The 138184-nt window shown below is 40.9% G+C and overlaps 17 protein-coding genes and 1 long non-coding RNA gene across 37 annotated transcripts; 14 read left to right on the top strand and 4 right to left on the bottom strand.

Annotated features, from left to right (window-relative positions):
* The first annotated feature begins 14128 nt into the window (after positions 1-14128).
* Positions 14129-22067, top strand: LOC124200034 (lachesin-like). 2 transcript variants are annotated; one of them, XM_046596115.1, is made up of 9 exons: positions 14129-14729; positions 16771-16862; positions 18457-18755; positions 19613-19724; positions 19822-19905; positions 20937-21065; positions 21134-21253; positions 21320-21427; positions 21527-22067. In XM_046596115.1, the coding sequence occupies exons 2-9, from the start codon at positions 16775-16777 to the stop codon at positions 22009-22011; spliced, it is 1425 nt and encodes a 474-aa protein (XP_046452071.1). In that variant the 5' UTR covers positions 14129-14729; positions 16771-16774; the 3' UTR covers positions 22012-22067. The 2 variants fall into 2 exon arrangements, with proteins under 2 accessions (XP_046452071.1, XP_046452073.1); XM_046596117.1 differs by lacking the exon at positions 14129-14729 and adding an exon at positions 16397-16704.
* Positions 22068-23970: 1903 nt separating this feature from the next.
* Positions 23971-27204, top strand: LOC124200366 (lachesin-like). The gene is made up of 11 exons (XM_046596576.1): positions 23971-24294; positions 24376-24439; positions 24530-24626; positions 24766-24881; positions 24985-25097; positions 25296-25371; positions 25486-25651; positions 25744-25938; positions 26247-26369; positions 26458-26616; positions 26701-27204. The coding sequence occupies exons 3-11, from the start codon at positions 24545-24547 to the stop codon at positions 27081-27083; spliced, it is 1413 nt and encodes a 470-aa protein (XP_046452532.1). The 5' UTR covers positions 23971-24294; positions 24376-24439; positions 24530-24544; the 3' UTR covers positions 27084-27204.
* Positions 27205-28297: 1093 nt separating this feature from the next.
* Positions 28298-29460, top strand: LOC124200372 (39S ribosomal protein L12, mitochondrial-like). The gene is made up of 4 exons (XM_046596590.1): positions 28298-28457; positions 28515-28734; positions 28802-28933; positions 28998-29460. Exons 1-4 carry the CDS (start codon positions 28417-28419, stop codon positions 29112-29114), a joined length of 510 nt encoding a protein of 169 aa, XP_046452546.1. The 5' UTR covers positions 28298-28416; the 3' UTR covers positions 29115-29460.
* Positions 29461-31993: 2533 nt separating this feature from the next.
* LOC124200369 (cuticle protein-like) lies at positions 31994-33399 on the top strand. Of its 2 annotated transcripts, XM_046596583.1 has the most exons (3): positions 31994-32091; positions 32162-32241; positions 32320-33399. In XM_046596583.1, exons 2-3 carry the CDS (start codon positions 32230-32232, stop codon positions 33199-33201), a joined length of 894 nt encoding a protein of 297 aa, XP_046452539.1. In that variant the 5' UTR covers positions 31994-32091; positions 32162-32229; the 3' UTR covers positions 33202-33399. The 2 variants fall into 2 exon arrangements, with proteins under 2 accessions (XP_046452539.1, XP_046452541.1); XM_046596585.1 differs by lacking the exon at positions 31994-32091 and having other exon boundaries at positions 32143-32241.
* Positions 32954-36688, bottom strand: LOC124200374. Its single transcript, XR_006877288.1, has 2 exons — positions 35713-36688; positions 32954-33116 (listed from the first exon to the last, which is right to left on the bottom strand). It is a non-coding gene; the product is annotated as an uncharacterized LOC124200374 (long non-coding RNA).
* On the top strand, positions 35007-35948 carry LOC124200373 (cuticle protein 7-like). Its single transcript, XM_046596591.1, has 2 exons — positions 35007-35162; positions 35241-35948. Exons 1-2 carry the CDS (start codon positions 35151-35153, stop codon positions 35634-35636), a joined length of 408 nt encoding a protein of 135 aa, XP_046452547.1. The 5' UTR covers positions 35007-35150; the 3' UTR covers positions 35637-35948.
* Positions 36689-37602: 914 nt separating the features above from the next.
* Positions 37603-39125, top strand: LOC124200368 (cuticle protein-like). 2 transcript variants are annotated; one of them, XM_046596582.1, is made up of 3 exons: positions 37603-37757; positions 37836-38439; positions 38683-39125. In XM_046596582.1, exons 1-3 carry the CDS (start codon positions 37746-37748, stop codon positions 38955-38957), a joined length of 891 nt encoding a protein of 296 aa, XP_046452538.1. In that variant the 5' UTR covers positions 37603-37745; the 3' UTR covers positions 38958-39125. The 2 variants fall into 2 exon arrangements, with proteins under 2 accessions (XP_046452538.1, XP_046452537.1); XM_046596581.1 differs by having other exon boundaries at positions 37836-39125.
* Positions 39126-42210: 3085 nt separating this feature from the next.
* LOC124200370 lies at positions 42211-43752 on the top strand. 3 transcript variants are annotated; one of them, XM_046596588.1, is made up of 4 exons: positions 42211-42229; positions 42303-42380; positions 42574-42639; positions 42730-43752. In XM_046596588.1, the coding sequence occupies exons 3-4, from the start codon at positions 42634-42636 to the stop codon at positions 43600-43602; spliced, it is 879 nt and encodes a 292-aa protein (XP_046452544.1). In that variant the 5' UTR covers positions 42211-42229; positions 42303-42380; positions 42574-42633; the 3' UTR covers positions 43603-43752. The 3 variants fall into 3 exon arrangements, with proteins under 3 accessions (XP_046452544.1, XP_046452543.1, XP_046452542.1); XM_046596587.1 differs by lacking the exon at positions 42211-42229 and having other exon boundaries at positions 42308-42380; positions 42574-42645; XM_046596586.1 differs by lacking the exon at positions 42211-42229 and having other exon boundaries at positions 42308-42380; positions 42574-42651.
* A 4978-nt stretch (positions 43753-48730) lies between these two features.
* LOC124200365 (carboxypeptidase B-like) lies at positions 48731-53934 on the top strand. Its single transcript, XM_046596574.1, has 9 exons — positions 48731-48882; positions 50880-51055; positions 51118-51309; positions 51986-52180; positions 52254-52385; positions 52447-52553; positions 52956-53078; positions 53144-53318; positions 53376-53934. Exons 2-9 carry the CDS (start codon positions 50881-50883, stop codon positions 53771-53773), a joined length of 1497 nt encoding a protein of 498 aa, XP_046452530.1. The 5' UTR covers positions 48731-48882; position 50880; the 3' UTR covers positions 53774-53934.
* A 24423-nt stretch (positions 53935-78357) lies between these two features.
* Positions 78358-95104, top strand: LOC124200364 (lachesin-like). Of its 2 annotated transcripts, XM_046596573.1 has the most exons (13): positions 78358-78759; positions 85665-85777; positions 86793-86871; positions 86943-87071; positions 87209-87367; positions 87618-87746; positions 88781-89044; positions 89120-89228; positions 89381-89439; positions 94263-94343; positions 94421-94483; positions 94620-94706; positions 94777-95104. In XM_046596573.1, exons 1-13 carry the CDS (start codon positions 78693-78695, stop codon positions 94857-94859), a joined length of 1422 nt encoding a protein of 473 aa, XP_046452529.1. In that variant the 5' UTR covers positions 78358-78692; the 3' UTR covers positions 94860-95104. The 2 variants fall into 2 exon arrangements, with proteins under 2 accessions (XP_046452529.1, XP_046452528.1); XM_046596572.1 differs by having other exon boundaries at positions 78371-78759; positions 94421-94706.
* A 1210-nt stretch (positions 95105-96314) lies between these two features.
* Positions 96315-101405, bottom strand: LOC124200361 (poly [ADP-ribose] polymerase 1-like). Its single transcript, XM_046596570.1, has 23 exons — positions 101248-101405; positions 101018-101164; positions 100808-100952; positions 100589-100740; positions 100306-100517; positions 100035-100248; positions 99859-99941; positions 99662-99787; positions 99505-99603; positions 99280-99440; positions 99053-99210; positions 98923-98989; positions 98457-98664; positions 98178-98376; positions 97766-98098; positions 97576-97704; positions 97410-97508; positions 97199-97342; positions 97101-97113; positions 96909-97032; positions 96746-96845; positions 96578-96679; positions 96315-96510 (listed from the first exon to the last, which is right to left on the bottom strand). Exons 2-23 carry the CDS (start codon positions 101129-101131, stop codon positions 96466-96468), a joined length of 3027 nt encoding a protein of 1008 aa, XP_046452526.1. The 5' UTR covers positions 101132-101164; positions 101248-101405; the 3' UTR covers positions 96315-96465.
* A 203-nt stretch (positions 101406-101608) lies between these two features.
* On the top strand, positions 101609-102577 carry LOC124200371 (uncharacterized protein CG1161-like). Its single transcript, XM_046596589.1, has 4 exons — positions 101609-101761; positions 101844-102074; positions 102138-102263; positions 102326-102577. The coding sequence occupies exons 1-4, from the start codon at positions 101696-101698 to the stop codon at positions 102467-102469; spliced, it is 567 nt and encodes a 188-aa protein (XP_046452545.1). The 5' UTR covers positions 101609-101695; the 3' UTR covers positions 102470-102577.
* A 243-nt stretch (positions 102578-102820) lies between these two features.
* Positions 102821-105182, top strand: LOC124200362 (U3 small nucleolar RNA-associated protein 18 homolog). Its single transcript, XM_046596571.1, has 7 exons — positions 102821-103509; positions 103579-103774; positions 103844-104029; positions 104099-104296; positions 104366-104534; positions 104593-104790; positions 104863-105182. Exons 1-7 carry the CDS (start codon positions 103043-103045, stop codon positions 105126-105128), a joined length of 1680 nt encoding a protein of 559 aa, XP_046452527.1. The 5' UTR covers positions 102821-103042; the 3' UTR covers positions 105129-105182.
* Positions 105183-105324: 142 nt separating this feature from the next.
* Positions 105325-108019, top strand: LOC124200367 (trimethyllysine dioxygenase, mitochondrial-like). Of its 4 annotated transcripts, none has more exons than XM_046596579.1 (8): positions 105325-105651; positions 105722-105826; positions 106006-106143; positions 106487-106586; positions 106698-106813; positions 106899-107307; positions 107395-107619; positions 107688-108019. In XM_046596579.1, exons 3-8 carry the CDS (start codon positions 106008-106010, stop codon positions 107956-107958), a joined length of 1257 nt encoding a protein of 418 aa, XP_046452535.1. In that variant the 5' UTR covers positions 105325-105651; positions 105722-105826; positions 106006-106007; the 3' UTR covers positions 107959-108019. The 4 variants fall into 4 exon arrangements, with proteins under 4 accessions (XP_046452535.1, XP_046452534.1, XP_046452536.1 ...); XM_046596578.1 differs by having other exon boundaries at positions 105886-106143; XM_046596580.1 differs by lacking the exon at positions 105722-105826.
* A 521-nt stretch (positions 108020-108540) lies between these two features.
* Positions 108541-112184, top strand: LOC124199463 (cytoplasmic protein NCK1-like). The gene is made up of 7 exons (XM_046595283.1): positions 108541-108756; positions 108843-109268; positions 109339-109582; positions 109647-109791; positions 109871-110191; positions 110256-110350; positions 110414-112184. The coding sequence occupies exons 1-7, from the start codon at positions 108735-108737 to the stop codon at positions 110583-110585; spliced, it is 1425 nt and encodes a 474-aa protein (XP_046451239.1). The 5' UTR covers positions 108541-108734; the 3' UTR covers positions 110586-112184.
* Positions 112185-118331: 6147 nt separating this feature from the next.
* On the bottom strand, positions 118332-121396 carry LOC124199290 (mitochondrial intermediate peptidase-like). Its single transcript, XM_046595070.1, has 10 exons — positions 121044-121396; positions 120706-120968; positions 120366-120632; positions 120096-120284; positions 119897-120038; positions 119492-119827; positions 119294-119421; positions 119140-119233; positions 118832-119071; positions 118332-118760 (listed from the first exon to the last, which is right to left on the bottom strand). Exons 1-10 carry the CDS (start codon positions 121242-121244, stop codon positions 118461-118463), a joined length of 2160 nt encoding a protein of 719 aa, XP_046451026.1. The 5' UTR covers positions 121245-121396; the 3' UTR covers positions 118332-118460.
* A 387-nt stretch (positions 121397-121783) lies between these two features.
* Positions 121784-123336, top strand: LOC124199292 (gametocyte-specific factor 1 homolog). The gene is made up of 7 exons (XM_046595083.1): positions 121784-122232; positions 122302-122437; positions 122505-122661; positions 122726-122800; positions 122869-122963; positions 123030-123116; positions 123183-123336. Exons 1-7 carry the CDS (start codon positions 122149-122151, stop codon positions 123218-123220), a joined length of 672 nt encoding a protein of 223 aa, XP_046451039.1. The 5' UTR covers positions 121784-122148; the 3' UTR covers positions 123221-123336.
* Positions 123337-123975: 639 nt separating this feature from the next.
* LOC124199291 (alpha-protein kinase 1-like) lies at positions 123976-130833 on the bottom strand. 11 transcript variants are annotated; one of them, XM_046595076.1, is made up of 4 exons: positions 130639-130793; positions 130186-130243; positions 129690-130088; positions 123976-124354 (listed from the first exon to the last, which is right to left on the bottom strand). In XM_046595076.1, the coding sequence occupies exons 3-4, from the start codon at positions 130076-130078 to the stop codon at positions 123994-123996; spliced, it is 750 nt and encodes a 249-aa protein (XP_046451032.1). In that variant the 5' UTR covers positions 130079-130088; positions 130186-130243; positions 130639-130793; the 3' UTR covers positions 123976-123993. The 11 variants fall into 11 exon arrangements, with proteins under 11 accessions (XP_046451032.1, XP_046451035.1, XP_046451034.1 ...); XM_046595079.1 differs by having other exon boundaries at positions 130658-130793; XM_046595078.1 differs by lacking the exon at positions 130186-130243 and having other exon boundaries at positions 130702-130833.
* Between the last annotated feature and the right edge of the window lie 7351 nt (positions 130834-138184).

Here is a 138184-nt window from a genome sequence, read left to right as displayed (position 1 = left end):
TTTAGACGGCGAATTGTGAACGGTGAAGCAGTCACGGAGGGGTGAAGGATTTTCAATACAAATTCAATGGATTCTCTTCGCGAAAATAAATTTCACTTTCCAAATATTCTGATGACATAAATTGACCGGCGCGCGTTTTATGAAACGCATAAAGATGTTGGTCGTCTGTATATTGTTGGATCGTTGCATAATCAAACGCCAAGATGAACGTTTTTTTTTTCCTTTTTCTTTCAGCCACGTCTTTAAATCACATATCTTATATAGTGCCGAGAGACTATCGCATATTGTAACGAATACATATCTCCTCGAGGAAGAGTCTCAGCAGCGCACTTGCAACGCCAAGGGCGCGCAAAGTCTACACCATTCAAACAGATCGATAAAATAAGGTTATGCACAGCTATATGGCACCAGTATGTGTGTCAATATATGTATTACTCCTACTTCACTTCACAAAGGATTTCGAAGAACGTTTTCGATTGTGTGTTATTGCCGATATATATACGTATATATACGCGCTCCATAATATTATTCATAAAAAAACACTACCTACAGTTTGACACGCATGAGTTGCTGCCGCTGAATATACCTCTTGATATCTACGCTGGCGTCGCACGCTCCTGTGTGTGAGCCCGCACACACACAGTGGCTTTGACAGCTCCCCTTTTGAATCTGGTCTCTATATGTGCATGTGTGGACTGTATGGATGTAATAGCGACGAACCTGCTGCCTCTGCCCGCATGTGCATTTGATACGCATTCGGTTATTGACTCAAAGGCCATCATGCAGTGCGAATTTAAAAAGGAAAACTATCACACGTATATGTCCCAACCCAAATACCCAACACGTCAGTCGCTTCCTGGAAAATCCTGATGCTCGATCGCTCTTTGGCGATCCTTTTTTTTTTATTTCTCCTTTAAGCTATCCACTGATGCATAGTTATTCCAGCATTACCTTTCCTTTTTTCTTTCTGTTGACAATATTACGTATGTCCGAAGATCCTTTTGCTTTTCCATGTGATATAATTTAAGAAATGAATTTCAAACCCAGTTAACCCAGTCCCATACGCTAAAACATTCACCAGCGAATATCATTTCTTGTTAAGAAAACGGTACGAACTATACGGAACTATAGAAGGGAGTTATAAAACTGGCTGCTCCTGCTACTGGCGGATCAACTTTGATTAGATATTTCCCAAGCTTTGGTGCTGCTGCTACTGCTTCTAAATGTGTGTGGGGTGGGGTGAGGGTGGGAGGGGGGTCTATAATAGCTGAAAATCCAATCCCCAATGGAAGAAAAAGAAGGAAGGAAAAAAAAAAGAAGAAGATTTAGCGTGATACGGTCTCTTCTTCTTCGTCGTCTTCTTCTTTTATCTATTCAGCTCAGACACGACGAATGGAAAGGCCCGGGACTTTTGGGCGGCCAAGGGACGACGGCTCAACCGCTATGTAGTGTCCGTGTGTGTGCTGGGCTGTATATACTATTATATGTTACGTCTAAATCTTCCTTCCCGATCTCTATAGATATTTTCCTTTCGACATTATATTTCGGTCGATAGGAAACTGTCGTCCCTCGTCTGATACTGCCTGTGGTCCTTATGAGCCAGTTGTACACAAGCGAATAGAATGGAAAGAGATGGGATGATGGGAGGAGGAATATGAAGGAAGCCGGAAGGGGATTAAGATCGTTCTCCTATGCCCAGGCTATGGTATATTTCAGGAGTAGCATCAGTTGTCAATTCATTTTTTTTTCTCCCTTCTATTACCTTGTAGATAAACACATTTATCCAAGTAAACTGTATTTATTTTGTTAATTCTTTCTGCCATTTTACGGATAGTTATCTAGAGACTAGGCACATAGATAATTCGCTCGACCCATTTTAAAGTAGCGCGCGTTCATCAGCAGGGGAGAATACAAAGCAGAAAAAAACTTAATCTTCTTGTCTTGTTTCTTTGCTGTGATTTTGGTTGGATGAATCAACCGTGAGCTGCCGCTGCCGTTGCTGCTGCTTTAATTGATCCGAGAACGCCACAAATTCAATTGTACAATCAACCGGCAATCCATCACTGCTGCTGCTGTTCCGACGGTTAGCTTCGTCTCAGCCTCTGTATAGGGGGAAGCAAAAATTGTCTTTTATTTTGACTTATGATACAGCGCAGCTCACAAGGCTTTCTTGCGTTACCCTTTGGCTGTTGTTGCTCTTACAGCGGGACGCGGCGGGCCCTGGTGTTGTTGTTGTTGTAGTTGTAGTTGTGGTAGTGCTGTACACCGGAAGCAGACGAAGAGAGGCACGGCAGTGCATGTTTTCGCCGTCTCTGGCTTATAATTCACTCGCTTAGCTAACGGTCTTAACGTGTCAGACGGCATTAGCTCTCCAATCCGTTTGGCGATGCGCGATTAGCCCGACGCCGCGGCCGCCGATTAACGCTCCTACGGCGGTTGCACTCGCACACCCACATAGCGCCGACGAATTTATACACACAAACACCGCCATGCACCAGCCGCGTGATGCAATAATGGTTAGCGTCTAACTATTTATATACATCCCCTACAACCCTCCGCATCGAGTCCCGTCGATGGCAATGCAATTAAAGACTCAAAACAACAAAATAGATTCCCAATGTAGTTCCTTATTATAATTTTTTTTTTTTCTGGCCTTGTTTTTTTTTTTTCTAATGAAATTAAATTAATGCTGCCTAATAGCCTAGAACGCTAATGATACCAAATGGATATGCGGATAGATACTATTCAAAATCTAAAATTCTAATTTCTTGTTTTTAATATTTCCAGTTGTTTAATGAATAATAATGTGATGAAGGCCCGACCCAAATATAATTTCTGTACATTACCACAAAGTCATCTTCGTGCTACATGAGAATGGAAATGGACTGCGAATTCCATTATGTATAGAATTTGGAAGGAACCCGAAGGAACCCGATCCGGGCTCGAACCCCCAGTATACACTTACTAACATTCGGGCAAATACAAAAGAAACGGGAGAAAAAAAAAAGAAAACGAGACAGTACATCAGTAACGTTATATATTGTATGATATAAGAAAAAAGAGAAAACAAAAAAGGGGTCCCAGATTAGACAATAGTCGGGGGAAGCGAATGAGAATTAAGGAAAGAGACGCAATCAAGTCCACCCTTATTTAAGAGCTTCACTACTCGGATGGTTTATACGCAAAGACAGTAGCACAGGCTACGAAGAATGAAGTAAAAGGAAAATATAAGAGGACTCTATACTCATCGTCCGGCTGAAAATCCCGTGCGGTTCCATTGAAACGGGGCCGTCTAATATAATAAAGGGTGCTGCTGGAAGAAAATCCAGCCAGAAAAAGGGAAAGAGCATCAACAGGGCGCGGTTCTCGGCTCCCTTAATAATAAATATACAACAACGAAAACATCAGCGGAAGAAAGGGGGGGGGGGGGATGCGCAACTTTTTATTTCTCTCCCTCTGCCAGCAACTCTATTACTAACTTTTGTTTTTCTCTTCATGATATACAGACATCAACCCGGAGAAAAAAACTCGGGCTGCCTCTTGGACTAACCCGCAAAAAGAGATATATGTACACTCCAATCGCTCTCGCTTTCTCTCTCTTGATTCGTCCCAGATCTTCTTCAAGTTTTTTTTCTCCCTTTTTTTTTTTTATTTCTATAATGGAATAACTTTGCCACTCCCGGAGCAGTATTATATAGCGGCAACAGCGGACACTTGTTTCCTCCCTTTTTCCCGTCCGTATTTTTGTTTTATTATTTCCTAAATATTCTTAGAACCGCCCCGGCGTCTCCTCAACTGTCTCGACCGCAAGAGAATCAAGATGCATATAGGCCGCCATCAGAATAAGAAAAGCTAAAGCCGAGAAAACAGTCAAGTGCAACAACTGCAACAACAAACCAAAAAGAAAAAGAAAAAACGCCCAGACCGAGACGAACGAAGAAATCCCTCCTTGTCTTCATGTGTCATGAAGACGAGCAATAAATACATACAGTTGAAAGCGAGGAAAATGAAGGGGGGATTCCCTCTCTCATCCATATACATAAATCACTCGACTCCCGCCGCGCGCTCATATCCTCGCTGTACTGCTTCTCTTCTGTTATAGGCTGCGCGGGAGGGCGAATAAGGCAAGCAGTGTGAAATTTTTCAGCGCTTTTTCCTTTTTTCCCTCCCCCACTCGGCCGGCCGCCGGCCCATCATGTTCCTATATCTGCGTCTTGTATGTATGCCAATGTCATGAACAATTTTTCCCCACTATGGGACAACACTTATATATGGGGGTCCCACCCACTATATACTGTACAACAGCACACATAGCTGCCGGCAGCACAAAAGGAAAAAGAAGAAGAAGAAGAAGATGCAGTTGCCGGAGTCTCATCCGTCTGTCGTCAGTGCGCCATGCTCGGCTGAACTCTCCGACAAGGGCAGATTGTGTGACTCCTTCTATTTCTTTTCACTAGCTGTGCTGCTGCTGCTGCTTCTGCGTTATATTCATTCGACTCACTCCATTTGGAATGCTGATGAATCTCCATCCAGCATCCATAGACGGAGAGACTGTATACATAAATATACAGAGCTACCCTCGTCCTTTAGCTGTGTGTCCTTTGGCCGTTAAGTCTTTCACCCCCTCCATCCGCGTCCCTTTATTCACCAAAAAGACTTTCTACGTCAGACTCTGTCTCGTCTCGCCCTGGAGCTGTTTCCTGACTCTTCCGTCTTCCGCGCAACGATATGCTCTATATATAGCCTATTTATAGATATTCTTTTTTTATTTATTTATCTCCCGCACAATCCTCCTGGTGCGTGTATGGGCTACTCTCAATGAGTTTATACCATATAGCGGTCGCGAGCCAGCAAGCGGTCTTTGGATGGTAGAGAGATCACATATGGCTGAACACATCCGGCACCATAATATCGAAAACTGGAGGCTTTTTTTGATCCATCATGCGGAGAGAGAGAGATTCCGCACGATGCTGTGCTGTTCATCGTTCATAGCTCAAGAAAGAATGTTTATGTAGTTCGACTGTTGGCGCTACTGATGCGGGTCAATGATAACTCTTGGTATTATATAGTCAATATTATATAAGCTCATCAAGTTATCAGGCTTCATCATCAGCATATATTTAGAGTCTACCAAAGACTGTGTCTGATAGATCATTCGTTTATTCGTTCCGCTGCCGGGATATACGAAGGGTTATTCGACTGATGATCACAGAAATTTCTTCAGCGTGAATCTATACAAGGGTGCGCGGATAAAAGGCCGTGGCTGCTGATGGGAATATATAGACAAGCTCATCCATCAATTGGCAGTAGATGTAAATGAGTCTAGTCAGTCTGATTATAGTAGTGAAGACTATACAGGCCTAACCAACATGTAAGCCATAGCAACGAAGAAAGACTAAAAAAAAAACCGTAAAGGGAAAAAGATGAAAGAAAGGCCTAGGCTCCTTTTTCTTACCATTTCACCGCTACGTGCTGTTCTGTATAGGCCTAACAGACGACAACTCGCAGTGCTCCTCTGTACAGAACCTGCAGACGGTACACGGTACGGATGCGCATATAGGAAAAGACGAAAAGACTTTTTTTCTTCGTACACACATACAACCATGTATAGAACGGTGGCAAAGCCTATATATGACTGAAGCGCTGCTATATGCCATAAAGAACACATGTTGGATGATTCCCCTTTCTCGCTTCTTTTTTTTTTTCTTTTTCTGGGTTATTTTGTCAGATGATGATTCTTCTTGTGAAACTCAAATCCGCTGCCGAATTTTCCACACGTCTCGCAGCTCCCGCAACACCGTCACACATCGGCTTGACTGAACTGCTGCCGCTGCTGCTGCTGCCGGAGAGGGGGGGGGACCAGGTCGCTTATTTCCACTCGTCGGTGTGAACATCACGTAACCGATGCAAATGGCTACAAGGCGGTGGATGGCGGAAGAACGAAGCGGCAGTGGCACGTTTATTTTATTCCAATTGCAATTGCCTTCGTCGTCGTCGTTGTCGTGTGTACGCCGTGACATTTCCGCGCGGCGGCGGCCGGGCCGGCGTTTTTTAAATTTAGGCGATACAACAAAAGACACGAAGAATGGCGTGTTCCAACCTCGCCCTCCCTGGCTTTGTATATTCGCCGTCATGAATTAGGAGCCAGTCGTTCGGAATGGCGCAGCCATCGGTGACGTGAGTAGCGCGTTGGCTGGCAGAAGAAAATCTTTGGAAATCGCCAAATGCCTCCGCTTATACGGACGCCCTTATTACATGTGCTGCTGCTGGCCTCCGCCTCATCCTCGCCCACCAGCGGCGACAACACAGAAAAGAGAGATAGGACAAATCTTCTTCTTCTTTTGATTCGTGCTGTAGTGGTTCGGCGGGGCTTCTTTTGATCCAAACCCTTTTTTTTAATTTTTGATTCCCTCAATCTTTTTTATTCATTTTTATTTTTCATCTGGCGTATTAGTGTGGGGCTGCCGCTGTGAATGTTCGCTGCTTTGAGTCTCTTTATCCGCTCGCAATAGGCGGCCACTTTGGAGTCGACCGCGAGCTCAATATCTCCTCGGAAATGTGTATAACTCCCAAAGGCCGATTATACTCCCACAAATACCAAGTCCTAGGAAGATTTTGTAAACCGATTAGGAGAGAGGGGATGTATGCATGTGTATAGAGCCTGTAGCTATATCATGTCTGCGTCATATTAGGATGAAGGATCGACTTTGTTATTTGACAAAAAAAAGCTGAGAGACCATTTGAATACACCAGACAGCTGACTGTGCACCCACACAACACAGGACACAGCGCCGTAGGAAAAGCATGTCCAACAAACTTTCCAAACAATAAATCACGTCAGATTTTTGCATGCGGGCGGGCCATGTATAGTATAGTGTCGTTACGTCACTTTCGCACTGAGACACAAATTACCCGATATAACGGAAACACGAAAATAGAATTTTTATCGAAAGTCGTAAATTACTATTTGACTCAAAATGATGGGCCTCCCCAAAAAATACCGAAAAGGTCATCACACTTTCGAGCGGATGACACGACAAAACCATTTTTAAAAATAAATCAACGCGTATAAAGCCTTTACACATTTCCGTCTGAGACTCTAAGAATAAAAGAAATATAGTATGTACTGTACTGTAAATATATTTGTCACTGCGGTCACGTCGAACAAACGTGACGACAGCAAGCGACGATATATAGGCCTCTCATGCCTCCGGCTCGTCGCTGTACATCATTCAGCATTTATATCCGACTGTCTCGTCGTGCGCGCTCGCAATACGACGGACTTAAGGACACCCTACAAGAACGACCAATTAAAGGCCATCAAACAGAATGAAAGATCAGTCAAACTTTGTCCAACCGCACGGGATATAGGAGCCGCGTGTGTCTATAATACATCCCTCCCTCTCCCGCGCTGTGTTTATCAACAATTCAACATGTTACGTAACGAAGGCTTACACATGTTATTGGCCTCTTTTTGGTGGTGGTAGACACAGAGCTGAACAGAGATTGAGAGAGAATACAAAAGAACGTTGGCCGTGTTCATAAATTCGCGCTGCTGGTTCTGTCACGGACAAATCCGCAATCCCCGTCACATCAGCGGCCGATCCGATCCCGTCAAAACGGCCCGTCACCGCAGACGCATTCCATGTCTAGTTGCGATCCATCGCGATCCGCTCGATTGCAAAGTTCCCCTTTTGTTGGCTAAAAAATAACCTCATCCGGGCGGAGGCTAGGAGCCTAGAGCTATTGGGAATATGGGGACACACTTGCTGCACGCCCATCTCCCCTGCAACTGTGTGTGTGTATAAGAATTATCAAACCTAATCCTAATACGATTACACGGAATACTTTTACATAAAGAAATATAATATATGTCTATTGCTACATTGCATATAGTGTTCGAACCGAGGGGAGCCTCAGAGAAAGACGAGAGAGTCTACAACAGTAGCCTGCTGTATACATCTAGGGCCATACTTCTTCTCCGGATGGGACGCAATGACGTGCTCTCGGACGTCCTTCCTTTTCGCCTGAATCCATCCGAATCCATCGCGAGCTGCAAATCACATCGCAGTTGGGAGGAGACGGTGGCAGCAGCGGCTCGGCGGGCAGTTTATACAAACATACAGACATACACTTTGGTATGCGACGGCACGAAACTAAAAAACTTTTCTTGTCATTTGTGTGATGGACTACACCACCACGGCCACCACAACCTCCGCAAAATAAATCCTGATTATATTCCAGCATCGGCAGTGCGTGGATGTTGGAAATGCATTTCTACGAAATCATCTTTTTATTATTATTTTCCACCCCCACACAGAAGCCTATAGCTTGTATACACAAACGTGTTCGAAATAGTTAGACACGTCATGTAAGGAAAACATCGTCGCCGGATATTGAAGCCATAAAAGCCCACCAAAATAAGAAAACAATGGGTCGAAAGCGAATGAACATTTTCGACATTCTCGACACAACAGCCAGCAGCCTCTTAGCTTTTTTTTTAGATTTGATATTTTTGATTCAAAACATTTCCTTGCAGCTCTAGCTCTCTCTCGGCAGCAGCAGTAAATATATGTGTAGTTGAGAGAGCGGACCCTTTTACCCCGCCCTTATTTCATTCGGGAGTTTTCTCGTTGTACTATACTCTCGTTGTGTTATTGTTTCTTTATTGCGTCATTTCGACCCTTTCGCCTTTCTATAGCCTTATACCCCGTCCTAGCGAAAGACAGCCAGACTCGCCTAGAGTGCTGTTGGAGCTAAAGGGAATGAAGGAGATCGCGCGGGCCTCTTTTAGACGCGCGCACATTTCCCTACATAGATATACTATATAATACTATAACTGCATCTCGAGTTTTTTTTGTCGTTATTGTTTTGTTTTTTTTTTCTTTTTCTTTTCTTCTTCTTTTTTCTTTCTTGTTTGATCATTCGGCGCGCGGAGAGATGCGCATGCTGATGATCTGTCACAATGTTTACGATAAAGACGACGTCAAACACGACGATATTTTACATCCACAGGGGCCCCATGGCGAATGGGTGTGCACAAAAAAGAAGAACATTGTAAAAGATGTACATCCGCCTCGACACACGGCCGCAAAATGTTGTACGACGCCCACCAGAAAATCGAAAAGATAACCATTTTTCGGGTTTGTCGTGTAATAGATCTGATATTATATAGTAAACCAGCCATTTATAATCAATACAACACAAATATCTTAGAAAAATAGGACGGACACTTTCAAGCCTGTGGGTAGAGGGTGGCGAAGGATGGGGGGGGGGGGAGGATGTCATCGAGAGGACGGACGCGGGAGGAAATCTAGGCTATGATGGTTAACGATATCGAAAGCAAAAAGGAGGAGCTTAATCGAGTTCTTCGCTCCATAAAATCCGGCAATATAGTTGGCCATCCGCTTTGGCCCCTCTTTTCTCTCCACCAAGCCGTTTCACATCTCTCATCCGTTTCCAGCAGCCTCTTCCGCTGTTGTAGCTATATTTCGATACATACAAGGGAGGCATCAAACAAACAACCAAAAGAAATACAGCGCTATCTAGGGAAAATATATTTCTAAAAGTCTGTATTAAATATATACTCTATTTCGCTTCTCATCGCTTTTCACTTAGCAAGAATAAAAAAAAAACTCCACGCTGCTGTGTGCGCGGCTGTCTCTCTGCTGGTTGTGAGGGAGGCTGAAGGAAAGTGACGACCCACAAGTCCTAATGGATTTCCGTTTTTCAGTGCCGCTGGATGGCAAACAGGAAGAAGGCCAAAGAAGAAAAAAAGAGGGAGAAGTTCCAGCGCTTTGCTGAAAAGTCCAGAACTTGATGCCGGCCATACAACAATTGTTCGAGCAGCCAGCGGGAGCTAGAGATATGCTGAGGAAAAGAGACAGATGAAGAGAAAAGAGCTTAAGGGACGATGACTTTAATGTGATTACATCCGATGATGCTGTGCCGCCACTGGATGGTCATCGATCCATCACATCTGTCTCGACATGCGTAATTGCGTTACATGTTCATCTTTTTTTTTCGGGCTCCTCTCTCACTCACTCGGATGTACATATATCTCTCTACAAGCTACTTGGAAAGAAATAGACTTTCTTTTATTGAATAACTTTCCACTATTATACAGACAACCGCTTCCGCGCATATTTTCTTCGTCAAGTGCACAAGTGACGAAATCAATTTTCTATTCACTCCAAAAAACATCCGGACGAAATCTGACTGCTGATTATCCGCTCAAATGGAATGGAAAAATAAAAATCCTTTGCAAGATTATACAACATCCTGGGTATATCATCTTGATCTAATAGTTGTAAAGAACAAATAAATCTACCACTGGATTGGTATGTAGCAGTTCATTCTATGTCTCAAAGAAAGATCGAGATCGACATTATGTTGTAGTATTTCGTACAAGGAATAGAGAAAGCAGCAGTCCCATACACTATAGCTAGTATCTTGTCATATAGTTGCTCCCGCGGGACTCAATGGTCTACGCAGTATATAGTATAGTACGTACACACACATACTGGCCTATATAGTCTGTACAATGTATCGCTTCGTCTGTGCGTCCAATCACTGAATAGGCGTGGGCTTCGGCTGCACGTCGAAGCCGAGAGAGCGCGACTTGTAGAATAAGACTGGAAGAGGTCAGAGACTTCATCTGTACAATCTGGGAGACATATTATATAACTACAGCAGCCGAGTCGTCTTCTTCAGACTTTCGATTTTGTCCAAATAGATTCTCTCTCTGCGTTCTCTTCTAGATATATCAATTTCGTAGTTGCTGATTCCTTTTCGTCTTCCCATCAGCGAGAAAGAAAAGAAAAGAGACAAAAAGGACATCGAAACTTGTATGGACTATGGAGGTCCATTCTTTTTGTTATATATAGTATAGACTGAACTGCGCAACAGACCCGGGCTATTTTGTGCAGGTCTGCTGCTCTTGAAAAGGATGCGGAGGAATGAACAACAAACTTAACTTTGGCTCCCAGGGCGATCCCGGTGGAATCGAGTAAAGGTCGCAGACATATACGTAGACGCCACAACGGAACCAATTCCAATTGAAAAATAAAATAACGGAGAAGAAATGTCCAGATCTTGATTTCAAGGATGATATCCGTTTCGTTTTCTCTCTATCTCGACGTGTTTCTTTATCAAACAGCACGCAGGATTCAAGGAATGAAAGTTGAATAGTTGAATAAAAAATCGGCCGAGGAAAATCATAAAGTCCGTTGAATGAATGGATGGATGATAGAAAAAAAAGGTCACAACCAAAAAATAAAGCGCTTGACTTCAAAACTCGTCTCTCCTCTCCGGAATAGGTATGTATAGTTTACCACTTGGATTATTTATCAGGCGAAACGAGTGCTGCCCCTCGTGTGTTGATTCGGTAAGGTCGTCGTCACTGGATCTCGTCTCTTCCTGTGTTCTCGTTCTGTATAGAAATGCCATCCGTATAGTGGCCGCGTACACTTTTATACAAGACAATAGAAAACATTTGCCGAAGCGGGCTCCAAAAAGAAGCGTGGCTTAAAGCCTTCAACACATGAAAGTCACTTCTTTTTTTCTTTTCTTTCTTTTATACAAGTATAAGGAAGAGACACACACAGCGGATTAGACCGGGCGCTGAACGACAGAGATGGTATGAATTATCAAAAAGAGCTAGGACCTTGTGTACAGGAACTATCGGGTTTTGACATAGATCTAAGCTGATGGCGGCAGCAACGGTTGGTGTAAGTATCTACACCGGAATTGTGTCTGTGTGTGAGCGATGATGAAAAGAAAAAGGCAAACCCAAAGAAAAAGAAAAGAAAAAAGCAAAATAAAAAAGAGTTTGTCCATCTTCTTCTTTCTTGCCGTAGTCTCTCCCTCTTGCGCCGCGGTAATACCATCAGACGCTTGACTCGATCCCCCCAGCGCGCACCACTGTGTCCACAAACATATATCCCTCTCTCTCTTTATATATATAAGTCGATGAGGCAGAAAGAAAAAAAAAAAAAGAAAAAGAAAAAAAAGAGGAAGATGATGATGATGATGATGAAGAAAAAACGAATCGATTTTCAAAACGCTCCGTGTGTATAGAACTAGCGGATCAAAAGCGGAACGCTGTGGGACGATAGATAGATGCGATTTCTTCTCAAAAAAAAAAAAAGTAATAGAGGCCGAGGTTTGTGTTTTCTCTTCTTTCTTTCTTTCTTTCTTCTCTTGATATAGCTCCAGGGATGTGGACCTCTTGGCTTCTTTTCTTCGCTTCAAAGTCGAAACTCTTTTGGTCTCCCTCCTTTTTTTTATTTTTTTCTCTTCTCGTCTCTTTGGTCGGTCGGTCGGTCGGCCACGTTATACATCATCACTGCTGAGCAAAGATACTCAACGACGAGTGCAGATTGAGGGTAGATATATAGAAGATAGATATATAGTCTACTAGGCCTGCTGGGCGCTATTATTGAAGACTTTTTCCCCTTGTGTGTGTGTTAAGGCAACAAGAAAAACGCCGTCATCCTCAGCATCGCCGACGACGACGACGGCGGATGGCAAACACAATGAAAAAGGCCGTGTGTGTGTGTGTTTCCCTTTCGCGCTTGATTGAATTCGGAGACAAATGTGATGCTATAACATTTTCAATGTGGACGAGGAAACGAGGAGATAATACGCTGCATCAAATGTACATATATGTACATGTCTGATAAGAGGATGAAAAATAAAAAGAAGAACAAAAAACCCAAAATAGCTCAGCAGAGAAAAAAATCTGTTGCCTTTTTATAAATGTCACAACCCGGGCGCGGCCGACCATGTCTATAGGCTACACAGGCTCTATACACACACACAGCAATATCATGGGCATGATTGAATCGGAATCAAAAAGACGGATAGCTCCTCAAAAAAAAAATAAAATAAAAGCTGCGGAATATAAACGGACCAGACCGGCGTGGTTCAGGATCATTTCTTTTTTTTTACAACCAAACCGAGGCCTTGAACATTGTTCTCATTTTACTTTTTTTTCACACCATGATTAGATTATTATCAATTTCAAGAGAGAAATAAAATCAACTTTTTTTAAAACACAAAATGTTCAAAGAAGAAAGTTTTTTGGACGGTTTTGACGACACACTCTAATATTTTCATCCGTCAAAAGCGAAGAAGTATACATCCATATCCAGCAAGGACGAGAGTCTAAAAAAATATCCCTGGACATGAAGAATCAAAATATACTCTATAATATAGCCCAGCAAAAAGAGAAGCAGACGACCGAATTCCCAGTTGCTCATCTTTCAAAAAGCCAAGCAAGTCTTTGCTTGTTTTACTGTCTGGAACTTTTTTTCCTTTTTTTTACTGAATAAACAGCCCACTCTTTTTTTGTTTGTTTGTTTCTGTTCCGTAAATTTCATTTCATGGCGATTGCGCGAATCACTTACAGTCGGATTGAATTTGAATCGAGTTAAGCGGTTCTTTATTTCCCCCTTTTTCTTTTTTTCTTATTTCTCTCTGCTGGTTCTCTGCCGCGGTTCTCCTATCCTCCCATTGCTCGCCCCGACATCTGCAACATAACCCTTGTGGAACATGTCCGAGAAGTACATATAGAAAACAAAGGGCACCCTAGAGAGAGCAAAGAAATCCATTCAATTGGCCGTTCAAGGAGCCGACGAACCCGACGACGTTTATTCTTTCAAAAAAACAAAAAATAAAGGAAAGAAATAAATAAGACGAAAAACGACAAAACAAGACTTTTTATTATTGAGCTAGAAACATTAAATAGGGCGGAGGCCGGCATATTTTCGCAAGTGATTCGATTCTTCTTTTTTTAACTATTCTTCTTCTTTCCTTTTTTCGACACCAACGGGGGTGCGCGCAACTTCTGCCTCTGATAATATAATAGAGATCCGTAACAGATTGATGGTTGCGCCGTCGCTTTGCAACAGACCTCTCCGTGTGTGATAGGGGCAGCAAGTTTAGAGTTGAAAAGAGGCGGAGAATAGACGAGAGCGGGATATATATCTATAGGAATATCGGGCGCATAACACACAGAGCCAGCAGCAGCGCAGCGCAAGCAAAAAAAGAAAAAAAGAAAAGTGAGAGAAGAAGCTGGGCGGGGGAGTTGCTGCCGGGAAATGTTTTCTTGTGTGTGTGTGTGCGTCTGAGTATTTTCGCTCCTCGCTCGTTCGGCAGTCCCGAGGACGTTGGGCAACTATACCACCACCAGAGTTCAGCAGCAAGGAGCGTGGCCTATAAGCTGACGGGTCGGACTAGTTGGTCGCCTTATTCGTTGTCGAGGCAACGGACGTCTTGGATCACGCTCGCTCCCTCTCCTCCCAATCTCTCTCTCTTTCTCTTTCCAAAGAAGAAACGATCGGGACGCACGAAAACATCATCATCGTCTTTCCACAAATCTCCAGAAGCGGGAGGCTGCCGCATCAACAACTCGTACAATACTACTACTCTCGGCCATCGTTTATAGTTATTTTTCCCCACCGTGACTTGATTGATCGTCCATTACGCGGCTGTGACGATGATGAGCGTTCATCCATAGACTATACGGTCTATGCCCCCTCAGTGTTGGTGCGACGGAATTCCGCAAAGGTCCCTATACTCTGGAACAAACAGCGCGCCGCATTATTAACTATACCGGACGGCGAGTGCTGTGCTGCTGCTCACTCAAGACCAGGAGGAAAAATCAGGCGATCCGCAGCCGCTATCGTCCGCCGAAATTCACACAAGAGCAACGCACGACAAACAAGGTAATACAGCAGTCGCAGAGTATTAGAACTCATAAATCTTGAAATCGATCCCCCACATCATATCTAAATTCATTCATTACTGTCGCCGGCCGGCCGCCACTGCCGCCCGCCGCGGATGCACCCGCGAATCGAGTCATAATATTGACGGACGTCAGCTGCTGTTGTTGTTTGTTTGAATATTGCAATATCGGTCGCCATATACCATCCCGCTATTCTGCACGCCGATCGAGAGACGAGATTCCATCGGCCAACTGATGTCTCATAACACCGGTCGCCATTTGAACCGATGCATTAGGAATGACTGGCACGTCTCGTCACCCATCGCTTGCTGGGAATAAGCCAGCAAAGCAGCTATATAGCAAAACGCCCGGCAGAGAGAGAGAATCGGGAATCGTTGAAGCAGCAGGAATGTCAATCAGTCGTGCTGCTGCTAAATCCGCGCGCCACCCGCGTTATGATTGCAATTGATAATATGCGAGTCTATGCGCAGTCATTTACAGTTGGCTTGTCCATTCCCGCATATCTGTGCGCGCACAATCCTAAATATATATCAAAGCAGAATAGCGGATAGAGAGAGTCGTGAACGTTGTCAACGCTGGCGACATTGAAAAACTGGGAGGGGGGGGCTCCTTTTTTTTTCGTTCGTGTTCAACTGGAGGGAAGGGAGGGATATAGAGGGGACTCTATGGGTCATTCAGCGTCACAAGCTGTCAGCATCAGCCAAGAGCGAACTAAATAAATGGAGAAGAATTTTCTTTTGGAATATAAGGATCGTCTGGGGGGGTGGATGGAAGCGCGGCTATATTACAGCAATAGAGAGATATGGGGGCCAGCAGGCAGGGCGTATCATATCATATCTGCGTGTTCAGAAATGCATGGAGATGCTTAGCATGGAACATATCCATCCAGGACACATCGCGGGGGGAAAAGCATCAAGACTCAGACACCAGCAGCAGCAGCAGCATCAGGAGAGATAGAAGACGAAGGGGGAGATGAGAGAAAACTATCACACTAATGATTCACACAGCCGTGCAGTCGTTACTCATGGCATAGCTCAACTGTCATCTCTCTCAGTTATTTCCTTCTTCTTTCTTTTCTCTTTTCTTCTTTTCCCTATTTTCCCAATAAGTCCTAATACTTAGATCTATCCATCCCACTGCAGTACGTATACATCTAGTATTATATACTCGGAGGAGCGCCAGTTGCAGCAGTCCAAACAGCACGTACAGATCACCAGGGTCAGCACGGTTCAGTTGGTTCACCGATTGACCGACAGTATTTCAATATATTCCTCTCTCTATTTCTCTATTTCCTTGTCTGTCTCTCTCCGCTGGCCAGCAGCTTTGTATGTGTGCACAGTTGACTGTAGACACGTAAACGTGGAATATTCATCAGAGCGCGATGATCAACGTCAACACGCAACTTTCCAGTCAAACCTATATCAAACAGATCTGGCGCATCTCGGTGCTGCAATAGCAATGAGTCGTCGTCGTCGTCGTCGGTGGGGGGGTCGGGTGGGTGAGCGAGAGGCGACGGAGATAAACAGACGAGAGAGAGAAAGCGCGAATGAAAAGAGAAGAGGAGAATAAGAAAGAGATGAGCAGCCAACAGAAGAGAAGAGCTAGAGAGTCGCATAGCAAGAGTTTGGAAGCGAATAGCTCGTTGCTGAGAGAGTGAAATGCTTCTCTGTGGTGGCGGTCGCTTGTTGGTGACAATAGCCCTCTCGACGCTCATCGAGAGCGGATGTCCTTTTAGCCACCGCGCCACTAAAGAAGACGAGGGCTCAATCGTCCGCTCTCTCTCTCTCTCTCTCAGCCAGCGGATATTACTCTTGTACATACATAATAGCGCTCATCCAAAAGTTGCTGAAGATTGCCGAGTTCTTCAATAGTGTGACACATATCTATAACCGAGCTCAAACAACCTGACTGCAAACAAACAACATATACCGACTACTGGCTACTACTTCTACTATGTACTGTATCCTTTTTTCTTGTTCTGCTTCCTCTTTGACTGTCTGTTTACCGGATAACCGACGCAGAAACATGATGAGGATGGATTGGAGCGCATCTTTCACCTCTAGATGGACCTTGCCCTTCATTCTCTTACCGTGGCTCTTCATCTCCATGGCAGGTAAATATATTTCAACTATCCCTCAAGAGATTATAGATGATGTAACATATAGATAGAGCGGTGGCTGTCGAAGTAGTATTTACGCGGCAAATTCAAACGGTGCGGGAAATTGATAGAAAATTCCTTGAAAAATATTTGAACGACGGGGTGGAAAAAAGGCATGGGGCGGAGGGGGAGGGAGTGCGCTGGCGGGTGGAAGATTGCGGGAGATAGACGGGAGGCAAATGAAGTAGATAGCAGCATATAATATAGCCCTCCAATATTGCGCTGTGTGCACTCAATCTGATGAGTCGCGTCGCGACTTGTTTTTCCAACTCCAACTTGTTCGGCTCCCGAGCTAGACTGCAGGATACTGCCGCCCGCCTGCCCGCCCGCTGCCGCTATTCAATTAAAACATTAGCGAGTGGGGTGGAAGCGGAACTCGATGCTGGATGTACTCGAGCGGATGATGCTGCCGGGGGAGGGGTGAAAAAAAAGAGAGAATAGTCATAGGGTGGCGCGGCGTATTGTTGTGGCAAGAAAAGGGAAAGAAAAAGAACCCGGAATAGTATATCCTCCGTTTTTTTTCCATCTTTCGAGCGGATGATGTGAAACCACGCGGAATGCTTTACAGCGCGGGTGACATGCTATAGATACAGTTTATACATACAAACATATTACAAATAGAGCCAACAGAGTGGAGAGACAGAAAAGGGCGAGAAGAGCGCACAAAGCGAGGATTGCTGTGTCCTCGCGTGAATTGCCGAAGAATTTCGTCGATTTTCTCAATTGAAACGATCGAAAATTTGAGAGAGCTTTAAAAAGTTCCACTCAACTTGACTTTATCTAAGTGAATCTCATGCATTTAAATCATAATATTTGATGTTGAGCTCGATAAATATACTAGCCATGTGGACTATTTATCTCCTGCTGAGTGAAGAAATCAAGAAAGTTAGAATTCTCACGGGGCAGTCGATTATTTGGATGCGAGATAGAAGTTGAATCTCGCGGCCATCAGATAAACTGATGATATGCGTGAAAACCAATGATTTCACAACGAGCAATCGTGCTGACTCTCGACCGATAACTTTTTCCCGACATTTGAAGGTTATTCTCGTCCCCCCAACAGCGAATCAATTGTGTATAGCTCCGTAATGCTGCTGAAAGTTGGATGTTCAGTGAACGAATTCGGCGTTCAATATTACAAATCCGATGTTTTATTCATTCAATAACCCGCAATCACATAAATATCTAATAGTCTACGTCAAGAAATAAATTCTAAAAGTAGGGTGATTACCAGGCTCGTGTGATTCCCGCACTACCCACATCATCGATTCTTACATATCTATAATATATAGTTCCGGCCCCCAAATCATTGGGTTAATTACGTATACAAATTCTAAAAGAAGCTCATAAATTTTTCATCCGCTTTACATTTTGAATAAAGTCAAAGTATATCTGTAAAATTGTATTGATGGAACTAAAACTCTTGGCCAACATTTTGTCTTGTTCCGCTGTGTCCATCAGTTCTAATTTTTACTTTGTTTTTTGTTTGTTGTGTTTTTGGTATTGTATTCTGACTGACTGTCTTGCTGTCGACTTCAAATGTCAACAGAGACGGAGAGCCGTTATTTGCCGGAATTTGAGCGGCCTCTACCCAACCAAACTGTGACGCTGGGCGCCGAGGCCGTCCTGTCGTGTCACGTCGCCCATCTCGGCGGCTACAAAGTCGGCTGGATCAAGTCGGACTCGAAAGCCATTCAAGCCATCCACACGCACGTCATCACGCACAATACCAGGGTGTCGGTGCGCCACTTTGGCCACTCTGTCTGGCAGCTGGTCATCACCGACGTCCAGCGCGAAGACGAAGGACTATTCATGTGCCAAATCAACACGGACCCCATGAAAAGTCAGGTATATATAAGTATATTTATGCAATAGTTTCATCTTTTTATAAACTGGCGATAATATATGCTCAGCACTGCTGGGCTACTTTGGTTCTTTTGGGCTGCTGGAAAAAAACCGCTTCTTATTAGTTCATATCCCTCCAAAGTTCTCCCCTCTATTTGGCCTTTGCCATTTCTGGACTTCTAAACGTATATCGCCTTGATTCCATCATTTCATCAAAGCGCTTTGAATCATGATTAAGGCAACCGGATGTCACGCTGATTGGAACAAAGTGCTTCCTGCCCCACGAACTCTGCGGCGCCCTAGATGTTCGTCTCCCTTATGTATTTGGCTGCGCTATACTGGCTGGGCTGGGCTACTGGCTGGTTGGCTCTATATTGCTGCCTGTGGACCATCATTATGTATATAGCCATCAGTAAATGAGATGATCCGCACAGGCAGTATACACCACCACAGCAGCAGCAGCAGCCAGTCGAGCGCGCGCGCGGCGATTCCCCGAGATTTAACTGCATAATTGAATGATGTGATTTGCGCGCGCTTTTCATTTCCATCTATAGCCTACACATCCATCTCTAGATATGTCACAAGGCTACTGAAGCAGTCTACTTTCTGTTAGAGATGCGTCCTTCCTATGTAATATAGTCAGTTCTTAGTTGATGGTTGCTAGGGAACTCTCAGCTTCTGTCTAAACTATATACTTCCAAGTTTCAACTGTATAATTGAATAGCGCGGGCGACCCGTGGCCGTAGTACTATATAGCCGCCACGACCAGGACTAACCGAAAAAGCTTGCTCCCTTCATTGGCTTGATTGAACTAGAACCTGAATTGCTCATACGTTTCTTTTCTTTCTTTTTTTCATTAGGTTGCCTACCTGAGAGTGGTTGTTCCGCCAGAAATAGAACCCACTGACAGTGGAACTAACGACGTCATGACTTCCGAAGGCAGTTCCATCAAACTGGGCTGCAAGGCCAAAGGTGAAATACTGAAATTTACTATTCATATGTAGTACGACTAAACAATTCAAGCGTCACCATCTTAACGTATTATTTATTCGTCGTCCTCTTGATCCAGGTGATCCGACACCTGTAGTTCGTTGGCACCGCGAAGACGGAGAGGACATTACTATGCGGACCGTCAATGGGGAACGACTCCGATGTAATTCTAATTCTTCATTTTTACATTTTTAAATTCTGCTTTAAATTATTATTCCTTCTGATTATTTTTCTAAACGTTCCCACTCTATCTTGATCTCTCTGAGTCTCCTTGTTCAACGCTAGAGGTCTCCTGCTTCTGGGAAATGTGTCCGCGGTACTTTTTGGCCGAAATTGACTCGCGCGCACAATCCGATAAGGCCCGATTATTATTTCATTTCGACTGAATCGGAAGCAGATGCGACTGGTCAGAGTCGAAAATTATTCAGCTACCGAACAGCAGAAATTGAATCGATTGACACGCTATAGACGTTCCAGAGTCGAGACAGCATGCAACTGCACAAAACAATTCCATCGCGGCCGCGCGCGACTATTGTGATTGCATCGCCTGTCATTATCTCCGATAGAATGAGTAAACATCCCCTCCCCTCGAGGGCTTTTCTGCGATAGAGATCTAAACAACAAAACCCGGGCTGAGCCAACTCGATTTGATGAGGCGCTAATAATAGATTCTCTTTTTGGGTAAATTTCTTATTTTCTCTTTCAGCAGTGGATCTCTGCTCATCCACCCATTCATGTATTAAAAAGAAAAAGAAAGAAAAAGCCAAACAAAAGCCAGCGAAAGAACGAGAGAAGGGGAAACAAAAGAAAACGGAACAAAAGTCTGGACAAACAGTATAGTAGCTTATATATCAGCCACCATTTCAATCAGAGACACTAGAACGAAATTAAAATCAAACTTTTTTTTGTTTCTCTGTTTGCCTGTCAACAAGTATTGTTCTCGAATAAGAAAATTAGCCAGCCAGCCCCAATATGAAAATTGAAATTAGTAGGCATATAGTTGTTCAAACAAAAAAACAGTCGAGATTTTCCTATCTAGCTATTAGCCCATCGATTTTCCTTTTTCTTTCTCTCAAATAAAAAAAGGACTTGATGAGATGAACCAATTACTTTCGAATTGTGTCAATATTTGAAAGAAGAAATGTTATACTAATTCGCAAAGTAAAATGTTTATTTTTAAATTGAATTCGACAGTTGCAACTTACGAGGGTGAGACGTTATCGTTGATTAGAATCAGTCGGCTCGACATGGGCATCTACGTCTGCATGGCGTCCAATGGCATTCCACCAGCCGCTTCACGGCGAATCGCCGTCAACATCAACTGTACGTATTTTTTTTTCAATTTTAAAAAACTTGAATTTAAAATTATACTAAATAAATTGTCGCCACAGTCAATCCGGTAATCAACGTCCCCAATCAGCTGATCTGGTCGACGCAGGGCAATAATTTCACCATGGAGTGCAACGTCGAGGCGTTCCCGCGCTCAGTAAACTACTGGATTAGAGGAGACGGTACGTTCAGGAGATCATTTTAATCATTTTTGCTGTCCAATTTCTATTATGGATTTCGTTATGCAGGTGAATTAATCATCTCTGGCAGTAAATTCGGCGTGTCTGAAGTGCGGGACTCGATTTTTGCTTCCCGGATGGCTCTGACTGTCCACTCTTTCGAAAAATCTGATATCGGTATTATTATCATCCCTGTGCCAACGAGATTTTTAATAACATTCCACCAAACACTTATCCGTTTTTTGTTTTATTATTACTATTCCAATGAACCCGTAGGCAAGTACCGGTGCATTGCAAAGAATTCGCTGGGCGAAGTGGAAGGTCGCATTCACGTCTACGAAAGTAACTCTTGGCCGGCTGCCCGGGCAACGACGAAACGATCAATCGACTACGCCGAAGATCTGGAAGAGACTAATAACGGGCTGGATCATAACCACCACCAGCGGCAGCAGCAGCAGCAGAGGCGACAGCAGCAGCAGCAGGACAATGAAGTGGACGAGCTCTTGGAAGGAGATGACGAGGAAGAGCATCAGCAGCAGCAGCAGCAGCAAGGTGACAGCTTGTCGGCGGTGCCGGCAGGTCGCGACACTTTGCACTACCAGTTGACAACGACGGAGAAGAGCGCTTGGCGGAGTGGCCACCGCAACGGATCCCCCGGATCTCTCCACTTTCTTCCGCTACTTTCGCCGACTTCATTCGTCTGTGTCCTCAGCCTCGTTCTGTCTTTGCCCCACTTCATTCCATTCTGCCGTTACATTTAAATCGTGATTATTCATCAATATTTATTATGATATAAATATAATCCATTTGTCCACCATCTATCGCTTATATACTTCGCCGTTTATTCAAGTGTATACATCGCAAGCGTCTTTCGTTTTTGAATAGCGCAGCTCGCGATCTGCTGACTGTAATCATCTTCCGGGAGTCGTTGGGATGAAACACGTCGCCTGCGCTCTAATTTTCCTAGATAGGTATAGAAAGTCTAAGTTTTCTTCCGGGCTATTTTTACTTATTCCTATATTATATCTATACATTTGATGACGATGAACTTTTAGACGAATCACTAAGCCTATAAGTCCCGCTGCAGATATTGGGAGAATGGAGGACGCTGGGAAAGAGAGAACTATATTTATACTCCTTTTTTGTCTTTCTTTTCTTTCATTCGTATTCTCTACTCTACCTACTCTCTCTCTCTTGTGGTGGCTCTCCATTTCTTTTAAATGGGGCTCGACTGACTGTCTACAATTGGGCCCGACTGAAATGCTAGAAAAGGAGACGAAGAGGAAAGAGAAAGAGCCCCGATTTTTAGATATTTCGTCGCCAGCCTTATGAGTGTGTGTAGGCCCATATAGTGCGCGTACCATCTATATACCTCCATCCCCACTAGTGGTAGGCTATACTATCTCTTTCGAAAACCTCTTGCCGCGATTTGTATAGATATATAATAGAGATCCAATCTTGCGACTGGAGAGAACTGGCGAAGGGGAGAAAAACCCAAAAAAGCTCGGAGCTGCTAGCGCGGCTCGCTATATACACGGATGTCCAGCAGCAGCGCGGTATATGGCAAAGGGGACGATTTTGATGGGGTCCGCATCAGTTTGCCGTCCACTCGAACAAGAGGCTACGGGCGGCGACGTCCGCACTTGAATCCGCGCGCTCCTTCGTCTCGTGTGTATACATATATTCTCTTCTTTTCCGTCCATATCCTTTTTTTCTTTTTTGTTCATTCTGTTTATATCTACATCGCCCCCCTTTTCGATTCCGGAAGGAATATAAGGCCAAAGACTTTGTGTCGCCATTGACAACGTTGAACGATCGAGAAAAATCTCGTATCAGGATAGAACCCATCAGCAGCGCGGCGGCGTGTAAATGGGGAGTCTAACACCACTAGTTTGACATCCGATGATCTCGTCATCACAATCAAAGATAGGGAGCGCGTGGGCCGCTCATCCCCCCCATCCATACGCGGGCGCAATTGCCGGCCGAGATTTTTCCTCGCTCGTTCATGGACACGTGTTGTCGAAACCTGTGTAATATGTTGGCTGGATTTTGTGTCGTCGAGTCGATTTTCCCCTTGCAGACACGGGGAAAAACAGAAATCGATAAGTCGAGCGATGAGCAGCCCGGCGACGAGAGAAAAACAAAGAAATTGCAACTTTTCTTTTCTCGATATAGTTGCTATATTGAGTTAGACATGATGGCATGATCCCGATATATTAGATATATATATAGAAACCGAAAAAGAGGGCCCACATCTACTTGGATAACAAATCGATTTGTTCAAGTTTGGTTGCATTTTTAAAAATCGGATGTCGCGGTGGACGAGTTGGGGGTGAAGTGATCGAGTGTTTGACCTGTTATTGTGAGTGGCAGCGGCCACCCACCGCTCTCTGAATAGGCCTATATAATCTCCTTTTGATAGTTCAGACAATAATAAAGAAAAAAAGGGCGGGTGCGCTTTATAGCTTACACACCGCTTCTCCTCTCCCTGTGCCCTTTTCCAATAGAATGCATTATTGCTAGATACGAAGAAAGAAAGGGAATAAGAGCTAGGGAATAGAAAAGAATAAGCGCCGGCATCACCAGTTGCGCAGTCATACACTTGTCCGTCTCATCCTCATCGTTGGCAAGTCTAGAGGAGATATAGCGGACTCATCGGTATCACATATGTTTTACCCGGACTAGACTGGACTGTAGAACACAAAAGGTGATGCTGTCTCCTCCCCATCCGATGAAAATCCCGGGTTGCAATGTCGAACCTCCGCGTGCAATCTGCCGTTGCCGCCGCGCTGGCTGGTGTTGATACTACCTCCTTGCTGTGCCTCTCGCCGTATATACTACTTCCGCTCCGGATTTTTCTGTTGCTCCAGCAGTCGCTCCTCAAATCTCCAACCATCCGCTCGACTTGTCGTCAGTACGCATCCAGAGTCAAGCACGGCCGCAGCTTCAATCAAAATCTTAAGACCAAATTTCTATACCTTAGGAATTCGAATTCGACCGTCGTTTTTTAACAGCGCCATTCAGGAAGAATATTCAACTGTTTAGTAAGTAAAGTTTAAAACCAAATTTTGTCAATTTACATTTATTTTAAATTGATTTTTCTCGATTTACTTGAAATCTTTTAGTCAACTTATATTGCGATTATTTCGTCAGCACTTTGGCTCTGTCATAACTTCTATTCATCAGCGTGTGAGTATATCCATCGAGAGAGCCTTTTATGATATGACTCGATGAATAGATAGGATAATTGAGCAAAGCTCCCGTCTCTTAATCACGCAGGATTTTCAGGACGACATGAGTTCGCTAATTCGTTTCTGTTGGTGCTGGACCCTTTTAGTGACGACGCTAGTGAGATTATCACCCGCCGCTCTTACCGGTAAGTATTTCTATTTTTTGATTACGGTTGCGGCGCTCACATTTCCGAGTCAAGAGACTGACAGAGGAGAGACTGTGAAGTCGGAAAGGATCAAATTGCTGATGTTGATGATTCGATTGAAACGAAACAAAAAATAAAGCGACAGATGGAGAGGAACCGGAGCCAGAGTTTATTGACCAAATAGGCAACGTGACGATAGCTCAGGGAAGAGATGCTATCCTATCTTGTTCCGTCGCCCACTTGAACGACTACACGGTGAGAACTTGTACATATGTAACCTTTATTTTGAGCAATGAGAGTATGGGCCAAGGGGGGCGAAGAATAGTTTCTAATCGAATTCCTAACTGTTCGTTGCCAGGTTGGCTGGGTGAAGGTGGACACGAAAGCCATTCAGGCAACTGGCAGGCGAGTGGTGACTCTAAATACTCGCGTCTCGGTCGAGAATATTCCCGGCTCGCCCGTTTGGAAACTGTGAGTGGCCTTTTCACTATTAGACCATGTCCTGTATACACTCCAATCTTCTCGACGACGACAAGAGTCACAATAATAGCTGATACAATACCAAGACGATGGCGATAGCGCAATTCGAACTTGTTCTCCCATTTCTAAATGCTATTTTATTTTCTATATCTGTCGTCTCATTTTGTGACATGGCGATACGGACAAAAGGATCATCAAGAGCGCCCAACCCGACGACGCTGGTTACTACATGGCTCAAATCAACACGGACCCGATGAAGAGTCAAGTATGCACACTGCTACCATTAGTCTGATTTCTTGCTCAAGTCATGTTTGCATTGTGTGCATGACAATACAAAAGACATGCGCAGCATTTACTAAATTTTGATGTTAATCAACAGATGGCTTATTTATCGGTTATGGAACCGCCCAATATTGACGACGAGGCGACGCCGAGTATCAGGCAAATCCGAGAGAATGAATCGGTTGACCTCCATTGTCAGGCCAGCGGCCAGCCCATGCCGAACATAACATGGAAGCGAGAAGACGGCACAAACATCAGTCATGGTTTGATTTTCGCACACAGTTCCGTTTGAAATCGACGTTTTTTGGCCCCGCCTCCCTGAGTTAGTATATTGAATGACGTGTCGACCATGCAGATTCCTGCCGCCATTTGAATGATAACAACATTCAACAACAACAAAAAGATCTGTCGCTAACCGGCTCACTCCCCAAGGGTTACGGCCGATTTTGCATCGCTTCGACCGGACGTTCCTCAATGGGAACTTACCTTTGTATCGCTTCCAATGGAGTACTGCCGGCAGTCAGCAAACGTATCCAGCTCGTCGTTTTATGTGAGTTGACGCGTCTACCAAACAGCCTACAGTCTCATAGCCATACGTATATATCTACATAGCTATCGATCACATCGCTTTCTCGTGAATCCATCAATACCATAAGAAAGGGGTTTGCAAATCGACTGTCGAGGATTTCAAAAGAGCCCGCCTCTATTCAATTTGAAACCAGCAAAAAGCCTTTTCGAATAAGATAATGAAATAAAGAGAAGTCAGAATGGAGCAGGGTGTCATTTCGTGGACTCATTAAGAATGATCAATTCAATTTTAATAGAGATAACATTGTTATTTTTATTCTTCTTGTCTAGTCCCGACTACCATTCGGGCAGAAAAACCATTAGTGGGAGCTCCCGCTGGAGTCAATGGCGTAGGGCTGGAGTGTATTGTTGAAGCCTCGCCCATGACTCATCACCTCTTCTGGTACAAAGGCAGTAAGTTTGATCTTTTAAAATGACATTGTTACATATTGAATCTATTAACACTTTTATATAATGCGTTATAATTCCCTGCATACGAAAGATTACTCACTCGGTTCAACACAACGCTATTCTTTGACGGTACAAAAGATCAACATCTACACTATTAAGATGACGTTGGCTATTCTAAATCTACGTGAGGAGGATGCCGGTCTCTACCGGTGCCAAGCGGGAAAGAGCGAAGCAACAATCCGCCTCTATAGTACGTAGGATTATATTTTTTATTTTATTTTCATTAACATACAATAAATGTGCCTATTCCATTTGCATATTGTTTCATTCGCAGTACACACTCCACTGACTACAACGACACAGTCAACAACTGTTGAATGGACCAGCATTGCAACTGAAACAGCGCCATGGAAACAGAGGCCGGCCAGAACTAATAGCCCCAGCAATAAACTATTTAGTCAAACTTCTAATATGGTCACGACGGAAGCTTATAGGTCGGTGACACTCTATCAACACACATCCTCTGATGAAGCTGATGTTTTTACTAGCAGTAAAAAACCCGCACAAGACGTCATTTACAAAAACCTATCTTTTCATAGAGGCCAATCTAGTAGTTCACCAAAATTGGCAAAATTTAGTCTCGTTCAACTATTACTGATTCCTTCAATCATTACTAGTTTCACAGAGGTGATTTGGTTCTTCTCGTGTAATAGGTAAAAATTTGAACAGCTCATAGACACGGTTTATATTATGTAGCCTAGTGAGAAATAACTTCCCAGTTGCTGTATGTAAAAAAAAATATACAATAGTCGTTCCTGCGGCTCATTCAAAATGTTAACTGTTTTAAAGAAACTAAAAACTGCAGTAGAAATTTAGAATTCTTCGTCAGCTTATTATGATACTGTTGATACTCCTTTTCCGTGACTGGGTATTTTACGAGCGAGAATAACTGGTATTTGGCCAAGAAATATTATTGGTAAAGATTTGATTAATTTTGTTTTCACCAAAACAAACAAACCAAACAACACATTTTATTATACTAATTATTTAATTAACGTAAATACAAGAAATGTTGAATAGAAATAATTTCATTACCCCCTTATAGTCAAGTAATAAGTTTCTGTCAATAGGTGATGACAGATGATAGCCGTTTGTTATGTATTTATGGTTACAGACAAGGTTGCAGGTCTATACCAGAGCTATAGAATAATGGTACTTATAGCCACTGCCATGTTGACTCCCGCTCTCGGAAATTTTCTCTGGAGCTGTTGCCAATATCGCGACTCAATATTGGCAGTGGAGTGAAAAACGGAGCTAAGATATCGACATGTGTTACTATCCTGCTTTGCCTCCCCCTACTCCATCCATTCCAAACACACCCGCTGCTGTGTTATGGCTTGTAGTTAAATTCTGCTGGGTCAAGTCTTCTGCTGATGGGCGCACTTCTCCGTAGATTTTCTGGAGTAGCACTGCTCCCACAGTCCGAGAGTACGGGATTGACTATTGAGCTTGTAGTATCTATTCTCCTCATTCACAGGGCAGAGCTAGCGTCGGTTCGTTCACCATGGCTTCTTTTAGTTTTTGAAAGGCTGATTCCTGTGGTTTCTCCCAACGCCAGATTCCGTTCTTTTTTAGTAGTTCGTTTAGTGGTGCGCTGATTGCTGCAAAGCGGTCAATACATCGCCTATAGAATGATGCTGCTCCGATGAAACTGCCCTCATTTAACCCCTTCAACTGAAATTAATGTTGAGTTATCTTTTTTTTAAATTTACGCTTTTCACCAATACCCAATAGTGATTTATGTAGTTGGAATCACCGTCGCGCGTCAGTTATTTTTTTTTCCGTGATAACACAACACCCCATTCGAGTTTCCCCAAGGAAAAACGAACCCACCGTCCGATAGATGACGCTGTCCTCTCATGGTGAACGGACGAGTCGCACCTCCTCAATTTCCACTTCATGCGTGTAATTCTAGTTTGTCTGCTATTTCCCAGCCGAAAAACGTGACAAACTCTCAACTCAACTGAAAAAAAAAAACAACAAACCGAAAATGATCTCCACAAAAATCTTTTATTTGCGGTCTGTTGTGAGGTATTTATGCAATTTAATACATCATAGATCGTGTAACAACTTATTGAATCCCAACAGGCAAAAGGCTGTCATTTCCAGCAGCATCATTCGGTTTCGTACGATAACTCAAGCGGCGTCGGCCGAGAAAATACAAAGGATCGTCAACGACATTTCCCAGCTTACCCTCCTTGATGTTGCAGAATTAAACCAAGTCTTAAAAACAACTCTTAAGATTCCTGATGCCCCAGTAATGGCATATGGTGCAGGTCCTGCTGCAGGCCCAGTTCAACCAAACGAAGTGATTATCTTGAATATTTTACACATTTTCCTTCATCTCTAATTTATTTCCTATTATTTTACTCTAGGAGGAAGAAGAAGCTCCTAAGGCGAAAGTTCAAACCATTTTTACAGTCAAACTCACCAAATTTGATGAAACCAAGAAAATAGCTTTAATCAAAGAAATTAAAAACATTGTTGAAGGAATGAACCTTGTTCAAGTAATATATTTAATTTTTGAAATGTGTGTGTTTTCAAATGTTAATGTTCTTATTTTTCCTATAGGCAAAGAAATTTGTAGAAACTCTCCCTGCAGTTGTACGAGCAGATATTCAAAAGGACGAAGCAGAGAAACTTTCATCTCTCATTACTGCTGCTGGAGGTATTTGCGAAATTGTTTAATTTGAGTTTGTTTTGTAGTTGAAACCAATAAAAAAAAAAAAAAAAAAAAAAAAACAGTAGCTTTGGGTTGAGGTTTTTATTGAAATAGTTAAGGAGTAAATAAATTGGGGTAAAAGGGGAAACGGATTATTGGGTTAAATACGCACTTGATCTGGATTGATAGTGAGCTCAAATACTCCATTGAATTATCAACTTAAACCTCCGACTTTATGCTGATCAGTTGCAATTCTAGCATTTCTCCGATATTTTTTCCCGCAACACATAAAATTATGGTAATCTGTTTTGGTGAAGTATTATGTTAACATCAAGAATAAACCCCATATACAATTCTAAAGCACTCCATAAATCGCATCGATATTAGAGTTCATTATTTTATTCGGCTCAAACCGGCTCAAAAAATGTAGTAGTTGTCGAAAGAATAGACAATGATACATACATTTGGAACCGAACGAGATGGTAAAATAACGAATGTGAACACGATTTCTGTAACCGTTTTTCCAGTTAATGTTAATGTACAACATGTCAATGAACTCGCAATAACAATAACAACCAAGATTGAGTGAAATGACGCGGGCCGCCGTGGGCTGTGAAAAAGACGGGTCTTGTTCTTATCATTAGTGTTTGTGGCGGTTGTTAGTTTGAAGGAAAGGGCAATGGACAAAGGTGTTTGACGTCAGTCAGTCAACCAGTTTGTAGTCAAGGTTATCGCGATTTTTTGATCCTCATAAAAAAAAGTCGCTATTATTCTTTTACAGAAACGTAACAGAACAACATACAACCCCTGGAGGTAAATTCACACATGTTGTCGCTCTGCTAACTCAATATGTGTAGAATGAAGAGAAAAGGAATAATTCAAGTTGGAGTCGGATTGTTTTTATAAAAAGAAAAATCTTGGACATTTGTAACATACCTTTCACTGTTGAAAATTTGCAGAGCGATATAATTATGGGCTCTTCCATATTGAATTATGTCCAAATAAGGATATAATACAATCAACCATAATTTATAAGATTCCGTAAAATTTGTTGTATTGTTACTTTATTTTAAAGACTAACAATCGCTTGCTTCAGAAAGTAACTTATTTCATGGGTGTGGTTTGAGAAATGCACAGACTAAACTTAAAATGGAGAAGCAAGCAATTTCAACCAGTTTTTTTCAAGGTTATTGCGATTCACTCAAGAACACTATTTTGTAATGTACATAGATTCTTAGCATCTTCTTGGTTTGCGCCACTGCCCAATAATACCTTGGCTATTATTGCCCTGGTTTCACTTGCCAATACCACGCTCAAGATGTTCTCGAACAGATCGCTTACGGATTTTCCCACCCCGGACAGGTTGCTTCTCACTACGGCGATGTTTTCGGTAACCAAGTTGGCTCCTACGCCTATATCAACCCGGTAGGAAAGGAAGTCATGGTCTTCTACACCGCCGACAGAAGGGGATATTCTGCGTTGCGTCCAACTTACTTGCCCGAAAAAGTTCCTGTTGCCCCCGCCGTCGAGCTATCAAGTCTACCGAACCCGTTAAGGAAACGCCCGAAGTCACTGAGGCAAAGGTTAAGCTTTTCGCTTTGCGAAAGGCGGGCAAAAGGAGGCCTCCGCTAGCCGCACCAAGCGCCAGGTTCCCGTCTACCCCGCCGCTCTGTCTTACACTCCCTGCCTCCCGGCATACTACACCGGTGCTCTTCCCGCTGTTAAACACGTCGCTCCTTGAGTTGCCCCTGTTCCGTTGTTTGCCAACCTTGAAACCAACCTTGAAGACCGTCACTGCCGAGGCTGATCCTTCCGCCAAGACCCCAGCTGATACCACCAAATTCGACCTCAAGGAAAAGAGCTTCGACGTTGTCACTCCCGTTGCCTACCCTTATTATTACGCACCTTACGGTTACACTTATCCGAATGCCAGCTATCCCCAGGTCAAGGGATTCTAATACTATTAAACGGTTGGACACGTTTTGATTTGCTGGACAACATGAACAAGTTTACAGTACATGCGCAACATCTCGTCTGTAGGCTACAATTTTTCTGAAAATGAAGTTTTTTAAAATGTTATAAATTTTTTGTGAAATTGGTTTGGAATGGAATAACATTTTTTCGCACTATATGACGAATCGATTCGAGTTTTACTCAATGTTCGGGAATTTGAAATGACACGGATCTGGTAATGCCCATAACCATAAAATAACGTACATTACATTACATTACATAACAAAATAACCAGCAGTGATTCATACAATTTCTTTTCTGAATGGAATTTTAAGCTGTGCTAATTACTTTGAGCTTCTATCGCAGTACTAACTATTTATTGTAGATCTTTTCCCAATTTAGCCTACCAATCAATCATGCAAATATAATACGATATGATTACATGATATGTGTGAATGAGAACCAATGTTTAAGAAGATACTTATTTGTTTGTGTTTTATTATATGTTTTGGTGTCATACAGTACCTACATCGTGCCGCAGATCAAACAAACTATTTCTATAAAATTATTTTAGCCATTTTTAATCCGAACCTAATAAAACAATGAAATTGTGGAACATACAGTATAACTAGCCTACAAAATGTTGAGAATTAAGAAGAAATTTACTTATCATCCGCGTTTACTTTTATAAATTGATCGCTGAATGTTCTCCAAGTTCTTAAAATTAGTTCGAAGCGTAATTTTGTTTTCCTCCCTTAAATAAATTTAAAAAAAAAAATTAACACGGAAGAACCCCGGGAAGAACACGTAGATTATCTTTATTGAAACTGTAGCTTGCCAAGTTGGAACCAATTGAGGAAACCGGAGAAAACCGGCATAAAATTAACTAGTCAATAAACGCACACACCAGTTGGGTGTGGTTACCTTGACAAACCAGAAACGGGATCAATGTGTTTGTACACCGATGATTGCCACGCATCACACAAGTTTTCAAGGTTATTTCAAATCTTCAGTAAAAGTATACATTGGCTGCAGAATCAAAATAAGAATGTAAATAAGGAAATTTCACAACTTTGGGTGTAGTCTATAGCCTCTGGATAACTTTTGCTTGATATTACAGTATAAAAGGGCGATCGAGAAACAAACTCGTCACTTGGTCTGCAGCATTTGTCTCATACTAGCATCAACATGAAAGTCTTGGTAAGTAACCTTCTCCCATCAAACCCACAAACAAAAACTAGTGATTGACTTAAAAATACCAACCTTTTGTTGATGCAGATCCTTAGCATCTTCTTGGCTTGCGCCTCCGCCCAGTACTACCCTGGTTTCTACGGCTATCCCGCCACCAGCCAGTTCCACGCTCAAGATGTGCTGGGACAGGCCTCTTATGGCTATGCTTACCCCGGACAGGCTGCTTCCAACTACCGTGACATTTTCGGCAACCAAGTCGGTTCTTACGCTTACATGGGACCCAAAGGAGAAGTTCGTGTCAACTACGTTGCCGATGCCGTTAACGGTTTCCGCGTTGTGTCCAACAACTTGCCTGTTGCTCCCGAAGATACTCCCGAAGTAGCTGCTGCCAAGATTGAACACGCTAAACTCGTCAAAGAGGCCGCAACCAAGAAAGCTGCCGAACCCGCTGCTAGCCGCACTAAGCGCCAGGTTCCTTTCTACCCTTCTGCTCTGCCTTATGCTCTTCCCTACACCGCCCCTTACTACAACTACGTTGCTCCCGCTTCCTTGGTTGCCAAGACTACCTTGAAGACCGTCACTGCCGAGGCTGATCCTTCCGCCAAGACCCCAGCTGATACCACCAAATTCGACCTCAAGGAAAAGAGCTTCGACGTTGTCACCCCTCTTGCTTTCCCATACGCCTCTTATGGTTACACTTATCCCTTCGCGGCCCCTTTCACTGCCCCCACTGCTGTTGAGAGCTCGCGCAAGAAGCGTCAGGTTATCGCTGTCCCCGCACCTGACCAGCAATTCCTCGATGACCTCAAGTACAAGAGTGTCGATTTGAACCAGAACGGTCAACCTGACCAGGCTGTTGTTCCAGTCACACCCGTTCTTAAGACCTACCCTTATTATCCCTATGCTGCCCTCCCTTACTCTGGTTACTACCCAACTTACCCAACTGCTTTCCCTTTCTATGGTTACTAATACCGAAACAAAGCACTTGATGCAGCATTCGACTCCTTTTTAAATCATGTTGCTTTGCAACCGTATCAATCGTTTGTTATTGTTCTTGGTAATGTGAGATTGTATTTGGAAATTGGCTTGGAAGGAATTACATTTTTTGTTTTGTTTATGAAAATAACGAGAGAGCTTTTATTCACAATTAAAATTTTTTCACTTAAATTTGTTCTCTTATTCACGTGCTGTCTTGGACATCACCAATAATAATAATTACCATTGGAAGAAACCATTATTTGATGTTAAATTTAAGTCTGCCGAGTTGAGTAATTAAACAAGAAGTTAGCATCTAAAAACGCAACCAATTGAAAGACGAAGTAAATGCCCTTCAAAAGAACGAGAAACGGGATTCTATATATAGTATGAAGCCTGTGGCTAATTACAACTTGTACGTCACGCCGGTCACGGTCGTTACGCGGTAAAATCTCGAATATGTAATGAAGTGAGGGATGAATAATACCCAGTTGCAATTTCTAGCCTTTGGCTGTTCCGTTCAAGTAAAAATATTTACGAATTAAACACCGATAAAGATATAACGTGCGCAACCTTCAATTTCCTAAATAGTTGCTATACAATATTCAAGTTGACTGACTGGGTGCGGTCCCGCCGTCCAAAAATCAACAGATTGAGAGACAAGATGCTTTCGGTCTCTGATAATCAAGAAGGATAAAAGATACACACAGTGTTTTTTTTTTCAAGATTGTTATTTAATAATAATTACGTTGAGCATATTATTTGAAAGACAAATATATTATAGAGCTTTTAGAGGATTTCGATGAGTATTCTATTGCCTTTGGTCAAGTATTATTTAACGATTTGACAGCATTTAGACAGAAAATTATTCTCATGACAATGACATTATACGTGATTATACGTTCGACTTCTGTGTCAGTAAAACAACAAACATGGAAATCCTGGTAAGTGCTGCGAATAGAAAGTGCGATTAAGAAAAGGGTGTTTTAAATAATGAGAATAATAGTATAATATATTAATATTACTAGTGGGTACGCTGCTTTCGTTTGCTTATTCTTATCCTATGTCAGTGCATCACCAATAGGGCCCGTTTTAGCTACTACCGGCTACGTTGGTTATCCAGCATCTTTTCCTAACCAATATCACGCTCAGCATCATGATAAACTAGGTCTAGCTTCATGCGATTTCGTCTATACCGGATCAGATACTATCGAAGTAATTAACCAAAGCTGAGCATTTCCGGCTAAAGGAAGATGCAACAATCGCCGTCCAAGAAGTTGTTCTCGTCGCCAAAGGAAAACCTGTCACTGAGCCTTGAAAACATAATACTATTTGATGACAATATTAAAATCGATGTGATGAATCCAGACAGACAGTGAAAATAATACCGTCTGATCAACAGCTGTCTAAACGAGAAAATTACTATTTTTCATGAAACAATAAAGAGGAATTTCGACCTGAAATAAATAGATTAAAATAAAGAATCGTAGTGAATAAATAATAGACTTTCAATTTCTATTAAAAATATAAAAAAGAAAAAAAAGGGATAACACAATCTTTGAATTCTCAACTTTTGTCCCATCCCTTCCATATTAATTCTCTTCCTTTTTTGGGAGGGGAAGGGGAATTGTTTTGCAAATCGCCATCTGAAACTGGTGTATAAACGCGCACCACAACTGGGTGTGGTATCTTAAAAATCAGAAATGGATCAATGTGTTTATACAGAGATGACTGCCACGTAGTATAACGCTTGGAAGTCTTTAAGGTCACTTTGATTCGCCAGTGAAAGCCAACTAATGATGCACACGCAAACATTCGTATTAACTTAGGGTGTAATATATATAGCCTCTGGTTAAGTTTTGCTTGATATTACTGTATAAAAGGGCGATCGAGAAACAAACTCGTCATTTGGTCTGCAGCATCTGTCTCATACTAGCATCAACATGAAAGTCTTGGTAAGTTACCCTATTGCTCTCAAAATGTTCAAAAACTAGTGATTTACTTAAAAAAAACCAACCTTTTGTTTGATGCAGATCCTTAGCATCTTCTTGGCTTGCGCCTCCGCCCAGTACTACCCTGGTTTCTACGGCTATCCCGCCACCAGCCAGTTCCACGCTCAAGATGTGCTGGGACAGGCCTCTTATGGCTATGCTTACCCCGGACAGGCTGCTTCCAACTACCGTGACATTTTCGGCAACCAATTCGGTTCTAACATATATGATATGGGACCCGAAGGATTAGTTCGTGTCAACTACGTCGCCGATGCCGTTAACGGTTTCCGTGTTGTGTCCACCTTGCCTGTGGCTCCCGAAGATACCCCTGAAGTAGCTGCTGCCAAGATTGAACACGCTAAACCCGTCAAAGAGGCCGCAACCAAGAGAGCTGCCGAACCCGCTGCTAGCCCCACTAAGTGCCAGGTTTGTTTCTGATTCGATTTGAACCAGAAAGGTCAACCTGACCAGTCTGTTGTTCCAGTCACACCCGTGTCACACCCGTTCTTAAGACCTACCCTTATTATCCCTATGCTGCCCTCCCTTACTCTGGTTACTACCCAACTTACCCAACTGCTTTCCCTTTCTTGGGTTAACTGATACCGAAACAAAGCACATACAGCATTTGACTCCTTTTTAAATCACGTTGCTCAGCAACCATTTCAATCGTTTGATATTGTTCTTGGTAATGTGAGATTGTATTGGAAATTGGCTTGGAAGGAATTACATTTTTGTTTTGTTTTTTTAAAACGAGCTGAGCTTTTAATCACAATTAAAATTTTTTCGTTTAAATTTGTTCTCTTATTCGCGTGTTGTCCTGGACATCATCAATAATAATTATTACCATTGGAAGATACCATTGTTTGATGCCAAATTAAAGTCTGCCGAGTTGAGTAATTAAACAAGAAGTTAGCATCTAAAAACGCAACCAATTGAAAGAAATAAATGCCCTTCAAAAGAACGAGAAACGGGATTCTATATATAGTATGAAGCCTGTGGCTAATTACAACTTGTACGTCACGCCGGTCACGGTCGTTACGCGGTAAAATCTCGAATATGTAATGAAGTGAGGGATGAATAATACCCAGTTGCAGTTTCTAGCCTTTGGCTGTTTCGTCAAGTAAAAATATTTACGAATTAAACACCGATAAAGATATAACGTGCGCAACCTCAATTTCCTAAATAGTAGCTATACAATATTCAAGTTGACTGTGGGTGCGGTCCCGCCGTCCAAAAATCAACAGTTTTAGAAACGAGTTGCTTTTGGTCTCTAATTAAATAAGCAAGAAGAATTAAAGATACACACAGTGTTTTTTTTTAGGTTGTTGTTATTTAAAAAAATTACGTTGAGCATAACATTTAAAGGAAAAAAATATTATAGAGCTTTTAGAGAATTTCGATGAGTATTCTATTGCCTTTGGTCAAGTATTTAGCGATTTGACAGCATTTAGACAGAAAATTATTCTCATGACATTATACGTGATTATACGTTCGACTTCTGTGTCAGTAAAACAACAAACATGGAAATCCTGGTAAGTGCTGCGAATAGAAAGTGCGATTAAGAAAAGGGTGTTTTAAATAATGAGAATAATAGTATAATATATTAATATTACTAGTGGGTACGCTGCTTTCGTTTGCTTATTCTTATCCTATGTCAGTGCATCACCAATAGGGCCCGTTTTAGCTACTACCGGCTACGTTGGTTATCCAGCATCTTTTCCAAACCAATATCACGCTCAGCATCATGATAAACTAGGTCTAGCTTCATGCGATTTCGTCTATACCGGATCAGATACTATCGAAGTAATTAACCAAAGCTGAGCATTTCCGGCTAAAAGAAGATGCAACAATCGCCGTCCAAGAAGTTGTTCTCGTCGCCAAAGGAAAACCTGTCACTGAGCCTTGAAAACTTAATACTATTTGATGACAGTATTAAAATCGATGTGATGAGTCCAGACAGACAGTGAAAATAATACCGTCTGATCAACAGCTGTCTAAACGAGAAAATTACTATTTTTCATGAAACAATAAAGAGGAATTTCGACCTGAAATAAATAGATTAAAATAAAGAATCGTAGTGAATAAATTATGAACTTTCACTTCTATTACATGTAAACAAATGAAAAATAAGGAATAACACAATCTTTGAATTCTCAACTTTTATCCCATCCCTTCCATATTAATTCTCTTCCTTTTTTGGGAGGGGAAGGGGAATTGTTTTGCGAATCGCCATCCGAAACTGGTGAATAAACGCACACCACAACTGGGTGTGGTATCTTAAAAAACCAGAAATGGATCAATGTGTTTATACAGAGATGACTGCCACGTATAACGCTTGGAAGTCTTTAAGGTCACTTAGATTCGCCAGTGAAAGTATTTGTTGGCCGTGTAAGCAAACGAATGATGCACACGGAAACATTCGTATTAACTTAGGGTGTAATCTATATAGCCTCTGGTTAAGTTTTGCTTGAAATTACAGTATAAAAGCACAACTGAGAAACAAACTCGTCACTTGATCTGCAGCATTTGTCTCATACTAGCATCAACATGAAAGTCTTGGTAAGTAGCCAACTCCCATCAAGCCCACAAACAAAAACTAGTGATCGACTTAAAAATACCAACCTTTTATTGATGCAGATCCTTAGCATCTTCTTGGCTTGCGCCTCCGCCCAGTACTACCCTGGTTTCTACGGCTATCCCGCCACCAGCCAGTTCCACGCTCAAGATGTGCTGGGACAGGCCTCTTATGGCTATGCTTACCCCGGACAGGCTGCTTCCAACTACCGTGACATTTTCGGCAACCAAGTCGGTTCATACGCTTACTTGGGACCCAAAGGAGAAGTTCGTGTCAACTACGTCGCCGATGCCGTTAACGGTTTCCGCGTTGTGTCCAACAACTTGCCTGTTGCTCCCGAAGATACTCCCGAAGTAGCTGCTGCCAAGATTGAACACGCTAAACTCGTCAAAGAGGCCGCAACCAAGAAAGCTGCCGAACCCGCTGCTAGCCGCACTAAGCGCCAGGTTCCTTTCTACCCTTCTGCTCTGCCTTATGCTCTTCCCTACACCGCCCCTTACTACAACTACGTTGCTCCCGCTCCCTTGGTTGCCAAGACTACCTTGAAGACCGTCACTGCCGAGGCTGATCCTTCCGCCAAGACCCCAGCTGATACCACCAAATTCGACCTCAAGGAAAAGAGCTTCGACGTTGTCACCCCTCTTGCTTTCCCATACGCCTCTTATGGTTACACTTATCCTTTCGCTGCTCCAGTTGCCACCCAAGTTGAGGTTTCCCGCAAGAAGCGTCAGGTTTCTTTTTTTCCCTACCCCGCTTTTACTGCTCCCTTGGTTGCCAAGACTACCTTGAAGACAATCACTGCCGAGGCTGATCTTTCCGCCAAGACCCCAGCTGATACCACCAAATTCGAGCTCAAGGAAAAGAGCTTCGACGTTGTCACCCCTCTTGCTTACCCATACGCCCCTTATGGTTACACTTATCCCTTCGCGGCCCCTTTCACTGCCCCCACTGCTGTTGAGAGCTCCCGCAAGAAGCGTCAGGTTATCGCTGTCCCCGCACCTGAACAGCAATTCCTCGATGACCTCAAGTACAAGAGTGTCGATTTGAACCAGAACGGTCAACCTGACCAGGCTGTTATTCCAGTCACACCCGTTCTTAAGACCTACCCTTATTATCCCTATGCTGCCCTCCCTTACTCTGGTTACTACCCAACTTACCCAACTGCTTTCCCCTTCTATGGTTAACTGATACCGGAACAAAGCACTTGATGCAGCATTAAACTCCTTTTTAAATCACGTTGCCCAGCAACCGTTTCAATCGTTTGTTATTGTTCTTGGTAATGTGAGATTGTATTCGGATTGTATTGGAAATTGGCTTTGAAGGAATTACATTTTTTGTTTTGTTTTTGAAAACGATGAGCTTTTATTCACAATTAAAAATTGTTCTCTTAAATTTGTTCTCTTATTCGCGTGCTGTCTTGGACATCACCAATAATAATAATAACCTTTGGAAGAGACCATTATTTTATGTCAAATTAAAGTCTGCCGAGTTGATTAATTACTGTGGCAAATTAAAACTTGTACGTCACGCCGGTCACGGTCGTTACGCTGTAAAATCTCCAATGTGTAATGAAGTGAGGGATGTGAATACTCAGTTTCAGTTTCTAGCCTTTGGCTGTTTCGTTCAAGTAAAAATATTTACGAATTGAAACACCGAAGATATAACGTGCGCAACCTTCAATTTCCTAAATAGTAGCCATACAATATTCAAGTTGACTGACTGGGTGCGGTCCCGCCGTCCAAAAATCAACAGATTGATTGAGAAACGAGATTCTTTCGCTCTCCCATAAGCAAGAAGGATTAAAGATACACACAAGGTCTTTTTTCAAGGTTGTTGTTATTTAATAATAATTACGTTGAGCATAACATTTGAAAGAAAAATACAGTACCTACCAGAAGTTTGGAAACGCGCGAGAGGAGCGGAGAGAAGCTTATGTAAAAAGCCGATTATCGCCGCGTTCCCCAAAAATCGGGTTTTTGACGGAGGGTGTTGAAATTTTTTTTGGAAGTAGCCATAATAGTTGGCTACTTCCTGAATTTTTTTTCAGATTTTTATATCTAAGGGGAGGGCAGCTACAAATGGATCTAAAAATTTGGAAACACGCTGTAGAAGCGTATTAAAAAGTGGCTACTTTGCCGCTCTCTAATTAGGGAAAAAAAAGCCCTACATAGACGCCAAAAAAAGCAAAATAAAGAGCTTCGTTAGTTCTATGACAAGTGTCATTTTCAATTTTTTTGAGTTTCATTTAATATAATGAATTTTAAATTGAAAATGAGATTTGTCATTTTTGCCCATTTCTCCCCTTCTATCCCACCCCGCGGTGTTGTCGCGATTTCTCCTTTGTTTCATTTTCGTAGGAAGGGTAAATATCGCCTACTAGAGCAAAGGCGAAAATTTCCCCCCTCCGAAAATGAAACAAAGGAGAAATCGCGACAACACCGGGGTTTTTTTTTGTTAAAGAATTTTAGAGGGCTTTTTTTATTTATTAAAAAACTAAAAAACTTACTGTACAAAAGTAATGATTTTTTAGGGAATAAAGTGGATACCTATGAACAACATCATATATTAATTTTAGAATTTTAGAACTAAATTAAATATTTTTAAACTTGCTGTTTCACATATTATGGTCCAAAAAATCCGAACAGCGATTTTATTTTGAAAGCCACCTACCCACATTGCGGGAAACTATGTTTAACTTTTCGTCCTAATTTTGGGGGGCTAGGAACAAAGCGAAAGGTGGGAAGAAAGTAAAAGGGGTAATAGGCTCATTTAGCCACTGGTTATGTCTTCCCCCTCCCCCCCCCCCAAAAAAAAAAAAAAATTATGAATGAAACCAGACAGGCTGTCTGGAATTTCCTTTGCGGGTAAAAACGAATAACCGCATTGCAATAGCCTTAGGCTCACCGTCAATTTTTCGACAAGTGACGAAAAGAAAAAGTTGTCCAAATCCTGCACAATAAAGCGGGAAAAATTCAAAGTTATCGTATAATGTCGCTTTGAATCACTTTTCATGCAAGTCAATTTTGACCGAATGTCGTGAGCTCGTGACGTCAATGAAATCATTTCATTGGTGATTATTAATCATTTCCTATCATTTTCCTATCATTTAATTAAAGAAGTTACGAAAAACGACGATTTGAATTTAGATTAAACAATTTTCCATTTATTGGGATGCCGAGATTTGAACTCAAAGAGAGAAATGCACAGGGGAAAAACGTACTGGAGATAACATGGCGGATTCCACAAAAGTGGGTTCACAAACACGAGGGGTTGTTCACTCGGTATTTGGGTGTAGGAATTTAAAAATAAAAATTTACTTTCTATTTTTTTTTCGTATTTTCCCGTAATTTTTTATTTTTTTAACTAAAATTATGGGGGTTTATCATGATTTATTAGTTGAAAACAATTGACAACCCGTCGGTTCAGTTATTACTTTGTCAATAATGTTGATCAGCACTCGATTGCCAACAATATTTTATTGAACAAATCAATTGGGACAACACCTTGTTTTTCTTTTACAAATTCCAAAAAATTTTACTATTTTACAAAACGAGAAAATTAAGTGGAAAAACTAAAAAAAAAAAAAAAAAATTTCAGCTGAATTTTCTTTTTTTTCAATAATTTCCTATTTTAATTTTAATTTTAATTATTTTTTTATTTATTCCATATTTTTTCATTTTTTTACTAAAAATAAGGGAAGTACAATATTTTTTCGAGTGGACAACCGGACAACCCCTCGCACAAACAAGAGGGGGTACGCTTCAGTCACTTCCTCTATAGCAGAGCTTAGTCTGTCCCACTTTTAGGTTTTTTTTTCTTTTTTGACGGCCTTTGGAATTGGATTGTGTTTCCTAAAAACAAATCGAAATCCAAAGTATGAATGAACAAAAAAATTTTGTACATACCCCACCACTTGAAAAACAGTTTTTTGGACCCCAAAATTTTCTAAAAAAATTATATAAAATTAACTACTGTATATTTCCTTTTGGCCTTTTAACAGTATGTGTAGTTATATGTTTCCAATAATTTCAATGAAATCGGATAAAAACTAAATACCCCACTCGCGGTTTTTATTAGGCACCCTTCATGGAAACGGGGGAGGGGAAACATAACGTTAACTCAGTAGGGCGCGAGGTGCCCTGCGAGAATGGCGGTTAAGAGAACCGGAAACTCATATATCTCATCCGATATTGAGAAAATGAGTAGTTTTTTTTATAGTAGTATTTGCAGTAATTGCAAAAACATCTAGGTTACCACCAATAAACAGAGTAAAGCACAATTTTTCATAAATACACAGAAAAATAGACATTTTATTATTTGTGCAAGTGTTCAGTTACATAGCAAACAGTGCCAACACATGCTAGATTCAACTGCAGATAATCCGTTTTTTATTCAATATTATACGGTCGTGCGTCATATCTGTTATATGGACGTCAATTGGGTTCTAAAGAAACAGGTGCATAGTTGGATAAATGCTGTTTTTGAAAAGAATAAGAACGAAATGTTTATGTGTCTATAATTCATTGCAGTTTGCAGCGATTACCATAAAACACAATTCACCATCGTTTGCCAAGTCACTTTTCGAAGACAACTCTTAACCTTATACGGCAAGTTTGAAATTTATTCGTTCAATATTTTGAATTTTATTTCGTGAATTTATACCATTCACATTTCATAGGTTACCCAAAAATTAACATTTGATCTAATTTTAAAACTTTTACTTTAATGAAGAAATTCAAAAATATACAGACATTTTTTGTTCTTATACGTTAACTTTTGCTTGAAATTACAATATAAAAGGGCAATCGAGAAACAAACTCGTCACTTGGTCAACAGCATCTGTTACATGCTAGCAGCAACATGAAAGTATTGGTATATGTAATAGCCTACTCCTATCTAGCCCACAAACACAAAACTAGTGATTGACTTCAAAATTTCAACCTTTTGTTTATGCAGATCCTTAGCATCTTCGTAGCTTGTGCCTCCGCCCAGGACTACACTGGTTTCTACGGCCATCCTGCCACCAGCCAGTACCACGCTCAAGATCTGCTGGGACAGCCCTCTTATGGCTATGCTTACACCGAACAGGCTGTTTCCAACTACCGTGAAATTTTCGGCCACCAAGTGGGTTCTTACCCTTACATGGGACTCAAAGGAGAAGTTCGTGTCAACTACGTCGCCGATGCCGTTAATGGTTTCCACCTTGTGTCCAACAACTTGCCTGTGGCTCCCGAAGATACCCCTGAAGCAGCTGCTGTCAAGATTGACCACGCGAAACTCGTCAAAGAGGCCGCAACCAAGGATGCTGCCGAACCCGCCGCTAGCCACACTAAGCACCAGGTTCCTTTCTACCCTTCTGCTCTGCCTTATGCTCTTCCCTACACAGCCGCTTATTATTTTAACTACGTTGCTCTCGCTCCCTTGGCTGCAAAGACTGCCTTGAAGAATTTCACTGCCGAGGCTGATCCTCCACCTAATATCACAAAATTTGACCTCAAAGAAAAGAGCTTCGATGTTGTCACCCCTGTGGCCTACCTCTACGCCCTTTATGGTTACACTTATCCTTTCGCTGCCCCTTTCGCTACCCCCACTGCTGTTGAGAGCTCTCGCAAGAAGCGCCAGGTTATCGCTGTCCCCGCACCTGACCAGCAATTCCTCGATGACCTCAAGTACAAGAGTGTCGATTTGAACCAGAACGGTCAACCTGACCAGGCTGTTGTTCCAGTCACACCCGTTCTTAAGACCTATCCTTATTATCCCTATGCTACCCTCCCTTACTCTAGGTACTACACAACTTACCCAACTGCTTTCCCTTTCTATGGTTACTAATACCGAAACACTCTTGAGCTAACATACGACTCCTTGTTGATTCGTTTTCCAACCCTTTCAATCGTTTATTGTTATTGCTCTTGGTATAATGTGAGATGGTATTGGAGATTGGTTTGGCAGGAATTACATTTTAAATTTTGTTTTCTGGAACGAGCTGAATTTTTATTCACATTTAAATTTTTTCTCTTATTATTCGCGTAAGTGTTTGGACATCACCAATAGGGGACAATCGGCATAGTTGACGCTTTTTTAGTTTTTAAGCCTCGACTTCTTTATTTCTTAATATTTTTATTCCTGCTAGGCTTTAAAAAGAGGAAAAAATTGGCTATCAGAGGCGTATTTTTAGTTTATGACAAATTGCTCTGTTTAAAAAACCAAAAGCGCTTTGAAAATGAAGGGGTGTGATCGAGTTCATGTTCGGGCAACATGTTCATGTGAACGGGGTAGAACGGCTCATATTATTCTTATGAGCTAAAAGAACACCTGGCGATGGCGTGATGAAATTGTCCCGTCCGAAAAATTGTCCCTCCTATTTCTAACCCAGCAATTTGCCCCGAGAAAAGGTGTATTATATTATAACGTTTTCAACCATAAATATAGTTTTAAAAAAATTATTTTCTGGAAAAGGAAAAAATTTCCTTCTAAAAACTATTTTTTTCTAAATTTTTAAGTTATTAGGGAAGTCCACAAAAGAAAAAAAAGAAAACAAAATGGCCAACACGATTTATGGGTAAAAAAATTATTTTATTTGTGGTTCCCATACTACTTGGACTAGGGGAGACCAGGGCTGGGTGGGACAGGGGTTAAGTGGGACAACGCAGTTTTGGTATGTTACCATCGTTTAAAAAAATTATTTTTTTACCAAACATGGGAAATCATTAGACACATGTTGCAAAAAAATATTCAATTGTAATTAGCCGTTTAGTCACTAGAGGAAAAATATTTTTAAAAATATATATTGATCGAAGTTTCTAAGACTTTAAACTAAAAACAGTTTTTGACTTTTTAGGATTAAACCAAAAGATTAACAATAACTGTTGTACACCATCAGAAGGGAAATTTTATTCTGAATCGAATGGCTATAACAGAATGCAATGAATCTCAAAATTACACTATGAAAATTCGATTTTACTCGCGTGTCCCAAACCAACCCCGTGCTTTTTTCGTGTTTGACAAAAAAGTTCCTTTCATTAAAATACTTTTAGTTCGAGGTATAATTTAATAAAAAAATTCTAAAAATTGTTTGAAATAGAGGAAATGATACATGATAGGCTTTAAAACACATACAAACAGTTTAACAAAAATTTATAGTTTTTAACTAATTAAAAATATTAAAAGTTTATTTTTCTGAAAATGTCCCAAGCAGCCCCAGTCTCCCCTATTTCAGTAACTTTTTTAAAGATGCGCATAAGTAAAGACCATAACAGGTAATTTAAAAATGCAATCCCTCGATTAGCAGAGGAAGAAAAACGGTGGGTTTACACACTACCTGACTTGCCCCGTTCTCTCCTCATACTTATTCCCGTGGAAGACACCATTATTTGATGTTGAATTCAACTCTGCCGAGTTCGGATATAAATATATTAAACAAGAAATTAGAAACCAGAAACTGAAAACACGATAACCAATTAAAATAAGTTAATGACCTTCAAACGAGAACGAGAAACGGGAATCTATATGGTATGAAGCCTGTGACTAATTATAACTTGTACGCCACGGTCGTCACGTTCTGAAATCTTGAATATGTAATGAAATTAGAGACGAATATACAGTTTCAGTTTCTAGCCTCTATCTATTTTGTATATTCAAGTTGACTGAGACTGACTGGGTGTCCAAAAAGTCAAAATATCAAAAGATTGAGAAATGGCTAGGATGCTTTCGCTCTCTCATAAGCAAGATAATTAATTATATACGCAGTGTCTTTTTCCGATTTCGTTAAATACAGTAACATTGAGCACACAATTTGAAAGAAAAATGTATTATATCGTTTAGAGGATTTCAATGAGCAGCCAATTGCTTTAGTCAAGTGTCATCACTTTGCGTTTCACGTTAAGTGCGAGTAGAAAATGCGAATCAGAAAATGATGTTACAATAGTTTGAATAATAGTCCATTTAAATTACCACTGGGTACGCTGCTTTGGTGTGCTTGTTCCTGCTCGTTCAGTTTTTACCGTGTCGGAAATATCCATTTCCCTCCCAATTTCTCAACACATTGCAACGTTGCCCCCCTCATTTTGTCACCCTGTCTCACCCCCCTTTTTCTAATGCCCCCTCTTTGTTCTAGAAATCTCAAGAAGCGACCTTGGCTCCGCCGAGGTAGGTCTTCTCTCTCTCTCTTGCCCTCTCTTTGTAGACGTCGCCTCGCCCGCATCACGGCAGGTTGACTCTCTCTCTCTCTCTCTCTCAGTTTCTCCCTCGTAACTATTCAGTATTCAGTTTTACCCATCACTTTCTCAACTGTATTCATTCTATGTTCTCAATACAAGATTGAAACAGAGTCAGATATTCTCGACATACCGGCTACGTTGGTTATTCAGCATCTTTTTCAAACCAATATCACGATCAGGATAAACTAGGACCAGCTCCATACGGTTTCGTTTATACCGGACCAGATACTACCGAAGTAGCTACAACCAAAGCTGAGCATTTCCGACTATAGACCTTTTTAAAGTCTAAAGGTATCCGCAGAGCAATATGCCGTGCGACTTGTCGACTAGTACGTTCCGTAGTGGTGGCTGGTGGGACTGATTTTGCAAGGTTTTCTTGATTCTGCTTATGAATCCATTGCTCATTGTTGCTGTGGACTGACCTTAAAGGCGCATTCTGGCGCAAAAATTCAATGCAGCTTTTATTCAGCTGAAGTGAATTAAATTCACGCAAAAATGGGTTTTGCTTAATTCAATTTAGGTGAAATACAATTCACCTAAAATTTTGCGTAATTGAATTTTAAATTTGTCTGTTTATTCTGTCTGCTTTTTGCATACAACATTGCCAAATAAAAAGGGGAGGTTCCTGCATTTTTTAGTGAAATCAATCCTACACTCAAAATATCCCGCTCCACGCCAATCTACAGGTGAGAAATAGAGTTATGTTCCCCCAAAATCTGAGTCATCGAAATCTAGAAAATTCTCCTCAGTTTTTTCAACGTTAGATGGCGAGGTTAGTTGATCGCAAAGATGAGTTAGATTGAACTCAAACTTATTTTGAGTTGATCGCGTGATCAACTCATCGTCGATGAGTTTGAGTTCGATCAAACTAAAAAATTGATCGAACGAATTCATCTGAATTTTTTGCTCCAAAACCCGCTTAAAAGACTCATTTGATTGATCTGCTAGTCACGTGTTATGGTAGACCAATCATTCGGTCGCCCGTCGCACAATTTTTGGCCCTGTCGATACCTCGAGACTTTAAAATGGTCGATAGGAAGAAGCATCAATCGCCGTCCAAGAAGTTGTTCTCGCTAAAGGGAAACCTGTCATCAAGCCTAGAGACCTTAATACTATTCGAAGACAAAACGAAAATCGGTGTAATTGAGTCCAACTAGACAGTGAAAATAAAGCCGTTGAATTAAAAGCTGTCTAAATGCGGTTATTATTCCGTATTTTTCACGAAACAGAAATTTCAATCTGAAATAAAACATAAATAGAGAATAAATTAAGAACAATTTTGTTTTATTTTTCCTTTGTCCCATACCAGATCCCTCCCATATTAATTTTCCTCTGGATTTTAGGGAGGGAAAGGGGAGGGATTTCATTACTGATGTATAAATGCACACCACAGTTGGTTGCGATTAAAAAACCAGAAACGGGATCAATGTGATTATACAAAGATAACTAGCCTCGTCATCGAAATCTTTATCTTTCTCGCCTCACGGAGGAAGATTTTGAGATATGGTAACACTGCTGAGAGTGAATCGAGGGAAAAACAATGAAAAAAAATACAATCTGTGTTTTGAAATTCAATTTTCTTACTTGCGTTTTTCTTTGTTTTTAGAAGGCCGAGATGTGAAGCTTTTCATGAAACCCCCGTTTGAACGATTTCCAAGTCTTCTAAGTTATATTCAGCGATGCCATTTGCATTATTCGTGTTATTCACGTCTTTCTCTCCCAATCTCTCCCATCCTTTTTTGCAACTTCGATCGTTGAAACCATTGTAAAAAATATCAAAATATTTCGTTATGTTTCAACATAACTAAGCGCCAAAGTAGCCCCTCCTGCTAATTTATATTTTACGTAGTAATTTTGAAAGGTATTGAGTAATAGTACTAAATAGTTTTGTTATTTTGTGTGGAGTACGTTAAAAATTTAAAAAGTTATAAGAGTTTCAATTTTTTGTGTTTTTGAGCCAGACTGGGGTAGTATTGGACAGACGCCTTACCAGGTTAGACCGGGTATCAAAAGAGGGATGGGACGAATACAGAATTATGAAAAAAATAGGAAATGTAGATAGCAACGTAGTGAAACCCCGAACCAAATTTGGAAATGAACACTTCAAATTTCGTATAGGGAAGAATTGTAACTTTTAGATAGGGCTAATGTAGGTGACGCAATAGTTTCTCATCAAGATAAGCTAATTTTCTTGTCCCCAAATGGTCCCCATAGACCATCTTCTACTGAAATATGAATTACGTCTAAACTATAAAACTTCAAAATAAAAATTTGGGTGAATAGTGTAGACGAATGACTGGCCTATGCATTGGCGTGAGCGTTAATTTGTCTCTTGGGCACAATGGCACCGTTATTGGGAAATTTTTTTGATTTTTTCCATTTTTTTTATTTATTTGGAAATAACCACGGGATTTTCATGAAACTTGGTACAGTTAATGTTTACATTTTAAAAAATAACCAATAGAAAAATTTGATTTTGAAAATCATTTTAACTATTTTTCCCGACCCTGTCTAACATAGAACAGTGTCCAAGATGGGTCCGGTCTAAGCACAAATTTCCATTCCCCACAATTCCACATATTTTTTATCTACGCAAGTGTTCTGTTACATAGCCAACAGTTCCAAACACATGCTAGATTCAACTGCAGATATTCCTTTTTTATTCGAAATGATACGCCCAGTTTGTCCAAGGGCACCACAACTGTAGCAGTTATGAACGTCATTTTAGATTTAAAGGAACAACAACAGGTGCATAGTTGCACAAATGCTATAGTTGAAAAGAATAAGAACGAAATGTTTCTGTGTCTATAATTCATTGCAGTTTGCAGCTACTACACGAAAAGACAGTCATTCGCCAAGTCACTTTCCGAAGAGAACTCTTTAACCTTATACGGCAAGTTTCTAATTTATTCGCTCAAGAAATAATAATTTTTAAATTTATCTTGTGAATTTATATCAGTCACACTTTATGATTTACCCTAAAATTAATAAGTGTCATTTTAAAACTTTTACTGAATTTAATTTAAAAAAATACACTTGCTATATCTACCTAAGCTATACACTATAGAGACATTTTTGGTTCTTATATTTAACCCATATTCCATATAAGCACAGTACCCTCATGAAGTTTGGAAACACGGCGAGTGTTTCCGCGCTTCTAACACGGTGGCTTACGGGCCAAAGTGTCTCCCTTTTTTACGCGATAACTCACGTTTGAGTTATTGCAAAGCAAATTAAAAAAAAATCATCTTGGTGAGGAAAGAATTTCCTTTCACCATGATTTTTTGCAGATTTTAGTGAATTGAAGTTTATCCCCAAAGTGCTAGATATAAAGTTTGGAAACATCGGCGCGCTCGCCATATGTTTCCAAGCTAAAGTGTATGCTACTTAAAAGATTATAAAAAATTCAAATATATCAATTATTACTTGAAACTTGCACCAACGGTAGACGACATAGTCGTGAACATTTGGACAAAGTTTCAAATTTTTCTAATGATGCGCTGATTTTTTCCGATTTTTTAAAGAAAACATGGCGATTAATTTTGGTGGCGCAGGGACGAAATCCTAGCCCGGGGGGGAATAGAGGGAAGAGAATAGGGGAGAACAAAGGGGTCCGGCGGTTTTCCCTCTTCTATTCTTCCCCCGGGGCAGAATACGCTCCACGCGACGTGAGAAGAAAAATCAACATATAATAAAAAATCGGCAAAAATCAGCGTATTATTAGAAAAATTTGAAACTTTGTCCAAATGTACACTACCGTTGGTGCAAGTTTCAAGTAATAATTGATATATTTGAATTTTTTATAATCTTTTAAGTAGCATACACTTTAGCTTGGAAACATATGGCGAGCGCGCCGATGTTTCCAAACTTTATATCTAGCACTTTGGGGATAAACTTCAATTCACTAAAATCTGCAAAAAATCATGGTGAAAGGAAATTCTTTCCTCACCAAGATGATTTTTTAAAATTTGCTTTGCGATAACTCAAACGTGAGCTATCGCGTAAAAAAGGGAGACTTTGGCTTGTAAGCCGCCGTGTTAAAAGCGCGAAAACACTCGCCGTGTTTCCAAACTCCATGAGGGTACTGTATAAGTAAAATGTTCTATAATATTTCTTTTTCCTTTCGTTCACTATACATATATTTTATGTAAATCCTTTTTTCTCAAGAAATTGATTTTAATTTTGGCTTTTTAATAAGGCTTAAATGTTTCACTTTTTATTGAAAAGTCAATTATACTGAGTGTTGGGATCATCCAAGCAAAATCTGCTTATTTTCAAAAGCAGATGAGTGCGTGATAGTTTTAACTGAATTCTTGAAAAAAAATAGAAAAACAAAATTTGAACATTCTTGAGAAATATTTTAAAAATTTAGTTTACATATTTTTTGAAAGTCTCTTATGAAATGAAATGCAGAAAAGGCCTAAAATATTTTAAATAAAAAGATTAAAATGTTAAATGTTCCCTACAGAAAATGTTTATAGACGTTATTAGTATCCAACAGTATGGGTCAAGCCGACACCCTAGCGGCGCGTTGCTGTGTGAAGGGGTGCCGTGAACAGCCGCTTTTTATTTGGCTCGTCCGATGTGGTTGCTCTATAGGAGTGCATGACAAAAATGATTTCGATTGGTCGAAGTGAATGCACTCCGCATAATGCCCAATAGGCTCGGGGGTCCCAGCAGGAGGCAGCATGTGGACTTTGCGGAGTGCATTCACTTCCACCAATCGAAATCATTTTCTTCATGCACTCCTATAGAGAAACCACATCGGGCGAGCCAAATAAAAATCGGCTGTTCACGGCACCCCATCACACTGCAACGCGCCGCTAGTGTGTCGGCTTGACCCATACTTTTGGATACTAATAACGTCTATATTCCAACTTACACCAACAGAATGTCACTGGGCCTTCTTTTTGGTTTTTTTGTCACCCTAACCGGGTTTGTGGTCACCTTTCCAGCTTCCCCAGCAGAAAAAAATGTCGTTTCCTATTCAAAATTTCAAGTGTGGAGAATAACCCCAAGTACAATTGAAGAAAATCAGTTTCTTATGAAAATTAGTAAAACATACGGTAATTCTAATACGTTTTCAAATTTTAACACAAAATTTCCATTACTGATTATTTGAAAAAAGGTCTGACAGTTTTGAATGAAGCAAAATTGGTCAATACCCCTGTGGATTTGTTAATTCCACCTGAATTAAAGAAAAAACTGGAAAATAAAATGACGCGTGCAAATATTACACATGTCGTCACGATCGGAGACTTACAGAGGGCAATCAACAACCAAAATTTGAACGCAAATATCCGCAATTCCAAAACAGCACGTAAAGCCTCGCATATTTTAACTTAAATTATTTATTATTCTATCTGTTTACCTTAAATTTTATATATATTATGAGATTGACAAGATGTAATTCGCCAATTTAGTTTTTACTTAATATGACTTCAAAAGATGAAATTTTACCAAAGTTAGAAGTTATACCTTATTATGATTAAAGGGCGTTTTTTAACCATTGATCCACATCTCAAGTAGGCCGGATTACCATCGCATTTTTCCAGATCTAATTTAAGAAAAAGCCTTAAAAATATTTTTTAAAAAATGTCCTCATTCGTATCTACACGCCAGATTTTCCTGCGGATCCAGAATGACGAAACCTTTTCCGGAGAAATTTTGGATTCCTGTTTGAGTTTCTTAATTTTATCTTATTTGAGGGAGAGGCCTAATTTTTATGGGAACGTTTATTGGTGTTCTAAACCACCAACCAAAAGAAATTTTCTTTCCTGAGTTTATTGATCGAGATATGATATGAAAATTTTGTGAAAGATTTATTTCGTCTTTTCCCCTCCCATCCTATAAGCCATTTTTATCTCCTTGTGCCCCTGTGGGACCCAGCAGCAGCTCTTGTGTTGTTGTCTTAATTTTTAATCTATAGACATAGGATGGACCTTCAAATTTAGTCAAAATAATTATATAATGGTGTATTCTGTATTTCTTAACAGCTTATAACATGACCTGGACTAGCTACCATCGACTAAGTGACATATATGGTTACATGAATTATCTGGCTGTCACTTATCCAAGCGTTGTTTCCCTAATTAACATTGGCATCTCATACGAAAAAAGACCGCTATACGTTCTTCGCATTTCAAACTCTTCGTCTCCCGGCACAAAACCCGCTATATGGATCGACGGAGGTAGGCTATTGTCTTATTATCAGACTTAATTAAGATACACTCAAATATTTAGATTTTTAATTGAAAACGTTAGGAATTCACGCTCGTGAATGGATTGCTCCAGCAGTTGCCAGTTATTTTATTCAACAACTTGTGGAAGTGCCAGCAAACGCAAAGCTTCTGACAAATGTCGTGTGGTACATAATGCCCGTCATGAATCCCGATGGTATCCTACGCATTTTCTGCTGCAATTAATTGATTTTGTTTTAATTACTTCTTCTTAAAAGGTTATGAGTATTCATTTGTTACTGATCGGCTTTGGCGTAAAACTCGTTCATTGACAAGCTCATCAAGTTGTCGAGGTGTTGACCCCAATCGTAACTTTGGTTATAAAGTGAGCATTTTCCTCCTGCATGACCACGAAAATTTTAATTTTATTTAACATTTTTGGATTATAATTTATAAATTTACTATTTTAATGTAAAGCGTAGGCTACAATAGAGCTTTTTTGAAAGACAAAAGTAAATACCCCCCCCCTTAAAAAAGGATAAACACTTATCAAAAATTTCTCTTATTCGCGTTCACGCCGAAATATTTCTGCGTAACTCATATTTCAGAGAAATATTTAGGTAATACCTTAAAATTCTTTAAAAAAGTAAAAACGTTGACAATTCTTTCAGATATTTAAGAAATATTTTCGAAACAATTATAATCATTTTTAAGAAATATTTACTTATCCAAAAAATTGCTCTAGTTAAACCTAGTCTTAATACCACTTTTAACACAAATTATGTAGTGGGGTGGTCTTGGCACCAGCACAGATCCGTGTTCCGAAATTTACAAAGGGACCAAAGCTTTCTCAGAGCCTGAAACAAACGCCACTTCAAATTTCATTTTGGGAAAGGCCAATCAAATCAAAGTAACATTTATTTAATCCCACTTTTATTAATAAAAAGGCAGAAATTTGACTACTGCTTTTTCAAGCTTTACCTAACCCTGCATAGCTATGGACAGTACGCACTAATCCCATGGGGGTATGATGTTGCTTATCCACCTGACTATAACGATATGTTGGCACTTGCCAACAAAACCGTTTCTAAATTCGTTAAATATAAATTTTCCGTTGGTAATTCAGCCGATCTACTTTATGCTGCTGCAGGTATTTTATAACGTAATTACCATTGATTAATAAAATATTATGTGTGTTTCTGTTAAGGTGGTTCGGACGACTGGGCTAAATCAGTTGGCATCAAGTATAGTTATACTTTTGAACTTGCGGATACAGGCACGTACGGTTTTACTTTGCCTGCCTCCCAAATTTTGCCAGTGAGCCAAGACTTCTTTCCCGCATTGGATGTATTTGCCACTCAAGTAGCTGTTTGTTGTGGAGATGCAACTACAACAACCTCCAAACTCACTTCTACTAAACCGACCACTCCCAAATCCACTTCTATTAAATCTACCACTTACAAACCCACTTCTGTTAAACCTACCACTGCCAAACCCACTGCTACACCAACCACCTCTAAACCATCTTCTTCTAAACCTACTACCTTGAAACTATCAACAAGTACCAACAAACCAACAACCACTCCAAGGAAACCTATTGGTTAATTCTCTATGTTGTTCATGTTCCTGTGCTTGCTGTGCATATAAGTTGTTTACAGCAGGAATTCCGACAATGCAATGGCATAATCAGCAAGTTTTGAAAATATTGAATTTATTGGGTGGGGGGTCTTTACCGTGACAATAAAGAGACAGAGTTTGGCGAGAAACAGTTCTTTTTATTAATGAAAATAACTCGGGAATCACTGCAACCAGAAGGTGCCGGTGTTACGGCAGGTCCCTCTTGGTGATTTTTTTTAAATAAATATATTTCCTAAGAAGAGTACAAGGGTTGTTGTAATACAGTATTTCGTGCACAAAAAAATATTTATTAGTCATTAAAGTTAAGATATTGCTAATTTATAAATTAAAGATTAAATTAAAAGATAACTTGCTGTATCTGAGTAGTTTTCACCCTGTTGTGTCATCTGCAAACTTTTGATTTCAATTAAGGCTTAAACTGAATTCCCTGCTGAAATCAAAATGAATGCAGACGACACTTTAACTACGCGTCATAAAAAGGGGAGGGGGGTAGGCCCCCCGTTAGAAAATAACCCCACAACACCCACCCATCCCCCCCAAAAAATCGACCCCTACCTGCCCATCCACACTCCAAAATCGACCCCTTCCCTAAATCCATACCGCAAAACGATAAAAGCGGTTTAATCGCCAGCGCTAACGATCCGCTGAACGGACCGGGATATTTTTTTTTTCATATTGTCCGTCTCAATACGATTAACCACGCCCACCCACCACAGACAGGATACTAGGGACAAAATGCACGAAACCCGCAATTTGTCCGAAAAACCAACGTAAACACAGTCCTAATATCACCCCCCAGGATCCTCTTGGAAGCCAAGAGGGAATAAACGAGCAACCTCAACTAAAGAAGCCTATGAGTAGATGAGTTGAGTGCCCCGGAGGAAAAGAGCAACATGGTCTCCACGGTGGAACCCGACCCTTTGGTAGGAGTGCGTGCCCAGTTTTCCACGCATTCTGATTGGCTCTCTCCTGGTGGTACTTCTGGTGGTGCCACAAAACGGCTTTAGGAGAAAGCACGTTTGACAAAAAACTTGAAAAAAAAGACTCCTATCATCCTAATGCTCCTATCAGGACATATAAATATATAAATCTATAAATCTTTCACCGCAGTTTCATGAAACTATCTGCCAAAAAAGAGCTGTAAAAATCAGTATCGGTTGTTTTCTTTCAGTGCAGCGTTTAACGATTCTCTGAAATAGGCCTGAAAATGGGAAAAAGGGTGTTTAATAAAGTAATTTATCGATCGTGTCTAGAGAACACATAGAAATTTTAAATAATTCACACAACATGGGGAACATCTAACCTTTATTTAGAAATGAAAACATTATTGAAATATTAAGTGGTTGATTTACAAATATACGGTGTGTAAACACTCAAGTCAGTAGGGAAACGAGGAAAAATAATGGCTTTTCAAAAATGGGCACGACGTGCTACCACACGGCATAGGACGAGGGTAGCTTATTTAATCCTTCCTCTCAGCCCTATTCATAGTCTTTACCCTCCTAGTCTGTGGTGATATTATCATATAATTCCCTATATTTTGTATTTTTTTCAAAATTTTTACTTAATTCTGTCCTCTTATAAAGACCATGTCTAACCTGGTACAGGCATCTGTCCAATACTATCCCATTCAGGTAAAAAAACACGACAAAATTTAATAATTTTTAATTTTTTTTTCTTTAAGATACAACTACGAAAAAAATCAAGGGGGTGTGGAAAACAATTCCGCTCATTTTTGGGAAAAAGAGACCCTCATTGGGGGTGATTTTGGACTAGAATCAATAAATAGTCAATATCTAAGATGCCCCTCCCACTTCTCCATCTGGTATAGAAATTGTCCAGTCTCCTTCCCCCTTAACTTCATTCGTTAATTTTCTTCATGTCAATTAATTTTTTTGAAATTTAATCTACGCTAAAATAGATTTTCTATTGATGAAGTAGACCTATTTAGGTAATTTTTTTAAACATTAATAATAAAAACTTTAAATGCAATTAACCGCGTCCAGTATGGGACACCCTCTGTCCAGTTTTACCCCACATTTTTCCTCAACAACCATTTTACCCCTATTTTTGAAATTCAATAACTCGTAAACTAAAAAACGTATGGCGATGAAAAAATTCCCTAATGTTATACAAGCAACGCTCATTGCACTAATCTAATTTATTTCAACATAACATTGTTACACACTGAATTACAGACAAAACAAATTTTTTGTCCTCTATGACCCCGCTCTCCCCTAATCATCAATCAAACATTTTGGATTAATTTTGGCGGACCGCTTATTTCGCCAGCGGTGTTTCCCATTTTTAAGTGAGGTTAAAATGCTAGGGGAATTTCCCCAGTTTCCCCCTCCTATAGCCTACTGAGAAAGAGCCATCCAGTGAAGAAGCCCCCGGACACCCCCACCCCCGCCCCAAGAACTCACCATTGCCAGAAGGCAGCTGATGCCATTCTCCCTTTCCGTCCCTCTTCTTATCACCACCATTTCTTCCCGCCTTTTGCTGCCTAATGGAAGGGAGAAGGAAGGGGAGGGGAACTGGGAAATTTTCCCTAGCTTTTTGAGAGAGCTCATTGACTGAAACACTTAGGCTAGACGATTGGAACGGGCGATAGCTCGATGCAGTGAATGCAGCGTTCTGCGTTCATGATTTACTGTTGCTTGCACAGTTCCTTGGCTAGGCTTGAAAGTCTTGTGACTCAGTACGCTGTGTTCTGTTAGGCGAGTGGTCCAGAGTTACTACACATTTTTGCTTCAAAACGCCGTGGAATTCAGTTAATACCTTTTTGTCATATTCGAAGTCAATAAAAACTATCAATAATCAATACAATATGATATTTTTCTCTTAGATTTACGAGTTCAGAATATTCACTAGGTTTGATTTACAGTCATGACAGGTCGTCGTCTGCTGTCAAGCACTAGTCACGACTGTCAACCGGCTCCCAAGTTTTTTCGATTTTTCTCATATAGTTCTATACCGTTCATCACCAAACTTTCACAAAATCAGCAATCATCACATCGTCGTCAATTGTGTATCATCCTGCCCTACTCTAGCCCACCTGGATATTATAAAATTACGCTCCCTGTACGTCCCGGCCACAGGCCTGTCATGGACATAGTCGACGACGGTGGCGCCTCCCAGGCGTCACAGGTGTCGGCAATCGGAATCTCGCCCGGGACAACAACAACTGTCAAAATATGCAAAACCTGCAACACGGAGTACACCAACTCAAACCGCACGTACTGCAGCAATCAGTGCAGACTCCACCCTGGTAACTCCACATCCACTATGAACTTATCTCATACTTTTGTCTCACAGTCGCCCAGCGTCCACTCGAAGAAAAGAAATATGAACGCTCGTTCCCCCGACACTTTACAGCAGCAATTGTCAAAAAAGGGGAAAAATGCAAGGCAAGCTGCCAATGCCTTCCTGGCCGACCAATCAAATCTAAACCTGGAGGCCTTGGGTAAGCCTGAACTCATTACGAAACTAAACTCTTGCATTACTCTCCTCCGTGAACAGTGCGAGATATCAGATGCCACAGAAGAGGAATATGACAACTCTGAATCAGTTTTAATCGAAGAAATTGATCAGCTGACAGCAGAGTTGTCTCAGACCAAAACTGAGCGAGACTGCAATCTAGGAAAGCTCCAGGCCGAAATTACCAGCTTAAAAGTTACTGTGGCCGACAGAGCTCTCGAAGCCTTTCTCTCTGCCCAAACAAAGCCTTCTTACGCAGACGTTGCTCGGGAGGGCACGGCCTCCGTTGTGGTTGCCGATTACGCCGACGGAAGGAAGCCAAATCAACCACTCTCGGTATCCGCCCTTGAAACTCTTTTAAATTCAGAAACCACCGGCCTAATTCCCCACCGCGTAAGACACAGAGACAACCAAGAATTCATCACGTTTGATGATGCGGCCGATGCCGCCAGGGCAGCCAAGCTATTTCAAGACAACCCAAAGTTTAAGGACATGTTCAAAGGCGTTAGGAAGATAGAGTCATTACACCCTGTGGTCATTTTGTTTGCTGAGGTCTCAGATTTAGATGCGCTGCGACAGGAACTAGAGCACCGAAACAAAACGTTTCGCGGACAGATTCACGACATTAAGACCATATTTCGAAAGCAAGGGACTAACCTGGGACACGTAAAAATTCTTTTGAAATCCGAGCGGGCCAAAAAAGCAGCTCTAGACAAAAAAAGAGCTGCTTTTTTCGACGAGTCCCTGCGCATAGTCGACATCGATTTAAACAGAGAGGTAAGGCGCTGCTTTAAATGCCAGGGATACGGCCACACCCAAATGATTTGCAGAGCCCAACACCCAAAATGCGGCAAATGTTCAGGAAGCCACCGCACATCCGAGTGTCCAGTACCAGACAACGACCCAATCTGTGCAAACTGTGGTGGCCCGCACCAAGCCGGCCACCGTGGCTGCCCAGAGCAAGTCAGAGCCGTCGCTCGCTACCGAGAATTTCTCAACCGTAAATGGTAGCACCATCCAAATTCTCCACTCCAAAGAGTAGCCTCCGCTGTCTCCAGATTAATCTACGACATTCAAAACTGGCATCCCTCTCTCTCTCGCAAATCCTTCTTGACTTTGACATAGACATAGCGTTAATACAGGAGCCGTATGCGTTAACAGCTGACCCACCACAAATAGCAAATATCCCACCGGGCTACTCCTCCCACCATCTTCTCTCTAAAAACGATCACGCATTTGGAGCCGCGATTCTCACGCGAGACTCCTCCATTCCCAGAGCCACGTCGCTGCTCCCTCTCTCAAATAATTTCACAGCTGGCATAGAAATCAGCACGAAATCAGGTTCCATAAAGCTCTTCTCCGTATACCTCAGGCCGTCCCTCCCAAATTTCGAAGCCGTAATAGAGCAACTGTTCTCGTCGGAGACAAATTCGCTTTCTCTGTTCTCGATGGACACAAATGCCCATAACCAGCTCTGGTTCAGCCCGACTACAGACAGTAGGGGTGAAGAGCTTGAACTTGCCGTTCACCGACGCAACCTCAACATAACAAACATCGAAAAAACGGACCTTGAATTCAAGCCAGCCGGCACAAGTTTTGTCGATCTAACTGTATATGGCGACCTCATCAAACTCTCAAACTGGCGATTCCTGCCACTTCCTTCTCTCTCAGATCATCCTTTCATCTATTTCGAATTTCTCACAACCATCACCAAATCACCCAAAAAAAGAGGAAGCAACAGCGAGAAGGTCCCTAAACTAACTAACATCAACAAACAGCGATACCTGTCTCTTCTCCCCCTCGAGCTCAATACCCACTCTCCGACAATTTCTCATCCGTCCGTCCCCAACATCCTTGTAGAAATAGAGCAAATCTCTGCGGCTATAGTAAAATGCGCCAAAGCAGCCGCACTGCCAGTCGTAAGAAAAACGGCAAATCGGTCGATGCCATGGTGGTCTCGGGAGCTCTGCGCGTTACGCACAAAGGCACGCAAGGCCTACAAAACGTGGTCCATTTCACGGAATGACCACGACAAACAGATCAGTCGGAGCTGCTCGGCAGTGTATCAAAGGGAGATACGAAGAGCCAAATCCCTAGCATGGCAAGAGATTCGGAAAAACTCGTCTCCGACTGAATTATTTGCGGCAATAAAATCCGCCAGCAGAAAATCCAAATCGACAGGGGGCCCTGCTTTCCTCACCATAAACGACCAAAAAATCACAAACCCAACAGATATCTTAATGCACTGTGCCAACCATTTCTTTCCTATAACCACAATTTCAGAGCCATGTCACCAACGCACCGAGCACTTAGTAACAGAGTATTTAGCAAAACCTGACCACATCTCAATCCCGCCCATCGCAGAATGGGAATTTGAGAAAGCAGTCTCGTCCCTCAATCCCAAAGCGGCGGCCGGATCCGATAATGTATCAGCTGGTCTACTTCTTCTCTCTATGCCGCTGATTCGTGCGCGCCTCCGTCTCGTTTTCGATGCCTGCCTCTCCCTATGTTACTTCCCGACTCCCTGGAAATCTGTCAAAGTCTCGATTCTTGGCAAGCAAAACAAACAGGACTATTCTCTCCTTCAGAGCCTTAGACCCATTAGTCTCATTTCAAATTTTAGCAAACTTCTTGAAAACATTTTACTGAACCGCCTAAATTGGTTTGCTTCCTCGCGTAACTGGCTCAGTCAAAATCAACATGGATTTCGAGAGGGGAAATCGACTGAGTCGGCGACGCTTTCGCTAGTTTCGTTCATAGAAAACGGCTTCACGGATAAATTATACACGGCATCGGCTTTCTTAGATATAAAGAGCGCTTTCGACTCCGCCTGGCACCCCGCCATCATTGCGATACTAATAAAGCGCAAGTGCCCCCACTATCTCTGCTCAATCGTCTCCAGTTTCCTTGCCGAACGTACAGCAACACTGTCAGCAAACGACGCTAGCCTAGAGAGACCAGTAACTCTCGGCTGCCCGCAAGGAGGTGTTTTGTCACCTCTGCTATGGAATCTCTTGGTGGACGACATCATACGCAGCTCTTTTCCATTTCATGCCCTCATCACAGGCTATGCGGACGACACAAACCTCGCAACCCAACACAAAGACCCAGGCATGGCCACGAATCAACTTCAGACTGCCGTGGAAAGAGTGAGCCAAAAACATTCGGAAGTCAAGCTGTCGCTCAACGCATCCAAAACGGTGTTTATGCTGTTTTCAAAAAAACGGATCCCCGTCTCCCACCTATCTCTGTCAATAGGGGATCTAAAAATTCCCCCCTCCCAACAAACCACTTTTCTCGGCCTCTTAATTGACTCTAACCTAAAATGGCTACCCCACTTAATTCACAAATGCTCCGCGGCCAAACGCGCTCTTTTCTCAATTAGCTGCTGTCTTCGCCTCACATAGGGTTTTGATAAAAATCGCCTTCGCTTTCTCTACCAAGCCGCAATCGAGCCAATTGTATCATATAACTGTGCTGTATGGATCTCTGTTCTACGTACCAAAAACGGCAAGAGGAAAGCAAGATCGTTTCAGCGTCAAATCTCTCTTCTCCTCACTAAGGCATTCAAATCCGCCCCAAACGACGCTCTGCTTGTCCTCTCAAATCTCCTTCCCATAGATCTAATCTTTACGGAACTCGCCGCCTTCCGGCTTCTATCAAAGCGAGAGTCCGAAACTTTCCCCTCCTCATCGATCTCCTTCATAACCAGCGTTTTTCCAGACATATTATCCATACCTTCGCCGAATCAAACTTCCAAGCCTGTCTATCCCTCTATCCCACCTTGGTCATACAACATAAAAATCCATCGTCTAAGTAGCTTAGATCCTATTTCTCTTAACTCTTGGCGTGAAGGATACGTCCGCATCTACCCTATTGTCTCCCCATCTAAAAACAGGGAAGGTTACGGATATGGTATAGTCGCTGCCGACCATGATTCGGTCAAATCGATCGCTCATCTCACGCTGCCACACTGCATCGACAGACATCAAGCCAACTCGCTCGCGATCAACGAAGCTCTAAAACTGGCAACCGACCTATCTTCCAGCTACACCCGACTCGAAATTTTTCTCACGAGTCTATCAAGCCTCTCTTTCGCTCTCTCATCTCGAAGGCTAGATCGAACCGACGCGTCAAGCCTCCTCCTTCTCCTGAATATTCAGTCGCAGGCCGACATATTCTATGGAATAGACCCTGAGGCAGAGGGGCCTAAACTGGCCAGTTTTGGGGCCATGGAGCCCATCCAGACGATCCAGCCCTTTCAGTCGCTAGCTATTTCCTATAGCCCCATGCCCATTTCTCCGACCTTCTCAAATAAAGCCATTAGAGCCAAGATCCGGTCTCACTCTCTCCCAAAATGGAACACAGAATGGCAAACCTCCCATACAGGTGCTATCACCAGGCTTTTCTTCCCGGACATATATTCTACAAACATTCTACGCGGCAGAGACATCAATCAATTACATCAATTACTTAACAATCCAGATCCTGACAGGCCACTCTCGCCTAAACGGCCATCTTCACCGCATGAAACTCATCCAGCATCCAGCGTGCTTATGTGGAGCTCCCATCGAAACGGTCCAACACTTCCTTTTCTCCTGCCCGATCTTTAACCCACAAAGAACAGACTTCACTCTAGCCACAACGGACTGGCCACCATCACTCTCCGCCATCAGCCAATCTGAAACGCTATGGACAATCATGATCAAGTTCATCAAGCAGTCCCGTCGGCTAGCCAAGCCACAAATAAACTCTTAAAGAGGGACTACCCCCTCTCCCTGTTTCGCCTGTTCATCACTCTTTTTTTTTGTGTGTCGATTTGATGCTTCTTTTTTTTTTATTATTATTATTTTTTCTCTCTTTTGACTTTAAGTTATCTTCTTTTTTTTTAAAAAACTCGTTTCTATCATCAGTCCCGCCTCCCCTCTACCCTCGATTCTGCACCTATAAACGGTGGTATGTCTTGAGGGGCCGTTTCCCGCCGCTCCGGGCGGCCGCACCAAAATGTGCGGCTCCGGGCCGGCGGGGACGGCAAGAGGGGAGGCGTGTGTCGTACTGTCATCTCCCGCCTCTTCTCTACTTTCAATTCTGCACCCAAAAACGGTGTTATGCTTTGGAAGGTCTTTTCCGCCGCTCCGGACGGTCGCACCAAAATATGCGGCTCCGGGCCGGTGGGGAGGGCAAGAGGAGAGGCCGGTCAGAAATCAGAATCATTATCAGAAATAATCAGAATCATTATCCATCTGCTCCCAACCACCCCACTCATCCATCCCAGTCAATCAACCACCTAGCTGAACTAAACCATCCTGCCCTAACACCTCTCTGAATCTCACCTTTGTACAGATTGTATATATGCTGCTCAGGCAGAAAAACTCAAAACCGAAATACACCCGGGCTATAGTCGCTGCCTGCGACCCGCGCCCTTTTATATATAAAAAAAAAAAAAAAAAAAATAGTCATGATACAGTGACGGTCCACTTATGCGACCACTTGGTGCGGCGGTCGTATAATTGGATTGTTGCATAACTGGTCAAATGAATTAGTACTAAATAGAAAGTGATGGTGATGACTGATTCTTATTAACACTTGGCTTTAAAAAAATATATTTACTACTAAAAACGAGTAGAAAATAATAAAGATGTAGAATAAAGTAGAAATAATGTCACGATCGTTTCAGCCCTCTATTGATTGTGGGGTTAATGGTTTAATTGCTTAACCCTAGATGGCCTAATGTAGTGTGTCACCTTGTTTAACCTTGCTTCTTCCTTTTAACCTTGCTCTCCCTCTCGGTGATAGTCAGTCGAGTTCTGGGTTTGAACCTAGAACCTTTGTCTCGTCCCTTGTTGTCTCTGTATTCTCATCTGGTGTTAGACTAGAAATAATATCAAATGATGAAAACAAACAGAGAGTTAAACATTTAGAATATGATCACGCAACGTTTTGGCAAGTTGAAGCAGAACGGGGTCATTAATGGGCATACTTATTGCTTCAGACGCATATTTCAACAAATTAAGAAGCAATTCCATTTCGAGATCAGATCTGATCCTGACTAATGAGATGACTATCGCAAGGGCTGATTGAAACGAAGGTTTCTGCAACGGATACATTTAAAAATTCATCCACCTCCGAAGCTAGCAGAAAATTATCACTTGCAAACATCTCAGGGTCATCCTCGAAACTGACCCACCGTTTAACTAGATGGGCCTCATTGCCGTCAATAAGATCGGAAAAACCAGCTGAAAAATGGACATTTGAAATTGCTTCGGTCAATTCACGCACAATCGTTTCCACCTGCTTATAATTGGCTGGCCAAGGTTCAGGTGTCGAAAGCTCGTGTAAATGCTAAAGGTATTTAGAATGACGCCAACAATTTAAAATGGTAGATTCGGAAAGATTGTCCCATAACTGGCGAATAATCTGGCCTGCATCTAAAATATTCACTGGACAGCTTAGATTGAGACCTTTTCTTCCTTTTTTTGCTTGACTGGCTAACTGTTGTATAGTATGTAAATATTAAATTATGTTTTAAATTGTTTAAATTATGCAATTCTTAACAAAAACATGTACGTGTGATTACAAATTTACCACAAATTACGGGAAAATGATTGTTACGCTAATCAGATTACATTTCATTTTTCTTGTTTGGATTTTATTTATTTAAATATAAATTTTTACTTTAACGATTTATACAGAAGTTAATTACTGTCACTATTACTCGTTCATACATTTACATTACCTGCTTTCGGGAAAAGAGCTTCCACAAGCACTGCATGTTTTTCGTTCACGTGATAATTTGGTAGAGTTCGATTTTGGAAAATAAATTTGAAACTTCACGAATCCACTCTTTCGTCTTTACAGTATGACGTGCCATTGTTCTAATTTCAACTAGAATTCTAAAATGCACTACATTTGCTAGAGCAGAGTTTATGAAGATGAAACCTAATTATCACTCATCGGAATGTTAACTAACGAGTAAGGTCCGTTGGCGGTTAACAGGAAGTTAAACTTCCCCAGAGGATAACTTTGAAAAAGAAATCCAGAATGCCATAATTTAAAAATGTAATGTTATTTATATACTTATAATTTAATTATCTATATTTGCAATCAATCACATTTAATTTAAACATAACAAGTATATCCCGAGGGTATGGCGGGAAACAAAAAAAAGGGGAAATGGTGACAAAAAAACTTTTTTTGTCACCATTTACCCTCGGGATATGCCGCGGGTTAGGGACACGCTGAGCTAGATTTCCCGTAGGTGAGCCAATAATTGTGGTCTATCAAATATCTCCTTCAACCCGTGAATAATATTAGAAATAAAAATCAGAAAAATGAAGAAGAGTTCTTTATCTTTCTGATGAAAATAAAACGATGGCTCTACGATTTAAATTAGTATTTAAAAAAAATTCCCGTGCGAGACACCGTAGGGCCTATCTCGCGCGGGTTAAAACACCACAATTGGCAGGGGATGAGCCAATATTTGTGGTGGGTACTGTACATTTATGGATTGACAATAATTGCAAGACAAAACATATTTACGAACACTTACCCTGAATTTAGGCCACCAATATCGTTCCGAGACTCGAGCAATAGTTTTATCTATTCCCATATGAGAAGAAGAGGGGTCATCATGGCAAAATTCAATTATTTTTCTTCTTAACATAGAAGGGACACATAAGAGAAATTTACGACCCTGCGAGGAATTTACTTTACACGAAACTTTCCCATGGATTTTAAATTGTTCTGCTATCATTTTCCCGTGGTTTTTTCATTCAAAGCGGAAAATATAGGGCGTAATTGGCCATCCATTTGTTTTTGGAATGCCAATTTCATCATGCTCATGCCTGTCGGCTTTTTACTATCAAGAATGCAAACTACATGACCGATTGCGGATCCGCTGGGTCCAATACAGGATTCATCTTTATTTATAGCCAACTAACAGTTGAGCTGTATGTGCAGACAGAAAAGCGTCGGCCATGCACATACGGGCGTAATTTTTTTAGGGCCCACACGATGGCTAAACACTCCAGCTTATTTGCATTCCTTCTGCTTCGGCCAGTTTGATGAATGCGACTGGCCGCGGCCCATCTCCAGCGTCTTGAATTAAAACGGCACCAAGACCTACTAGGCTCGTGTCTGTTTGAACGATCACGTCGATTTTCTCATCAAAGTGTGCCAGCACAGGTCCCGACACAGCCGACTCTCTTTTGGTGTTTCTTGCGTTGTTCTTGCGTCTCACTCCAGTTCCAAGCGGATTCTTTTTCAAAAGGCTGTTCAGTGGATGCTCTAACATGGCCAATTCCGGAATGAAACGGCGATAAAAAGATGCAAGGCCAAAGGAAGGCTCTCAGTGTCTTGATGCTATGTTGACTTTAAAGTTGACCAGGGAACTTACATTTGCAGGATCCGGCCGTATTCCGTTTTTGTCAATTATGTGACCTAAATGAAAAATAATTTTAGTCGCGAAAATGAATTTTGAAACGTTTAACGTTAATCCGGCTTTTTCTAGAGCCTTCAACACACAGTATAATCGCTCTTGGTGCTCCTCAAAGGATTTACCAAAAATCAAGAACATCGTCTAGATATATGAGGCACATTTGCCACTTAAGACGGGCAAGCACACGATTCATTAGCCTTTGAAAAGTAAATGGGGCATTGTTTAAACCAAAGGCAAAAGAACAAATTCATACAGGCCATCTGGGGTCACAAATGCGGTTTTGCATGTTTCGGCTTCCGCAACCGGTACTTGCCAGTACCCAGACATTAAGTCTACACTTGAGAAAAACTTTGCACCGGTGATACGACCAAATTCGTCGTCCATGCGGGGTAGAGGGTAAACATCTCTCTTTGTTACAGCGTTTAAACGTCAATAGTCTATACAAAACCTGTAGTCACCCGATTTTTTCTTAACTATTACCACCGGAGCAACCCAAGGACTAAAAGAAGGGCGAATGATGCCTTGTTTGAGCATTGCAGCTATCTTCTCGGTGGTGATCCTCCTTTCTGCAGCAGATATGCGATACGGCACGCAGCTTATTAGACGAGCATCGCCGGTGTCGATGGCAAGTTTGGTCATGTCTGTAGATCCTAAATTGCCATCTGCTGGTGGGAAGCACCGCCAACGTCGTGCCAAAAGCTGGCAAACCGCATCTCTCTCCGCTGCTGACAGTTTTTCACCATCCGAGTGCATAAATGCACAGGCTGGCTTATCCTGCTGATCTTCTTTAACGATGATGGTTTTCTCCGGATCGACATCAATGCCGTCTACAAATTCTAACAAATCTTTACGTCGTAAATTGAGAGAAGAAGTTCGTATATTAAGAACAGGGACTTTCAAACGCGCGCTTTCAGCATGTTTCGAACGCAAGCCCCGTCGGTGGCCACATTCTGGATTTGGTGATGTCGCGATTAACCGACAATTCCATAGTTGATTGTTTTGTTTCCGACTTCGTCAGTGACCATCGTGCAGTACACTGGTGCGCTAAAGCATACCGCCCGCTGCGCCCTGTCAAGAAAGTGGTGTTCAGAGAGCTGAAATCAATTGACTTCAGCTCCTTCCACTCCGACCTATCGGCACTGCCACTTCTCACTTTCCCAGCTGGTGACTGTAAGAGTGCTCTGCTGCAGTGCAACACTGGCCTAGCCAGCGTTCTGAACTCACACGCCCCACTGATCAGCAGGAGTTTCACTGTCCGTCCAGATAATTTATGGGACAACGAAGAGATTCATTTCGGCAGAAGGAATGTGCGGAGGCTGGAGAGGCGCTGGAAAACAACTAAGCTGACGATCGACAAGCAAATCATGAAAAGCGAGCTGCGAAATCTACAAGGCATGATAAAACTAGCAAAGACGTCCTTCCTCGAAGCCAAGATTTTGGAAGCGTCTGGAAAGAAGACTTCGCAATTCAAACTAGCGGATTCGCTGCTCCTCGCCAAGCCTGGCCTCCGTCTGCCTGCCCATTACTCCCTGGCTGCTGTGGTTGAACGGTTCAGTCATTTCTTCGTTTCCAAGATCGCTGCAATTCGGGCGACCCTTGATGCAGTCACCAGCAGCTGGATGCCGGAGGCCCCAAGACCTGTTGCTGCCTTCTCAACTTTCTCAGCAGTAAACGTTCATGATATTTCGTCTCTTATTTTGTCCTGCCCTTCCAAGTCCTCCCCTATTGATCTAATACCAACTTTTGTTCTAAAGGAATGTTTGCCTGTTTTGGCTCCTCCTATAACGAACATTATTAATTTTTCTCTCTCTTCTGGAATTTTTCCTCGTGAAATGAAACTCGCTCTAATCACTCCATTATTGAAAAAAACAAGGCCTTGACCCTGATGTGCTCTCTAATTATAGACCTGTGTCCCATCTCTCTTTTCTCTCCAAACTTCTCAAACGTATCGTTCCTAAACAGCTACTCCCACCTAGAATCCCAGTCTCTGTTTGTCTCCGTGCAATCTGCTTACAGAGCTGCTCGTTCCACTGAAACTGCCCTTCTAAAAGTCTTGAACGATCTCCTATCGTCTGTTGACAACGGCAATGCTGTCATTCTCACTCTTCTGGATCAAAGCGCTGCTTTCGACACCATCGACCATGGTATTCTACTGGATTGCCTGTCTTCTCGTTTTGGTGTCTCTGGCCTTGCTCTTGCATGTTGGCGTTCACCTCGTATCTGGACGGAAGGCGGCAGTCAGTCAGTGTTGGTGGCGTCACTTCAACTCCAACCCCCCTAATCTATGGTGTTCCCCAAGTTTCCATGCTAGGTCCGATTTTGTACATTCTATACTATTCTCCCATGCACGAGATCGCAGAATCAGCGGGCATCTCCGATCATTACTTCGCTGACGATTCTCAGGAATACGAGTCTTTTATCCCATCGCCATCTGCAGCCGACCAGCAACGGTTGGCTGCAGACCTGCAACAACCTAACGGCCTGCCTCGCCGACCAGGGAAAGTGGCTTGCTGCCAATCGCCTCAAAATGAACGAGGACAAGACTGATGCTCTCCTCGTATCTACCAAAGATAGAGTTGAGAAGCAACTGATCTCATCGATTCCGCTAGTGGTTGGTGGTGCCAACATTTTTCCCTCCCCAGTGGTTCAAAATCTCGATGTGCTGCTCGACTCTCACCTTTCAATGGAAGCGCAGATCAACTCCTCCTGCAAAAAAGCCTACTACCATCTCAGGCGAATAGCTAGGATCAAGTTCCTTTCCCAATCCGCTGTCGTTCAGCTGGTCCGGGCCTTTGTGCTGTCGCAACTAGACTATGGCGATGCCTAACTCGTCGGTCTACCTACCGTGCGCATCGCCAAACTTCAGCGAGTACAGAATTCTGCAGCTCGACTAATTTGTAGCGTTCGTCGTTGTGAATCCATCACACCGGTTCTTCGCTTCCTCCACTGGCTTCCTGTTATGCAGCGAATAGTGTTCAGGATAGCATCGCTTGTGTTCTGCTGCTTGATCGGCATGGCTCCCCTGTATTTGAGTGACCTAATCAAAATACGTGAATCTGGTCGTGACACTCGCTCCTCATCCCAGCTTATTCTTTTCTCCCCCCCGTAGCCGTACGAAGAGTTTTGGCGACCGTGCCTTTTCTGTTGCTGCTCCTCGGATATGGAATTCCCTCCGTGTTGAGCTGCGCCTACTAGCTCTTTACCCCCACACTCCTCAAGTTTCCCTTTCACAGTTCAGATCAAAACTGAAAACCTTCTTATTCAATGTGGCCTATGTAAACTGATATCTCTATTTTTTATTTTGTCAGAGATAGTAGCGCCTTTGATCACTCATATGGAAAAGGCGCTACCAAATATCGAATGCAATACATTATTTTTATTACTATTTCATTTCAGTTCAGTTTACCATTTCAGTTCAGTTTACCATTTCAGTTTTACTGCCTGATCGTAGCACTATCTACATTGCTGAAAAACACGACACTTTCGTGAGATAGGAGTCCGCCTACCTTACAACTATTATACCATGACCTTGGTAATTGGCAGAGATAAAAACGAGATGGCAAACTCAATGGGAAAGCCAGCAGACGACGCCGCCCCATTTATTCACCCGTCCAGAACCCACACTAAAACTTCACCAGCTTCACCAGCGCTACGTTAGCGCCCGCTGCCCGTAACATTGTGGGCAACGCAGTTCCCCAAAGACGAAACCCCCCCCCCCCCCTTCATCTGGTTTAAAGGTAGCCGCCGTTGCTGACAATGTTACGGGCAGTGGTCGGTAGCGTAGCGCTAGCGTAGCGCTGGTGAAGCGCGAAGGGTGGTAGGGAGATAGTTTTAGGGTGGGTTCTGGACGGGTGAATAAATGGGGTGGCGTCGTTTGCTGGCTTTCCCATTGAGTTGACCATCTCCTTATCTCTGGTAATTGGTATCCCTAACACAACCGCATTTGCTTCGCCACGCTGCGTTGCCAGATAAAACGGCTAAATAAAACAAACCCTGAACTCCCGAAGAACGAATGGAAAGACAAAAGAGCAGAGCTATAGAATACTGGTAGCGCCACTGCCATGTTAACTCCTCCTCTCGGAAATTTTCTCTGGGGAAGCCAAGTTTACGAATCGATAGTGAAAATCGGAGCTAAGATATCGATCTCGCGCCTTGCCACTTCTCCACTTTTCCCTCCATTCCTATACCCTTCTTCCTCACACACCCGCCGTGGCGCTTATAGCTAAGGAGCAGGGCAGGCAAGCAGGCTTCACTTCCAGAGAAAAAAAAGCAATGGAAGGGCTCGTCAAATGAGTGGCGGTACCAGTATTCTATAGCTCTACAAAAGAGAGTGAAAAAAAATGGACCAACCCCTTTCTTCCGCACTCTATTCTCCCCTTCCTTGATCGTCCTTCCTTTCGTACCCATTTCTTATAGACAATGTCAATGATTTTTGGTTTGAGGTTGCATCAACCTGGGATTAAAACTATCCAACATGGCAACTTCGAACCACTCTAACTCTTTAGATAGTTTCATAAATAAAGCGTGCAGATTTAAAATATTTTATAAGTAAAAAAAAAATTATCTAACGTAATGTAACCTAACCAGATATTTATTATGATATTGTTACTTATGGAAAATGTTTTACCCGTAATATGTATACTGTATAGTTTACCCAGAGATTACCTATAATTTATTCAATATTGACATATTTTATTTATGGTCATTTTATCTGTGATTTGAGTCATTTTTACTTATGAACGCTTAGGAATAAATAAATTAATTTATCTTTACTTGTGAACTTTTTTACTTGTGGGAATACGTCACTCCCACGATAGCCCACGATCCCCATTTAAAAATTTGACTCAAATTCATGGGGGGGGGGGATTATTGTGATATTACTATAGAGGAACTAAATTTGGCAAGAGATGGAGTTAGGATACATATTCCTGCTTTTACTAGCGGAAGCAAACCCATTTGATTTGATTTTCTACATATTAGGCCTACACACATTTTGAATTCAAAATCCTAACCATTTCCAATCGAAATTCTTTGATGGGTTTTAACCCCTTTCGTTTAAGTACCTATAGTTGACAGAGTTTGCAATAAACAAAATTCCACAGCAGGAAATTATATTACAGACAAACCGTGGTAAATTTGGTTTTGCAAAAAATGTTTTTCACTTTCCTATAGCTATTATATTCTGTAATAAACTATAGAGTTTTAGCGTTCTGTTTCTGTAACTGTAAGTTACTATTTAGAACGATTTAGAATGCCTTTTTTTAAGTTTTTTGAAGTAAAAAACGGTGGTGAAAATATACTTGTGAATTGCTGTGATCAGCATTTTCAGCAATCAACAAAAAGTAAACATTCCATTTCGAGCACTTGCTGGATGAGGTTTCAAACCAAAAGCCGGGGGCTCTACACGAAGAGAAAAAATCACAAAAAATAAAAGGAACGTTTTTATACACTAATCATTTTTATACAAAATTTATATCGTTAAGCGCCAGCGCAACATACATTGTCTACACAGCAGTTGAAATGCCTACGGGGTGGGTGTCTGGTCTTATCAGTTAACGATGTAACTGCAGATGATGTTTGTATTAATATCTAAGATTTTTCTCTCTCAATAACCTCTTCAACATCCGTCTCTTTCCATTACACAGAACGACGCTGTAGGCGAACAGCAGTGTTGCTCTGACCGTGATGATGCGCTTCTATAAGACTCAGATATCGTCTATACATATACGTAGAAAAACGTAGGATATGCCGCTCCTTTCTTTACCAGTCAGTGCGGCCGATTGCCAACTGCCGGGGTGCGTGTGTATATACTGGGTCTTTGCGTAGCGCTGCTGCTGATGTTCTGAGTTCTGACTAAGTGGACCCCGGGGCCAGATCAAGGCGAATAATTGCCCCGCTCTCTTCCTTGCGCTGTTCTGCTGATCTTGTTTGTTTCTTACGCAGCACTGATGGGTGAGAGATCCTTGCACAGCTGCAATGGTTACATAGAACCTAGTATATATAGCTGCTGGCTCCATGTGAATAGTTTCTTGTTACTCTATAGAATCGCAAAGATATCTTGATTCAATATTCAGCCCCATCTAAAACCCGTCAGTTGGCGATTTTTCTTGATTCCATCTGATTTATTGAAATGGCAATGTCATCGGATGCCGCTGAGTGTTTTCCCCTGAAGAAAGGCACAGACGCCCACAGCTGCATGTAATAAATAGGGCGATAATTTGATCAAATGAGTCCCATCTTATTAGGTGATCATCCCGTAGCTACAAACATGTACACGTAGGATAAGACGCCCCATGTTTCTTTGCTACGAGTCTCTTGACTCGACGTCAAGACGGCCATCTTTATCTATCAAGATGTTCTCGGTAATATAATAGAATACAACAAGAGAGCACAATACAACCGACTCCTTTTGATACCGGCCAGCACGGCGAGGCATTAATCTCAGCCTGGCGGTCCGTACAGGAGCCGATTCTCAAAATTCCTTGGGTCCACAGCACCCTGCATATAAGAAATCTAGATGTACAGATATATCACGCTCGATATGCTAAACATCGGCTATCAAGAATTTTTCCGTCTGGAGCGCTGTACTTTTGCTTTGCTGGCGGCATTTGCGGAAAAGAAAAAGAAAAGAAAAGGAGCTGGTATACAGCACGATGGCTACCCAACAAGGCAGAAATAAAAGGAAGGAAAGATCGGCGGGTCTCATCGACAATCATGTAGATATGGGTTGTGAACTTTGTTGGCTGGAATGCGTTTAATTATACAAGTTTATCGATCGATATCCACGCTCAAAGCCCTCTTGTTTTCCCGCCGATTCCTCCTTCAACAGAAGGGCAAGGGCTAGACATTGGTGCATTGCCGATTCCTAGGCCCATTTTTTTTTTGCTGGAATTCTACTTTGAGAGTCCAATACACGGCCTCAGCATAGCCGAGCCGTCAGGCCCGTTGAAGAAAAAAAAAATACCTAAATTACAAAATCAGAGAGAATTTGCTTTCCGCTCATCTAGATCTAGAGAACGTGAGAAGATAATTTCTGTTCAATGGTCCCTACAAGTCCATCCGGCATTATATCCTGGATCTAATGGAGCTATATATGTACATACGAGGAGAGGAAAAGTTAACGGAAACTTTACGACCTTTGAGTTTTGAAGACGGTGCGTTCAACATGATGCATTTATGTTAATCTTTTTCAGTACAAGAGTAGGGCGCGGGTACATTGCGGGAGATGGTTAGCTTCTCTATGCTGCTGCGGGACATGAGCCAGTATACTATGCCGAAAAGGAGGGACTATACACGAATGGAATCAACGAAAGACCTTTAGAGCTATATCTGCCAGCAGTCCGGCATACTGTTGCCCGCTACAAGTATATATATATACACATGCTATGCTAGCTGCTGTGGTTTTCGGCTGTGAAATAAGAAGCAGCTGCATGTTCTTTTTCTTTACCTCGCCAGCATATAGTCGCTTCCCTCCGTCTGCGGTTCTAAAGGCAACATGCCGCCGTTCAACTTTTACCAGCACTGCAATCTCCATCGAACTTTTGTGCCTCGCTGTACATGGAAAAGCGCAAATTCACGTCCCTGATGCTGTCCGCGGATTGCCGCTCTCGTCGCGTTGGCCGCGCTTTCCTTTTTGCCGATGCAAGAGCGCTCGCCTCAAAAGATGCGATTTGCTTGCATATTGCATTCATTTTCTATCTTTTTTTTTCTCTTTTATACGAAAGAATCGTCCCCCTGTCCTTATTTTTGACATAACCTCCGAGACGCATCCATCCCTCGTGCGCGCTATATTAGACTCGATGCGCAACATCATTATCCATATTGGCCTATAAACAACAGCGCATCATGGAAGAACATTTTTCCTCGTTTTCCTCCGAACAAACAAAAATAAGAAAAAAGAAAAAAAAACTGATTGGATTTTCAAGTCAAGTTTTTCCCGTTTGACTCTCTGTGGGATGACGACGGCAGCCCCGAGTGTCTTAAGTGTTATCGAGTTGACGACATCAAAAAGCCCCCGCTGGCATCTCACCGCCACCACGTGTCCTCTATAGCGGCGCTTTGGAATGAACTGCAGCAGCAGCTGTCGCTTCCTTTCCGTTTCATTTCGCATCTACCGCGCCCAACACCCCGCACCTGTTCACGGTCTATCGATGATGACCCCACTATATAGCTTGTTGTGTTGTTGCCTCCGCGTGTTTTCGGTGTGTCGATGAGGAGGAGTCCCTTCCTGTCGTCTGGCGCACACCAGTTCTGGCACGCGCCACAGATAGCGATATGCTGTTCCGTGCTGTTGTAGAGCTGCGTCGAGTGGCCGGGCGCACGCCTCGGCGCCGTTTAGAATATACGTGACAACTTGAACCGACCGTGCACAGTGGCGGCTGTAGTGTTATGCGCGCAGCCCTTTTGACATATATCTTCCGCGTGTGTTCTTTACACTGCCCTGTGCATGTATACACGACCCACGCTATAATATCGAACAGCATTTTGAATCGACGCGCAAAATGAAAGAAAGATAGGCCCTTTATTCTTCCGTCCTTTTTTTGGTTTATTGTCGCCATTGAATGCCAAGTGATGAGAGCCGCGGCTTCTAGACCGACTTGCTTATATAGTACATCGTTCCGATTTGATATGGATTTCAAGTTGATATATATATCCAGAGGGGATGAAACTTGCGCATAGATACATGCATCGTATATAATAATATGCCTTTCAGTTTGCATCTTGCAGTTAGACACATGTACAGCATTTCAACTCTAAGAGAAAGAGAGAAAAGTTCGCTAGAAAAACGCAGACTATCCCAACGTCTAGTTCAACTCGCGTCCGCGTTTCCGACAATTTTCAAACTTTTATTCTAACAAGAATTCAGCAAAGAACTCCACCGTCAACTGTCGGAGCCCTATATTACATGTGTTTCATTTAAAGATGTCCGAGAAAAAGAGAAAATAAGAGAGAGAGAGACAGCAGCAGAGACTGTATATAGTTTTATACTCTGTGTGTGTACCTACTATACCAGCTAGCTAGGATCTACGTGATTTTATTTCTACACGGACTCCTTTGCTTGTACTGGCTGTTGGTCTTTTGATTCTGTTCTGGTCAGCAGTTTGCCAACATCAAGTCTTGGCTTTTCTTTTCCTTGGGTCCCCTCACTGATGTTTCTCTTTCTGCTTCCGCCTCTCTGTGTATTAGTTGTATACGGTCCGCAGGTCCTCTCTCCTCTTCCCAGGGTTTGCCGTCGCGCGGACATGTGCTGTCGGTCAGCGAGTGGCGTTTTGAATAATCCATGACTTTGAGGATATAACGCGGGGGAAAAAAAGCCCACAGTATAAAATAAAAGAAGAAGAAACAGTAGTAAGTTCTATCTCCATAGACGCTGCTTTCCGTCTGGGCGAGTAAACAAGCCAAAAAGGATATATTGGGTGAACAACGGAGCGTTTGGTTCGGGTCAACTTGGGAGATTTATTTTTTTTTCGAGGGAGAGAGAGAGAGAGAGATCTTTGATATTTCAAATACCTTCTTCGTATTCTTATCTAACCTCAGCATGCATGATGCGCAGTTGCGCACTCTTTTATCGCGCCCTTCTTTGAAAAAAAGGCCTTTTCCATGGCAAACTTTTCCTTCCTATGTAAGAGAATTATTGACCGGATTAAAAATTTTGTTCAAGATTGACCTATTATATAACAAAAAGGAAATGAAGCAAATACAAAAAAAAATATGACGATCCAACGATCCCATTTATAGCTTGAGATGATGGGGGAAGAGTAGATAAGTTTTTAAGCCTGTATGTAAAGGTTATGTATTCCATATATGAGAAAAGATCGACAAAAATAAAAAAGTTTGTTGTTTTTTTTTTTTGTTTTGTTTTTTTTTTTCCAATCCCGAAGCGCCTAGCGACGGAGACGAGCGCCGGCGAATCGACCATAAGCCCGTAGTCAAGAAGCAACGGTCGACACGTGATCGGACTGCCGAAATAAAAGTTCCTTATTTTGAAGTCGTCAAAGACGTATAAAGGTAAGGCCAGGAAGGAAAAGAATTTAAAATAAAATGCCAAAAATGAAAAAAAGGGAGGAAACAAAAATGACTTCAACGTGAATATAAGTTGGCCGCGAGACAAGAGAATAAGTCGCCGTCTATATACGTATGGTACAAATAATACAAAGTACAGGAGAGGCTTTAGGGAAGCCAGATAGATATGACACAGTCGCACTTGCTGTGTAGGGGCATTTGCTTCTCATCTTTCCTGCCATTGAAAAATGACACCATTTGACATCGTCATTGTGGCCTAGTTGCCGGCCAACATCAGTTCCATCCACAATGGTCATTGGACTTGATCGCGATGACTCCTCATTCATTTCTAACATCTTCCTTCCAACAGCAACAACAACAATGGCCAGTTCACAGTTATGTAATAAAACACAGGAAAAATGACGTAGATTTCCATGCAGTGTGCGGTCATCAAAATAAAACAGTGTCCAAAAATACTCATTAGTCATCCAAACAGTAGCGCCTGAGAGAAATGATAAGCAAATTAGCGAAAGCAAAGCTAATTTAGCCACAAACTACCGTTCACTTTTTCTTTTTTTCTTTTTCTTTTTCCATTTTCTCTTCCGGGTAACATCATCAGGAGTGTAGGTGTATACCCGTCAGATTGAGTCATCGAGTATAGACGAGAATAATAGACCGCGACGTCATCTAGATGCTGTCCAATTGTGCACACATTCACGTCGTCGACTATATCCAGCGACTACAAATGTTTAGCGGGCTTGAAAAGGTGGGTCGTAGTACACACACACGCGGTGTGGTTTTAGATATTCCGCTGTCATCTTGCATCGTGGGTCGTCCGTGGCGAATCACGGTGATCACAGTTGCGTGGCAATGCGAGTGTTTCCGGTCCTCTGTGCTTTATCATCATCCATCGTTGAGCGTTGAAAAGACTCTTGTAGCCCATCACAAATGTATAAAGAGGAGAATAGAGCAGCGGGTGGTGTGTGTACGTATGTGTATATACAACACACACACACACACAACAGTGGAGCATATATATACAGTATATATATACAGTCGTCTAGAGTAGGTATATATACAACCGGAGCACGTATATCTATCTCGTGCCATCTTGGCTGTCACACTATACCAGCAGCAGCCAGATCCTGCACTCATCTATGGTTTCAACAAGAGGCTATATGCACATCTATCGCATCCAGCCGAGCACGGGGAGCTATAGGAAATGCTATCATAGGTTATATATATTTTGTGTATAGCCTATATGTTTGATATGGCATAAAGGAAAGGTGCATGGTTCGTGTGTCTTGGCTTTTTGACTGATGCGGTGGCTTGTGTAATATGCGGTCCGTCCGCCAATTTGCGTCCGGATCAAATGAACACGGCCCCGCTGTTGTCATTCAATCTTCCCTTGTCTAACATTAATTAGAAAACATTTCCACTCAACTATTATAAGCCAGTATAGATTCTGAACTAAATGTATGTTGGTTATTCCAATCTGAAATTGGATCAAAAAGTTGCTCGCTTGACTTTTCGAACCCAACCGAGTCGATGGTGACATCCCTGACAGCCCATTAATGTCGTTTCTACGTCGATGCCTTTCGACTTCATTTTCGGAAGATCGACGGGTCCAACGATATTCTACTTTTTAAGATGACAGCAACCATCCATAAAGTGCGTCACCGGTTCTACACTCGATTTCGTTTCACTGATCATATGAGCTGATGACAAGGAGGACGGAGCCGGAACAACAGTGATGATCCCGTCCGATCGTGCGCGATCACGAACTATATCTAACCGAAATCAACCGAAAAAACAACACAGCAGCAGCACATGTTCTTTTTTAGAAAATAGCTCTCTATGTGTGTATAGCGGCAAGCCTATTAGCCTGGCTGTCTGGAGATTGCAGATATAATATAGACGAGAAATCAAGGCATCAGCCAGAACACGAGGAGTCTATATAGACGCCGGGACGCAACACACATATATCGCGCCCCGATTATGTGTGTACACAGCAAGAGAAAGCCGGAAGGAGCAGCACGCTTTTTGCCTGTTGAGTCGTCGGAAATGGCTGTTCTCTTCGTTATCACAGGCGATAGGGGGGAATGAAAAGCCGCGGGATATAGGCCTACATCTCAATCACGATCTGATTATTATGGAAATTCCTTATGTACTAGTATATATAGCTGTAGAGCAAGAATATAACGTTCGTCTTAAATCCAGTGCGCCAAGGAGCCCAACAACAGCAGAAGTTGATGATGAGATCTTGTTTTTTTCTTTCTTTTTCCCATTTCGGTTCAAGTGAGAGAGGAGGATGTTAAAAGTCAAGAAAAAGGAAAAAGGAAAGTTGGTCCAATCCGAAGCTCGACTGTCGATAAAAGCAAACGATTTAGTGGGCATAATAGGCGATGGGCCACTTCTTATGCCTCTATTTAAGATGTATACAGTCGTAGATGTAAAAGAGAAGCTGCTGCATGGTCTCTCTCTATACACTATATGTATGCATGCTATTATACACAGCTAAAAAGCAGGAGCTTCCATCCTAACTGGCTCCTCCCTTTCCATCTGAGCGGCTCCGCGCTTTCGAGTTCCGTGTGTGCGCGCCATATAGAGAGGCAGCCGACGGAGGCCAGACTCCATTCACTACCAGTCTCCCGGCCCGTCAGGAGTCGAGTTGTCACACAGCCCAGTGCTTACACATCTATACACCGAGTCGCAGAAGAGAGAGATCAACTTCTCTTGATATATTGATACAGCGCCTCCGTACAAAACCGTCGCCCCCGATTGAACTGTTAAATCCCAAAAAGCGACACGACGACGTCTGAAGCCGCGAGCGTCGGTAGGCTGCGTGTCGTCGGTCTATAGCGCCCACACGCGGAACATCAGCAGCCGCAGCCTTTTTTCTGGGTTCTTTTCCCCCGCACAGCACAAGTAAAAAAAAAAAGGAAGAAAAAGTTTTGATTCTACAAAATGAAGACGACGACGACGACTTTCTATTTCCTCGCCGTCGGTCTCCTGTTACTCGCCGCATCTCCAGGTAATCCATCAGAGGCCATGCAAAATGTTATTTCTGTTTTTCTTTCGAATTGATTCCATCCTTATATGTATTCCGTGGGTTGCGCTCGTTAGATCCGGTCGGGTTCGTATTTAGTATCCGGACTAATTAGACGTTTGACTAATATTGAAACGCGGTCATACATGTTGAACTTTGACGAGTTGTTATAGGTATTCGCCCATATCCGCCAGCGGCGTATAGATATTATGCATATAGAGTGATGCTGGCATTATAGTACCTTAATATACGTACGTAGAATGTTTAATTGCTCGGCGGTGTGGGTGGAATTGGTTGTATCAACAACCCAAGCAGACGGCAACTGCCGCGGCTATATAATACATAAATCTAAGTAGGGCGAAATAAGCACGCCCGGTATTTCAAATGACGCGGGGGCGATTTTCTCGAGGGCTAACATTCGCTAGCTACTCTCTCTCTGTCTATCCGAGTTACACAAGTATAGATATAACCGGGAGCCTTTGATTGGCGTTGCGGCACCCGTAAATGGTTTCATGCCTCCCCACGAGCCCATCAAAGCTCCTTGCCTGAGTGGCCATCGGCTGTAAGGAATAGCTCCTCTCCGCTCTCTAGTATCACTAGACATCGTCTTAAAAATAAAGGAAAAGTAGAAGAAGAAGAAGAAGAAACAAGCGAAGAAAAAAAGAAGCTAACTGCTGTGCAATATGCGCAGCAGTGGCTAACTTGGGAGGAGATTGAAGAGCTGGACGTGCCTCTCTCCTTGTTCTTCGTAGCAACAGCCGCTTGAACGTTAAGGGAAATCGAGAGGAATAATGCGCAAACAAAAGACTGAGCACCGGAAAACTATGCAATACTTTCGTTTAATTAAACGTGAAACAGGACGTGTATTATTATAATACAGGATACAACATGATAATGCAATCGCGTTTGCTATAATCATCAAAGGAAATGACCCTTTTGCAATCTGTATTAGATCGTGACAGGTATAAACAGCGCCGACATGTTTTCGTGTATATAGTATAGAGGATCAATCAATTTTCAATTGACGCATATAGACGACCGACTTCATGAAGGAGATCATTTTATCAAGATTTCCGATACATGTTTTGGCGGAAATGGCTCCACCCGACAGGAGGAGGATGATTAAAGCCAACCACCCGCTTCTTTGCGCTGCGCCCATCTAGATAGCTAGTCTGGCGTATGTACTATACGCTCTGTGTCCGCTTAAAATCGATGACTATTAGATTAGGCAGTGATGGCGAGCTAGGCTGCTATGATACTCCCTATCATCGCATCTCATAACCTTTTCATTTCGCCGCTGATGCGTCGTGGCACTCGGTCGCTGTCTGCACATGTTATTCGGAACGAAGAATTTTGACCTATTGCCGGTGGCGGGATGATGCAGATGCAGCCAGCCACGATATCCCCACTCAGTCGTGGAAGGATCGGGTGTCGGCCTAATAGAGAGAAATGGGGCGCGTTATGGCGGTTTGCACGCAACATGCCAAACCCAAACGTCTCTCCATTATAGATACATTTGACTGGGACTCGTCTGACTGATGCCGAATGGCCCAATGACGATCGATGTATATACGCTCACCAGTTTTCTTTTTCTTTTTCTCTTCACCAGCAAGACACAAAAAAACCGTTTCTCAATACCAACATTCAATCGAGTTTGACAATGATAATCTAATCCGTAAAGGCAGATGGAAATGAGCCGATTTTGCGTCGAATAAAAGGCCCCATATACCATTCGAGAAAGCGCAACTGAAAATTGTCAAGTCATTCCCAAATCTTTTCGAGACTTTTTTTCCCCCATTCGATCAGCTACTGCAGGACAGGATCGCATTCATCTATGCAAATGCTCTTCATATATATATCTATAAGCCTATATATGACGCTATAATATACATAGTTATTCCGGGATTTGATGAAGGTATATATCAATCAATTCGATCGCAGTCTCTATTCGTCGTGATTTGTGGTCACTTGTATGGCACCTATATACCGAAATCTGTCGCCGGTATATATAACCTCGTCACTTTCACGCAGGTTATTCCTCTCGTATAAGCCAAGAGCCCAAGACACACTCTATATACTGTTACTCCCTTCCCGTCTCCGCCCATTACACAATAATACCAAAAAAAAGTCGTCAAAATCCTCACCGAAATAGAAAGGAATCAATCTCCAACTACCGTTTGTTGCGCTATCGCCAGAGTTCAATCAATCGTGAAGGAGCTAGAGGAGAAAAGAGAGGGGAGTGAGGCGCTTGAAGGGCTCCATTTGATTGATACTGGAGAGTCCTCTCCACTCCTCCGCGCACCATTATACACACTATCAAGTTGAGCGTCGAAAACCACTTCTTCTCTGACGTCGCCAAAGATATCCACGCTAGGAAGGAGAGAAAGAGAGAGAGAGAGAGGCCTCACTAAACATTTGAACATCTTCTCTCAGCAGACTGAAGAATCTCCGCAAATAGAAAATTGACAACACGCACACAGCAGCAGCGTTTGTTGGTTTGAATTAAAAGGGAAACGCGGGGAATAAAAAAAAACATTTGTGTCAAAAATGTATACACATCACACAGCATCTCAGCCGGGATACCAATAAATGACGAATTCAAAAAGGTTATACACACATGAGCAAGTCATTTGTTAGCGCGAAGGATAAACGAAAAAAAGGGAAATAAACGAACGATACAAATTTGTTTCGCTCGGCTGGATCGGTGGAATTCCCTTGTAAATAACGAAAAATGTCACACGAATCCTTCCGTGTCTAGCCGTTTGCTTTATTCCCATAATCACAACAAAAGATTCTGTTCCATCTCAAAATGTTTTCAAGAAAAGAAAAGAGAAAAAATGAAAAATATGACACCGAAAAAGGCAAAAAGGCGCAAGGATGAAAAGCTTTGACAAATCGACGGGCGTCTGTTACACGTTTGAAAGTGATCCTTGCGCCGCGCTGGAAAGAAGAAGAGGAATCTCTAGGATCTATCGGGTGTAACATATTAGAAATCCGCTGAGCGTGTCCTCACCAGCAGCAGCTTCGCGTCACGCGCGCGCCGCATACTAAAATCATCTTTGGCCTCCTCCTCTGGCGGAGCCCAAGCAGCCGCATCTATCTTTCATCATCACCTTCTTCTATCTTCTATTCTTTTCTTTCTTCTTCTTCTTCCTCTCAGCAGCCAGCAGCCGGGAATGTGTGATATATTATACAACTTACGCGCGATGACTTATCAAGCTAAACTGTGAGCAGCAGCAGCATCAGCCACATCAAGGTTGCATTATAAGCCGCAAACAAGGAGCGCAGCGCAGGAGCCATCATCGCACTTCATCCGGGTCGTTAAAACGCGTTCGAAATGACAAAGAGCTTGGCGACGCTATGGTCCTCAAGTTATATACTAAGATACAAAACCAAACAGAGCCGCAAGACTAAAGGAGAAGCTAGATGTGTAATCCTGCAAAAGCCTTCCATCATATTAAAGCAATTGACGAGGATCGCTGTGTATTATTAGAGTCCTCCCAAATGCCAATATCTGTATTAGTTTCTTTGGCTCCCAACTAGCTCTCGTGGGTTAAGGAAAATCAGTTTTTTTTAACGCCGTATACGCGTTACCCGACGGAAATATTGAATGTTTTCTTTTCCACGTAATAATTTGCGCTTGGACTTTGATAAACCTCTCAAGACATCCTAAGACGATAAAAATAAACAGTTATGCAAGTAAATTGCTTAAATACTAGTGAATCATAATAAATTACGTCATGTGGATATAATTCAGTGATCACTTTCTTACAGCTTTCAAAGCAGCTGTCAAGAATTCAAAAACTCATTAGCGCTCGGTACAACATTTTCAGCAGTTCACAGAAAAATGTTTTAGATTTTTGGCTAAATGTTTGTTATGTCCTGTTGTTTGGCTTCGTCCTGCAACAGTCGTCAATCTTCCTCCAGCCTATACGATCAAGTTCCACAGATGATCAAAGGAGTGATCTTTCGATCAAGGGTTTAAAGATGTGATCGCTGCCAAAGCCTTCTAGAACATACGTATTACGTCAATTGAAGAGGATATCGCTGTTGTATTAGTCTTGCCAATGTGTAGCCAGCTTTCTTTTATTGATGTGACAATTCCGGGAAAGAGCAATGAAAAGCCAATAAATAGAAAATCATTGGAGATACGCAAGACCCCAAAAAAGAACGTCAACTGCTATAGCGCAATGACCGTGAACCGTCGTCTGCTGCATGCGCTCGTGCGGAATGAGGCTGCTGCTCCTCTTCCTCGACGTGTGTATACCTGTGGACCGGCGAGGCGAACTCAGAGGCCGGGCGGCTCCTCGGTTCACTAGTCCGTGAAATTGGCCGCGATCGACGTTGATACCGTGTGTGTGTCCGAATAGACCGGGAACGGATCGCACATGGAAGAATCGAAATTCGATTGCGCATTCCCTTTTTTTTTATTGCTTGCGTATGGATGACCGCTGCATCCGCACATAATCTCGTAGACTATATAGCCTGTGTCTGCCAGAGTGTGTGTGTGTATATATCTACTAGGCTATATAGTACTATACGCATCCTCTTTGATTTCATCAAGAGTATACTATAGTAGGCTATATCGACAATTGATTCGGAAAAGCCGCACTCGCAACCGGCCATTCGGAACCATGTCGTTCGGTCTCCGGCATCAGCGCACAGGGAACGCAGATTCTGATTGCCGTCGGAGAACCGCGTCCTCCTTCTTTTGCTGTGCACAAGTAGGAAAAAGAAATAAGAAGGGAGTCTGGGCGATGAAAAGGGAACATGTTGGAGTGGTGCGAATTGAGAGATAAGTCCCGTCGCCAAGTGCGCAAAAAGAGACGGCCAAAAAGTGGAACCCAAAAAGACCATGGGGATGTAGAGAGAGAGAAAAAAAGGAAGGGTAGCTAGGTGACTCTTGAGTTCTTGACTTCCAACTACAAAAGTATAGATGAATACTGTGTAAAAATATCGCAAGTATATGAGGGAATCTCACCGCCTGGTCCCAGAAACAAAAGAGGGGGGTGATGACCCGATGTTGGCCCCATACCCCAAACGTTGGGTGTACATAATAGCCGACATTAGAGTCTCGTAGTAGAGTATAGAAGTAGTAGTAGTAGTATTTATATATATATATAAGAAGAGGAGCAGGTCTCAGTGTCCTTGTTATCTTCAAAGATCTTGTTACTCCTCGACTGCCTCTTCTGACTCCTGGCGCTTCTACCACGTCCTTTTTCCAGAAGCTAGCTTGGCTATATAGCCCTCTTCTCCTTGCTCTGCTACTCGTTAGGTGTGTACACTCGAGGCATAATACACCAACCTCTAGAGGTTTAGACGGTGGATTCCGTTACAGCCCATTATGAATAGAAGTCTTATTGATCGTCAGAAAAGAAGAGTCTATTATCCATCGTTTCATTGGAGAAACTTTTTCTTCTTCTTCTTCTTCTTGTACGCGGTAATACCCAGTCCGTCTCGTCTGTTGTTCAATTACACGGGGCGCACAGCAGCGCCCAGGTAAAATGGAATGATGTAATTGGCGAATTGAAGCGTGAGCTCTCAATTCCCATGAACGTTTTCAGTATCAAAATTGTTTCTTATCAAATAAAGACGAAATTTTTTGTTCCCCGACGCAATTCGTCTGTTTTGAATTGACTATGTTTAAATAACTAAAAAATAAACGAGATCAACACACGTTGGAATAAATAGGCCTCCGTATTAAAGTCAATGGCATTCCAACTTATGTAAACTGAACAGTAAATAGGACGTGTTTGGCTCGAATTTATATATACGCCCGGTGTAGTATACATATTGTTTGACCATGACAACGCAATAGGCTAAACGAAAACGAGGCCGGTACTCCACCCACCCAGTCTTCAACTTCACCTAGCGCATCTCTCTCGCCCTCACAAGATATTATTGTTTTCCCTGGCGACCTGATGGCAGATGGCAACTTGCTTCCTATCTAGCTCGCAACTGTGCGTCAGCTCGTTCTGCAGTCGATTAATTATTCAAATGCGATTAGTTTCTCTCCGTGTTTCTCTCTCATCTGGGTGTACACACATGTTCTGTGGCTTATATGTTACGACTAAATGTGTTGCTCTCCCGTGTGCCCATCTATTTGCGCTCGACTGCGACGAATGATGCGAATCTATACATCTTTCAACGATCTATACTTCGTACATGACGTCCAAAACGGTCCAAAATCTAAAACAAAATAAAGTCTAGATATACTAAGCTCTTTCTGGCTAATATTCTATAGCCTATTATTTTTATCCCGCTCATTCTGAAAGATAAATCTTGAGATAAATCTCCTCTCGATAATCTTTTTACGAAACTTTGGCGAAACTGTTTCCTTGTTTTTAGTCTTGTTGCGCAGAATTTCCAAGTATGTAGTGCGCCCCAGTCTTTATTTCATTATATAGCGACATTTAATTTTAGAATATAACCTTTTTTTTTCGAAACAAATGAACCTTCCGCCGGAATAAAATGCTCTGCAATTTGCTGTACGTTGTGGTTGACGTGCATTGCCATGGAAACCTGTCCCTCGTTTCTTTTGAAGGTGATTCCTTCTATTTTACGACATTGTTTTTACATTAATTGGCCGTCAAAAGGTTTCACCCTTTCTAGTGTTCTTATACATAGTACATATTACACGTACGTTCTAGAGTCTATAATAATGTGAATACAATCATTTTGTATGGCCGCCGCATGTGTATACGTATATGATCTATTTCGTTCCTTCTATTGTCGCTGGATTTTTTTTTCTTCGTGAATTTCAAGCGAATTTCAAAGTCTTGAAAAGAAAAGAAATCTAAGAATTGAATACCAAACACAGAAGCGAAAAGTCAAAAAGGAGGCGACGACATCGACAAATGTAAAAGACAATTTCTGTTTGACATTCACAGTGAGCGGCCACTTGGAGCCGGAATTCGTGGACGCAGTACAGAACATCACGGTACCCGTCGGCCGAGACGTCAAGTTCTCCTGTCACGTTCGACACTTGGGCACCAGTTACAAAGTCTCTTTCTCTTTTATTCTTCTTCTTCTTCTTCTGCTCTTTTGACTTTTACATTTCCCTTTTTTCTTTTTGTTAGACATTTTAGACTTTCAACTCGCCCCCCCCCCGTCCGTCCGCCCCCCAGTCCACCCGCCTGTCTATATAGCCTCAAACTGCATGAACCGCGGCCTATAGACTATTCCCCCTCAATCAAATGATTGACGTTTTAGACTTGGTCATTCTTTGCTGTCGTCGACACTTCATGGGCGTGGGCCCGATTCGAATCTTCTGCCCGCCTGTGCAACTTCTCACTCTGACTCGTTTCTATTCTCTTCCTTTCTCTTCCATCCAAACTATCAAGTCCCCCCGGGAGAGTATACACACAGTATATGTATACACCATACGACACACACACACTGCTGGGCTGTCCGTCTTTTGTTGAACATTCGAATCAGCTGCCCCACGACTCTCTGCTCCCGCTGTCCTTATTCCTCCCAGCATCAGTCTCCTCTCCTTGCCCTCTTACGTATATTGCTGAGCAGAGTAGATAACTTAGTTTGCTGCTGCCTTTAACAGAACGCGCATTCGGCTTCTGTCCGGCCAGCAGCAGCAGTTCAGCACTTTGCCGGCGCACTATCCTCAACTCCTTCACGTCTTCCTCGTAGACTCTTATTCTATAGTCGGCCATCAACACTCGCACTCGCGGACGGGTTTCTCTCTCTTAACAATTTCAAACAGCCCATTATCGGACAGCAGTTTGACAAATCGATGCCCCCCCCCCCTTTTAGAGCTGCTGTATATATACTACCCATCTCGTATTCCTTGAGCGCTGCTCACTTGATCAATAAGACTATAAGACCAGCTATACTTCAGAATTGTTTTATTCCTTTCGTCAATTCAATTTCTTTGTTTGTTTGTTTTTGTTTTGTTTCGTTTTTCTTGCACTTTCTCTCTTTAAATTGAATGTCGATGGCCAAATTTGATTCAAACTTGAATGTTTCTTATTTGGAACGACGGTGAAATTTTTCCCATGTAGGTGGCTTGGATTCATTTCGAACGGTCCGCCATATTGACGGTGTACAATCAAGTAATTACGCGAAATCCTCGAGTCGGAGGTAGGCCTATACACATCTGAATGAAATTCCGTTACAATTAATGCAACGCGGACTTGTTCTGACGGTTTCAGTGTCTCACGAGAATCACCGGACGTGGCACTTACACCTGAACGATGTCCAAGAAGCCGATCGGGGACGTTACCTCTGTCAGATCAACACGGCCCAGGCGAAAACCCAGTCAGCTTATCTCAACATCGTCGGTAAGATTTAATCTCATTATTTGTTTATAAAAAAGGCTTTTTCCTTATATTTGAAACGCGCGCCATTTTGGTGACCTTTTCCGAAAAATGTCATTTCCGAAATGAATTAAAAATACGACGAATGCGACTACGCACAGTGCCGCCGACGATTGAGGACAGCGCCAGCAGCTCGGACGTGATCGTGCGAGAAGGCAGCGACTTGAGCCTTACCTGCCAGGCTCGTGGGTCGCCGACGCCTTCGGTCAAGTGGCGCCGGGAGGACGGCCGCAAAATCTCCACCAACAAGAGCTTCTCCAGTTAGTACTACAAGTTTTTCCCTTTGTTTTTCTTTGTTTGGCCTTGTGTTGTTTTGTGTGTGTGCTGTGCTCTTCTGAGACGAGAGTAGACATCTAACCATTCTAACCCGCTATAATGTCAATCTCCGGCGGTCGAGTTGATGTTTATCAAGATAATGACGTATAATATATGTATTATTAGAACTGGCCAGATTTTCCTAAGTCAAACTAAATGTGTATAACCCGCTGGCTTTATTGATGTAATAATAAGGCACGGAAGTGGAAGGCTCGAGCTTGGAACTGCAGAAAATCAGCCGACTGGATATGGGAGTCTACCTCTGCATCGCCTCCAACGGTGTACCCCCGACGGTCAGCAAGAGGATCTATGTCAGCGTCGACTGTGAGTCTCACATCTCTCATCTCTCTCTCTTATTATTTGCTCAGACATTCAACTTACATTACAGGATTGCTCTCTCTCTCTCTCTATCTCTCGACTCTCTATGTTGACTCTATGTTGACTTTTCGACGCTTTTTATTTGTAAACTCGTCTCGTTGAATAACGTAACTACTAAAGCCGCTTAGCGGCTTGACACACATGTGCCCTGCAGACGCTCATTTTTTTAGCAACAGACGGCCGTGTTTAGTTTTGGGTTTGCTTCTTTCCAAAGGGATTTGTTTGATTTTTGAATGGGAATTTTTTCTTTTGCCCACAACTCACATACACTTTTCACTTTGTAAACGGGAGACGCCAGACTAACGGAAGGGAAATAGTTTTTTTGTTTCGTTGGGGTTGATCTGATATGAACATCCGCGGAAGACAGGATGAGACTTGGCGGAAAAGATCAGCGCATTTGGCGGCGAAAAACAAAACAAATGAAAAAAAACTTCAAGAGAATTAAGAAAGACACGAAAGTTGTCGAGTCTAGTTCGTACGGTATTTATCAGGGGCGGAGCAGTGCGGTATTTGAGTTCCGTGGAATCAAATGACGTCCTACTCGGAGGGCCAGCTCTAGATATATTTCTGTGTGCGTTATTTTTCCAAAAGGGGCTGCTGGAGATGTTTCGTAAACGGGGGCGAATGAAGAGGACGGGCGGAACGGTACGAAAATGGGAGCAGACAGCGACATTGCGCATCACAGTGAATTCGTAATGATCGTATCCCGAGGGCATTTCAAGTTGAACATCCCCAAATCGCGAATGGCATAAGAGCTTGCAGACTTAATACGTATTGATTCATTATTATTAAATACTAAAGAGTTTGAACTCCCACCTCCTCCTATATTTAATTGCTCTGGCAACTGAGAGTGCCGTCAGACGTTAGATAACGTTGGAAACTGTTGTGTGATAAATTTCTCTCGTCTAACGACTTTGGCTATAAGATACGATGGTTATACGATACCATTTCAATTTTTTTATTTTTTAAATGATGGACAGTCCCGCCGATGGTCTGGGTACCGCAGCAGTTGGTGGGCTCTCCACTGGGTGCCACAGTGACGATTGAATGTTGGCTGGAAGCTCACCCGGCTGCTCTGCACTACTGGGCAAGACCGGACGGCCAAGTCCTTCACGATCCGACAAAGTACAGGATCGAGAGCATCAACGGAGTTACAGCCGCAGTCCAGCAACAGCACATGTCCAACGGCACTCGCTCCTCCTACACGGTCTCCTCCAACAACGGAGGATTTCACGACAAGAAAAGTAAAAATTGCAAAAATACATCATTTCACCATTATAACATATAAAAATAATGATTAAACTATATGGTCATTATAGAAAACATTGCCGGAGATGCCCCGTTCTCGACTCCCAACATGAACCCATCGTCTTACATGACCCATTTGAAATTGACCATTCGCCACCTGACCGTCAGAGATTACGGACCGTGAGTTTCTATTTCATTTCCTTTTTTTTCTAATGTGTCAGTACTTAATTCGATAAGGAAAAATTAACATTGAAATTGAATTTTATTTTATTTTTTATTTTTTCGATTCCGTGATTTTATTTTTTTCATTCAATGTTGCAATGAATGAAAAGATACCGCTGCGTCGCCAAGAACCCGCGCGGAGAGACGGACGGCACCATCAAGATCTATCGTGAGTTGATTTCATTGACTTTTCGCTCCCTCCCCCTCCCCCATCCGCCCATTTAAAATTGAAAATGGACCGTGAAAAAGAGATGGAAACCGATGCGCATTGAGTGACTGACCCTATATAGCGACTGCCTTATACACATACATCACCCAGGGATTTCGAGTCACGCGCCTTTGATTGAAAATCGATCAAGGGCGCGGTTGATATCGGCCGCTTCCGTAAAAAATTGAAGCTCCGCCCAACTGCTGCTGCCCTTCCATCGCATTTCTATAGATATACAGTGAAGTACACTTTCGAGTACATGTGTTGCGCACACATATTTACCGACGTTATATACACACACAGCCAGGCCTATATACAAGAACACCATGCACAGATAAACGCGAAGCTTTAACTCTCTCGAGCTGTGCGGAGAAGGTTATTGTCGGCGGCAACCAAGTCTCGAGAGGTTGACGTCGTTTCACGGCCTAAAGCGTGTCGAATAGTCTCAGCGGTATAACGAGACTTGACACAGCAAGTCGGAAGTGACGTCGCCCGGCCCGGAGAACAGCAGGGAGGGAGGAAACTCCATCGGCGAACACGTCGGAAGTCTTAAACTCTCTCCATTATAGATGCGCGGGCTGTGTGTATATGTAACGTACGATTACGACTACGTTGTACCACCACACGTCTGCCTGATGTTTGCAGCGGATCGTGAAAATAAAAAAAAGCCAGAAACTACTCTCTCTCTCGATTTTCGTATAAAACCGAGCAGCATCCAAAGGTCTTAAGAATCTTCTTCAATAATTCATTGCGATATGTGAATAATGAAGACAAGACGCCGGGGCTGTCTGTACTACTACGGTCGGTGTGTGTCAGGATACAATGGGCCATTCTGATCGCTTCCGACAGCTCATGGGAATCAAAAGAGGATAATATACAACAACAGACAACAGCATCCAGCAGCATCCAGCAGCTAGAGAGAGAAGACCGGATTCCCCGTTTTGAATGCGTGTATACAGCAAGGAGCCAGCTAGCGGAATATTTATCGATTCATCACCGAGAAGAGTGCGCGGATAAGGGCGGCGAAAATAATAAGCGATCCGGGTTTAAAAAAAAAAGCAGCGATTCAATAATTTTTTTTCGACTGATCCGTCTATCATTTATAAGCCGCTGCACGCGAGCGCTTCTTTTATATAGGCCAATTATATACGTACGACGATGATCGTAAAAAAAAGGTCGCGTCACAGACCGTTAATCGGCCCTTTTGTATTTCTATTGGATTCCAAAATTGATATATTACGAATGTAAATCTATACAACATCATCGGGTCTGTGTTAAACTGATCCGCCGACCCTCGGCATTGTCGATGTCAACGCTGCGGCTTGGATCCGATATCTGTATAGGGCTAACGAGAGTAACGACCTTATATCGAACGGATATGTCTCTCTCTCTGTTCGTACTAGATATAGTACGTCTATACACTATGGGATCTACAGGCCTATATGGACTTTTATTTCCCAATTTCCCCCTTTCGGCCTCCCGGTCTTCCCTTTCAACCGTTACATCCGCCGATTGACGTACGAGGAAATAAAGAAAAAATAAAGAATGAGAGAGGGGAAAAAAAAAGAAAAATGGTTATTGATATCTCTACACAGCAGGCTCGTTATACGTGTGTACAGCCGCTATCCGATCTCTTTCTCAGCCCCCTGTTGACGTCGAGCATATTGATGATGTGTGGATAGGACGGCCTGCTGATTATTACGGCTCTTCATCAAATTCGTTGTAATCGCAATCCAATTGGCTCATTTCCTGATTCACGGGAATATGAAATCGCCGGCGGAAATGTTGATACAAAGATATTAACCAGTTTGGCACATACACACACGTATACACCAACGCATACAAGTTGATAATGTCGTGTTTGTACAACTCTTTAGCCTCTCTTGACATGAGCAGCAGTGTAGAGCCGAGAGTTTCCGTCAAACTGTGCGTGTGTGTGTATGTATAAACGTCCAGGAATTTCACATAACAGGGTCTTCCTGTTCTTATCACTCTCCCTGTCTGTCTCTTTGTTAACTCTCATTTGCCTTAATTACCACCGTCGCAGCTCGGGCGCAAGTCTATAGGTGGACGCCGGGGTGGAGCGGGAGTTTGGTGGGGTGGGGGGGGGATAGTATGTGTGCAGCAGTGCACGAGCTTCATCATCACACGGCTGATGGAGTGTCTATATACATTGTCTGCGTATAGTCCTATACACACAGACAATCTATCTGTGCAAACTGGGAGGAGGGAGGGAGAGAGGACAAGGGAGGGAGAGAGGACAAGGGGGGGGGGGGGGAGGTATTTAAGAAGCGCCAAAATCAAAAAATCATTACCAACCCAGAGCTCCCAGCCACACACATCATCAAATGAGCAAAAAATTCATTTATAAACTGTTCACCCCAAAAAGGGTATATTCGTATGCATCTGCGATGATGAGACGGAACCGATTCGAATGTCATTTCCTATTTGTAGAATCATCGTTTTGAATGAATGAATAATGGGCCCATTACGTCTGGCTGTTTCGCTGTCGGATGAGGGGTGAAAACAAGCGAGCGGTTCTGCTCATCATTTATTGTAAATTCGCTTCAAACTAGAACAAAAGGACGACGACGACGACGGTATATAAGAGCAATAAACATACGGCTGTCTCGACTAGAGAGTCCGGATCAATCAGCTCCGTCGAGTGTGTCTAAGTTGAGTTTGGCTCATCATTTTCCTGGAACTAAAAACTCGTCGCCCAAGTGGCGCATGTCGTTCAGCCGATCCCTCGGCCGCCAGTAAAGATAGTCGAGCAGAAATTGAGAATCATAATCGATCAACGACGAGAGGTTATATATGTAGTCCCTCCTTGATACGGCTGGGAGAGATCTCCCGCTTCCTTCCTTATTTCCTTAATAGCTCGTTGACAATGCGATTAAACAGCGGTCGTTCCATCCTCCGCTTGAAGTGATCCCCGACGATTTATTCCCCTTGTACACACGGAAAATGAGCGCCAACGTAATAGATGTAGTAGACATCCAAGCCAAGCATCTTACGTGCAGCCGTGCCGATTCCGTTTTCTCCCAACTCCGCACCAGGAAAAAAACAGACGCTGGATATTCATAAGACGGGCGTTCTCCGTGAATACAAAAGGGCAATAAGTTTTCTTTTCTTTTTGTGAACACACACACAGAGGAAAAAACATGAGGGCTAACAAGAGAGAGAAGAAAGAAGAACTGGTATAAAGAAACAAAAGTGAAGTGGCGACTGAATCAGATTACTCCGTCATGGCACACAGAAAGACGTGGGGGGAGGTTGCCCAGAGGAACGACGAATTTCCTGGTGGAGAGAGAGAGGGGGGAGGCGAAAGATAAAGCTCCGAATTCTTCACACTTTTTCAGATGTGAGCGTGCACATCAGTCTAATATATATATAAGTCTATAGAGTGGTAGTATCTAGCGTATATCCCGTTGAAGAGTACCAGAAGACATACGCAAGTGAAAGATATCCATCGCCGAGGAGCGCGCGGGTAGAGGCAAAAGGGCATGACAACATCAGCACGGCTCTCGTTAGTACTCCAGACCTTTGCTGTCGGAATTGAATGTAGAAAGAAGAAGAAGAAGAAGACAAGAGCTGAAAGAAGCCAGAGCAAAAAAGAAAATAATAATAATAAAAAGAGTCAAAAGAAAGATCCTTTGAAAAAGAAGAGGAGCAAAAAAGAAATAAAAAGAAAAAAGTCAAGGAGCTAGAGCTAAAATCTCATTGCGCTTCACGTGAGTCAACTGTCGTTTTGTTTCTCTTGTCTGAATTTCTTTCTTTCTTCCAGCTACATCTAGGAGCCGAAATAAAGCCTTTAGGTTATACCTCTCTACTTTCTTTTTTTTCGCTTGCTTTTCTTTTTTATTTTCCTTTTCGGTCCGTGTAGGAGGAAGGTTCTTCTGATATTTATTTCGCTTCACTTGGTTCGCAGTCGAGAGAGAGATAGAGAAAGACGAACAGCGCGCGGGACTGATATACCAGTCTATAGCGGCGCGCAGCTCCTAATGGGGGCCGACCCATGGGAAGAGCATCCTGCTTGATCGAGTTTAGCTTGCTCCGTCTGCTATACCGCTCCTTGCGTCCTCCACTTTTTTTCTCTTTTCTCTCTTTTACCCTCCGGCCCCGCTCGTACCATCTATTATCCATGGCGGGGGGCTTCTCGGACACAGACAAGAGATCAAGAGCAAAGAGTCAAAAGAGGAAAAGAGACGCCGAGCAAGTGAATCAACTTTTTGTGGCCTAGATATCAATGTAATATAATGAGTCCCGCGCTCTCTTCGCTCTACTGCCGATATCTCAGTGCCGATATAGGCTACTATGAGCCTACGACGGTCCACACAAAGTCACCAGCCTTGTCGAACACAAATAGGTTCCTAATAATAATCCATCAACTTGCTGGATAAGATGGGCGCGAGGAATTGCTCACTAAAAAGGGAATATTACTCTGTCGTTGGTTGGTGGATAATCAGACTAGACTCCCGTTCCGCTTTCCCTTCCGCGTCGGATGACGAATTCTGATTCCGGACCGTACGTAGACTACGCAGTCCATGTCGGGATTTCCGCTGTATAGAAGGCCGAATGCCATTTCCGGGTTCTTCCAACTGTAAAAAAATGAATTATTATTATCGTTATTGGGATCGCAGAAAGAACACCATGGTAACTGCCGTTACTGCTCCCAAATCATATAAACTTTTACGTGACATAAAACCATCACTGTAGTTATTTTTTTTTTGTCTAATAAGAAATAAAAAAAAACTCACCAATTCCACCGTTTGTTTATACAGAAACTGATCGGACGGGCCACTTGGTGAAAACCGTCCAGCAGACCGGCGAAACGACCAAGAGTGAAGTCTTGACCAGCACAGGTACAGTGAAGAACTAGTCGAAATACTTAAAAAAAAAGGCGGTTCGTGTCTAATGTGACAATTGATTGGTTGTTTAGAATCGACGGAAGATTTACAGACGGGCAAGCAGGTTGCAAACGGCAACAGCGCCGGGACAAAAAGTAGGTTCTATTATATCTTTTCTATTTTCATAATCTCCCCCCAGTTTTCTTGGCTCTACGTCTTTACTGAAAACTTTGTTAAATATATCAAAACGCTAATGCACACTTCATTAAAACTCCGCCCACGTCCAAAAAGACATGAGCGACGCTCCGCGCGATTCCAGCACCAATCTCTCTCGCCCCGTAAGTCACCAGAAAGAAGTTCCTTCTTCCTCGAGTCAAGGTATACATCAACTGTCAACTAATTAGCAATCAAAATTATAATAATTAATCCTGTAATCCGGTGATAATAGGTGCGCCGGGAGTGACATTCGGGTTATTTCACTTGGCAGTGTTGCTGCTGCTGTGGACCCTCAAGTCATCGCTCAACAGATGAACGGGTTTCCAGCCGGGCCGACCCGAAAGAAAACGGAGAAAAGCGACAGTCTGTCACAAAAGAAGAAGAAGAAGATAAAAAAAAGTTCCTACACACAATAATAAGTCGGCTGAGCCAAAGTGGCTTGTTTGTTTTGTTACGTTATTTTTTTTTGTTGTATCCCAATCTCGACTCTCTGTTGTTTCATCTTCTCGACGAGAGACGGCATCGTGCGATCATCAAACGACAAGTGGATCAATAGAAAACAAAAAAAGAGAAGAAAATATACAAACAGCAAAGAGCAAAGTCACTCCGGCAATCGGTGAATGTTTCCAATGATTGCCGGTCGATTTCGCTTTGTAAATTGTTCATTCATATTTTTACCCCAGACCTTTTTTTTACTTCACTTTGACTCGTCGAAACAAAAAAAAAAAAAAACTAAAAAATGGATATATAAACCTCCGCCAAAATGAGAAAAGGATAGGCGACGAGGTTGTTGAAAATGTAGGAAGAACTAACAAGTTTAGATCAGATCTTCACGATTCCCTTCTTCCCCCCCCCTTTCCTTGTTCCGATTCCGGCAGCAAATGTTTATGATACGCAACTCTGGTGCGGACGAGTGACACAGTACTACTAATGTATACACAAGGCAACCAATTAAAAGCTCTCGGCATTTCTCTTCTTCACTGCACTGTCGAGTCGTCATCCTAATCACTATCATCTTTTCAACGAATACCCCAAACTTTTGAAAAGACTGTTGCTGCTGATGTTTCATTCCCCCCCCCCTCTTTTAGGTTGTTCCATCGAGTTTCTCGCTCATCATCATCGTCTTTGCAGCGTGTTGTTCTTTCTCCCCATTCCTGCATTCATAGTGTATATATTTATACAGAATATATTCGATTCCTAGTTCAGAGAAGCCCGAGACGACCCTCCCCATCGCGTGTACAATAATATGCCAAGGCTGCCGCTATTTCTGTTGCCCGTCTCCTCTTTGTTGATACATCTCTGTTACGTAACATCTTCATCGAATACATTGGAAACTGTCGAGACTTTTAAGATTCTATCATCGTTCAAATCTGGCGGCTGAGAATAGGTCCGAAACAATCGAGTAGTACGACACCCGTCACCGCCAAGTTGTTTCGTTCTCAAACGTCAACATTGTTAACGGTATCGCAGGGACCGATGAAGATAACATCCGGATATGAGAACGGAAACAAGGAAAGTGAGAGAAACAGTGAGAGGATATAAACACTCGCCAACCAGATCTAGATGAAGAGCACGTGGAAAAGAAAAACTACTTTACGGAGACTCCGATTTACAGTATAAGGAGATCCACTTCAACTTCCGATATCCGCTACATCCGCTTCGATGGACAGGATTAAAAGAAATAAAGGAAAAGATCATTCTTACCAGTTGCAGCCTGTCAGCTATCCTATATACGTCACATCAAAAGGAACTTAAAACAACGTCTTGAGGTTTGCTGTCAAGAAACTTGTTTAACTTCGAGGTAGGAACAGAACAAAGTAATTAGGGAAAAACAGGAGGGAATTTGTTCGATCATTGGTAAAACTTAAAATGCGAAATGGTTCTGTGATTAACAAAACGTTTGGAGTTCAAAAATGTCTTTTCATTTGTAGTGGAATTTCGTTTTGATAAGATACTTGATGTTCACCTAAAGCCAAACACCAAAATCAGAATTGATTTGACACAAAAATCGTCATTGTAATGATGTTGATTACCTGTGCGACATCATAGACAATGTACTCATTGTAGAGTAACGACGATCCCTTAACTTTGGTAGGAGCAGGTTTGCCGAGTGGAACTTTGACGTCGCCCAACATCTATTATCGAACGATAAGCTGTTTAGTGCTCGATTCATGTACGAAACCAAAGTTTGAATTAATTACCTTAAATTCATCGGGATTAGGCTCAGTCTTGCCAACTCCGAGAACACTTTGATAATCTTTTTTCAGTTTCTCAATGTAATCGGCTTCCTTGCGCTCGTAACTAATTTACAAAATCAACATTTCAATTAGAAATTTAGAGGGAGTGTAAGTTACAAAGTTATACCTTTTGCCCAGCGCTACGTCACAGAGTAACAACATACCAACAGGATTGCTCTTTGAAGTGACGCAATAGTTGGCAGACTTTGAAACCATGTCAGCAAAATAAATACCTTTGCCAAACATGTAGCCTAAAAACAACAAAAGCATTAACAAGTTTAATCATCGTGATATAGTTGAGTAGCCAAGAAGAAATTACCAGTGACTGGAGCCTATCAAAATTCACCCAAAATAAAGAAAGGATTAATGGTTAATCAAGAAAAAAGTCAAATATATAACAAATAAATGTAATTTTACCTCAGGTGGGGCAATACGCAACCCTTGAGATAGGATACCAGCCATATTGGAAACACGAGATCCGTGCCACAAGAGCTTGCGATTGGGTAATTTGGAGAACGGACGGAATCTTTTCGATTCTCCTTTCCGAACCACCTTGAATACCTGGGAAAGAAAACGAAAAAGTTAACTGCTAGTCCTAGCGTGAAACTACTTAAACTCTTCTACTTACTTCTTCCACTTCGAGAGTATATTGAGTATGAGTTGCTGCGTGAGTATTCTTTGCATACGTTTGAATAACACTAAATTCTTCGGAAGACTTGTCCAAAACCTAGAGATAATTTAAAAAATCAGCAATGATACGTAATACAAAACATGAAAGGGATAAATATTGTTACTTCAATTTCAGTGTTAAGCTTCTCATAGTGGGCATCGATGGGATCCTTATCCTTAACAGCATCGCCGGCTTTCAGCAAGCTGAAGGCCACCTCGATTTCCATCAAGCTCTCAAGCATCTCCAGTTTAGACTAGAAAACAAATCGAGATTATACTACATCATGCTGGAAGGACAATGAGTTAATCCATTACCTTAATGATTTCGTTATCGCTAAGAACAGGCGGAGTTTTTCTTCCAAAGTCGTGCGGAATGAGTGTGTAGAACTGATTCGAGATATCGAGGAATTTAGTCTTCGATACATCTTTCGAATCCAACATTTCCTGAGCCTGACTTAAAATCCCGTACGCCTTTTCTAGCTGTTTCTTGCTCAGTTTACCAAGAGGCATCTTGGTTAGATCTAATTCAAATTCTACCATCGTCCGTTTCATAGCTTCGACATCAAATAACATGCAGACCAATTCTTGAATAGATCGGTGAAGCTTCGATGTCGAATTGGCGATCGTCATACGTGAATCTATTTCTGACTGAAAGTGTGGAAATCACATTTTAAAAAATTGATGTCATTACGTAATTTCAAAAAGACACAAGAAAAATAGAAAATACCTCTCCGTAGTCAATATCTAGAGGGTAGAGTTTTCCGGGCTGCTTCTCAAAATTATCTCGATTTTCCCAAAGGTTACCAGTTTTCTCCTCGTACAGAGCAACAAAATCCTCTATTGCTTCTTGTTTGGTATCCATCTTAGTTAGCTTGGTATCTCCAATCGTTGTACCAACTCGACCCCAAGCACGGAATACATGCCACCTGTCGAATTAAAAAAAAAAAAAAAAAAAAATTATAGTTGTTATCTACAATTGCCACTGGGGGAAGCGAAGCCAATTTACTTGTTTCCTTTGTCGTGTTCAAGAATTTGAAGCTTGTAGTAAGAATTTCTTCCACCTTGAATGTCAACGATCCCAAGTACAACGCTGTACAGACCATTTTTCGTCTTCAGGACATGTGCTTTATCTTCCAAACCAGAATCGGGATCAACTACTCCTCCTCCTTTAAGTTTCAGCTTCAGTTTATCGGACATGCCTGAACCAGATTTTTCTGCAAACGAAAACACAATTTAGTTACGAGATTCAGCTTCGTTTTTAGCGTGAAATAAATCAACAAATATGTTAGTCGCGTATCTGTCTATGAGGGCAGACTTGGATCCCTTCATAGTCATCAGACGACTCAATTAATTTAGGATTGAGTTGTGACCTTGAACTTGATTTACTTGCAAGTTTAAAGCGTATGACTCCCCCATACTTATACTACAGTTTTTACTGGGAAACATTAAAAGTAATAAACAGTCCAACCAACCTGAGCCTTTCGATTTTCCAGAAGATTTCGTGGCACCCGACTCGTCCAAACCAAGACGCTTCTCGATCTAGATTTATTACAGTTTTTAAAAAATCTCAAAAATTAGGGCAATAAAAGAAAAAAAATTTACACTGTGGCAATCCCATGGTGCGATGTTTTTCTTCGTTATAATGGATGAGGCAGATTCGCCAGTGCTTGCTTTGATTGCATCCAAAAAGCTAAGGTCTACAACATGAATACCGAGTTCAGACGCTTTCTTCAACTTTGAATCCTTTTCTTTTAAATTGTCTGTAAAACAGTAATACCACATATAAAGGCTTAATCTCATAAGAGAAACTACCCACTCAAATTTCTAACCTTTCGTAGAAATTACGGCTGCAATTTTTTCGGTAACGCGCGAACCTACAGAACCTAGTAATTTTTTTATTTCAGCTTCGACTTTTTCTTTAGACTTTTCAAGCTTGGAATCAAGAATGAATTTCAAGCCTTCTAGTGTGGGTGGGCGTTTCGAATCGGATCTAAAAGAAAAAGAAAACATTAATAGACAGAACTAGCACGTTATCTAGTTGAGTAAATAGCTACTTTTCTTTTTTCACGTTCACTTCTTCGGTTGGATTCATACGAATAGTGCGAGTTAGCGCTGGGATTACCCTCTGTCCGGGAACATATTTGTACTTTTTCCTATAGAAGAATGAAGTTTAGAAAGTAACTTAATGTATGGCAACAACAGCCTTATTACAAAAATGAGTAATTTTCCGAGAGGTCCGATGGAACTTTGAATGGTTTCCTTTCGGGAGTTGTTGTCGAGTTGGGGCACTTCGTCCAGCCACTCATGTTTCCAGAGCATTGATAACCCATGCCACTCCTGTTGTAGAAGAAGAAGTAAATCTATATAGGTAAGGCTTACCGACTTGAAATTTCTATTATTTTAATCACTTGTAGAAAAACTGTCCACTTTTGCATTCATTGCATGGAAGCAAAGCTCCAAACGCCATTACATCGGCAAGAAGGTCCAACATCTAAAAAGATAAATAGCTGCATATAGTTTAACTATGCGACATATTGATTAACACTCAGAAGAAAATAAAAATATTAATAAAAAGTGCAAGTACTTCAGATGTTCCAGAAGGAATTTGCTGATCGTTGTATTCCAGCAGAATCTGGAGTTCTTGTTTTGTCAGAGTTTCCAACTGGTCTCTGTATTTAAACTGAATTTTATTTTGCTTCTTGATCTCTTCCTTGAGCTGTTCATTTTCTTTTTCTTCTTTCTTTATCTTCTTTGCATCCGAAGGTCCGTCGACAGCATCCCCGTCAACTTTTCGTTTGCTGAAAAAAGAAACCGTTATAATACATGATTTTCCAAATTTCGATTCTTGTCAATACTTAGCGGAAAGAGCAGGGAGTTCTTTTGAGAGAACTTTTTTGTCGTCGGCAGTTAGATCTTTAAATCCAGGGATTGTATCCACTCCGCTAACAAATTCTAATTCTTCTCGTCGCTCTTTAAAACATTTGACGTGGTACCACATATCCAACATTTGTCCATGTCTCATGCCTCCTTTGGTGTCGTATCCTTTCTTTGATATCCTCAATTCATCCTACAATTTGAACATTATAGACATGTTTGAACATGGATCGTTTTAGAACTTGCACTTAATGATTATAATACTTTTGCAATTTTTTCTAAGCAGCCTCGACATGCAGCTCTCCCAGATTTTGCATACTCAATTAGAAAATCAGAAAAGGGTTCAGCAACTTTAGCTGTTTTCCCCTTGCCTTTTCCTTTTTTACTTGGTTCAGCAATCCCACCTTCACTGATTTCTTTGGAAAAAGGAAATAGTTAGAAATCAACTAAATACAATGTATAGCAATATTAGTAATGTTTTACTTTTGAGCATCTGATTAATTTTCTCTTGATCTTCCCAGCGCAATTGATCAAAATGTTCAATGTCACCAGCTGATTTGGGCCGTTGCCTTTCAAAAAAGCAATCAAAGTGGTACCACGAAACCATTTTCCCATCAAATTTGGCAGCCTAAAACAACAATACTGTACTAGTGTACAAAGTCCAGAACCAAACAATAAAAAATAAAATGTTACCTGAAAGATTACAGCAAGTCGTAGAGTGCCTTGAGGAATGTTTTCTTTGCATTTCTTGCAACTAGCTCGACCCGTCTTTGCATATTCTGCTCGAAAAGGTAAATCATCCGCCATCGTTTTCTTCTGAAAATGAACGTCCCACGATTTCTGGGATTTCGGAAAAATCACAAAAAAAAACACAATTAGCATTAGCAGTTCATAATTTTAAATGAGATTGAAATGGGCCATACCTATATATTCCAATTTCCAGTGCACTCAGATAGTTTGAATTCTTGATTCTTTTAACACAATCTTTTCCACTACTTCGAGTACAACGTCCTCCAAACTTCGCAGTTCGCACTTCGCAGCCGACAGAGTTGGGCACGTTTTTAGGTAACAGTAGAATTTCGAGATGGCGCGCTAGGAACAAAACAGTGTTGTCAGATGGGGGCTCCTAAGTGGCGAAAATGGAGAAAAGTTTATTTAGAACTAAAAAGAATAAGTAATTAAATTTCAATTCCACAGTAACGTTTAAATTTTTATTGCTGTAATACATGTTTAACGACCCATTTCCTCTTTGAACAAAAACAATGTTTCTTTTTTTTTTTAAATAGCAAACCAGTTGGCGCCACAAGCTGTGGTCGACAGTCTGTCAGCTGTTTTGTTTCCGACAAATCAGTATCGGATTTTGCTGCAATTATGACACTTCGAAAGAGTTTCTTTCTTTCTTTTTTCGTCCTTTTCATCTTCTCATTCATCAGTGATGTATTGATTTTTATGTTTACTATTAAGAAAACATTGCTTAGAAATTTAATGATTTTGGTTTTGTTTGTTTTTGTCCTAATAGGTGAATGCACAGTATGAGGATGTCAGATGCAAGTGCATTTGTCCAGATACCGCCGTAGTAAACGGAACTCAGTCACATAGAAAACTTTACATTGAAAATGTTCCACCTAACAAATGTGATTGTACAAATGTTGTGCTCCCAAGGGTAGGGGATGATATCAAAGGAAAGGAAAAAGAATTTTGTCCACGATGTGAATGCAAGTACGAAAGCAGGAACACAACAACAATCAAGGCAAAAAAACTGTTGACATAATGTATTGTAGACTATTCTAATATAAATTTTTTTAAATTTCAGGTTGTTGTAATTATTGTTATCTGGATAATATCTCTACTAGTCATATACATGCTGTTTCTTGTTTGTCTTGATCCCCTTCTCAACAAGAAAACCACTACACAATATCAAGAACATAATAATGAAGAGGTATTCTATAAATTTCTCCCTTTTCTTCCTTCAATCATCTTTTTAACTAATTTATCCTACAGGATGAAAGTGAAACCCATTCTCAACCTTTAAGGGCAAGTGGAGCAGGTGTGCTCAACCGTGTTGGCCAAACTACTGATAAGTGGAAGAAAACTGTTCAAGAACAACGTCGACATATTTATGATCGACACACTATTCTTAACTAATCACTTTTCTAAATTCCAATTCTATGATCTGTAGATGTTTGCGCGTTTATTCTTATTCTTATTTCAAATATTTCATTCACCAACGGAAATAAAAAAATTAAAGTCTCATATCGTAGAGTTTAAGATTCTTTTTTCATTGAAAAATATCAGAGGGAATGTAACTTGGTAGGATACATTAGTAGGTTGCTGTAGGCCTACTAATCATGCGCGAAACTAGAATGCAGCCGGACAAGTCATAAAATCAAGATTCAGAAGAAATTTTCGTTGGTGTCTATTTGATAATATACAAAAGTAATAAATCATATTACCTCATTATTTTTATGGTTAATTCGCTAACCAATTACTTCATTAGTCTTCATTAGCCTGCGAGTCCCTGGCGAGTCCAGTCTTGTCCAGTCTAGCCAACTTGGGATTTGCTCCCACTATTTACCTATTTCAGATAAAGTGGATGTGGAGTTTGGAATGACTGTTGCAGACGAATTTAGTTCAAATTGAAAATTACAAGTTTAGAAGCACCCAAGCCATCAAGCACGTGTTTATTAAGGTGCAACAAACGAAGAAATAACACTTAAGATGGGACGCACATTTAAGAAAAAAAGTTCAAAACCGAAACCAGCAAAGAATGACGAGCAACTAAAAGTTGAGTCTACAGAGTTTCAGTTGGATCTTGGAGCCCTGGATGGATATGATTTACCAAATGTTGATGAAAATGAAGATCTTCATGAGGAGCCAAAAAGTAAGAAGTTGAAACAATCCAAACCTCAAGTCTTGGGCATTGACTATAGGGAAAGAGAAGAAAAGAGACTGGAAGAGTTGCTATTTGGGGAATTGTTTAAGAAACTGGAACAAGAACCCCAGTCTAAAAAAGATACGAGCAAAAGTTCTGCTTCAAAAAAAAAATTGAGAAAACAAATCTCCAACAAAGCATCTAGTGAAGCGAAAGATTCCCTTCCAGAAGATGTCTATGGTAAAAATCTAGGTTTAAGTTCAACAGCAGGAAGGCAAGCAGTCTGGGTTGATGAAGATGATGAAGATTTAAAGTAAGATATCACACTATTTATTTAAATAATTGTTTGTCATTTTATATTGATTTATTTGTATTCTAATAGGTGTAAAAATGTACAGTTTCAAAAAGAAAAGGGACTGGTTGGTGAAAAGGCCACTTCAGAAACTGTATACAAACAGGTCCTGGAGAAAAGGTTTGCATCTATTCATGGTCAGGTTACTCCTAAATGGGCTCAACTAGAGAATAAAAAGGGAAAAAAAGACCAGGACAGTGACGATGAAAAAGAGGATCTGACCAAAGTAAAACTTAAATTGTAACTGGAGTTGCATGATCTTCTTAATGATACTATTTTGTCACTTTATATCTAGACCGCCACAGATCTTTTAAGGAAGGATTCTATTTCTTTGCCGCAAGAAATAATTAAATTTTCGCGAATGTTAGATATCAATAAAGAAACTAGAGCAGAAGGACGGGTCATCAGTTCTGTCGAATTCCATAAAAAGCAAAGTGTTGCTCTTGTAGGAGGAAATTCTGGAGTACTTACACTTTTCCAGGTATTTTATATTACACTTGTCATATGCTATGTGAGTTACTTATAAGTAATTATTATTTTTTAAATTTAGGTTGGCGGATCTTTGAATGCTAAAATTCAGTCAATCACCTTCAAGGAATTTCCCATTCACAAGGCTCGCTTCTCGGCGAATGGGGAAGAAGTCATAGCTTCCTCGAGCGTGACAGGCAATATTCAAGTACATAACTTGGTGAATGGAAGGAACACAATCATTCCCCATAACAAGCAAATGGAAAAGGGATCGTACAAAGTAAAAATTTTTAATTTCTAATGTTGCAAGTCAAGTGTCTAAAAGTGTTTATTCGGTTGTATTTTACAGGACTTCGTTCTTTCACCCGACGGGAAGCTAATAGCTTATCAAGGTCAATATGGATATATTCATTTAATGAGCGCACGTTCTAAGGAATGGATTACATCTTTAAAAATGAATGGAGAAGTGCATGCCTTGACTTTTAACGTAGATGGCACTAGATTGTATAGTCATGGAGGTAAAAAAAAAAACTACTCGAATCATTCGAAATTTTAAATAATAATTTTTTCTCCCAGAAAATGGTGAAGTTTATGTGTGGGATATGAACGCTAAAGTGTGTGTCCATAAGTTCGTAGATGACGGGTGTATTAAGGGAACGTCTATTGCTATTTCACCTACACAGCAGTATCTCGCTTGTGGTTCTTCTTCTGGTGTTGTTAACTTGTACAACACTAGTCAGCTAGAAAATAATTCACTCCCGAAACCCGATAAAGGTAAATGCCTATTTCTCTTTGCCAAAATCTCTCCGTGAAATAATTTTTTTTTTTTTAATTATTATTTTGCAGTGATTCTGAATTTAGTGACGAAGATATCCGGCATTACCTTTCATCCAAGTTCTGAAATTGTATCCATATTTTCCTCCGAAAAAGAAAATGCCGTCAGACTGGCTCACTTTCCATCAATGACGGTCTTCAAGAATTTCCCAATCCAGAATAAGGGCACTGCTCGTATAAACACGATGGATTTCTCTCCCAATGGAGGCTACATGGCTGCGGGACTAAACAACGGGTCCGCTTATCTTTATCGACTACATCATTACGATCAATATTAAATAACATTACCTTTGATCCATGGATTGACAAAATATTACGGGGTTCAATTTTGACTTGAAGTATTGTTACCAGACTGAATGCCGTATCATTTTTTCCCATTAGATATTACTTAAACTTAAATTAACTGCTTAATTCTTATAAGCGAACTGGGACACTACAACCGTATTAAGCACATATTAGTCTTATAATTTCATATTCGCTTAGAAACTCACAGCATGATGAACAGAGGAGAAACAGAAGATTTACAACGAACCCCTTTAAATATTTAACAAGCATAGATAAAGCCTGATCACGCCCTGTAGTTGATTTTGTTGTTTAAACAAAAAAAATGTTTTTAAAAACTCTTGACAGTCTGACTATAGAGTGCCGACTGTGCAGTACGGATTCATTTGTAGAAGCGGCAAGTTTGCAACACATACAGAACAGGAATAGTAATTAGTAAATACCGCCATCTCATTTTCGTCTGCATATCCTGAACGTGAAAAAATTTGAAAGTGGATTAAAGTAAAAACCTTGTCAAAGGTATTTTCCCAAACTAAGTTTGTAGTTCTAGATAACCTTCTACAGCTATTAATCTACGTGTCCATTCAAGGGTATTAAGAAGTTATTGTATCACTTTTCATGCCTATCTGTGGGTAAAATACCTTCTGTGCGTCACATATTGTTGCGTTCTTTGCCCCCCTTCCAAGTTCCAAAGGTGAATTGCTTCTGATAATTTGTTTGGTTCTTTGACCAAATGTTTAATATCTTTATTAGGTCATTGAATAAAACTGCCATATAATCCAGATGTAGATACAGTGGCAGTGAACTTACAGTTTTAGTTGTAAGTGAACACCCAAGTAGAAACAAGCTATAACATTATTATTTGATGCTTAGAAATGAGTATCTTAAAATTCAAAACCATCCTGCCCAAATTGCCTTCTGGATTTTTAAAGAATACTTTACTGCCTACTAAAAGAGTCCCCTTGAAAATATTGTGCAAATATTCTTCTGGAAGTAACCTTCAGATTCAAGGTAGGTCTAGTATAGAACTATAGATTTAACAGTTCTTTTGTGAGATCCGGTCTTTATCTCACGACATAGCGGGACATTTTTATTGTAAGTTACACCCCAGAATGATCTTATACCTAAATCAGTAATTTTCGGTAATCGTCATCGCTATATGTTCATTTTCAATAGTGTAAAAAAATTTCTTTCAGTTATAAAATATTATTTGCTTTCTAAACTCATATTAAATACAGAATGATTAATAGAGTCAATTATTATTCGATGGAAATTTGTTTAGAGACTTTTTCGGATTTGTCTCATTTTTTAAATTATGGTTAACATAATAATCAACCAAGTTTTCAATTACTAGAAAACGAACATTATGACCGGCCAAAATTGCTGAATGTACATTTACCCAACACTAGCGCACCATTGAAGCTGCACCCCATCTGGCTTCGAGACCACTGTAGGTAAGTCATTATATAAAAATATCACATCCGGAGCATTTTTTCTATTTGAGCGGTCGGCAGCGCGCCAAAGGTGATGTGGAGCTTGTTCGATATATTTTCTCCTGTATGCAGGTGTCCAGAATGCTATAACGACGTTACCTGTCAAAGAAACAACGATATCCTGAAATTGAGTGATCAAATTGCGATATCAACTTATTCACAGAGCGACGGTTTATTGCACATTTGCTGTAAGTCCTCCCATTTAAGATAACTGCATAACAAGAAATTCAATAATTACAAATTTCTACTCTCCTATTTTGCTTTGTTTCATAGGGTCTGACGGGCATAAGTCATCTTATTCAATCCCGTGGCTTGTTAGCAATACTTACGACGGGAAGTACAAAGCACTACAAGAAGAGACGGACCGATTGACTACATGGGATGGAACTACCGTGAATTTATTGGGTTTAGAGCCCATTTCGCATCAACGCCTGATGAGTGATGATAAAATATTACGTGAAATATATCGCCGGGTCTTTCAGTACGGCTTCGTCAAAATAGAGCAAGTACCACCAACGAAACTTGACACCAGCGCGGTTATCGAGCGTATCTGCCGTATGTCCCACACGGTCTTTGGAAAGTTTTGGGAAACCGGTACCAATTTCGACCATAAGGATACGGGTTACCTGAACGGCTATTTAGAAGCCCATACAGACAACACTTATTTTACTGAAGCGCAAGGGTATGGATTTCCCTCTTTTCTTGTTGATTTAATTCTTATTTTTGAACTGAATTTATCCTTTTCTATCCTATCCGTTCATTGTTTTAGGCTTTTGGTTTTTCATTGTACTCATTTCAATGGGACGGGTTGCGAATCTTTCTTGGTAGACGGATTTCACGTGGCTAAGCAGTTAAAACAGCTTGATCCTTCTGCCTACGATTATTTGTCCAAAGTAAATATGGAAGCCGAGTATATTGAACCAGGTGAGCATTTCTCTTCTTGGGGTCCCATCTTCCGTCATCATCCAGTGAGCCATAAGTTGGAACAGATTCGGTAAGATACTTTTGTCTGAATAAAAAGGCGTTTCTATTTTAATTACAGTAAATTTATTCTTTATTCAGGTTCAACATGCTAGATCGGTCGCCTCTTTCTGGTATCCCACAAGAGGAAGTCGGTACCCATTATCGTTATCTAAAAACCATGGCGACGCTCGTAAAGAAAAAAGAAAACGAATATCGGTTTCGTCTCTCACCAGGAACCGTGATGATAATTGATAACTGGAGGCTCTTGCATGGGCGTGAAAGTTATCAGGGTGAAAGAGTATTGAGAGGTTGTTATTATTCCCGATCGGACTTTATGAGCAAAGCGCGACATTATGGAATAATATCTTGATTAAACTGCGCCACGATTAATTCGTCAATGCACAATAAAACAATACCATTTTCAAGACAAATTATTTGTTATTTTAAACCCGCATTTGGAAACGCATAGAAATTTTCGAATTTAATGTAAACTGAATATGATTACCGGAAAATAAATAATCATCAATTTAAAAAAAATTATAAAAGACTCGTCAGCTCCGCAAAAATAAAATGTGAATAAAACAATTTAATGTGTAGTAAAAAAAATTCATAAATGATATTACTGGCGTGGTCCAGTGGTTATGGTACCCGATCATCATGAGGTGGAAAGATTGGGATGGTTTCACCTGCGGCTCGTGGATACTAGTCAAACTAGCTAAATGAAGTACAGCATAAATAGAAATAAGTCTCTTAGTTCCCTCTTGGCTGAGCAACTATTTGAAAATGCAACAGTGCAATAATCGTAATCTGTTACGATATTGCATGCGCGGAAATCATTCCAATGACCAAAATTGATGGATCAATCCTCTATAAATTCTAAACTTTTTTTACAATGTAAATTTCACATTTTATTTCTCGTCAGCTCCGCTCTAGCCTTTAAAGTAAATGGCAACTCAGCAGGCATCGTATTCAACATGGCAGCTAACTAAAAACTGGCCCTGCCCACGAAAAGTTTTTCGAGGATTAAAATCGATAAAGACGAGTCATTGAATTGAATTTGCATCGTTCAGCTTGAGTATTGCTCAAAATCAAAGCATTTTTGGGCAGTGATTGCTCATTGGTGTCCGCTAAGGGTCGCACAACATAATGTCTAGCAGTCTAAAAATGGGTATGTTGGTTTATTATTATAGGGTGACTCATTATGCAGTTGTCATTAGTTGATGTTTATATGTTGGTTTATTGCATTCGTTTCAGGCAAAGCCATTGAAGACTGTTATGTCATTGCAAAGTATGATTATGTTGCCCAAGGATCACAGGAGTTGAGTTTAAGGAAGAATGACAAACTTCTATTGCTGGATGACTCAAAACATTGGTGGAAAGTTCAAAATTCTCAACACCAATGGGGATATGTCCCTAGCAATTATGTGAAGAAGGAGAAACCATCTATATTTGACTCAATCAAGAAGAGAGTGAAAAAAGGGAATAGCATCAACAAATCCTCCAACAGTCCCGGTGGCTCTCCCGTGAGAGAAGTTGATTCTCCAGTAGTAATCAAGCGCCCTTCTCCTGATACATCACATTATCCAGCTCATGATCTCAATGCAGGGCCTCACCAAGGCTGGGCGCTTGTTCGTTACAATTATGTTGCTCAGCAAACTGATGAATTGTCTCTTGTGAAAGGTAACTTGTTGCAAATTGACGTCAACACCCCCAGTATGTTTACTAACACTTCAATCAATGCATTTATTAGGAACAAAGGTGCTCGTGCTTGAAAAAAGCAGTGATGGTTGGTGGAAAGGTCAATACCAAAACCAAATTGGATGGTTTCCATCAAATTATACCCTCCCAGATTCATTACAACAGCAGCAGCAGCCTGTAGCAAACATGACAGCAAGCGTCGCACCGCCGGCTGCATCAGCTATGGTTATGTCTGCGGGAGAACACATGTACTCAGCAGCCGAGAATGTTTTGGATGTCGTAGTTGCTCTTTACAGGTAAGCCGAATTTTAGTCATTAATTTGGATTAAAATTTATTTTGGTATTTGATATATTTTACAGCTTTGCTGCACAAAATAACGAAGAACTAAGCTTCGTTAAAGGCGAGAGACTTGAAATTCTTGATCGTCCACCTGCAGATCCGGATTGGTATCGAGCCCGGAACACCAATGGTTCAATTGGTTTGATTCCAAAGAACTACGTTCAGGTATTATTTCGTCGTGACTAATTAATTATTGGTAACGTTATGCTCGTTACAATAAAACTTGTTCTTCTTGTTTCTTTAGGAGATTAGCGACTTTTTGACCGAACCTTTCCGTCAACGAGCACCTGGTGGTAATGGTGCTCCAGGTGGGCCTCCTGTCAGCAATTTGCCCCCGATGCCGAACAACGGAAGTAACGCAGTAGACGGCATGGGGCGAAGTTTGGATGCCTTGAGTTTGAATACACCTCCCGCCGTATCTGCTAGCCTGAGCCAGGATCCTAATTTCCCTCACTTGAAAGAAAAATCCTGGTTTTACGGAGCCATCACCCGAGCTGAATGCGATAATCTACTTAATCAGTATGGTCAAGATGGAGACTTTCTTGTGCGATCATCTGAAACCAACGTAATTTGTTTAAAAAAAAAACTATTTTAGAGTTTACGTTTACTAATTCATTTGTAAATAATAGGTTGGAGATTACTCCGTGTCTCTGAAAGCACCCGGTCGCAATAAGCATTTCCGAGTCCACGTCGAAGGAGCTTTGTATGTCATCGGTCAGCGGAGGTAAGATCGGATTATATTCATTTCATAGTCTTCCAATTACATTCTGATTAATATTCGAATTAGGTTCCATTCTATCGACCAGTTGGTAGACCACTACCAAAGATCCCCCATTTTCACGTCAGAAAAAGGAGAACGTCTCTTCCTTATCCGACCACTACCCAAGCCTGTCGGATATATCCCACCTTCTTTTGCACCACCCACTCCGGCGACAAGACCGATGCAACCGATGGCCTAATGGCGGTCTTAACACAAGTAGCTCTAACCAAATGTGTGGGTTTATTACGAACCCACTGTTCTCTCTTTGAAGGATAAAAAAAAAAAAAAAAAACACAGAAGAGACAACTCTCTCATCTCTTTCGATAGCTCCCCCACCCCAATAACTTTTTTCTCGCCGTTGACAACGATCCATTTAATTCATTTATGCAATTATTCGGCATTCATCAGATACGACCCAAGGGCACTTGGAGAGTGCGTTTTCAAGCTCACTTGATGAATTTAATCTCGTAGCTAGCCCGATATATTGGACAGACTTACTCCCAGTTAGTTTCCTTAAATTTTGATTGATAACACTAAAGGGGCACAGCAGCAACAACAACAACAAAAAGTAACGGTTTCCAAAATATGAGAAGAGATGGCGAGTGAAAAAGGAAACACAAAATATATAACTTCAGGAGGGCACCGGTGGTATCACGGGTCCATTCGTTTATTCAAATTTTTGGTTTTTGATTATTATCAATTTTTTCTTCAAATAATCATTCTATCGCCATCTTTTTGAGGGTTTCAGTTAAATTGAGGGATGTGTGGGTTTAAGAAGGGATTCGCTTGCTTTCATTCCCAGATTGGTCGCTCACTCGTCATCACCATAGACCTCAGTGGAACTGTGCGTTATTATTATTATTAATTTTTTTAAAACTCGTGTTGGTATCGAGGAATCTAGTCTCTCGCATCCCTTGAACACCCGACCACATAACCATGTAGAAGCTGAGTCCCACAGAATGAGAGAGGGAGGAAGAAGTAAAGAACATTGCGAAATAAGAAACATTTTTTAATCCCTTTTTTTCAAACATAACTGTCTTCGTCTTTATTCTTCTCTCTCCCCCCCCCAGAGTGTGTGTGTGCTCGTATAACCCATTTGTAGTATGATTTCAAAGCTCATTTCTGTTCTCTATTGTGCGCGCGTGTGTGTGTGTCTGTGCCTGTACAGCATTTTTTTGTCGTTCACCCATGTTTTATTTTCGACGTTGGCAATCGAAATCTTGCCTCCTTTTTTGTTCTGTTGCTGATTATTCTCCTCCCACCTTCTCTCAGCTAAGTTTGCCCATTTCCTACTTTCTTGATTTTCCCGTTGTCACTATGATTCTTCTGTCTCGTGCTTCTCTTTCTTTTCCTTTGACATCTGTGTCAGCGAAATTTGCTGCGTGCAGAAGTAATTTGCTCTCTCCGCTTTTGATTATCTCGACCCTCTCTTCCATCTCCCGCCTTCGATTATCAAACCTGCGCACTTTCCACCCCCCACACTTCGCGACTCATTTCCGTCTTATCGGACACGTCTAACATTTACGGATGCTTGCAGTTGGAGAATGCCACAGCCCCGCTTGTTCCAGGAATTCCGCTTTTCTTAAGAAAAGGAAAAATGAAATTTGAAAGAAAAAGGAAAAAAAAATAAATTACACATCCAGCGGATTCCTGATTTCAACGGGTCGAACGTATCAAGTTAAAACAAAAAAAGTGACCGTCTCTTATCTTCCTTAGTTCTTTTCTTCTCGCATCATTTCTTTCTATATTTCTATTCTCATATTTGTCGTGCTAGAATATATCGTTTGAGATGCTGTCAGATATTTTTCTTACTCGGTTTGTATACTGTGTATTGGGCATCAATAATATCAATCGCGCATACTTTTTAAAGTAGAGGGTTACATTTTTTCCTTTTCTATGGCAAACTTAGAGATTTAGAATTTTCATTTAAGTAGAAATCAAAATAATTTTTGAACCTAGATGAGGAACCTATCAGGGAACCTTCAAGATCCCTTGATTATTCTGGCTGAGCACAGGGCTAGGGCGTTTGGCTACCTCTACTAGTAGCTCACTAAAATATTGTTGTGAGAGAAAGAAAAACAAATATTTACTTTTTATAATATATTGTGTTAGGCATTGGTTGAGTTGGATAAAGCGTCGTTTCGTGTACGAAGCAGACCTGAGTTCGACTCCACATCTAAGAAAAATCACTTTCACCCATCGCCACCAGGATACATGCATCTGTTCTGCTTACGGAAAATCTCACGAGCGGATGAGACTTCATTGGTGAATTATTGAATTGTCATGTATTGATGATATATGTTCTGTTGCAGTGGGAAGGGCGTCATCCATGTTGCAAACTGTATGAAGCCCATCCTCAACGTGTCTCGGTGTTAAATACCGTCACACTAGCATATCTTTCAATGCAGACGTTCCCGATATCGATCCAATTATGTGAGTGTTAAAATAATTTTTAAATTAAAATAATTTTTTAAATTATTCCAACAAATTGTTTCTATTTATTCCAAGAAAAATTTAAAGTCAATTTTTAAACGACGTCAGCCAAATACATAAAAAATAAACGGTCTCGAGAATGAACCGATATCACAATAAATATTTTAGCGAAACAAATTTCCCGTTTCCGAAAGTCCAATTTGGAATAAGTTCCTCTCCCCCCCCCAGTAATAAACTTAAACCATGTTAAAATTCAAATTCTGTTCGTTTCAGTGATTAAATTTTCCCTACGTTCCCTATGTTCATCTACGTTATATTTATTCATTCCCTTCTGAATGAGGTTTTCCTTTATTTTCATGTAATTAGCCTGAATAAATGAGTCCGCCCTTGGTGCAACCTTCACCTTTTTTATTTGTTTTTTTTTTCGCCCGTCGGTTGTTGACAGGAACTATTACATAACCCCGTACAGAAAATAATCGTCAAGTCTTGTCAACTCTGAAATTATCTTTACTTCAATTCTGAAGTATCGCCGAGTACAATTACACTAGATCTCATACATTTTAGAATTTTGTAAAATGTATCGAATAGTTTAATCAAATTGCTTTGTGGACATTTGGGTGAATCAGTAAAAACGTGTCATGCTGTATGTTAAGTTGCGAATTCCCTACGGCGAACCCTTCGTTGAAGGCGTTTGAGAACCGGTTCGGGAGTTCTCTAGCATAGGATTGGCTATATCTTCCCTGCTATAGAACCGCAACGTAATTCTCCTATTAAATATGGAATACAAATATATCACAACAACGCATGTGTACATGAATCGATGGGTCCCATTCCTGTGTAGAATCTAGCTTAAAAAAAAAAAATCTTATTCCAATGTTTTTGTTATTTATTCCAGTCATAAATTTAATCGAATAGTTCTTTTTTTTGCGGGCCCATCAGCAAAATACACAAAAAAGTATACCGTCTCGCGAATGAACCGATATTATCACAATAAATATTTTAGCCGATTTTAGCGATACAAATTTCCTGTTTCCAAAAGATCCGATTTGAATTAATTCGCCCCCCCCCCAAATCCCTAAATAGATACTATGTATGTTCATTTTTAATTGATTTTAATTGATTTTAATGATCACGGCCTCAACCATTAATCACAGCAGAAGCGACCAAAGCAAAAACCACGATGGCAAATGTTGACAAATAATTCGCCAGTCTCCTGTAGTCATATCTAACGGCTCATTTTTTTATATGTGACTTACACGTTACACAGACAATTTACACACACATACTCAATGAAGAAAAACAGTTTTTCGTTAAATGAAATTTGTTTGTGTATGCCAGTATCCGTTTAGGGCGTTAGCTACTGTATACTTAATATTGTACTGCAGTAATTTGACCTTTTCCGGTTGTTTGGCATTTTGATTGGGCATCAATCATTTTTTTTTCCTTTTACATGAGACAATTGGAGATTTAGAATTTTCGTTTAACTAGAAATCAAAATAATTTTGATGAACCTGAAGCGAAAACCTTTATTGAGCCGGACTCTCGCACCATAGGTTCTTAGTAACAGTTGGTAAGGAAAATCGTTGGTAACAGTATTCATGATTTCATGTAAGCATCTTTTGAATTCGACAAAATATGACTAGGCTAACTCATTTAAAAAATTCCTATTTCTTGGTATTGTGGGAAATTAGGCTGAACGACGCCCAAAGGCGACAGGACTAACGCTTTCGGCTATGGGACGTCCAAGTCCAACTCGAACGAGTCGGACGGGTTTCGTCCATCCTATGGATAGAGGCAGGACTATATCTCTGCCTACTCTATATACTTACTTACACAATAAATTTTATGTTTTTCCAAATTATCGTTAATGGAATTACAAGACAGTATTAAACTCAATGCCCTTCTTCCAAATTTAATGGAATTCATTTGTCAATGACAAAATATTCTTATTACGATTCACGAAAAATTATACGAAATTGGCAGCCGTACGGATTTTTTATTCTCGAATATATTTCGATGACTATTAATTAAAAACTTCATTTCTTTTTTGAAATACATGGGTAATATAATAAAGTTTTAGATTAACTAAAGCTTAATGGCATCACATTTTATTATTTGGGATATAATGTAATTATATTGACCCAAACGGCTGTTGGAGTGGCGATTCGGAGATCGAGTGTGCATATAAGGAACACCATTTCCCATCTAGTCTAGTTCACAGTTTTATCTGAGATTTCTCGCGCAGTCAAAGTAAAAGCACCGAAATGTCGATTCCACCTTTAATGGCCCACTCGTCGAACATCCCGTTTCCGTGGGTACCTGCTCCTGAATCTGTTCCGCAACCAGAACTCCCGTCTACACTTCAGGATTCAAGGTGCAGCAACTGCCCGCTGATGTTGAAAAAGGCGAGCCAATTGGAAAGGAAGTTGACTTGTCTCGAAATAGCGCGGGATCAGATCTGCAAGCAGTTGAACCAAGAACAAACTAAGTGCGCCGAACTTCGTCAATCACCCAGCGTTCAATGGGCAAAGGACAATTTTGCCATCGAAAAGAATAGGCAACGGGAGAAGCAGCAAAAGGGGATTTCTGTTCGTCCATCAGCAGCATTTCCGAAGGAAAACCATCCGCTTACACCGGCCGAAGTGGAGCAACTGCGAATTTGGTTTCCAGATGGCATCATACCAAAAGAAGCAATTCCCTTGATGGCGAGAATGACTCAAGAAAACTCTACTTATGACGTGATTGAACCCGAACGCAATCCACTTGTAAAACCTGAAGTTAAAGAGGAATTGACAAATCCTTACAGAATCGCCCCTGCTGGGAAAGTGTCTGAGAGAAAATCACTCCCCTTAGTGCTGCAAGCACCAAACTTTCACTCCACTGAAGGAATTCATCTTGGTTGGTCCCAGACGTTGCAAATAGAGACCAACGCGGATTCCAAATCCAGGACAAACCCTTTCACGGATATCGCTCTAAATTTTCCTACTCCTGATAACGTGATGGAAGAGACGTTATTGGAGCCGGAATCAGACTACAACCCAAAAGTCATTTTGGAGTTAACGGAACATTTAGAAGAAGTAATAACCCTAAACCAGAATCAGGAGCAGCAAAAGCCACAGTCACCGAATGACGGTTGGTCAACTCAAAAATCCAAGTGGTTTCGCTCATCAGTTGAGCAGATGTTTTTTGACAAGGACCAGTGGGTGGATACGGATATGGATCTATGGGTGGATATGTCTGACACTGGATTGCTGGATTGAGAATAGCAGATCAAGAGGCAAGAACCTACTTTGCTGAAACGTAGCCCAGTCATTTTTGGATTCTATACGAAGCCGTGCAGTCGACTTTAACGGGGAAATTTTGATTATGTCTGGTGCCGAAGAGTGTGGTAGGCAAAGGAATCATAACTTTTTTTCGAAACTGAATAATACAATCAATTCAAATATCAAATAATTGTTGTCAAATTCATTCATACATTTGATTTAAAATACATACCATTTCACTTTAAGGTTTACAGTTTAAGAAAGAATCCGTAGTAATCCATGAATAATTGAATACTTTTCGCGAGACTTTTCGAAACGAGGCTTTTGAGATTTTATTAATTGGAATAATAGGGCCCATTTAATATCAAAGCTCAAGCTAATTTAGCTCGATAACTTATTCCTCCGTCCCGTATATACCGACAGAGAGTCAGAGACGAATGCGATTATGCACGCGTAGAAATCATTCAACTAACTCTCTCTCTACTGCTGGTCCACCACAGACTATGTTTTACAATGTTTAAAGAAAATTTAGCCGAAGGAAACTATAATTTTGTTTGTTTTCTTTCAAAGCGGTTCAGATTGGCTAGAACTACGCAGACAAAAATTCAATGCATGGCTTTTTTCTGTCTAACTTTCTCGAATAAGTAGTAAGTGATGAGAATAACACCAAAAAAGGTTTCCCACCAAGTCTTTGAGGTCGGCCCCACTATAGGAAAAGATGCCCCCGTATGATCAGCTCGACACATTTCGCCTCAGTCCCACCAGAAACAAATAAACAATTTGACCTTTCCTGATAACCCAACCCAATAATCTTTCAACTAGAATCGCTAATAATTTCCTCATTCTCGATTGCTCGAAATGTTCACATGTTTCTTTTCATTTTACCTTGGTGAGCTGCTGACAAAGAGGATTGACTCGATGCCGCCAAAGATTTGTTCCTCGTCTCTAGTACGTCAGCCTATAAGTCTGGCGTACCGGTATGTCGTTGGTATGATCAATATCAGAAACTTTCTTTTCATCTTCACTTTAAAATTTTCATGATCAAAATTTATTTTTGAAAAAAGCTAGATTCTACTCAGGAATGGGACCCATCGATTCATGTACACATGCGTTGTTGTGATATATTTGTATTTCCTATCTAACAGGAGAATTACGTTGAGGTTCTAAAGCAGGGAAGATAGCCAATCCTATGCTAGAGAACTCCCGGACCGGTTCTCAAACGCCTTCAACGAAGGGTTCGCCGTAGGGAATTCGCAACATAACATACCACTTGCATAGTCATAGGTCGATGTAAGTCTCACTCCATGATATTTGTTTGGACTAACGTCACACCCTCTGGTGGCGGAACTTATAAATTTGAATGCTTTTTTGGGGAGTCGAACTCGTGGCTAATGAGGTGCTCGCCGCAGACGCAGCAAGACACGCTTTTACCGACTCACCCAAACGTCCACGTAATAGTTCGATTAAACTATTCCGTGTATTTTACAAAATTCTAAAATTTATGACATATAGTTTTTTTAAACTTCATTGCTTCATTCTTTGTACAGAAGGGAATGAATAAATATCACGAACATATTCTAAATGGGAATATTTTTGAAACGAACAGATTTCAAATTTTAACAAGTATATGACGGTGGGGGGTATACCAAATAAGGTGACTTACTGACTTATTCCAAATTGCCTCTTTCGGAAACGGGAAATTTGTTTCGCTATAGTAATTATTGTGTACTTGTTTTTATGTACTTGCGGGTGTATCTGGATGAAGTCGTTTAAAAATCGACTTTTAATTTTTGCTTGGAATAAATATAGAGTATAAACAATTTGTTGGAATAATAATAAAAAATTATTTTAGCACTCACGTAATTGAATCGATATCGGGAACGCCTACATTGAAAGACATGCTAGTGTGACGGTTTGTCAAATTCATTCATACCGATTCATACATTTGATTTTTGGCATTATGGAAATATTGGAAATGTCTGCGTATCGTGAAATGAAAAGCAAGAAATAGACATGTTTTTCCCTTTCAGACACTATAGACGCTGTTCGTAGAGGACGGTGTTTGGGAAAAGGGCTCGTGCACTCCATTTTTCATTGACTTTTAGTTATTTTGGCATCTATAATATCAATCGCGCATACTTTTTTTAAAAAAGTAGAGGGTTAAATTTTTTCCTTTGACACATTTGGAGCTTAGAATTTTCACTTAATTAGAAATCAAAAACAATTTGTCAATTTTGATTAACAAATCCTTGAAGCGAAAAACGTTTATTGAGCCGGACTCTTAAAAACATTCGCACCATAGTCCTTTTAACAGTATTCATGAAAGCATATTTGAATTCGACAAAATATGACTAGGCTATAACTAATTTACAAAATTCCTATTTCTTGTTCAGATGCGACAGTAATGTTTCCTGCTTGGCATCAAGTTCGCGGATGAGAGAATGGGTCAGTGTGGACGAGTTTACTTCTTTCCCTAAAAATGACGTCACCATGTCGCGTGCCGGCTTGCTGCCACCGTGAGCAAGAAAGCCGTGACGGAAGCTTTCGCCTGCTTCACGACTAAAGGGATCCTCTTGAAAGTTTTGCTGCCAGATCCATGCAGCCACACCGCGCGACAGTAAGTAAGAATAGTATTTGGCTCCATAGCCAACGATATGACTAAACCGGTGTTGCCATGCCTGCGAACGAAGAAACATATTCACACACGTTTTGATTTCATTCAAGTCATATTCCATCCAGTCATGTTTACCGTATTCTGAACGAAAGGTAAGCCGTAATACTGCTGTTGAACCTCCGCCGTGACATCGGTGGTTGTGCTGTTACTTCCACTGGATGGATGGATGTGAAGCTTTTGATCAAGAGCAGAGTAAAACACCTGCTGTTGCATTTCGGCAGCAGCAAACGTGTGTTTGGCAGCGCATAATGATTCTAACCGACTCGCAGGCAATGCTTCGCCAGTTTTGTAGTGACGAGCAAACTTAGAGACCACCTGAAAAGAGACAAAACAGTTAAAGATATAACTGACTCATAAACAAATTAATCGAAGCTTTGATTTACTCTTGGATCGGACGCAAAAAACTCCATCAAAATAGAAGGCACTTCTGCAAGATCTGTCGCACAACGCGTTCCTGTTACGTGTTGATAACGGGTTCTAGAATTAAAAGGAAAAAATTAAAGGCATGTGAAGGGAACAACTTTAGCGATGTATTACCTGGCCAACATGGAATGCATGGCATGTCCCATTTCGTGGAATAGATTGTCGGCCATATTGGGTGTTAGCAAGCTTGGAGTTCCCCATGAGGGAGACGGCAACGTAAGCATCAATACAACAACAGGATTCTGTTAAACGACACACAAAGTTCGGTTTAATATGAAAGTTTAAAAAACAACGTTTGTAGTAGATGCATACTTGATATGTTCCGTCAGCAAGTTCTTTCCCACCAACAATTGTAAAGTGACAATCTTGGTGAGGCTTGCGTGGTCGATCATAAAAATCACAATAAATGTGTCCAATCAGGCCTTCGGATTCGTGAACTACGTCGATCTTGTAAATATCTTGGCACCAGGCCTCTCCTGGCTTAAGAGTGCTAAGTTGCAATCGAATACCATAGAGACTATTGAAAATCATGTCCAATCCTTCCATACAGGCTCCGAGAGAGAAAAAAGGTGAAAGATCGTCGCCGTGACCAGAAATCTGACGACGAGCCAATCCGGTGAAAAAAGGCGTATCCCAGACAGCCAATTCCTTGAAAAATGAATGAAAACTTAGAATAAAGGCATAACATTTCAGGAAAAAAAAAAAAAAATGATTTACTTTGTTATTGTAATTTGTTTTTTTCTTCAAGTCTCTCATGGTGTTGTAGTCCCTCGCAGCTCGAGGGTTAAGTTCTGTGGACAGCGAGTCAAGAAAGTTCATCACCATTTCAGGATTTTCTGCCAGGCTTCCTTTAAGTGCTCTATGCGAACTTCACTGTAAATTTTCACTTCATTTGAAATAGAAATACACAAAGCACCTGTGAGGATATGTGGGGAAACCACACAACTGCGCCAAGTGATGTCTAGCTCGGAGAAGTTTTTGTAGCGTATCTTCTTGCTCTTCCGATGGATAGAGATAGATTTTGTAGGCAGCTTCTCGAGCAATTTCATTTGCTGCGTCGGTGTAGAGTCCGTTTATAGTGATATTTTCCCCATCAAGCGCAAATCTATAATAAATCAATTCGGAATAACCTTTAAATAGTTTTCATGGAGGTAAGATATGAACACAAATTGGTATTATTACATACTGATGTCTAATATGTGATGGGAGAGCTTCCTTGTTTACTTGTCTTGGTTCATGGGCATTCATGCCGAATCTTTGTCCAAGTTGAAGAATATATTCATTCAAATTAACAACTTGTTGCCTTTGAGCTTCTTGCAAATGAATTCCACTTTGCTCAAAGTCAAATATAAACAACTGTGCAACATGCACATCCATAGGTGAAGTGGGCAAACAATCTCCTTTTTCAACTGCTCTCTTTAAAATTTCATAAAGATTTCTGTTTGTGTTTAGCCTTTTGAAGTAAAAGAACAAGGTTAAATCTTAAATGTGCAAATTTTTCAATTTGTTTAACAGATCATTATTACTGTTCAACCAGGTTAGAGATTGCAACACAGGCATTCTCTGCTGCACTTGCAAATTGTTGATTTGGTGAAGCGATTCTCAAGAATTCTGCAAGATCAGCAACCAGACATAAGGCATTTGATAAATCATCAAAGATCTCAACCATTCGTCTCTTCCTATCAGGATCACAACATTCTGCTACCAGTTCTTCAACCTGATTGAGTCTGTTTTCTTTCAAAAGATATACTCCGTCTGGGCTCCTTAATAGTGGAATATCAAATAATCCCTTCATAGTAATAAATTTGAATTAAACCCTTACAATAAAGAATAAACATAAGGTTATTTCTGACAATAGTTTTACCGAATTTTCTGTTGTTAATGAAAAATTTAAGTTGAGTTTTCGAGGTTTGGAGTTGAATGCTGCTGTAAGTGGTGAAGAACTGCTGTTAACATACGTTGCTTTTTGTGTTAAATGTGCAAGACCGGCTGCTGTACATCGATGGAGAAACTGGTTTGGTGTAAAACATTTTATAACTTGTTGGAAATAGGCAGAAGAAGACATTACTCTGAACACTCTTGTGAGTTCTTAGCAAATATGTAACTTGTGTAACAATTAATGAATAATTGATTTATTTTTCCTGTTCAAATTTCCTTCCTTCAAGGACACGATGAAAGATGGGTAAAAAATCGTCTGTTTTGTTGTAACATAGCTTACTTAATATTTCAGGCCTTTAGCTTTTCTAGTTCTCTCCACCAGGGGTATCTGGTGTCTCCACTTAACAAGTTTTTCTTTAGATGAATCGGCGAATCGCCGCCTTGAATGAACGTCCGCCCGTCAGCGCAACCTATTGATGAAAAATAGCAACTACCGGAGGAAAATATCGTTACGTGTTATTAGTCGTTCGTAAATCGTAATTTTGTATACAGTATTGCAAATGGGAAATCCTTTAATGTCAAAATTTAAAAAAATTAATTATTTTACTAATTACTACAAAATCCGTTGTCAGACGCCATAACCACTAGAGACGGAAAAACGGAACTACTGAGTTTAATTTAATGAACTGCCTATGCCTGTGCCCTGTTTAAAATTTTCCTAATGCAAGTCGATATATTTTAATTCTCGTACGTCCTCTCACATGCAGCTCACATGCGATTGATGTCTAAGCTGGTTTTATTTATTTATTTCTGAAGATTATCGTACATCGTACCCAACCTGCTCAACCAGGGACCTTGAAATTGCGCGACCTTGATCACCGACACCAAAATAAGTCCCCCACCCTCTGAGGAGAAGTTTGGTGCTTGCGTTTTCATCTTTTGTTTGTTTTTTTCGTCAATCGTCAACGTCGAGTCACGGTCGAGTGTTCGGGGTGAGAGGAAATCTTTCAGCTGTAGTGAATTATTGTGGTTTTGCGTTTTCAAAGAAGATTTTCTTTCGTTTGTCGAGTTCATTTTATTATTTATGAAGAATGAATCATGTTTCGTGTCCGTTTGATCCGGCCCACGTTGTGGAAAGCAGAAAACTACAAGCTCATTTAATCAAATGCAAACGAGTAAGTCTGTCAATGTTTGTCTTTTTAAAATATAATTTAATAATTGCTGGTTTTTTTAACTATAAACAGAATCTTCCAACCAATCATGACTATGTGCAGTGCAATTTCTGGCATTTGCACTATGTAAGGAAAAGTGAGTTGGATTCACATCATGCCAGTTGTCAACATAGGCTTGAAAAAGAAGCCTTCAAGGTTACATGGGAATGTAAGTTAACTTTTTGCCCAAATTTTTCTCTTTTTGATCATTTTTTATTTGATCATTGCTTTTTCAGCCGAGACGACCAAGTTTTTTGAGCCTAAACTATTGGTTAATGAACCGGCTGAAAATTGTGTGTCTAATGCAAGTGAGTTTTTGGATTCTTGGGATACTGACACAGGAGGACCTTGTTTCAAAGCTGACGAAATGATCGCCGGAGCGATCCATATGACGTAACTTATTGTGTTTTACTTTTATTTTGAATTACCTTAAAAGTGGTTAATTTTACCTCAATAGGGTTCCTCAAGGTCTATCAAAGTCAAAGCGCCAAGAATTTCGTGAAAAAGAACTTGAACGGCTTCGGCTGCGCGGGTAATATTTAGAATTTTTATTTTGTGAGCATTCTTCAATTATTGTTTACATTTAAAATTATATTCCAGAGAGAGGAAGAATGAAAACGTTGGTCATGGAAAGGGAAACGACATTACATTTGACAACGGACAATCGAAGCCTCTTCCAACGCCACGAAAACCAGGTTGACTTTAAGATAAAGTTTCAACTGGAATCATATCTGAGCTTTATATTTTAATTGCCCTTTTAGATGAGATTTCTATGCTAAGACTCGGACGCATTGCTGCCAAATTTCCAGCTCAGATAGGAGGAGGAGGAAGAGGCAGGGGTATCCTAGGTGAGATAACAAGCTTAAAGAAACAAAGATAAGTACAGGTTAATCCATTTAAGTTGTCCTCAACAGGACCAGCAGCTGTTACCGGTTGGGGCCATTTAGAGTGATCGAGACAAATTATTTGAATTGATAATCACAATTAAGAAATCCGCAATTTAATTTGTTTTCAAATGTTAAGCAACTCAGATTTCCTGTAAAAGTTAATAAAAAGGAAATTAATGTATGTACAGTATATTTTGTTTTCTAATCGGCGAAGGGGAAAACAAAATGGGTCTGATTTTTCCGTTGTTTTTGTGTCATTTCGATTTCTAATCAATCTCATTTGGTTTGGAATGGTACATTGTCATTGTGTTACAGCACATATCTTCATTATGTTATCCATTGGGCCATTCTCTTCTTAAAACAAGTTGGTCACAATGGCCAAATATAACAAATAATAATAACTGGGTCAACCGAGATGCTGCAGTCAAATTGATGTAGTAACCAGTTGTAATGGCAAGTTAAGAAGGGTCTAAACGCGCTTTTCTTCTCACATTTGTTCCATTTGTGTTAACCAATTTGTGCGCTTGGGTTTCAGAGGGTTTTACGCACAATCGAACACTATATCGCTTATAGAAATGACAGGTCTTTTAAAAAAATTTAAAGCCCATCTGTCGTCTCTTACATATAATTTAACCTCGTTTAACATTTTTGTTACTTGCCCTGACATGACCCTTCACTATATCTAAGGTAAATGATTACTTTTTATTCTTCGGTAAGAATTTTTTTTTGTTTACGCAGGAAAAACTAAAATTATGTTAGTACCTCGATAGTAGACAAGAACACGACGTTAAATAATAAAAAAAAGTCCTTATCACATAAGTACATTCCGGAAATCAGTTTATTCTTCTTGAATAGACAAGCCTGATAATTGTAAAGTCAATGGAGTACGACTTTGGCGGGTTGGGAGAACCATTGCAGAACCTTTCTGAACATTGAAATAAACTTTTCTATCATGCGGAATAATCCATCCGGAATTGCAGTATTTGTTGCACTTGTGGCGAGCAAAGAAAGTAGATATTCCTGCAGCGCCGAGATCAGTTGGTCCATACTCTTGGGCAGTTGACATGATAACAGGATCAGTGATGATAAATCCATCCTTGTACACGCCACCTTGGAGGTCACAGAACAGCAGACGGCGATTACTTGAATGATACGAATAGTGACTAAGAGCTTGCATCACATCGATCCAAGGAGACGATTTTCGAGGAGTCCATCCAGTGTTAGAATGGGTGTCCCTAAACTATGGACTTGGACAGTCCATTTTGGACTACTAAACTATGGACTTCGATCGAAAACTATGGACTTCACCAGATGGCGCTGCCTGTCAAAGTCCATATTTTAGAACCTGAACGCTCCACCAATGACCATACTAAACTATGGACTTTTCCTGAAAAGTATGGACTTTATCCAAATTCAACATAAAACATAAACTACGAATCGTTCTATCATTTTTTTGTTTTATATATTTAACGTCCGTTCAATAAACTGCAAGAAGCCACGAGCTTTCTAGAGCTGGCGGGACACTTACTTTTTTAAAGCCAAAATTTGTTTGGTATCAAATGCCAAAACACTGCTTGGTAGAATTCCGTCGGCGGTAGGATATATTTTTGTAAAATATTCTATTATTTTGTTAATTTCTTCTAAAGTATTATTTTTTATTAATTCGCTGTCTTGCTTTATCCGATCTATAAAACGGTTTAAATACAAGATGTTTTTCCGAGTTAATTAAAGGCAAAATCTCTTATATATTTTTAAGCTTCTATTTGCGAATTTAACTAATATTCCTTCCTCCTATATCCACATTACTCTCACTAAGTTTACCCGGTTCTAAAGATAAAATTGAAAATTCGGGTTGTCCAAGTAAAGCACCAACTGCAAGAGAAGCATGAGCTACATATCTTTTTTGCTTAATTAATAAGTTTAAGCTTTCTATCAGATGATGAGCTATGCTTTTTATATCTTCGATTCATACTTAAGATCTCATTTTTTTTAAATTGACTTTTGCTTTTATATAAAACAACGTATAGGGCAAGAGCAGTCTTTAGAGACATAAGCGGTTCTGCAGCACATTTAAAATTAATTCCCTCTTTTGAGAAATGTGTTCATACTGTGTACCTAAAAGATCAATAGCTCCATTATTAACAAAACCACTACCATATCTTAAAAAAATAAAGGGATAAAAATAATGGGTATAATGGGTAATGCGAAAGCCAAAAAGAAAGCGGAAGTTGCGGACTATATGCCATCGCATTTGCGACAGCCTTGGCATTTTCATTTAATCCATCTGAATTGAGGTTTGATGGGTCACAAATGCGCTCCCATCTAATGAAATGCATTTCCGACGGCGCAATCATTCCTTTTCCAACCAAAGGACTCCGAACGCGTTCAAATTGGAGACCAAAGAAACAAATTTCCATTCCCCTCTTCTGTGTGTGTCGGATGCCCGACTTTGGATTTCATAAACTCCTTCCTAAAAAATTTCACGTTATGGTACACTGCAACATTTGCAAATAAAATTTCCATCCGGAATGCGAGAACATACCCGAATCTGCCATCAAGTGCAAAAAAGTGCTCTGGTATTGCTCATCTTGCATTTAAACGTTAAATGACTTTGTTTTATTTCTTTTCTCAAATGTCAATTCAAGAATAATAAAACCTTTTTTGAAATGTTCAAAATGTACCTTGTAAATCGTGTATCAATACTCGCAATACACCATTCAGAATGAATTTGTGGTTTGCTTAAATTTAATTAAAAGATATATTCATTGAACCGTTTAAAACTTAAGCGAAAATATTCGGATCTAAGCCAAGTTTATACATTTAAAGTCCATACTTTAGACGCCAAGTCCAGTGTTTCGGATATAACGCCATCTGATGGAGTCCATAGTTTCTGCAGGTTAAAGTCCATATTTTAGGTCCCTAAGTCCATAGTTTCGGACAGGCAGCGCCATCTGGTGAAGTCCATAGTTTTCGATCGAAGTCCATAGTTTAGTAGTCCAAAATGGACTGTCCAAGTCCATAGTTTAGGGACACCCTGTTAGAATTGAATTTTTCAAAGTTGGAAATCATTGGCTCAATCAGATTTTTTTCACCTTCTCTTCCCGAACCAGGCATGAAGGTCCAAATGGTTGGTTTGTTGAGCCAAATGCTCTTGTTGATGACTTTATCTTTGTTGAAGCTATTGACAACTTCAAGTGCCTTTGCAACAACATTAAGTTCTACTCGGAAATAGGATTCTTCAAAGACACTGCCAGATTTAAAGATTTTGCAGACACATTCTTCACCGGCTCTTTCTCCTACAGTATATCTTCCTTTATACACATTTTTGAATGCACCTGTTGCAAAAACAGAATTCATACTGATGGTTGCTTCAGTTGCATTGTTTTCTCTTGCAAAATTTGCCATCTTAATGGTCCTGTATTCAAAATCACACACACAAAAAAAGGAAGCATGAAAACTCAAGAGTTGTACAGTAGAGAATTTTTAAACAGTTAAAAGCACAATTAAAGCACTACAAGCTTCAAAATATAATGCTTGTCAAGTTCATTATGTAACAAAATAATTATCTAGTATCTAATAAATCAACTCAGACTTTATGCTTGGTCTGTGACTGTGCTTGTTTCAACAAATAAACTTGTATAAACATTGTAAAAATTCTAACATGTTATTGGGCGGTAATATTAGAGCTACAGGCTATACAGCATTGCGCATTTCTATAACAATGCGATATTAGTTTGATGTCTATTTCAAGACAAAGACAAGAAATTAAAATGTAAAATCAAACGAACAAAAAAATCTATTTCTACTTCGGCACTCCCAACACAATTATGACGTTTGTACAGATTAATTAAGAATCTTCAACTTAGAAAAAAAAAACTCTTCAGAATTAGGCTCATTAGTGTCGTTATTACATTCGTTATTGAATTTAAGATTTCAACATCCTTAATTCTTACACTACCGTACGATCTATGATATATTTTATAGTTTATTTTAAAACATATAGAATAAGAATTTTCTGATGTAACTTACAAACAATTGGTGTGAAGATGTTGAAGATGTTGAACACAGTACCTACTGCTAGCCAAACGTTTGACTGAATGATGCTACTCTGAAGCACAGACGCCAACGAATGGTGCAATATTCGAAACATCGACGTCTTGTTATCCGAGATTCTTTGGTCTTGTTCAGACTTGTTGGCCTCTTGCTTGAGGCGTTTAAAGCCTGGCGAAATTTCTTCCATTACAACCAAAAACATGCAAACAAAACAAAGATAAGAAAACAAACTACACACATCATTCGCATAATCGCATATGGACGTTAGTTTTCGATAGAGATACCGGTGTAATAATTCTGTTCCCATCCCCGCACACAATTTAGTATAATTACTTAAGAATTAGAGAAATATGGTTGGACAAAATATATATATAGGCTACAGAGACAAGAGAGTTCATTGTTCGCATTTTTCAACCCAGGATCAAATAATATCCGCAGAAAGGACATCGATATACATTCTTCCGGTGCTACTCGTAGGACTCTGATTTCGAACACCAGTAACTTAATCTTGTCTGGTTGGAGTGTAAACTCATATGAAAGAATTCAAAGGGACCGTGATGACGCAATGATGCACGCGCTTTATCTCCATTTTGATTGGCGGCGAATAAGGCGGCGCAGATTAAACGAAACTTCCCGTCTTCCAGGCTGATAACATCAACAGGTAACTGGCCTAGTACTTGATTTAACAGATAGGCTAATACGGCCTATACCATGTATACTTTTATCCAGAATAATCGTTGATGAATGAACGCAAAAGTAATATTTACTTATTTTTTTACACACTGTTGAATATATATTTGTCACGCGTTGATTATAAGTGTCTATATTTTAATTTTATAAACTGGTAATCTGGTAAGAGACAGTTGGGGAAAAGATTAGACTAAAAAATATTATTAATTAAGTGCATTATATATTCTAGTCCTCTAAAAATGCCTATTTACCTGTCTTACGCGCATAGCTAATATTGATTCATTTTCATTCTGTTAGTTTTCATTGCACTAGGACAGTGTAGAGTGGTGTAGCGTCTGCTTATAACGCAATCTTACAAATGTGAAATACATAATTTAAACTCAGATTAGGACAGCTCAAACGTTTTAACAGTGAAATGATATCTAAGTTAATATCACATATACATACTTCATTATATGTAGGCAGCCAAATACTATCTACACACATTCATTGTCGTTTAACTTAGAATTTGAGGCTTTTTCTGATTTTCGAATAGATCACTTTTTAAGCGATTGCTTTGCTGGAAATACATTAGACTATTTAATCAGTTAAACATGTTCAAAATCCGAGCTTTTTTCTGCGCCTTTTTCAGTTGTTTATTACATCAGCTGACCAACGGTTATGGTGACAGTGTATATGAATTCACTTTATCCTCCACGAAATAGCATTACTTCAGCACCCACTTTTGTTCGCTGGATACACAATAATCGGCAATATATAGAAGTGAAGGTAAACAGCCAACCCTGTAGACATTTCCCGCTGCCACGCGTGGTTTCACTTTCACCCGGAAACCACATAATGCCATCGACTTTCACGCTAGAAGGGAATCGTAATAATAAAAAATAAAGTTGTTGCTTGGAAAATTTTATACACGTAATTAGTAAAAAAAATCACGTCCAGTTAACACTGTCATAAAGAGGCAGGAAAAGTTATAAAACCACAGTCGTTATAATTGTCAATATACCAATTACAATGGCAAGATAACAAAAAGAGCGTTGAACATTATTCTTCCACAACTATTGAATTTGTGCGCCTGGATGCCATCTACAGGAGAGTTATACGCAATCGAACGCTCGAATAAAATCAATTCATAAAATGGCGGGATTTTAAAAAATTTAGAAGCTTATGTGTCGGTTTCGTCTCATGAAAACTCGTTATTTTTTTTTTTTTTTACGTCGCCCGCTATGGACCTTCTTAGCTATTTAATTAAATAAATGAATATTCAATGTCTTTGTTATTCGGTCAAGTCCACCCCCCGCCCCCCAAAAAAAAAAAAAAACTTTACCGCAGAAATCTACAATTTTGTTGGGACTGGGATAGAAGGCATGACAACAACGATCAATAAATAAAAAAAAAAATTCTTAATCACATAGGAACATTCCTGAATCAGTTTATTCTTCTTGGATTTACAAGCCTGGTTTTTTATAAGTCAATGGAGTACGACTTTGGCGGGTTGGGAGAACCATTGTAGTACCTTTCTGAACATGGAAATACTGTCTTCTATCGTGCGGAATAATCCATCCGGAATTGCAGTATTCGTTGCACTTGTGGCGAGCAAAGAAAGAAGATATTCCTGCAGGACCGAGATCAGTTGGTCCATACTCCTGGGCAGTTGACATGATAACGGGATCAGTGATGATAAATCCATCCTTGTACACGCCACCTTGGAGGTCGCAGAACAGCAAACTACGATTGCTTGAATGATACGAATAGTGACTAAGAGCTTGCATCACATCGATCCAAGGAGACGATTTTCGAGGAGTCCATCCAGTGTTCGAATTGAATTTTTCAAAGTTGAAAATCAATGGCTCCATCAAATTTTTTTCACCTTCTCTTTCTGAACCAGGCATGAAGGTCCAAATGGTTGGTTTATTGAGCCAAATGCTCTTGTTGATGACTTTATCCTTGTTGAAGCTGTTGACAACTTCAAGTGCCTTTGCAACTACATCAAGTTCTACTCGGAAGTAGGATTCTTCAAAGACACTGCCAGATTTAAAGATTTTGCAAACACATTCTTGACCGGCTCTTCTTCCTTTAGTATATCTTCCCTTGTATACATATTTGAATGCACCTGTTGCAAAAACATAATCCAGGTTGATTTCTGCTTCCGATGCATTATTTTCTCTAGCAAAATTTGCCATCTTAATGGTCCTATGTGGAATGCCTATGTTCTAATCACACATACAAAAAAGAAAGTGTTAAAAATTGTTTGCTCACAGTTGTACAGTAGAGAATTTAGAAAAATTACAAGTGTGATGCAGCCTTCAAAATATAAAGCTTGTCAAGTTTCTGGTTTAATAAGAGCACTGTATACAAGCAACTATTTAATAAATCAATTCTAATATGCTTGGTAAGTGCTTTTACTTTAACAAATCTACTAGAAACACATTGCAAAAAATGTAACATGTTAGGCCTACATACTACAGCTTCAGCATAGCGCATTTCCGAAGTAACAGCTGAGATTAGTTTTCAATTTGAAGACTTAGTACAAAGAAAATAAATCTAACGAACGAAACAGCTATTTCTAATTCCTACGCAATTACGACGTTTCATTTGATAAAACACTTTTTTGATTAGCTCATTAAATTCGTTATTGAACTCAAATTTGCATACGGTACACTTAATTCCTTGCAATCTGTGATAAATTTAATTATCTACATAACAATAAGAAAATGGAATAAGAATTTCGGATGTAACTTACGACTATTGGCGACTATTACCGACTATTGGTGCAACGTTGATGAAGAAGAAAAATTCTCAGTACCTACTGCTAGCGAGACGTATAACTGAATGATCTACTCCGACCAGATTGAGGCAGTCAATGAGGCCCCAATCCGCCCCGCAAAAAAAAATCCGAATATTTTCGGAGCGGACACACACACCGCACCACCATTATTAACAAGTTCGCGCCAGACCGAATCCGTTCAAACTCGAAACTAAAAAAAAAAAAGAAAAAAACCGATGATCAAGAATCAAGAATGTTTGCAAACTGAGGAAAGGGTTGACAAATTTTCCAGTATGTCTAGACTTAATTTCTTTTATGCAAGGTCGTTGCTTGCTTCGAAGTGATGAAACCACTCCCACTTGATCTTCCCATCCCCAAAAGATCAAGTAAAAATTTAAAAGATCAAATAAAATTTTTAAAAAGATCAAGGAAGTAAATACTTAAGAGATTACAAATATAAAATGTGATCTCTGCTGATTTGCCACTTACCCTAACCCTAAATGAGTATTCAAAGTATCTTCTGAGAAGTGTTATCATTAAAAAAATTTTTTATTATTGCCAGTAATCATCATTCAATCAAATTAAAATCGGAACTTGCGAAAATCCACCAATAATGAAATAAAAGATCGAACAAAATAGCATACATTCATTATTGCAATTCAAACGTGACGGAACAAATCTTATTGAATTGAAATTTTTTTTTAAAATAGATTAGATAAATAGGAAAAACCACCTGCATTATTTGTTGATCTAGAGGTAATATGCTCACGGTATAAAAAAGACGGTATTTATCAAGGGGTCCGCAACTCAAATTTACTTTTTATTTTTATTTTATTTTTTTACTTTTTCCTTGCTTGATTTTCCTTTTTTACTTTTGAGATAGGCTTTCCTTCAAGCGAAAATGAAATGGTAGGGAGGGGATGGGGAGGAGGGGGGGGGGTTCGTTCGCGCGCGCCCTTCTTTTAGCCTGTAAAGTAGATTTCCTATTTTTTTCCTTTTTTCACTTATTTTTGCTTTTTTACCTTTTGTATTGTAGTAAATTTGAGTTGCGGATCAAAAGATCATGTTGATTTCCTTGGGTGTGACTGTGACTGCAATTGTTTTTGCACTCATAGCTTTCGTCAAATTATTCCACCAAAGGTATATCAGTTTACATAATTCTAATTCACCTAAGTCTTTTTCAGAGAAAATAGTATTTTTCTTCCAGGGCCGAAATCGCGAAATTTCCAAGAAAAAATGGAAACCCTGACAACATAGACAGTCCATACTATTACACAGACGCATCAATTACTAGGCGCGAAAACGAATCTGCGATTGTTAGTGTGACCTATGACGTGGTTCCAAATTTAGTTGCAAACGATAGCTACACCAAATTAAATGACAGGATTCAGGGCAAATTTAACCTAGAAAACGTAGTTCTCAAAATTAATTCTACGTCAGTTGAACGCGATATAAAAAGCTTCGACATAGACAATGAATATAACGCCTACACCGAATTAAACGGAATTAAATGACAGGACAATTTATAAACCAAGAAAATGAACTTCTTGAAACATTTGAACGCGATGTATAAATAAGCTAGCTACTTTTGCTTCGATCTAGTCGTATACGAGGAGCTGGAGCTACCTATATTCCTATATTAATCTTTGAAAATACTGCTTAATTACGGTTATGCGTTATGTATGGCAAGCCGTTCGTGCTACCGTTTGGTCATGCATAAACCGTAACGCAATGCATAAACAGCTAGTTAATAACCAATTTTAAAAACTAACCATTAGAAATGATCGCAATATTGGTTTTATGAATAGATGTAATATCTATTTAAACCTAATGCGAACCCGCAATTAGATGGCTCATTTAATCGCAGTATTCTAATGCCCCGTTTTCAATCGAGCCAGTAATAGCTCGACATTTTCGCCATCTAGGAAGGGAAATTTGAAAAATTTATTTAGAATAAAATGTCATCCACGTAGTGTCACCTAGTGTTGCATGATACAAGATTCTCATATTCAAAAATTGTTCCCGGCACTTTTTGAATATATATTCTGAATTAAGATCGGAAGCGTTTATTAGCTCCCGAAGATACAATCAAGGACATGCTAGACGAAGTCAACGTCACCCTGGGTCAAGAAGAATTGTTGGAGGTGCTGACGTGCGACGATTATTTCACCTTTATAACCAGAGAAGGCGAACTGTTTGGTGAGCCCGGGCGAGCCAAACGTGGCCATGATGGACTTGCAGTCTGACTGCTCCGTTCCAAAGTTATCATCCTCGCTACCCGTTTCCATAGACAGTTTACCAGAGACGCCGGAAATCTTACCGCAACTCGCCCAGCAATTTGATTGAGCTGTAACGAATGCGCCAGTTGTCGTCGAACAGACCTTCTCCAGTTCAGGTAACAAAAGAATGATGGCACAGTTGGCGTACATGTTGACTTGCATGTTGACAATGGGCTGTCATCCGGCGCGCATCAGGACCTTGTCTATGACAAACATTTCTTGTCGGCGAGCGCCTTCAGTATAAAACGAATGATCTTGCCAATGTAAGGCATGAATTGACGTGTATTCGTTCTGGAACACTCCGCCAAGTAGGCCTATAGATGAACGTGGCAAAATTATCGAAGACGGCCGGAGCGGGCCGGAGTCCAATCCAATCTGTCGCTGTAAAATTTGATGAGGTTCTTGCTGATCGGACGTATAGGGTCGGAATGCAACAGCAAATATACTTGGCCAAATCATTTTACTGAGACAAAAAAATCATTGCAGCGGCTGGGTGGACGGGTAGCGCGTCCTTCTGTTATTTTAGCTCTTACGCGACGGACCCGCCCACTTTTTTATTGCGAAGCGTCGCCCTTCCGCCGTTACAGGCTACCATGTACGCAAAAATAATTAGGTTAAATATTGATGCGTATACTAGAATAAGCGCTACTAAGAGAGAAGGGCGCTATGATTAACTTGCACACTATGCGCTCAATTTAGCGCAATTCATTTAATCTCTTATAATTTAAAAAACGCACAAGCGCTAAAATAAATATTTAACGCTATCTATCGCACATCGCACTGAATTTAATTATAACTGGACGTGACATGAAAACAAATTGCGGCGCTCGTCCGTTCCTGCGCGCTATTCTGGCGCTCATCGCTGATCCGTCCGCTATTTTTGCGCTGTCGCCCGTCCGCACTTTCGGTGGTTAACTGCACGAAAAGTAAAATATTTCGCGCTAGATTTCGCGCTATCTATAAGCGTGCAGGTCATTAACGATTTATCCTCGATTCACTGCGATGCGCTAAATTTCGTGCAATTCATTTCGTCATATTATTTATACGAAACGCGCAAGCGCTTTAAAATTAATACTTATCACAATTAATACTCACGCGCATCGAGCTAAATTTAACTAAAGGGGCGCTAAATATTTATTTTAGCGCTTGTATTATTATGCGTTTCGTAAATTATACGATAAAATGAATGGCGCTAAATTGAGCGCTGTCACGTTCATTTCCAGGATGGTTATTTCACCATGTTCATCTAGAGGCTACTTGACGGAGTGTTCCAGATCGAATTCACGCCGATTCACGCCTTGCATTAGCTAGATCAATCATTTTATACTGAAGGCGCTCGCCGACAAGAAATGTTTGTCAAAGACACGGTCCTGCGCGCTGGGCAGCGCATTTTTTACATGTCAAAAATACGCCGACTGCATGCGCCATCATTCTTTTATTACCCGAACTGGATTGGTCTGTTCGACGACAACTGGCGCATTCGCTACAGCTCGATCAAACTGCTGGGCGATTTTCTATGCAAGATTTCCGGCGTCTATAGTAAAATGCGGTAAAATGTCTACGGAAACGTCTAGCGAGGATGATAACTTTGGAACGGAGCAGTCAGACTGCAAGTCCATCATGGCCACGTTTGGCCCGCCAGCATACGCAGTTCGTCTTCTCTGGTTATAAAGGTGAAATAATCGCCGCGCGTCATTTTCAACAATTCTTCTTGGCCCTGGGTGACGTTGACTTCGTCTAGCATGTCCTTGATTGTATCTTCGGGAGCTAATAAACGCTTCCGATCTTAATTCATAAGAATATCTATTCAAAAAGTGCCGGGAACAATTTTTGAATATGAGAATCTTGTATCATGCAACACTAGGTGACACTACGGGGATGACATTTTATTCTAAATAAATTTTTCGAATTTCCCTTCCTAGATGGCGAAAATGTCGAGCTATTACTGGCTCGATTGAAAACGGGGCATTAGAATACTACGATTAAATGAGCCATCTAATTGCGGGTTCGCATTAGGTTTAAATAGATATTACATCTATTCATAAAACCAATATTGCGATCATTTCTAATGGTTAGTTTAATTGGTTATTAACTAGCTGTTTATGCATTGCGTTAAGGTTTATGCTTACCATTACGCAGCTGTTTATGCATTCCGTTACGGTTTATGCATGACCAAACGGTGGCACGAACGGCTTGCCATAGTTATGTTCCTCAATTCCATATAACGCCGTCGCCGTTACAGCTGCATTTACTTTAAGGTGCCAGTAATTTTTCTTCATTTAATGCCTTAATGAAACACAGAACTTTTTGTGCGCCTTTTCATTAATTTATTAGCCCTACATCAGCTGACCAACGATTATAGCGACATTTGTAAAGTCACTTTATCCTATACAAAATATAGCCATTGGAGCAGTTGGACATCCTGCGTTGCCAGGTCTGGAAATCTGATTTGTGTCCAATAAAGGCCAATCAGCGTACAGCGTTTTAAAGAGGCTGTACGCTGATTGGCCCTTTTTGGACACAAATGAGATTTCCAGACGATGTCCAACTGCTCCATACTGTGTAACACCCACTGTGCAACGGATACATAATAATTGGCAAAAAGTAGCAGTGAAGGTAATACAAACAACCAACCCTGCAGACATTTCCCGCTGCCACGCGCGGTTTCACTTTCACCCGGAAACCACATAATGCCATCGACTTTCACGCTAGAAGGGAATCGTAATAATAAAGTTGTTGCTTGGAAAATTTAATACACGTAATTAATAACAAAATCACGTCCATTTAACACTGCTGTCATACAGAGGCAGGATTCGGGAATAGTTATAGGACCAGTCGTAATATAATTGTTTATATCATGCGTTGTGCCTTTTTTTTAGCAAATAGCCTATGTCATTTAAAATTTACTTATGTTTCCTTAATGTGAACGGGATGCCATAAACAACTTCAGTATAACAGTAAACAACTATTGAGTAGGAGAGCGATACTGGAACTCCACCATGAAAGTGTTATAGTTCATAGCAACGTCGTTCTAGTTTATTATTACCCACTTGATTGATCCAGAAATCCAATTGAGAAGTTCCATTGCATGTTTATTATACATGACTATACAGACACGGAGACACCTAGGACAGTTGGTACACGCAGGAAGAAATTGCGTTGAGTTCTTATAGAGATTAGTTTCCAAAATAAACTAGTTTATTCTGCAATTGTGCATCACTAATATGTGCATCCAAAATATTGATTTTTGTCGATTTGTGTTGTTAAAAAACGATCGCAATTCGTGGTGAAGAGCTACAAACAGTAAAAGAGAGAAAGAAAGTGAAATTCAAAAGATACAACACGCGCAACACACAGTCGAATGTCAACATATAGACTATACACATAATTAAGGTTATTATTACGGTTATTAGTCAATAAAAATTGACCGGAAACACCCAACCAAGAACCGATGCAATAGAATGCCCAAGGGCAGTAGAGAAAGGGTCCACAGTAAAAAAAAAACATAAATAAAAATTCGAAAAATTTGAACTTCGGAAAGTTGATGGGAAATCGAAAAAAAGGAAAAAAGGAAAGGGATCGGAAAATGTGGAGCATCGGAGAAAATTCCAGATTTAAAGCGATATGTTCTCCATCACGGTTCTTCATAATAAGAGAATGTTTGAGCGCCTCTGCTATATGCTGCTTTCGCAACTGTGTCTATCTCATTCATCGTAGATTATATCCATCGCGTTGATCCAATCGTGTAATACTTGCCGAGTAATCAAACGCTGCAAAATTGGGCTTAACCCAAATTATGCTATAAAACGAAGGACTGGGTGGTCGTAGATTGAAAAAATTGGCCAAAGGCTGGGCTATAGGCTTGATTTTTAGAGCCCTTAAACTTTTACAGGAAAAGCGTGCCTACAGGAAATAGTGAAAATCGATCCGCCGTGTCGAAGAATGTTGTCTCATCATGATTTCAGTATTACCGAACAGCACTGGCGTGATTTAAAAACAAAAATCACCACACCACATTCTTCAAGCGGTGTAATATGCCGGAGAAAACGTGTACAATTTTCGCTACCAATATTCTTGATGATATGAATTTGAAAAGGAAACAACCACAAAACAAGCCAACTATCACTAACATGCACAAAGAGTTTTTTTTTCTGGAATTCACCACAAGAAATTTTTCGGATTCAGCCCTCAACCCTCAGGAAAAAGATTGGACACAATCTAGCAATCTAACAGTGATTGCCTTTTAATCATTTGTCCCATTCCATGTGGTAGCCCGTACCCAGTACCCCGTAGCCAATCACTCTCTAACAGAATGTTATGCATATATTCACCGCCATCGACAGACACTATTTCGCGCTATTTCGCTTCCAGGTCTTTTCAGTATAGTAGATAAAACAACATGCTTCATTTGACTGATCTCATGAATTTTTTAAAACAATTAGAATTAGTGGTCCCGCCAGCTAAAATCGATCGTGCCTAACTTTCACTCTGGGAATGTTCGTGAATCCTTTTTTTTTTAGAATGTATAGGTAGGAATAGCACTCAGATTGCAGCGAAAATATATTTTTGTTTTCTCTCCAAGTCTTATTCTGTTCTGTCCAATCAAAAACGAAAGCTAAAACATTTGGTTTTAGCGAATATCGACTAAAATAAATATATAGAAAGAGGGGCAAAAGTAGGCCGTATGTCTCGATATAAATCCAAATCGATCCAAATCTTCTAATAATAAGCTTTACTATAATCGGATAATATACAAGGAACAGGCTATAATTTATGCGAGGAGTTTGCAACTAAAAACTAATATGTATGAAAAAATTGGAAACCTTTGAGATTTTAAAGGTTTCCACAAGATTTTGGGGGATATTGGAGATTAAATGCGATTCTATAAATTTATGTAGATTCTTAACTTTTTTTAAGTTTTCTGGTGGTCGTATGAGATTCAATTAGGGTAGGCCTATATTAAAAGCTGAGCACTAATGAAATTAAGTCCGATTAAATCGGAAAAAGAATGCAGAAAAAAGAATCTCTATGTTCGTTAGGCTAACTCCCATTCTTTTATAGGACGGTAAATGATAGGCCTAGTGTATTAATATAAAAAATTGTAATCAAAGCAAGTAATGTTTAAAACCTCATTTGTCGTATAGGCCTATTAGTTATAAGGGACTATTTTGGAATTCTTTTAGACGTTTTACGTATTAAACTTATTTTTAGATATTACGGTTATACTCATTATATAAAATATA

The sequence above is a fragment of the Daphnia pulex genome, chromosome 8, assembly GCF_021134715.1.
Source record: "Daphnia pulex isolate KAP4 chromosome 8, ASM2113471v1".
In the NCBI taxonomy this organism is placed as follows: domain Eukaryota; kingdom Metazoa; phylum Arthropoda; class Branchiopoda; order Diplostraca; family Daphniidae; genus Daphnia; species Daphnia pulex.
Note: the sequence above shows the minus strand (reverse complement) of the source record. Positions and strands in the feature narration are given on the sequence as shown.

What these genes read in the sequence shown, in the direction of transcription:
- LOC124200367 (XM_046596580.1), top strand. Translation starts at nt 106,008, where the DNA reads ATGAGTATCTTAAAATTCAAAACCATCCTGCCCAAATTGCCTTCTGGA. An exon ending in AAGTAACCTTCAGATTCAAG is followed by an intron (nt 106,144 to 106,486) that starts GTAGGTCTAGTA and finishes TTCAATTACTAG; the next exon opens with AAAACGAACATTATGACCGG. An exon ending in CGGTTTATTGCACATTTGCT is followed by an intron (nt 106,814 to 106,898) that starts GTAAGTCCTCCC and finishes TTTGTTTCATAG; the next exon opens with GGTCTGACGGGCATAAGTCA.
- LOC124199291 (XM_046595078.1), bottom strand. Translation starts at nt 130,078, where the DNA reads ATGGCAAATTTTGCTAGAGAAAATAATGCATCGGAAGCAGAAATCAAC. An exon ending in ACTGGATGGACTCCTCGAAA is followed by an intron (nt 124,355 to 129,689) that starts ATCGTCTCCTTG and finishes GACTCCTCGAAA; the next exon opens with ATCGTCTCCTTGGATCGATG.
- LOC124200364 (XM_046596572.1), top strand. Translation starts at nt 78,693, where the DNA reads ATGAAGACGACGACGACGACTTTCTATTTCCTCGCCGTCGGTCTCCTG. An exon ending in ACTTGGGCACCAGTTACAAA is followed by an intron (nt 85,778 to 86,792) that starts GTCTCTTTCTCT and finishes TTTCCCATGTAG; the next exon opens with GTGGCTTGGATTCATTTCGA. An exon ending in CACCAACAAGAGCTTCTCCA is followed by an intron (nt 87,368 to 87,617) that starts GTTAGTACTACA and finishes TGTAATAATAAG; the next exon opens with GCACGGAAGTGGAAGGCTCG.
- LOC124200362 (XM_046596571.1), top strand. Translation starts at nt 103,043, where the DNA reads ATGGGACGCACATTTAAGAAAAAAAGTTCAAAACCGAAACCAGCAAAG. An exon ending in GAAGATGATGAAGATTTAAA is followed by an intron (nt 103,510 to 103,578) that starts GTAAGATATCAC and finishes GTATTCTAATAG; the next exon opens with GTGTAAAAATGTACAGTTTC. An exon ending in TGGAAAAGGGATCGTACAAA is followed by an intron (nt 104,297 to 104,365) that starts GTAAAAATTTTT and finishes TGTATTTTACAG; the next exon opens with GACTTCGTTCTTTCACCCGA.
- LOC124200371 (XM_046596589.1), top strand. Translation starts at nt 101,696, where the DNA reads ATGACACTTCGAAAGAGTTTCTTTCTTTCTTTTTTCGTCCTTTTCATC. An exon ending in GGAACACAACAACAATCAAG is followed by an intron (nt 102,075 to 102,137) that starts GCAAAAAAACTG and finishes TTTAAATTTCAG; the next exon opens with GTTGTTGTAATTATTGTTAT. An exon ending in AAGAACATAATAATGAAGAG is followed by an intron (nt 102,264 to 102,325) that starts GTATTCTATAAA and finishes TTTATCCTACAG; the next exon opens with GATGAAAGTGAAACCCATTC.
- LOC124199290 (XM_046595070.1), bottom strand. Translation starts at nt 121,244, where the DNA reads ATGTCTTCTTCTGCCTATTTCCAACAAGTTATAAAATGTTTTACACCA. An exon ending in AAACAAATTACAATAACAAA is followed by an intron (nt 119,828 to 119,896) that starts GTAAATCATTTT and finishes TCATTTTTCAAG; the next exon opens with GAATTGGCTGTCTGGGATAC. An exon ending in TTTTTGCGTCCGATCCAAGA is followed by an intron (nt 119,072 to 119,139) that starts GTAAATCAAAGC and finishes GTCTCTTTTCAG; the next exon opens with GTGGTCTCTAAGTTTGCTCG.
- LOC124199463 (XM_046595283.1), top strand. Translation starts at nt 108,735, where the DNA reads ATGTCTAGCAGTCTAAAAATGG. An exon ending in GTCTAGCAGTCTAAAAATGG is followed by an intron (nt 108,757 to 108,842) that starts GTATGTTGGTTT and finishes CATTCGTTTCAG; the next exon opens with GCAAAGCCATTGAAGACTGT. An exon ending in TGCGATCATCTGAAACCAAC is followed by an intron (nt 110,192 to 110,255) that starts GTAATTTGTTTA and finishes TGTAAATAATAG; the next exon opens with GTTGGAGATTACTCCGTGTC.
- LOC124200372 (XM_046596590.1), top strand. Translation starts at nt 28,417, where the DNA reads ATGATCTCCACAAAAATCTTTTATTTGCGGTCTGTTGTGAG. An exon ending in TATTTGCGGTCTGTTGTGAG is followed by an intron (nt 28,458 to 28,514) that starts GTATTTATGCAA and finishes GAATCCCAACAG; the next exon opens with GCAAAAGGCTGTCATTTCCA. An exon ending in AAGGAATGAACCTTGTTCAA is followed by an intron (nt 28,934 to 28,997) that starts GTAATATATTTA and finishes TTTTTCCTATAG; the next exon opens with GCAAAGAAATTTGTAGAAAC.
- LOC124200366 (XM_046596576.1), top strand. Translation starts at nt 24,545, where the DNA reads ATGAGTTCGCTAATTCGTTTCTGTTGGTGCTGGACCCTTTTAGTGACG. An exon ending in ATCACCCGCCGCTCTTACCG is followed by an intron (nt 24,627 to 24,765) that starts GTAAGTATTTCT and finishes CAAAAAATAAAG; the next exon opens with CGACAGATGGAGAGGAACCG. An exon ending in AGCAACAATCCGCCTCTATA is followed by an intron (nt 26,617 to 26,700) that starts GTACGTAGGATT and finishes TTTCATTCGCAG; the next exon opens with TACACACTCCACTGACTACA.
- LOC124199292 (XM_046595083.1), top strand. Translation starts at nt 122,149, where the DNA reads ATGAATCATGTTTCGTGTCCGTTTGATCCGGCCCACGTTGTGGAAAGC. An exon ending in GCCGGAGCGATCCATATGAC is followed by an intron (nt 122,662 to 122,725) that starts GTAACTTATTGT and finishes TTACCTCAATAG; the next exon opens with GGTTCCTCAAGGTCTATCAA. An exon ending in GAACGGCTTCGGCTGCGCGG is followed by an intron (nt 122,801 to 122,868) that starts GTAATATTTAGA and finishes ATTATATTCCAG; the next exon opens with AGAGAGGAAGAATGAAAACG.
- LOC124200034 (XM_046596115.1), top strand. Translation starts at nt 16,775, where the DNA reads ATGATGAGGATGGATTGGAGCGCATCTTTCACCTCTAGATGGACCTTG. An exon ending in CGGACCCCATGAAAAGTCAG is followed by an intron (nt 18,756 to 19,612) that starts GTATATATAAGT and finishes TTTTTTCATTAG; the next exon opens with GTTGCCTACCTGAGAGTGGT. An exon ending in ACTGGGCTGCAAGGCCAAAG is followed by an intron (nt 19,725 to 19,821) that starts GTGAAATACTGA and finishes CTCTTGATCCAG; the next exon opens with GTGATCCGACACCTGTAGTT.
- LOC124200365 (XM_046596574.1), top strand. Translation starts at nt 50,881, where the DNA reads ATGTCACTGGGCCTTCTTTTTGGTTTTTTTGTCACCCTAACCGGGTTT. An exon ending in GAAAGGCCAATCAAATCAAA is followed by an intron (nt 53,079 to 53,143) that starts GTAACATTTATT and finishes TGCTTTTTCAAG; the next exon opens with CTTTACCTAACCCTGCATAG. An exon ending in TCTACTTTATGCTGCTGCAG is followed by an intron (nt 53,319 to 53,375) that starts GTATTTTATAAC and finishes GTTTCTGTTAAG; the next exon opens with GTGGTTCGGACGACTGGGCT.
- LOC124200361 (XM_046596570.1), bottom strand. Translation starts at nt 101,131, where the DNA reads ATGGCGGATGATTTACCTTTTCGAGCAGAATATGCAAAGACGGGTCGA. An exon ending in AATTAATCAGATGCTCAAAA is followed by an intron (nt 100,741 to 100,807) that starts GTAAAACATTAC and finishes CTTTTTCCAAAG; the next exon opens with AAATCAGTGAAGGTGGGATT. An exon ending in TAGATATTGACTACGGAGAG is followed by an intron (nt 98,099 to 98,177) that starts GTATTTTCTATT and finishes CCACACTTTCAG; the next exon opens with TCAGAAATAGATTCACGTAT.